This window comes from Caloenas nicobarica, chromosome 3 (genome assembly GCF_036013445.1).
Source record: "Caloenas nicobarica isolate bCalNic1 chromosome 3, bCalNic1.hap1, whole genome shotgun sequence".
Lineage (NCBI taxonomy): Eukaryota > Metazoa > Chordata > Aves > Columbiformes > Columbidae > Caloenas > Caloenas nicobarica.
This window is the reverse complement of record NC_088247.1, coordinates 93,760,376-93,904,554: the sequence shown is the minus strand read 5'-3', so window position 1 is coordinate 93,904,554 and position 144,179 is coordinate 93,760,376. Positions and strand designations below refer to the sequence as shown.

The following is a 144,179-nucleotide window of genomic DNA, read 5'->3' as shown; positions in this document are numbered from 1 at the left end:
AATAAATTTCTGATATATGTATTTATCCTGTGAAATTGCAAACTGAGAATAATGTATATAACTAACATCAAGCTGTAGTTCTATTACTCTTACTTGGTTAAGTATATTTTACTGAATATTCCTACGATTCCCTTGTAGAAGACAGTATTACCCTTTCTGAATAAAGGTGGTCTTTGCTTTCCAAATTATCATCAATGGCTTTAACTTTTAAATAAATCACTAAAGGGCCAACTGACTTATCCACTACATTAAGGGAAGCACACTGAGTTGCACAAGTTTCCTCAGCAAGTCACAAGGAGCTTGACTTATTGTTCCTGACTCACAGTTCTCATTTGGGAAACCAACCAACCAACCAACCAACCAATCAAACAAACTTATGTTATAATAAGACAAACATCAGTGCTGATGAGGTGGAAAGGTCATAGCCAGGATCATGAAACATAGAGCTTAGTATTCAGAATAGCAATGAAAGACAATGAGTGACACAAAAGCTGAGGACAGATGATGTCATTTCTTACCTTCTTATCTTGTGTTGATTTAACTGACCATAGATTGTCATGGGATGGTGCCCTAATATAATAAAACATGAAGCTGGTTAAAAAGCTACTAACAATAAAAAGATCTGCAATTAAAATAATAACTAAAGTAATTTACTTCCATTCAGAAGGGTCTTAATTTAGTTTAACAATTACTTCTGTGGAAATTATATTATTTGCCACATAAATCTAGCCAACTCAGAAATGGGATGGAAAGCTTTTAGCAGTTCAGAGTAACAGCATACCCATTAATGACATAAAATGAGACCCAAAATATGCTACTGGAATAAGAGTATGTATAGTAAATGTAGTGAAATGCCCATGTCCTGAGGGGGAGGCAGTTGTTGCTGGGGTAATTGGAAGACGAACCTGATCTTGTGGCATTAGGAGTTGTAGCAGACCTAGAGAAGAAGGAGGGATGGTACTGGATCAGAGCTAGGAGCTCTCAGTGAGCATATCAGTGAAGGGAAAAATATGATATTGGTAGGAAGATCTGCAGGCATGTGATGACGGCAAGCCCAGACTTGGAGTCTAAGTGAAAATGAACTATCGCACTGAAATAATAGCTTTTGGTTTAGACTGAGTGTACTGAGGCTGGATTTCACTCCAGACACTAAGTCTGTCAATGTTGAAATTGCCTTGAAATCTTTTATTGTAACTTTATAACTTCGGTCACTGGTACTGATTCAGTACTGCTGGGTACTAGCTGAGTCCGAAAAATGCAGCATGGGGGAAAAAGTACTCCCTCCTGCAAACGTTTGAGTTTTCTTGGAAGTTTCGTGTCTGAATACTGACCTGGCCTGACCCTGTTTAGCTTGTGAGATCTGATGAGATCAGAGCCTGAGGTTACGGCACTAAACTAAGAAAAGTGATAACAAAACAAAAATGGCATGATTGACAGGGTAGTAGGCTGAACACAATAAACCTATGGAGAACTATGTGTATGTATTCCACTGCTTAATATCCTCTTTGTAGATAAGAAAAATAAGCCTTACCCTGGAGCTAAAATAGTAATGGGATGAGGGCTGCCTGCCTTACTTGATGGCCATAAACAATAAGTATATTATACAAAGATGGATTACTGAAATGGAAAGCGGGTACTCATGAGATGCTACCTTGAGGCAGGCCTGAAGCAGAAGCCATCCTGGACCCTTGTGCTATCTCCTTTTGGTGGCCCCATGTTTCTCAGTAAGCTGTGATACGACCTTGTATAGTCCAACTTTAGTGCTTTTCACTGTCAGCTCCATTGAGGCTATAGAAGATTATTTTGCTTGGAGAAAAAAAAAAAAGAAGATATGTGAACAAGTCAGTGAAAGCATTTACAGATAAAAGAAGTAGTCAGCAGAAAGCTGTCTAAAGAGGTTTCTTTTGTAGTGCACCAATGAAAAGCAGCTACTTATGACAATAGAAAAAATGGCAATAGAAGAGTTACGTAAGGAAGCTCAGGTTTCTTTTTTTTGTGTCTATGTTTTTCACTAATCTTGAAAATTATTGAGACATATGCTATTAGGCTTGTGATGTAATGATATTGAACTCATTTAAGAGAGCTGTAATGGCAGATTTTTCCCTCTGCAATGAGTACTGGAAGTTAACTTCAGAAATTAGGCCAAGTTCTGATGTTACTTTGTAGTGTGATAAATAGGGAGAAACTCCATTAATTTCAAAGGAATTGTTCCAGATCATCACCAAATACCTGTAGTTGCTCAGTGCTCAGAGCCTCTATTTTTCAGTTTTTCAGAAAATCAGCATATTTTCTAAACACCTTTAATTTCTATGGACCATTTTTTACGCAAGGTGAAGGCTCATACAGATCTTCTCTTTGCTTGGAACAAGCTGGGACAGATCAGATGTCCCTGTCACTTTTTTCTCCAGTATTCCTGTTTAACACAGGAATGCAAATACATTTAATCAGAAATTACACAAAAATGTTCCTAGTTTAGAGATTCAGAGCAGGTTTGCAAGTCCTGGATGTGAGGTAGAGCTGGTGGGAAGTTTTCTTCTGAAACAACTAATGGAAAATTGGATTTCCGAGTGAGCAAAAAGTTTCATAAAAGGGAGAATACGTAGTTATAAACTTATAAATGAATAGAAGTTGCTGATTTAATGTATTTTAGACTAGTTCTGGTGAGGATCGCACAGATCTTCTGACCCTGTTAAACTGACTATAAAGGCCAGAAAAGTTTGACTTATCATTTTTAGTGCAACTTGGAATACAGGGATTTTCCTCTTTACTAAAAAATTGAAAGTGATTGTCTTCTGTGCTTTCAGAGGGCATGAATGAATTTGGAAAGCAGTAGATCATTGTCCTGGTGGCTTTTTCAAATACAGTTTTCTTTCCTTTTGAAGCATACTTGTGAGTGTTATTGTTTTACCTTCCACGTAAAACTCAAATGCAATAAAATATAAAATTCTTTTAGTACCGTTATCTCAGTTGTTGCAAAGTACTGGCTTCAGTCAAATTTATAGGCATAGTTTTGCAAGTACTGAGAAGTCACTTGCTCCCTGAGAATAAAATCACTATGGCAGGGACACCTAAAATCTGGAATACAAATCATTTTTATAAAGGCAAAGTGGTCCAACCTTAAATCTTTGTTACTAAATTCATGCATATGCTTTTCAGGCATCTGAGGCTAGCTCTTGGGAAAGATGATATTGGACAAATCCATGATTAGAGCCTTTGTAATGTTAACCATCCCTACTGCGCTGGAATTGATTACACACATTTGGTGAAAGGCAATTTGAATGGTGAGTCACTTAGTCATATTCTCGTTTTCACTCATCATTCAGCTTCCTACTGTCCTTCTGCTCATTCTTTTCTCTTTTTCTCGCAGCAGTATGCACAGCATGTCCCCACCATTGTTCAGCATAGTTTAAAATGGCATTAAGATAGAAAGATTGGTGTAAACATGCGGAAAAAGTTCCCAGTGAAATGTTCAGGCTTCTCCACTGCACACACAGCAACAGCTTTCTCACATACCTGGAGAAAACAGAGAAATTAGCAGCATTTTACTAATTGCTGCAAACAGGTTGAAGCCCAGCCCTGTGAGTGGGTGAGCATTAGTACTGTACCAGTGAAGTCTGAGCAGCCACATCTTAGATTTGACCATTTGGCCAAAGAAACTCTGTTTTCTACTATATAGAATATTTGGGGTTGAAAATTAACCTGAAGATTAGAACTGGGACAAAAGAGAACCCAGACCTCAACTGTAAAGCTATGTCAGGTTTATCTTTTTAACCATTAGACTAAATTTCAGAGTACAAACGTGGTGAAGTATGAACTCTTTACAAAGAGCAGCATCATAAGAGGACTGAAATCTAAGCAGATCTTCACCCAGTGTTTCAAGCTCCATGGTTTTCTTTCTTTTTCGGGGCTTTGGGGGTTTTACTACTACATAGCAACACAACTGGCCTCTCGTACTGATGTTTATGTCACTCAGATATCAAACATCAGGATTGCTTGGTTTCACTTAGAACAAGATTGCCTGGCCTGCCTGACAGCACTCACACATAGCTACCCAGAGCCATGGTGGCAACAGCTCCGGATCTTCTGGTGATGGTGAGGCTGAATGCTGAGAGCTGGGAAAAACTTCTGTAACTGACAGCCTTGATTTGAGGTGTGTAGCCAGAGTCTGCAGCTGCAAAGCGGTGGTCCAGAAGCCTTCTCAACCATTCCTCAGTATCTGTAAAGCCTATCAGCATGGCAGAATGCAGTTCCGAGGCAAGAAACGTGAGCTGCTGAAATGACTTAAGGACCAGCAGTATTGCTACATTAGCACAGAGCTCTTCTCAGGTTTATAAAGCCCATGTTTCTTGTAGAGTTGATGTTTGGCCAGTTGAGCTACCTGCCACAGCTTAAAATGCACCTGAAGAAGTGCCAGTGCAGGTACAGAAATACTGGGTGGTAGAATGCAGCAGGACAGAGGGGAAGACAGGGCTGCAGAAGTATCATCTCAGAACACCTTGGGCTCACTAGCCTGAAACTGTGCTCCTTGGAGCTGAAGACCTCATTTCCAACTGCATTGTGCAGATGTCCTGGCGGTCCCTTAGGTCTGCTCATGCTCTCACTGCAGCCAGTGATAAAATTGCTGTTGAATTAAGGCTGGGCAGTACAGTCCCAACAGCTGGGAGCAGAAGCGTTATGAAATCTCCAAAACACCTCAGAGAAGTGGTATCTTCAGAAACTGTAACCCTGCAGGAGCTAAAAGTGCTGAGATCTCACAGGCTGCATGTCAGAGATCTACAGAGCTAAGCTGAAGGGACCCTCTGGTTTGTCTTCTTGTACAACACAGGGTGGAATTTCTCCAGTTATTCTGGTTTTATTCTATATATCAAGTGGTTAACACACAAAACAAGAGGAGAATTGTAAACAATGTACTTTGTCTGTGATGCCCAGCAAAGGCCAGATTTTCACAGTAAGCAGGGCTCTATATTTACTTTTACAGGCGTATTAAAAAAGGTCTGAACAATTGTTGTGCATCCAACAAACCTACGTTTTAGAAATGCTTTCTAGGCTTGGGAAGGTTTGATGCATCTGCTGTGTGGACTAGAGGGTGCACATCGTAATTTCTTCCCTGCCTCTGTATCAGGCAGCATTCCCTAGCATCCCTTCTTTCCAGTAAATAAAGCCATGCATAAATAAGACCCTAAAAATAATTTCTCTTTGATAAATATTTTAGTGAATATTCCTGCCTGCACAGGGCTCTCTTTGGTTCCCCCGAAGCCAGATCTGGCCCACATACAGTGAAAATGAGGCTGTCTGCTCAACATGCAAAACTCCTTATGTTCTAGCTAACCGTAAGCATCAAGTAAAAGGAAAGGGACTTTTTCTCCCTTTGTCTCCCAGCAATGTTAGCTTAGACAGCCACCAGCACATGATTATTTACATAAGGAGGGAACTGCAGAGCTGCTGCCAACTGCCCATAGTGCCTGCCAAAAACAGATGTTAGATGTTACTGTTAGAATAACGTCTTCTTCAGCTTGACATGTGAGTGCTGCAATCTTTATTTAACAGGAAGAGGAAAAAATATGGTTGAATTAATGAAATGAAGCACACAACATACGGTCTGAAAAAATTGTAATGTAAGCGAAAGTGTTAGTTGTCCAATTGCCTAAGACTGCAAAAACTCAGCTGGGTGGATTTGTCACAGAGAACTGTCCTGGTCTGTCACGTAGATGGATCTGGTGACCTAATAAGTCCGTTGAATTGTTACATTTTTACTCCCATGCCTTCTGTGAGGCTCCATATTGACCAGGATGCTGATAAATCCAGCATTCTTTGTTAACAAAAATCCACACATTAAGTACCAGGCAGCCTTATCACAAAAGCTATGATTTATGCTTGGGATTTGCTATGATTTTGCATGAATCTGGGGGGCTCTATAAAGACACTGTTGAGATAAAGCTTTTGTATTTTATCTGCAAGGTATTTTATTCACATGTCCTACAGGAAAAGAAGGAACTTGTCTGCAAAGGTGAACACTGTTATAATTTATTATTTTGTTTGCCTGTCTTCCTGTAAGAAGGGACCTAAACCTCATTGTCTACAGAGCTGAAAAGCTCACATATATTGCAATCAACCTTATACAGTCAGCCTCTATGAAGACTTCCATTGATGCTGGTTCTGTGGGGTCAGTAGAACAAATAAAGCCTTGTTTTTGCACTTATATTTTGAGGTTGTGCTTTCACGTGGCCTCAGCCATGTCTAACAATGCTTAGTTCACTTTTCAGCCCTTCCTTTGGTTCATAATCACGCTGTCTTTTCTTGCTAGACAGAGGCTGTGGGAGCTTAATAACCCTGCCTAAATTTATCCCTAAACTTTATCCCTTGCCTAAATGTCATTGGAAGTGGTTAAAAAAAAAAGGTAATAAGAAATACAGATAGATGTGGAGGCACACATACTGCACGATCTCACCAGCCGTGTTTCTTCAGGAGAACTGGCTAAAATGGGTTCAGATCCTCAGCTTTCATGTGTTGTGATTTCATTGCAGGTCCTGTAGTAAAAGCAATTTGCACCTACGAGGTGTCTGTCCCCAGATAACTAGGAGATAAGGCTGAGTATCTCTCTCTCCTGCTGCAAGAGTAGCTGATACAAACTGCCTCGCAGGGGATGCTCCCACAGTTTTTAGGACTTCAACTTGAAGCTTCCATGTGGAAAAGGCAGCCGCCTAATTGCACAGCTGCCTGCCCTACTAGAGCATGCAATGAGGTGCTGCCCCCTGCTCCTGGACATAGATGGGACAAGAAAGCATGTGAGTGCTTCGTGTCCTGTCTAACCCCTGGTCTTCTCCTTGACTGGGAAAGGTGGCTGTCAGGGTGTTCCCTGAGTGTTAGACTCTGGTGGGCAGGACTGGAGGAGGTGGGCTCTGTGGCCAGTTCGGGGCTTGCAGGAGGGGAAGCCCTTGTCCCCTGCTCCTCACACCCGCCATGTCTGTGGCAAACCTGGTGCTCCTCTGCTCCTGAAATGGGCTGTTTTAACTGATTAACGTGGCATTTGAGGTGTGTTTTGTTACTTTCTATGGCTTTGGTGAATTGAGTCAGGTCAGTGAAAAGTCCAATGCATACCAGAGCTTCCATCAGAGAAGAGGAAGAGGAAATGGGATTGCAGGTTTTGGTGGCACTGATGTATTGGGGTGGCTCGGCCACCTTTCTTAAAAACACCGACAGACCGTGTTGAGATTTTACTGCCACAGGAAGGTTACACAGACATTACACTTTGTGGTATGGTTTCACAACTGCTATAATCGTGGCTTTTGGTCATTCTGGTTCTTTAGGCATTTTTAATCCCTTTTCTCTTTCAAATTACAGCCTGTTTCTCCAGATGTTTGCAAAGGGACTGGGGGAGGACACAACAGGCGAATGTGAGCTGATGCAGCTCTGCAACAGCACGCTGATGTGGAGCTTTAGCTGGCTGCAAAATACACTGTTTGGCAGTAAAGCCCTTTTCCTTTGCATCCTCCTATCCAAAGAAGTATTTACATGAAATGTCAGTCACCCTGTGGAATTATATGAGAATTAATTATCGGTGGAGAATGATTTGGCCCTATTAATTATGGGTCTCACATAAGAAAAAGAATAGGCCTAATGTGTCATGCGATTTTTTTTAGCCAGTGAACTAGGAACTCATCGGCATCAAATATCAATAATGGTTTTGTTGAATACAGATTGATGACCTCTGACAAAAATTATAGGAGAAACTTGTATCATTTTGTCTTATTATAGCCTACTAAGACCTTAGTCAAGATCGGGGTCTTATTTTCTTAGGCTGTCATGCAAGGGGTTAAAGCTGATATTTATCAGATTATTGTTTGCAACCAGTCATGAATGAATAAGACTTTAATGTATGTAGAGTCAGAAATAACTGATGTTAAAATGCAATTGCAAATCAAATACAGTATTTCATGGAGACAGTTAAAACAGTATGTCTAATTAAGTCTTCATTTACATATGTGTGTAATTTTGTTGTTCAGATTTATATATGGCCTTGTAGACTGTTCCCTGCAGTGAATCATGGCGCCTGTTTGTATCTTGCCATTTGGTAAAGGAAATCTTTAGTTTTATGTTTTGAAGATACAGTCAGATATAAACAAAATCCTAAGAAGTTTTCTGGGTTATTCAAAAGCTGTATATTTCACAGAGAAAAATGGTATATTTATCATATTGTATTTATAAACTATGCTTTAAGTATTTTATTGTCCCTGTTCTTTATCACTCTTCTCTCATTGTTCAGCACCTTTTCTGAATGGCTGCAAAGCACAGTACTGGCACGGCACATTTGCTGGAATAGGATCCTTTCTAGGGGAAATAGCTTCGGGGCTGCAAGGGGAAGTCATACTTCAATACCAACAAAACAGAGATCACCACCATGTTTACAAATTTCTGGCTGTAGTGCAAATATATGAATACGATGAAATGGCAACCTGATTTTTTTTTCTTTTGGGGGGAAAGTAAGTCCTGGAAGTTAAAGTAAAAATTGAAAGAAGGTTTGGTGGTTTTTTTGACTTTTGCAAATTATGAGCAACATCTAGCTGTTACCTTTCCATGTTGTCAAAAGTGTTTTAGGAGGTTGGTTGAAGTAAACCTGAGGACACTTCATGGTATCCAACTGTTACATGTGCTGAATGCACAATACAGAATCACAGAATCATAGAATCATTTCAGCTGGAAGACACCCTCAGGATCATTGAGTCCAACCGTAACCTAACTCTAGCACTAAACCACGTCCCTAAGAACCTCGTCTAAGTGCCTTTTAAACACCTCCAGGGATAGTGACTCCACCACTTCCCTGGGCAGCCTGTTCCAATGCCTGACAACCCTTTCTGGGAAGAATTTTTTCCTAATATCCAATCTAAATCTCCACTGGCACAAACTGAGGCCATTTCCTTTTGTCCTATCACTTGCTACTTGGGAGAAGAGACCAACACCCTCCATGCTACAACCTCCTTTCAGGTAGTTGGAGACAGTGATAAGGTCTCTCCCCAGCCTCCTTTTCTCCAGGCTAAACAGCCCCAGTTCCCGCAGCCGCTCCTCATCACGCTTGTGCTCCAGGCCCCTCGCCAACTTCGTCGCCTCCTCTGCACTCTCTTCAGGGCCTCAGTATCTTTCCTGTAGTGAGAGGCCCAAAACTGAACAGACGATTCAAGGTGGGGCCTCACCAGTGATGAGTACAATCACCTGCTGGCCACACTATTTCTGACACAAGCCAGGATGCTGTTGGCCTTTTTGGCCACCTGGGCACACTGCTGGCTCATATCCAGCCGGCTGTCAATCAACACCCCCAGATCTCTCTCTGCCAGGCAGCTTTCCAGCCACTCTTCCCTGAGCCTGTAGTGCTGCCTGGGGTTAAGAACATCACATCAATAAGAGAGATGATCCTCCCCCTGTAGGACCATTTGAGATATATAGGATGATGCAGCAACAGAACAAGCTGATCTGTAACTTCCTTTTGAAAAAAAAAAAGAGCAGCATGTGTACATGCTACCTCGTCCAGCATATGTACTCTGCTTTCTTGCCTGCATTAGAGTCTTAGTGTTTGTTGTGCTATTGAGTCTAACAAATACCCGTGTCAGGCAGAGGAGAGATGATGTGAAGGCGTCTCATGGCCAGTGCCCTAAGTTTCACAGGAATTCTGTAGAAAGGGAGTAAAAACCACAGATTCAGTAGAACAAATCCACCAAGAAACGTTCTTCCTGAATTAATGCACTACTGCAATGTGGTTTTCTCTGGGATAAAATTGGTGCAAGCTTAATTTTTGCTCAGATATTTTACTGATGCAATGACACACCTAGTGCTGCTTGAAACAGTAAACCTGTGACAGAATTTGCTTTTGGGAACCAGTGCTATAGTAGGAGCAATTGACATTGTAAAGCAGATGATTCTCAGTTTTCAGGCAGCGATGTTGGTCTGTAGGTCAAGGAAACACGTTGGCACATTCATCCTTCAGCCAATTCCTTTGAGGGTGGACATTTAAAATTAAAAATAAATGGCAAGAGAAGCATAAAGAGAACTGCCTACAACTAGGATTTTGTGTTTTATGCTTTAGAAAAATCATTTCACCTATTAGCTTGGCTGGTGAGGTTAAGAACTGCATTTAAATGAAACTGCCAAATCGCAAACCAGTTATTTGGACATAGAAGAGAAAGAAAATTCTAAAGAAAATTCAGATGATACAAATACTTCTTTGATATCAATTGCATAGCAGTCTATTCAGATTGTATGTAATGGGAAATGCAGTAGAGGATGCCCATAAAGACACGTGACTGAAGAAAAACTCCTTCTTTGTTCTGTGTATTTTTCTTAGAAGTATTTCTGTTGCATTTAGTGTAAACTCCACAGGAAAAGCTTTTTTTTTTTTTTTTGCTAAGTTCCATGGAAAGGATAAATTCAAAATGTAAATTTTCAGATATTTTTGACACACAAGCCAATTTTGCATGCAGATTGGGTTCATTTGTGACCATCTATTCGGATGCAGACACATCCACACAGAAGTGCAAAACAGGGAAAAAACCCCAACAAACGGGAAAATTATAAACAGGAAAAGCCTTCAAGAGGTTTCACTACAAGTATTTTCCACAGCTCCACTGGAGGTGAGTGGCCCCTGCTCTGTGATACTTTTTTGGCCACCAGAGATCTGGGCATCACGCTTTGGTAGGATCTGGGCTGTGGAACTGGACCTGATTAAGGAGAAGAGAGCAAGTTAAAAAAAGAAATAAAATACATACATAGAGCTACTGTTCACACCTGGATTTTAGGCCTTTTTGCTTTGCTTGTACAAGAAAAAGAAGACAGGTGTAAACAACAACAGAGGCAGTTTATTCATAAACGGCAAATCTTACACCTGTGGGCACAGAAGGGCAGAAGGACAACTCCACCCTACATGGCACATCTGTATTCATCCCTCTGGACAGCCTTTTGTGGATGGGCTGTGTGCATATGGAGGGCTAGAAATCCTTCTATAACCCATTAACTCATTTCCCAAATATGCATAATGTACCATATTAATTTGCCATGCCCTCCACATCAATAAATTTAATTCTTCTAAGGGATGGGCCAGCAGTCCAATGCAGCATGAAAGATCTTCTGAACAGTATTTGAAGTCTTCTGAAAGAAATGGGGAGGCTACAAACAAGTCCACAAATACAAAGCCTTTGCATCTATTGCTTCCTTCCACAACTGTGTGTGTATAGGGAGGCTAGAAACAAGTATAGACAGACAGAGCCTTCCCATAGATTTCCTCCTTTCATGTGTGTGTGGGGGATATGCACACAAACCTTTTTCCCAGAGCAGGAGTAGATGGCATTTTTAATTATAGTGAGGACCATGTGAAAGAACAACACTACTTAGTAATTTTGTTACTTTTTTATACACATGCTGTATTGAGGAAGAAGTATATGATGGAAATAATTTTTGGTTTCACAGAAAAAAAAAAGCAAAGCATTATCTCAGTCCTAGCAAAAATGTTATTACCTTTTTAGTTCATAATGATTTGACACATACCAAGGACTTACAAACATAGTCCCAGATATTTTTCACGGTCGCAGTCCTTTCATATTTCCTGACAATTTCCCAGAGAAACAATGAATAAAGAAAATTAGATTTATTAATAAATTCAGAAAATTGAGAAAATCTCTCAGTTAAAAAGATATCTACTTCTAATAAGGACTAGCATTTTTACTTCTTTCACTTAAATTTCAGTTTCATACTGTTTTAGTGATATTGATTTGAAAATTTAACTTCAAACACTGGAATGATTAGCAATAAGGCAACAAAGACAGAAGGCAGGCCCCCACCTTCATAAACTGCTATACTTCAGAAGCTACCAGTGACATTTTTTTTCTGAGAATCTGACTCAGGATAAAAAGCTAAAAGGATGTAAGACAGAAGGAAGAAGGAAAAAAACAGGAAGGTGTGTACTGATACTCTGGCCACAGTCAATATATAGTTTCCATTTAATAAAAACATGCATTTTCTGCATATCTTTCAAACCAATCATACTTCAAAAGGGTACATGCAAAAGTATTTTTCTTCAGCATTTTCTCAGAAGTTGATTCAAGGAGACTTATGAATTGCTGGTTTTTATGTCTTTGTTATTTTTTCAGGTGATTAACCATTTGCTTAACATCAGAACTTGGGTAAAACATCATCACATGCAGTATCATACAGGGACTGACTACTCTGCCAGCTCTGAAGAACGACAAGAAAACAAAAAGTCACAGCAAGGTATCTTATCACTACAGTACGATGGCATTTACCTTGCCACGACTTTTATTCTTTATTCAAAGAGGCATTTTTGTGAAATGAATAGCATGCTGGTTTATCAGGATCTCAGTCTGCAATTGCCCTGAGGTTATCTGCACTTACATTCAAGGGGGTCTTCACTTCTCCCTTCATTTTTTCCTAGAAAGGAAAGGTGTCTTTTTTCCCTCTCCCTTCCTGCTTCTTCCCAAGACAGACTTAGGACTTTTCAGAGCTTCCTAAAGGCACAAAGTGCCCTTGATTCTGATAAATTCAGCGATAAATGAACATGCTTGCATCTTGTGAAGAGGTGACTTGAATTCGTACGGCTATTTCCACCTGCAGGGCCCAGAGGAATTGTGCACGGCTGTAAGATCACACACTGCATGCATTTGCACCAGGGTGATGTTGATATTTACAGAAGCATTGAAGTTCACAGCTGTCTGTCCTTTCATAGATAATCAATAAATCATACGTCAGCTCTGGTGATTGTGCATGTCAAGTAACAAGTCATCAACATCTAAGCTATTAAAGATGGCGCACTGTTTTTGTCGTGGTTTGAGAGCTGTAAATCTGTTCTCACTAAAATGAGGAAACAGGAGGGAATAAAAAAAAAAAAAAAAAAGAAACTCTGTGTACGAAACATCAGTTGCTGCCATTTCTGCCTCTGGTCAGGAAATGGAGAAATGTTTATGAATAAGGAAAGAGCCCTCCCCAGTAAAGAAGAACAAAAATCCCCCACAAACAGAAGTAAATTGTATGATCTCCAAACTGCCCTACTTGTCACCAGCTGACAGATCCGAAAACTGAAAACCACTTTTGATATTTACTGATCTTAGTCTACCAGATGGTGTATGGCACTTCCAGACCAAAATGATGGGGAAGATAGGAATGGATTGAACGCAAAGCAGATCATAATTGTAAGCATCCTCTTTTGTAATTCTGACCATTTGCCACCTCATAAATTAATCAATCTGATTTCCGATGTATAGTTATAATTTTACTGAAAATCAGACTAGGATAAATGGATCCTGTTCTGCAACATAGATGAAAACAAAGATTACAGAAAATAAACAGAATTCTCTGAGACTCTGGCATCCACTGGCTCCCTTCTGACACAAAGGTATTCATGGTCTAAATTAGTGTTAATGTTTTGCAGGACTTAATTCATACTACTAAGTGGCTTTGCAATAAGCAGCTAAAAGTGCAAAACATTACAATTCTATTTCCAAGACCATAATTTCCTGCAGCAATAGAAATGCATTAGCGCTGGCTTTGACTTCTGCTAAATAAGGGCATGCTTTAATGCATTTCTGAATCTACTGTACTTCATTCTTCTGGGGTAGTTCATTGACTTCTTTCCAACTAATAAAACATGGGCAAATGCTGATGATCTGAAATCTGGAATTGTAGGTAACATCTAGGAGATTCCCTCAAGATGGCACTACTGAACTGCTTCACATACCTCTGAACCCTTATGTAATCTTGTTTATACAGCACCAGGGTCATTTTAAAGCTAAGATCACACGATGCTAATTTGGCCAATGATTTTCATTTTCATTTTGGCAAAATGCCTTCTTTATGTCTAAGCACAGACATTTAAATCCAATATTTTTGTGCAAGCTCTGCCAGTAGTCTTGTCGTCAGGGAACACTTGTTAAAAAATAGCTAGTGTTATACTTTTCAATTTGCCTTAGAAACCACAAACCTCTCTGAAATCTGCTACACAGCTTTGTGTACATCACATTTACAGGCCTCTTTTCATGTCAGCTGAGATTCTGAATCTTTGCCCTAATGTGAGAATTGAAAAGGATGATACTAAGTAACGGGAAGAATAAGAAGAAATTTTTTTGGTATTTGTGAACAGAGGGAGCCCCTGCACACAGCTGCTTCTATCTCGATTCTTAAGCAGGAAAACTCTTCCTTTTCCACCATCCTGCTGGAGGCTCCTGAAACATTGTGTAGAAATCAGTGGTCATACAGTATCCAGAGGTGAAAGGTCTGGAGCGAGGTCCTTTCTTCTTCTCTCGTCTCAAGCTTTGCAAGAACTACACCCCGAGCTGTCCCGACCCCACGCCGTCCGGACCTTTCCACAGGCACACAGCCCTCCAGATGAGGAGCTTCCTCACATAGAAAATCTGGACTATGAGCAGTAGAGGCAGGCCTTAGGAAACAAATGCCTTTTTTCCTCTTTCCTCTTCTGACTTTCCACAGTTTTTCTCAAAGTGCTTCTCTCTGACAGAGCAGCTCTCTTCAATAACGTCGTAAAGAATTTTTTTTCTGTAGGGAATTCTACAGATAATGTCTACCTAGTTTGGGATAAGACATCGAGGAAAACCTTGCTAATCTATATTGATGAACTGTAGGAAGAAACTGAGATAATATCATTTGCATTAGAAATCACCTTATAAGCCACTAGGAAGGATCTGGTTATAGTTCATGTGTTGTAGGAGATTAGATGAAATTATCCTCATTGCAGGACTAAAGAACCTTGCTATGCTATGCTAAAACTATGCCATGCCTTGATTAACTGGTTCATCATAGCAAACCCTCACCTGTCTACCTAAAATTAATGTGAAACTACCTGAACAACACAGAACTAGGAAAATTTTTTTACACTGTGAAAGATGGGTAGCATCATAAGCACAGACTCTGTTCAAAATGTCTAATGTTTTGTAACTTTAAAATGTCTCCTCCATGTTTTAAGGGTAGTTGAAATCCTAAATTTTTATGCTTAAGAAAGCTGATTAGTTTGTTGTTTGTTGTGGTTTGTTTTGTTTTGGTTTGGTTTTCCGGTGCTGTTGCAATCTGCAAGAAATGAATATACTTGTATGAGACATCCCTGTTACATGGCACTGACACAGCTCAGTCTGTGCTTAGCACGAAATTCATTCCATCCATAGGAGACTTCTGGGATCAGGCCCTGTGAGATCAAAAGCTGGCCTGCATTTTTCTTGCAGCTCTGTCAGTTGCTTTGATAGGGTACATCACCTCTCCCTCAAAAATGTTTCCTTCCCACAGCTGCAATTACAGAGATCTAAAATTACTATGAAAGGAGCTTTATGATTGTATGTAATGTTGCAACAAGAGATGGCTAAAACTGTTCGCTCTAGGTGAACAGAGGCCAATTTTGCCTGGCATACCCCGAGCTGAAATGGCTGACTTAAATAAAGGTTCCTTAGACAACCCTGGATATATTTGCAAATGGTGTCATGCGGAAAAACAATAATTTAGCACGCGTTCTGACGGAACAATTGAAGGAGGTAATACGGGGATGGCATGTGGGACCTGTGCCTTGAAGAATGAGTCCTGAGGGAATCTGTGGCGTGGAACTGCTACCAGGGATGCTGATGGGTTAAGTGCTGCACTCACTGAGAATTCCTGGTTATTACTTCAAACCCCTGAATTAATTTGTGTTTTTCTCTCTCCATGTAATGAAAAGTTATCTTTTCAGAATCTGATCAAGTACTTGTGAACAGGTGGGTATTGTCCATGATATATTGAACTGAAGGATTGACTAGTACATCTAACCAGATTTTGGAGGATGGGGAGGTGAAGTGCATATTGAGCTGCATTTGTTTTATAACAAAAGCCCAGACTCTAATCACAATGTTTAACACACACATTGTCATTCCTGGGCTTTTTCAGTGAAGGAAGGGACCTGAAGAAAAAGACAAACCCTTTTGTCTTCTTCCTTCTGTGGAAAAATCAGTATTTCTGAGTGATAGTGGTAAGAAACACTGTGATTAAAAGGTCTAGCCGAAGTCAATAAAAGCTTGCAGTGTATTCAACAGGACCAGTGCTTTGCTTGCGAACTACTGGAAGCTGCTCTGATGACAAAAACAAAGCGAAGTAAAATCATGCTGTCTTGCTACTCGCTGACGGCAACAAGCAGGCTTAAAATAAATGGTACCCTGTTGCTTACTGGGCCTTAATCCTGAAAGCACATATGCGTGTGCTGCACTTCACTGCTATGGACCTTCTGACTGATTTGTGCAAGACAACTTTGTGGAAATGTTTTCAGAATTAAGACCCTACATCTACTATGAATGAGCTGCAGGACCTACTTTGCTGATTAGCTGCTCCATGGTAGAATTATTATTGATTACTTATGGTATTGGTGTGCTTACAATGTCCTAAATGTCCTTAGAAGGCACAGCCCTTCCTGCAATGTGTGATGGTCTGACAAAGTATGAAACAAGGGATGAAGGGTAAGGGAGGAAGGCAGATGAAACATTAAAATAAAGCTAGAGACACTTCCAGTCTTCCAATACCTCCTGTTCCTTTTGCTCTGGCAAACTAGGGAAACTATTGCAGAATGTTTCTGACTGTATGAGCTAAAAACAATTTCAAGGTATGCAAGAAGACACTCAGAACCTCAGCTAAAAATATTGCTTTTTGAAGGCATCATTACTATCTTAGAAAGAATAACAAAATTTTTGCTCCCACTGATCTATATCTATTATAACTGTCTGCTTTTTTTTTCTGAGTTTTCTACCTTTCCTCTTCCCACTCCATAGGCTTCATTGCATGGCTATGATTTAGTAGCTTACTAAATGGTTCCTCCGCTATCCATGCATCTGGTAAATATTGTCTAAAATTTTTTGCAGATTTAAAGACAAGAAGAAGTAGAAGAGCAGAGCAAAAAATAAAGCCTAAGTAAATCTTTGTATCTCAGCCAACTCAGGTCCATGAGTCCAGCCTCTAAAAATGACCCACTTGTGATATATTGAACAGTTCCTTTTGCTTAGAATGTAATAGATGCCAGTGAAAGGTGCAAGAAAGTGAACTTCTAATTGCTAAATCTGTCATATCCATGCATGTATGGAATGCCTCTACTTTCATACTCCGCAGCAGTGCAACATGAAGCAACATAGTAGGAATTGCCAGTGAACGAATGGACTTACAAGAATGGACGTGGGCGAGTAATAGATGTATGATATGTCAGTTTGATTCTGATGAGAACGCAATATTCACATGTCCAAGCAGAAGTAAGAAAGGAACCACTAAGCTAGGCTTTCACAGCGAAGCAGCTACACTGCTAGATGGAATCTAATCAATGCAAGCCTGCTTACAGGAAGGTTGGCATCAAAACACAACAGCTGAAGTGTAGCAGATGGCTAGATCTGAAGGAGATGTAAACAGAGGCTGAATAACTAAGCGTTGCATTCTGCAGATGTCAAAGTTTCCAGGCTGTAAAAAGTTTAGTCTAAGTGCTTTCCTGAAAGCTCTTTTTGGTTTTGGCTACCTAAGCCCTGAACTCTACCCACACTCTCTCCATGTGATATCTTAAAGGCATCTGAATTGTCTGGTTTCCCAGCATGTGGCTGATGAGGAGTTGTCCCTGAAAGGCCATAAAATGCAGAGGATTATCATTTCCCTGATCCTTGTACGTGGATCCTGCCAGTACTGGCTGCTCTAGAGATTTCATTTTCAGTAGCAAGGTGATACTGTAAAGATGAGGAGAGCATTGACATGGATACAGTTAAAGGACAGAGAAGCCCAAGGATGGAGTGGTTAATTCCAGTTTCCTGCAGATCAGGGAATCTCTTAATTGCCTTCTCCTTCCTCTTCCTCACACATTCCTAGCTTGTTTATAGGGCCTGTGTATGAGGAAGGAGGGCTACACCTGGAGAATGGCAGAAAAACAGACAGCAAGGCTGTGTGCAGGAGTTAATTGCCCACAAGGCAAATAGATTTCTGTGTAGTCCCGCAAAGAAATAAACAGATTTGAAAGCCGCATGAGTCAACCCTGATCTGTTCCATGCATTTTCTGCTGCCTACTTCTTTTGTCATCTTCTCCCACTTGTGACTTGCACTTCTTTTCATATCACACCTCTACTTAGAACAGGCCAGTGCTTTGCAGAGTATAAGCACTATTCATCTCTTTCCGTCTTCCCTTAAAACACTCCACCATTGAAAAGAAAAATTGTGAGATCCCTTCACCAGCAAAAACTGTCCTGTGCATCACATTCTGCAAGCGAGATAGTGAGTTGTTCACTCTCAACGTGCTCCATGAAGGGCATGTGCATACTTGATGCTGTGTACACAGCAGTATCTTCCAAAGTTGGGTAGTTTAAACCGTTAGGGCAGATGTTTTGACCAGTCTTCAAGGAAAGGACAGCAAATGGCAGTGCAGAGGGGAGTAATAGCTCATACGCTGAGCCACTACCTGGAACTAATGCTGAGAAAGATCTAAATGAAGAACTTTGCTTCCCAGCTTAGAGGTGGTGGAGAATGAAGTTCAATGGGAAAACTATTATGAGAAAATTAACTCCACTTTAAAAGATTATTTTTAGTCCCTTGCTTTCATCTTTAGTTAATTTCAATTGTTCTTGGTGGGTAGGTATATTGTAAAGGATTCTTTGCCTGATTTCCACCTTGCTTTGCAGGAATTCCAACTTTATGCCCTCTTAACTTTGGGCTGCTGCCAGGAATGCAGCTTAATTAGACTAATACACCTGTCTCCAATCATCAGCAATGCCATGCTATGCCTTCTACTGTTGACTTTGTGAAAGGTCATCAAACAACACCCTACAGTTGTCTCTCCAGTTCCTGCCCAGCTGGAATCCTTCTCACCTCTGGAAAGAGGATTTTTAGGTCTTGCTTTTGACTCTCTTGTCTCTCTCCATGGCATAAAGATGAGGTTGTAATCAGGATGCCCCTGAAACTGACTGAATAAAGGATAATTTTAATAGTGACTTCAGCTGTTATAGATGATGTCAAACAATACTATAAGGATATTTATGGTACTGAAAGAGATAGGCTTTACCTAAAGAACAAAAAATGATCACGCTTCAGCTAGCATTCAGCTTGCAGTATTAATTAGAGTGATTTGTTTCACTTCAGCAATAAAGCTGTAGGTAATCAAATTCAATCTGAGACAGAATGTCTTTGTAGAACGTCATCATGAATGACAGTGGCCAGTTCAATGACTCTGCTGGTGAAATTACTATTAAAGCTGAGAATTCAGCTCTGGCACATGGAAAACACTATGTTGTAGTCTGGGCCACAGACCACATGGGAAAATGAAAGTCTACATCGCTGGAGGTGTAGTTGTAGAGTATATGCATAGGCTATGGGTTCATGTCGACTGTGGCTTTAAATTCAGATCCACATGTAAACATTGCCAGTCATAAAGGTTTTTCTTCCAGCTGTCAAAATATTTCAAAATGCTGAAGGTGTTCAGAAGTAAAATTCAGATCCAAAATGAAATTAACACGTTTCATTAAAGTGTGTGTGTATGTGTGTCTGTGTCTGTGTGTGTTCAAAATGAGGTCCAAGTTCACATTCATCTCTAGCTAAATACCTTCTCTTCTTGAAAGGAGGAAGATGAATGAATTTTATAATTAAAAATTAATAGAGTTAAACAGAGAAAGACAATGACTGCAATTGCCTTTGAAGTTCTGCCTGTTTTCAGGCAATGCATATGCTTGAAACCTCTGGTCACTGACCAGCTCAGTACTTTATCCTGAGTAATCCATTTCACCTCTCTTTCCCCAAACAGACCAGGTCACTGAGGCCTTCCCACTACCCAGAGAGCCCAGGAGCTAAACTGATGGACATCAGCAGATTTGAGACATCAGCTTCTCAGACATCTCCGGGCCTGGTTTTGTCCTTTTGTACTCACTGACTCCTTACTTCTCCAGCTAGACCTTCTGCTACAGGGCTTTCACTGCAAGCTTTCTGGGGCTTCTGGCTAGGAATGAACACTTCAGACTTTTGGTGCAAATTCAGTCTTCCTCAGCTCCAAGGCACTCACTCAGGAGTGCTGCTCTGCGGGGTGCTGCAGGCTTTTGGCTGAGGGCTGATGCGGGAGAGATGCTGTGCATGAACACTGCCAATGTGAACTCGGGTTTGGTAGGAGTTCACCTTTGTAGACTCAGGGCAAAATTCCCCTTCCTCCTGCTGCTACAGGGTGAGTTCAGCACCAGCCAATTGCTTATGCTTTTCCTTAGGAAGGGCGGTATGCTTTCTACAGATATATATTTATGTACATGCACATCTGTATGTATATGTATAAGTATATGTTACAGCTTGTTTGGATTCTTTTGGGGGTAAATGCTGCTAACGTATTGTTTTCTAAGCTTCAAGTGTGGCTATTTGCCATATGCAAGGAAAATGTTACGACTTTGTTTAATAAAACAAGGCAGAATTTCCAAGCTGGTCCAAAAATATCTGGGATCTGACCCTGGCCAATATCAGATGCTTCATAGAAAAATGTAAGTGATGCTACGGTACGTGTTTCTGGAATAAACTCATCAATTACACAGAATAAACCAAACGTAGCTGCCACAGTTACTGACTGAATATTAACCATGCATTGTAAGAACACAAAACATGAGTGGAGTCAGCTGTTACCACCCTGAGAGATGGATGGAGGTTGAGGTGGTCAACACAGTCTCCAGCTCACTCCAAAATTTCTGCTTCTCACACAGACACATCACTTGCCTCAGTACAGCAGCGCTGATTTGTGCCCGTCACTAATTAAACTGCAGGGTTGTTTGTGTGGTTGTGATGTAGCTAGCTGTTTACAATTGAAGCTTTCACATGTATTCTCACAAATGTCATTCTGCTGGTCACTTACCCGATTTTTCTGTGTCGTGTTTCTCAAACATGTGAGTTACGGCCTTTGCTTTCAGTTTCTGAAGCTCTGCTGCAGGGAGCTTCTATACGCTGACAACCAGACACCAATATGTACAGTGCATGTTGAACTCAAAGACATCCATGAATTCATCCTCTGTTGGACAGCCTTGTTTTAATATCCCTCAAAGAAAAAGTGATGGTATGTGGATTAGCTCAGAAAATGGGGTTTCTGCCCAGAGGCTCAGGAGTGCCCTAGAGTCACGTCTTTTCCCCAGTGGTTCTTCTGAGTCTGTGGGACTTTCTGTGAGCTTATTGCCATTTCATGCCAGCAAGTGGGTCGTGCCGATCAAGCTGCAGTCTCTCAGGCTGCTTGTCAGACGTGTCGCTGGGCCTGACCACCACCCAAAAGTGAATTGGCGCATTTCTGCCAGGGATCGGCTCAGAGTTGCCAACTTGCTTGATTTTACACTGCCCATGATTAAGAGGTCGTCGTAACACCATCACACCATCAACTAGTCAGAAAGGCAGCTCGAAGACCCAGCATGGGATCAAAGGGGTGGCGAGGCATGACTGCAAACCTGCTTTGCTGGACCCTTCCCCCTTCCCACACCTCCCAGGCCTTCAGGGAGGGAAGGAGAGAGGGGAGACAACCCAAACGGGTCCCTTTGGTTTCCTTAGGTCTGAAGTCACTCTCTCTCTCGACAAGCAGCTCTGGGCACATGCCCTGAAGAGACAAAGCCACCGCAGCCGTTGCGGTTTGGGTTGCACGATGCCGAGCTGCACAGGTTTGGCCCTGCGCGCTTCCCCGGGGTGCCGGAGCAGAAAACGAACCGGCTGCTCTGCACATTGCTCCTGCACCAAGGCACTCGGGCACCCGGCGCTGCTGAACGCATGTCATGCTAGGAAAGCAACTCTCGGCTATTCAGAACTAATATTTTTTGAATGAGTAACTATGAATAAATAACTTATTTTACTGAAGAAATTTTTAAAAGCCAAATTAAAAGTGTGTCTTATTTAAAGACAACAAACGAAAACAACAAACTCAAAACCTGAAAAGCATCTTCGTGAGGTCTATTTAAATGTTTGGAGGCAATTCTGAGGCAAGCATCTAAATTTAGTCAAGTGATTCAAGAGTTACATTAGCCTACATGATAGGAGCGCTAACTTGTCTGGCAGACAGCCAAACCTGCAGGGCCAGATTGTGAGCTGCTAGAAAGAAGACTTACTTGTCTTAAGGAAAGCAGTGCTAGTTGCTTTTATGCTTTTACGTGCATATTATACGACTGAAATACGTGGACAAATCACATAGGGCATAACTAATACCAAATGCTCTTAATTTCTGACTCACTGACATCCAAGTATTTTAAATGCTGCACAAACACTGGGGTTTTAGTTGCAAACTTCATGTAAGGCAGGTAGAATGCTTGTACAAACAAGTACTCTGCAGCACAGCAAAATTAAGACACTTTCTCACTATTTCTGAATAAGTGAATGTATGTTCTTTGAAACAGTGGAAGGGTATTCCAAGAAATTTAGTTTATTAGAAGTTAAAGATCTCTCCAGAATTGTTTCATCACAGCAGAAACTTCCTGAGTGACAGTTTACGTATGCCTTCCTTCTGACCTATCCTTCCTCCTTACAAATGAGTATCTTGCTTGGAATTGCGGACTGCTGCAATGGCTCTTTCTGGTCAACAAAACACTCCTGAAATATGCAAGGCTTTTTGAAACCTTCCTGTGTTCACTTCAGCTGCAATCAGACTTTTCAGCCTTTCCGAGACACTGGAAGCCTCAGCACAAATCTTGAGTCTAGTCCTGAATCAACAAATCCTTTCACAAGCAGGCAGAAAGTATTTTCCTTATCGCGACACTGGTCTTTCTGGTGAGGTACATCAGGAGTATCAGCGCTGGGGAATGGCTGCAGCAGTCCTTCTTCTGGCGTTTCTGCAAAGGCGTGAGCGGTGCTGGGAAGACCTGGCCGTGTGGCAGAGCTCCCGGGTTCTGCAGTGACTTCAGGGCAGAGGGCATGAAGCCCAGGGCACTGTGCCCGCTGTTATACCAGACCACTTATCTGTGAGAAAAGTCATCAGCATTTCTAATTCCAGGACACTTTGTCCAGACCGTAGGTACCTTACCCTATTACGTGATTAATTTCCATCCCAGCTTTGGACACTTGCACATACCAGAGACTACGCTGGTTTGTAATTACTTTATCAAAAGTGCAGATGAAAATCAGCTAGAGCTGCACTACTGGCAGCAAATGAATTTCACTTAGAAGCTATTACAGTTACCAACCCCAAATCATCCTCGTCCCAGCTGTAGCAGTGCCTCAGTCAGCAATTCACCTTTTAAAATGTTCTTTGTGTGAATAATGCAGAGAAAAAAGAACCTAATTGGCCTTTGTTGTAATTTTTATTGGTGCATTTCCAATGGATCTTTTTGCTTAACATTACAACAGAGTAACTCGGAAGCTCTGTGTAAATCAAAGTAACCACTTGGATTAACATCACTACCACAGAAAATGGAGATAAACCCTCAGGCTGGAGATTAAGCCCTTGGCTCTTGCAGAACCTGATGCAAACACTGAGAAAAGATGATGCATTTCCTAAATTTTTGACAGGTTTTCAACTTGGACTAGGGCAGCTGCAGTCACATCTCTGCTGTGTGATTCTGGATGCCTTGGTCCAGAAGAAAATGGGTCAGTGCCATGAGATACCCCAGGCATATGAAGAGCAGGCCAGAAATGCCTCATACTCCTCACTCTGCCAGCATGTTTTCCCCGTTGCTCCAGGGCCACCTGTTCTCACTGTTCTTTGTGCACAGGTGAGTTATCCAGAGGCTGCACAAACCCTACTCTGGACTGATCATGGAGGCTTTTTGTACAGGGAAGCTAAGAAATGCTGTCCTGAGCCATCAGCAGCGCAGAAGGCAGCTCCATTCCTCCTTCTTCTGCATGGATACAGTGAGACGTAGATCTGTGTTCCCTATGGTGCTCATCAGTGCTAGCTGCAGAAAATGCCGAGGGGCTTAAATTTCCATTGAGTGCTCAGGGTGCTCAGCACTTCAGGAGCTGTTAGAAACTCAAAGGTTCGGTCATTAATACAGGACTTCCAGGCACATGATCTTCTTTTGCTTGCAGAGGTGAGAATGATTTGAAGGGCAAGAAGTGCAAAAGAGACGAGGTTGTGATTCAGGGACACTTTATACCAGAGCCTGTTGGAAGACAGGTTCTACCAACATCAGACTGAGAGGCTTCAGAGGAGCCTGGAGCTTGCAGGGTCTGTGACAGGAACCACCACATCACCCTTTTCATTACTTGCATGACTTCAGTGGCAAAATATCTCATCCACAGAATAGGACAGTTGTAGAAGGAACAAAAAGTGGGGCAAAAGACTGAGTAGCTTGTATTTAACTGAGCAACCAACTAATCAGTTTGCTGCCTTTGGAAGGAATCAAATATTCCTGGCAAGTCCGTCGACACTGGGAGTGAAGCAGGCCATCAGTGGCTCTGTCATGTGCAGCCCTGATGGGAGGGCTTGCAACATGGAAGAGGATCTGTATGAGCTGTCCAAGAAAAATCACCCTTCAGGGAGATTTAGCGTACGAGACTCTAAACAAATAGAGTCAGGATTTGGGAGAAGATTTCCATTTCACTGGAATGCAGTCATTTCAATATGATTTTATTCTTCTGTTAAATGTGTTATGTTCTGTTCAGTTGTTCCTTGTGTTTTTCAGTTTAGATCAGCTCTTTCAATGAGGTTATTCTCAAAATGATGGCATTATGTGACCCATGGCTACTAATTTCCATATCTAATTATTCAGTTTACAAGTTAATAAATGGGCTTTCTTTCTGCCTAATCTTATCGTATACGTTTCATACTAATCAACATTCATGGCCTGTCTGATCTTTGGAGACCTTTGAGCTACAACAGTCAAGATATACCAACTTCTGGCACACCAAAGCGCCATGTATCTAACTTCCAATTTATCTGCTTTTGGCTCCTCAGCCCAACTGTGTGTTTGCAGTTTCGAGAGAAGACTCTCTTTGGAACAATTTCAGAGTCATCCTTGTAACCTCCTAGCAACCCATTCTAACCACCCCACCGCTGTACTCCTGTGTTTTCTTTTTATCACTTAGCTTAATGTATCATTTTAAAACCATAATTGCTTATTTATCGATATGTTTTTGTGAAATACTATTTCGCAAATCGCCAAAGCCATGTGGTTGGCAAGAACCTGAAACTGGGATGCCTATTTGGGTGCTTAGCTTTAGGTATTGGCATTTGTCCTAATATACAAAGCTTTTGATGCCTTGACAGCAATTCTTCTCCCTATATAATGAATCCAAAGAGCAGAGAGAGCAGCCCCTGGCCTTACTCTTATCAAAACCCTCTTTTAAAGGTATTACCTGTATTTTTCTGTCGCCTGTAATAGGGTTGCATGTTACTCTGCCTGAATATTGGTATTAGGAGGAGAGAACAGGAGATGCTGGGTACTTTCAGCTCCTTTTCATCCTTTCACCTATGCCAAAACTACCTGATTTAGGGGACAGAGGAACAGATACCTGTCTTCTGTCATACTTCTGAATGGCTGCTTTACTCTAAGCTGCAGAATAACCATTCAGGTAGATGACGTAAGAAGGTTTTGCACTGCAGAGAGTATAAATTGCAAGTGTTGGAACTCCTCCTTTTATGCAAAGATGGGCAGGAGCCAAAATCATAAGAGCAACACCGGTTTCACCTCAGTTTCATTAGCAGGTACCTCTTCTGGCTCCACCAGATTCCATTCTCCTGAATAGTGTTTGCTATCATTAGAAAGGGGTTACTGCTGGAACCAGGTTTATCTCTTGAAAAAACCCACACATTTCAAGCGCAAGAGTTATGGGTTTTTTTCAGAATCACTAGGGAAGTTACCAGTGGCACAAGATTTTACGGAATTCACATTTTCCTTACAACAGAGAGAGGGTCTATCACTCCTGTCCTCCCAGGCCAGGACCATTCCTTAGGCGAATTAAGGTCTTGACTGATAACAGCCAGTGCTATCACTTCCCAAGGTGTCTGGTTAGAGACGGGGTCTGACTGGGCTTTGTTGGTTCGCGGAGATTCACCTTTAGAAAATGCACCAGATCTTAGGCGGACTGACCCAGTCCATCACTCATGACTAACTCTATGCAGACATGAGAGTTTCTACTTACTCTTCTGATCAACTCAAATGTTTGCTTACAGGTGGGTGAGATGAATCCAGACCTAAGACGTTATTCAGTAAGGAACCATGCAGACTCAGCCTGGGTCTCAAACTGTTGTCCTGGCATTGACAACAGAGACGCTGTCAAATTGTTCTTCAGCTGTGCAGGTGCATGGGTGGTTTCAGTCTTAGGTGAGACAAATGCAAATCCACTTAATCTACTAGGTAAATAAGGTTGCAGAAGCATAACTGTATATATATAATTACATATATATATATATACATATGTATTAGTTATATGTAGTGTAATAGAAACACAATAGTAAACCTCTTGGTGATGTGTGAGACAAAGGAGAACCCAATTCATTTCTCTTCTACTCATGGCAGTTTTGCAGACATGCATAAAGGTAATTAAATGAAGTGTTTGTGATACAGAAGACACAAAGGAACAGGGCTGTCCCCAAAAATGGTAGCAGTCTTACAAAATAAGTTTCAGAACAGAGTTGCCTTTTGTTAGTCCTGTAGAAGATCAATTTTTTGGTACACTGTTCCACTTAACTTTCTGAGGCCAGCTGAATTGGATTGCACTTGCCATAATATTGGGGAATTAAATTATGGGGAATGAAAATATAATTTGTTTTGTTTCCTTCTGATGTGCTAATATTTATATGAAAGGCTTCCAGTTCAGTGCTCAGCATATTTTCACAATCTGCACATCTGTATTTGAAAGGGTAACTGGAATGATGACATCCTGTTGTACCTAAAATAGACTGGACTACCAAGGGGAGGTGTCATGAAATGACATTTAGTAAAAACTACTCTCTCTTCCACAGCCCTGTTCCCTGCCATGTCCTTCATGCCAGTTATCGATCAGATCTTCACTCGATGCAAAAAGCCTCTCTTTGAGCCCATGCTTTAAATGTAATAATAAAGTAGGTCATTGATTAACTGGAAATATGACAGACAGCTCCTCCAGTCAGGTCCTGACATACTGTAAATCTTGAGGGAAGAGAGCAAGCGATGAATCAGTGATGCGAAAAGAAATAGAGCCCAGAGGTTTCAGTCTTTTGGGAGGACTTCTCTTGGCAACATAGTTAGCAGCATTACCCTCAGCAAGTCAGCAGCTATGCAAATTTGCAAGAGGAGCTTTTTGGATTTCCAAAAAAATAAAAAGAAGAAACAAACATGTAAGATAAAATTCACTTACCCAACTGCAGGAAATTAACCCTAACCCTAAATTCTAACCCTAGCGCGAACCCTAACCCTAACCCTAACCCCTAACCCTAACCCTAAACCCTAATCCTAACCCTAACCCTAAACCCTAACTCTAATCCTAACCCTAACCCTAAACCCTAACCATAACCCTAACGCTAACCCTAAACCCTAACGCTAACCCCTAACCCTAACCCTAAACCCTAACCCTAACCTTAACCCTAACCATAACCCTAACCCCTAACCCTAATGCTAACCCTAAACCCTAACCCTAATCCTGGGTTATTTTTTGTATTGGGAATTTTTTACTTTGCAGGCAACTAACTTATATGGGCTACTCCTACTCATCTTTCTCTATATTTAGATATAATATGTATAATTAAGCACTGTATAATTAAGCAGTTTTACATGCATTGGTTTCCACTTCAATGTCTTCTGGCAGCACTTCCCTGAGAGCCCATATCCCAGGTCTGCTCTGGCGCTGCCCACTCCATCCTGGCCTCCCAGCAAAGCAGGAGTCAGCGGGAGACCATGTGCCCGGCCACGCTCCGGGGAAGCCGCGGGGCTGCTCAGCTCCAGCAGCGCCCCACAGGACACTCCTGCGAGCAAGTTCTGCCATCCCACACTCCTCTTTGTCCCAACCTACCCGTTGCCCACAAGCAACACAAGCGTCCTCTTGTTCTGTTTTCTCCTGCCCTCATGCTTTCTGTGCAAAAATTGTAGCACCTGCAAGCCTTTCATTATTTGCACCACTAGTAACATCCAAAGCAGGGATGTCAAACCCATTTTCACCCGGGGCCACATCAGCCTCACGGTTGCCTTCAAAGGGCCACATGTAATTTTAGGACCGTATAAATGTAACTACTCCTACATTTATACAGCCCTAAAATTCTATTCGGCCCTTTGAAGGCAACCGCGAGGCTGATGTGGACCCCGATGAAAATTATTTGACCCCCCTGATCTAAGGAATGATGGTGCCCACAGCACAGAGCAATTCCATGTCAGACTCTCCCTGGGAGAAGACCAGAGCTGTGGCTTTGAGCCAGAGCTAGCCTTATCCTGACCATGCTGAGTAGCCAGAATTCCCTCTTCCCCTGCCCCCGTTGGATTTTTTTTTCCTCCAAAATTGCTCATCGTGTGCCATGACTGGAGTTGCTAGATGCCAAATCTGCTCATCAGTCAGTTCAGAGAGCAGAACAGTGTTGGCTCAGCACTATGCACTGTGACACCCAGCAGCTTTTACATGCTCCTGTTTGACACCGTTTTTTCCTAAGCACATATAATCTGCTGCCTCCTCGCTGCCTCCCACTTTCCTGCCCCGTAAAAGCTAGCTAACCCACTCACACAGGTTTTGGGATTTTTTTTCAGACACTAACATTGCTCACAGTCAGTCTCCACACATATATTGGCGTGCAAAAAGAGAAAATGAAAGAACAGGCATTTATTTAGCTAATTTTTATTTACAGCTATGCTCTACGGACCTAGTCATCACCCACACATCTCCAGCCTTTCTGTCTCTCATGTCGATGTCCCAGCGCCCTGCCACCTCCATCCTCCACTCTCTCTGCTCGTAGCTGCAGCAGCCTGGTTTAAGCCGTGCCTACATTTGTAAGTTTAAGGGGGGAAATAATGTATGTCAATTAACTCAGGTAGTATTGACTAGTTTTAAGTCAAAGTTGTGATTTTTTTAAAATAGGAATTACATAAATGCATGTATATGCATGCAGTCCACAAATATACAGATATACAGATACGTAAAATACTGTCAGATTTCCCACTGCCCTGCATTTTATATAGTATTTATATTTGTGAAAAAAACCTAGAAGTGATATTAAATATTGCCAAAGTATAAAGGTCACTGTCAACGAACAAGCTTAGTTTGATTCTGTCATGCTTCATTTTTACTTTTAGAAATGTTATTTGACTTTTTGTCAAACAAGAAGGAAAATTAAAGGTTGCTGAAAAATAACAATTTGTATGAGTGTTTAAACAGCTATTTTACATAACAAATTAATGAAAAACACAGCCCAGTCTTTTTCTCCAGAGTTTGATTCCTTCGTTTCTTCCTTTCCCTCTTGTATTCATTCTCTCTTCCACTTCCTCTGTTTCCTTTATTTGAAGCATCAACACTTGTACCTGATCTTGACATCCAATTTATCGAAGCTGGAAAATGTAGCAGCAGGTCTCCATGGCAGAGCTGAATGTTTGATACTGTCAGTGACTCCTAGCTAGTGATTACCTAAATGCTACGTGCATGAAAATGATGCTCTAAATTACATTAAATGGAGCAGCATACTGGAAAATGATAAAGATTACTCAGCAGCTTCATCTTCGGAAATCCACCGGTTGGTAGAATAGAAAAAGCCTTTACTAGTCCTTTTCCAGCAAGGACACAGAGTACAGGGATACAGAACGATTACATATTTCTTCAGCTGAATTCATTCACTGGCTATTTAGACAGAGAGTGATATCATAAGTCCATTCAGGAATAACTTAAATCAGAAAATCAGCACTACGTAGAGCACTACAGAGGCTACACAGAATTTAAAGAATAAGTATCCCAAACCCTCAGAATAAGCCCTCCTGAAGACTTGTGATGTAATCTAGTTAACCAGTTGTGGGGGCTGCAATTACCTTATTGAGAGCCATACGTGAGGTCTCAAGGGACTGAGGTATCTAATACTTTTTTAGATGCTTGTTCAATGGCTGTAGCTGAAGTGAGTAGCAGCCTCAGCACCAAGATATACCAAAGACCTGACCATGAACCCGTCCCACCCCTTCAGACAGCCCGAACAGGGGTGAGCAGAAGCTGCCAGAGTAGTTGGGAACCTCCAGCTTTCACTGCCCAGGCAGGTAGGAGGCTGAGCAGGAACTGGGGCTCTTTCACATGGCAGAGAAATTTGCTTTTAAATGCACCTGAAAGCATTGAATCGTGGAAAAGAGGTAAATACACCTGTGGTTTTCCCTCTTGTGGGCCTACTCACTAGACTAGGATAAGAGGAAATGGCCTCAAGTTGCACCAGTGAAAGTTCAGATTGGATATGAGGAAATGTTTCTTCATGGAAAAGGTTGTAAAGCACTGGAACAGGCTGCCCAGGGAAGTGGTGCAATCATCATTCCTGGAGGTGTTTAGAAGATGTGTGGATGAGGCTCTTAAGGACATGGTTTAGTGCTAGATTTAGGTTAATGGTTGGACTCGACCTTAAGGGTCTCTTCCAACTGAAATGATTCTATGATTCTGTTACTTATAAGGCCTCCATCTTTGTAGGTCTGACTGGCAGCTTTTAGGTGTGAGTTTGGGAACTTCAGTTTTAAGGTTTCTTCTGGGAGAACTTGTGGTAAAAGAGAAGGAAATACCATGCACCTCGTTCAGGCTCTGATGGCCTCTGCTGGAAGAGGAATCCTCCCTCAAAGGTAACTCAAGAATTATTGCTTGGTATGTCATCTACTGCAGCCAAGTAATTAAATCATCTTTGACAAATCCTTTGTTCTGAACCTGTTGTATGGTTACCAGAGTGGATATCCACTACTCATAGGAAGTTTGGAAAAAAACTCCAGCCAAATTACAGAAAATGTGAATTTCAGTAGCTGATACAAAACATAAGGAAATAGGGAATTTACCTCATTTTTTAAATAATTTAAACTAGTGTTCATCAACACACTTTAATCGTAAGGAATAGTGAAGACAGAGCAATACATCAGAAGACTGAGTGTTGCTTCCAGCAACATTTGATAATGAGTTTTCTAAAATAGACACTACTTTACATTTTTGTATAAAATACAGCTTAAAATATACAAAGCATATTAAATATTTACTTTATGTGGAAAGATTAAATGTAGCGAATATATTCTAAAAAGATAAGTATGTGTATGTATGTGTGTATAGCGTATGTATCTACAGTAATGAGTTTTTCTGCAGAAAATGCTTTCCATTCTCCACTGTTTACAGTCAAAAAGCAGCAGTGTTGAACAAGATTTGACTTTGAGTAAAACATTTGAAGTAAAGCTATTACTGAATACTATTACTGAGCAAACATGGTCAAAGGAAAGTATTTCTGACTCTATTTGTGTGCATTTTTTGCAACATGCTAGCTATCAGTAAGAGCCATCTTGCTCACTGATTTTATTTACAACTTGGGTTAAGTGCTGAAATCTTGGGGCTGTGTGTGGGGAAGTGGCAACCCTGATTGCCCAGTGAGTAAACAGCAGGGACGTTTGCTAAATGTGGCTTTGAGCTTGTCCTTGTGGTTGCACTTAATGACCGGAAGCCCAAATCCAGCATTAAGGTGCCTCCAACACTCATTAAATACTTTGCCCTCAGAGCTTCTTGCAAAGCTTTCAAGGGGCTTATGCTCTTCTGGAAGGTGTGCCTAATGTTACCTGTCATAATGACACTGCTGCACTCCTCAGTTCAACAAGATTCACAAAATCGGTGTTTCCTCATCCAGATGAAGGGCCCAGTCCAATAGACAGGACCCAACCATGGTTAATGCCTCTACAAAAATAGGCAGAGGTAGCAGTGCAAGAAAGTGTACCCTCTTTACTCAGTGGATAAGAGTTAATATATAATTCACAGAATAAAAATAATTTTAAAAAGAGCAACAACAACAGCCCCCCCCAATCCCACAACAACAAAAAAAACCAACACCAAATAACACAAGTTTTTACTAGGACTACTTTTGTGTAGCAATAGCAAATGAAGGGCACTATTATTAATAATTGCCTGAAATACTAAGGAGGTGATATAGAGACAACTTACCTAGAGAAATGAAATTATTAGGAAAAGAAAACGTAATAGTTAGGAGTAAATCCAGGAAACATCCTCCCCTTGAGAGTAATGAGACAACAAATTCAGAATGCATTGGCCAAGCTGTAGGGAGAGCAGGGGGATGAGTCTACAACCTAAAAGAGGCTAAGCCATTTCTATTTACATGGATTTTGACATATTTGATAGAACCAGGGCCTCTAGTTTGTAACTGGATTAGTGGATGTGAATCTGGCTGCATCTCTGTGGCATCACTGTAATAAGTGGGACCAAGTGGGTGACTAATTGTGGCCAGGGATTTGGTTTCCAGACTGGGCTGTGAGGTGGTCAGTCAGCCAAACAGCTGTGTACGTATATGCCCACGAGCAGTCCTAGCCTGTTTGCTGGATCGTAAGTGTATTACTTGTGAAATTTGCCTTACCTTTAGCAAAACTAAAGTGAAAGTAAATATTGGAGCTCCCAAAAGTAATACAAGAAGTAGTGAAAAATGCATTTCCTGTGTAGCTGTACAATTTGGCCCATGCTGGGTAATTATATCTTGCATATGGAATGACATGCTGGAAGACAATGAAATCCGTTTTAGAGGAAAACAAAATATAAAAAGTAAACAATTTAAGTTTTCCACAGAAATTAAGAAAAGTGGAAGAGGAGAAAGCAGGAACAGTTTCAGCCTTACAAATGCTCATCTACATTGCAGTCGGGCACTTTCAATAAGACGCTACAATTAAAAAGCCTTTCTGAAGAAAAATGACACCATTTTGCTTATGAAACAGTTGATGATGTCAACTAAATAACTTCATTTGTCATAGCATCTTATTATACATTTTGAGTGATGGAAACAACTAAAATCGGAAGAGACGAAAAGAAGCTCCTCATGTTTCAATCTAGTAATAAGAAACCCACCTGAAAAGTAGATGTTGCTCAGTTGTCTGTCAGTGCAATGCAACTATGTAAATGATTTTATTAACGACGTGAAGGTTGCCTAACAACTTTTCATATTTGTTAGCTTTGCTTAATGAAAATACCAAAATAAAGAGGGATTGTTTTTTGGTTTTTTTTTTTTTAAACTTCCCATGTTAAGCTTAGAACACCTACAATATTTTAGGGAAGTTGGGCCTGTCATCGATGTCATCTAGACAAAAAGCAGGAAGATGGCATTATTTTGTTACTGTGAAGTGTTTCTAAATGTACCTTGTGGATTCATATAACCGTAGGATGGTATGTCTGCTGATGACTCACGCTGACTCACCCACCGAGCCAGAATTTACTGAGCCTTCTTCTATGCCCACACACAGTGATATGATTTCCAGTCTGAGTAAATTCTTTAAAATTTAATTTAGTGGGCTTAACTACAGAGACAGATATGCTTCTTCAATGGTTGCCTTAATTCGTATTTATGTCTTATTAAATGTGTGTTCAGATTATGTTTTGCAGAATTCTTTGAAATAAATTTTTAAAATAATGTGGATAAGTGCAACTGTACTTTCCAAATATGAAGGTCTGTCTGAAAACACTGCAGGAATATAGAAGCAGTGATAATTTACTGAAACTATGGACCTAAAGGCCTAATGCATAATCACTGCCTTTTTGCTATGGCTTTAGCAGCAGTGTGTACAGGCCTCAACAGCAATCAGTCCCTAGGCTTAGGCAATGAATAATTAATAAAGAGACAAACTGACCTGATTCTAGTTTTATTTTTAAGACTTAAAATCATATACTACCCAACTGAAGTCAACAGAATTAAATGCTATAAAACTAGATGTGAAGGCAATTCTTTAAATGCTATTACAAATATCTACAGAATAGTTTTTATTTTTTGGAAATAAATAGGAATTGTACAGCAGACTTTAATGGGAATATGATCAGTCCAATTATTTGTCTCCCTCCGAGTTCTGGTTAAAATCTGATGTGATGTGGCAGCCTGAAAAGTAATTCTTCTTGTTACAGTACAAGCTGCAGTGACTGAAGAGACGAATGCCAGTGAGATTCTCTCTTGGAACTAAATACATGCTTCTCTTCAACCACATAGTCTTTGATACAGACCAATATATTTGTTAAATCAGGATTTATGATAGTCTCATCCTCAGCCCAGGATACTTTCCCCTCCACACAAAGACTAAGGGAGAGAAAAAAGCATTTTGCTTGGGCTACTCCTGCATGATTTGCTTTTTAAACTCTTCTGACAAATGACTTATGAATATTCAAGCAACAGAAAATGAGATGCATGCATCTTCTCCCAAAAGAAACAGGATCAAATGCTTCAGTAAACTGATTGAGGTCTCTAGACTTTTCTCCACCTTTCCAATAATCTGCAGGACCAGTTGATGCCCCCAAGCTGCATGCCCTTCTTTCTTTCTCTGGGAATTTATGTAATTTCTCAAAAGTATGTCAGCTTTGACAGTGTTTTGGGGCTGTGTGTTTTACTTCTCATGCTCCTGCAGTCAGTCAGGCATGACTCCTAATCTACATGAGTTTCACTATGATTCTGTCTTCTCATCCCTGGGATTCACTAAATTGCCCTGTCCTCTCAGTCTGAAAGTGCTGGATGAGTGGACACTTCATCCCCTGTGGTTTCCGCTTCACTGATCTCCTTGTACTTTGGGTGTACGGTCCTTTGTTTTGCTTCTGGAAAACAAAAATCCCAGACTTTAAGTCTTTAGTCTCGCCTTCCTGACCGCATCATTGTTCACACGGGGCTTTCTTGTAATTCTGTCACTAGAATTCAGAAGTTGTTAGTTTTGTGGTTTGAGTTAAATGTGCTTGAAAATAGAGAATAACTTATTTTTGTTACTTCAACCCTCAGAGGTCACTAAAGTTCTGTATGTAATGGGGCATGATACAAAGAGAACCACACAGCTGTGTGACAAGATTTGAACAGGAGCTGAAATCCGTGTTTCTACCTCAGTCCCTGTATGCTCTGCCTATTAATGTTCCTTCTCTCATTACACTGCCAGCCATGGTCTACACTTTATCTGAAGTTGTCCATGATTTCTGTCAAACAGGCATGCACAAAGGACTCTGCTCTCCTGACCTCCTGTCAGATGCTCTGTGGCGGAGATGCCCACTTTGGAGATACTACGCCTTTCTCCAGTGACAGGAGAGGGCCGTGTACTGCAGCCCATCCTTTGCTGCAGGACATGGCAATTTCCTGAAAGTTCCATAATTACTCAATATATACAACAGGTTGCTTGCGGCACGTTTCCCACACTGAAGAGATGAGTGCCCAAGAATTACAGCAGCTGTGAGTAGATTAGTATTGCCACATAATTCAGACAGCTCGCGGTTGGTCTCCGTCTTTCCAAGCGGCACCACAGACCTGTGAGGAGAAGAGAGTGATTACTGGATTAATTGTTTTGACAGTAGCTCATTTCTAGAAGCTCTCTTTCTCAAGGGGCTCTGGTCCTTCCCCTGTTTTATTGCTGGGCAGGGAAGGGGCCTCTGGAAGGAATGGTGGTAAGAAGTAGGCTACTGCCACTACCAGAGCTAGTTATCTTGCCTACAGCATATTCCAGAGGGTCACAGACTGAATAAATAAACCTGGAACTCATAGCCACTGGAAACTGAATGCCCCTGCTCTTTTTTATGTCTCTGCAAATCCTGTATCTTCCTTTCTTTTACTCCTGATTTGCAAAAAAACCAAAAACGAACCCCAAAAAAGTAATAGCAACATGCTAATAATTGAAAATGTAACGTATTTTTCAAGGAGTGAAAATTCCCAAGCCCCATCTTGCAATGCAAATAACCAGTTTATGGAGTTTCAGCTCACACTGGCCTACCTTAGATAAACATACACCATTGCACGGCCTATATCCAAAGGTCTCTCTCTATCTGAATAAACTGGCACTGAGGTTTTTCTCTACAACTTATACACTGCTGGCACCCAGTTTTAAGTATTCTTGTGTGATATGACAGTGCCAGCAGTGTGTTTGGCAGTGTCCACTATGTATTTACCTTTGTACTTACTACAATTCACTTGTGGAGCCTCTCAACTTTTTTTTTTTTTTTTTCCAAACACTTTATGAAAAAGCTGAGCCTGTTATCATTGAAGAGCTTTGCACAGTAGTGCTCTCCAGAGTCTTCTGTCATTCTTTCTGTTCCAGGTTTTGGAATTTTGCTGTTCTTACATTCCATTGCAAAAGGATGTAATATTTACATTTCTTGAATCTTTTTTCTAGATGTAAGATATTCACTTGACTTATCCTGGTAGCCATACTCTCTGTGGCTCCCCATGGCACTCATGCTTGACTGTCTTGGAGTTCCACCCGTGCTTTTACTTCACCCCTCCTTCCCTGCGATACGTCGCATCCTCAGTAGTGTCAGAGCTCTCCGTGTAACCTCCAAGAGACTTAATCTCAGTTGGGCACCTGCAATTGTGCAGTCTCATGTTCAATGAATGCCACACTGGAAAGACTTCTTCCTGTAGTGTAACACCGACTCCTGCTATTTGTTAAGAAATGCTTTGTTTTCTCAACTTTCTCCCAGGTTGTGGGTATCCTAAGGGTATGTGTGCCAACTCATTTATTTGGCCTTGTTGCTTCTGCAGAAATAATGTGCCTTGTGCTCACCACAGTTACTTGAAATCACTGTTATTACCAGGCAAAGTTAAATGAGGAAAAAATATTATACTAGCTAAGCAAGGGTTAAGCTTCTGACTACGAAGTGGAGACAAACTTAAACACACAAACAAAAAGCATAGAAACAAGAAAATCTCATTTCAGTCTGTACCTTCTTCTGACAGTCACAGCTTGCCTCTGGGAGCCAAGGAGCCAGTACAACTGCACTTCAGGATGTACTTCTTGGTTGGGTTTTTGCCTGCTTCTGCCCAAAGTATAAGGGACTTCCCTCACTGCAGGGGAGGGTAAACCTCAACATTTCTTTGGACCATCTCCCTTTCATTGCTCCCTTCGATTTAGAGAAAATCTTTATATATTGTCTGTTAAGTTCGATCAACCTGAGCTATTTAGATGAAGAAATATATTAATGCTTGTCTCGCACTGAAGTGTCTCTGATATGCAGTGATCCTTTGATTCACTGATTTCCAAACTTAGGTTTAAATTCTTGCTTAGAAAGTCAGTTGAATTATAATTTGATTTGGGTCTCCATTTCCCAGATAGTACAACATCTATTATGAACCTTTTTTCCTGACTTTTTAAGATCTTATAACTTACATACAATAAAACTATCAACTGTACATTAGACCCTGATCTTGCAGCTTATGAAAAATTGGTTACTTTATTCATAGGGTTCACACATAAGATGTCACTAATAATGATGATCAGCTGAGGGTTTGGAGCATTTTCTCAAATAATTTTAATTCCTTTTGCTTCCTCATTTCATCATATCAGAGGCTTCTCTACTATCATAGTAACTTCCAACTCTAATTCCCTTAGCCATAGTTAATTATAGATATCCCAGCAGTTTCTCTGAGTTATTTATTCCAGAGTTTCTTGGTAGTTAGCAGGCTAATCAGAGATCTTCTGGGGGCCCTTTCACTTCCAGAAATATTGCTTTTAGAACGTCAAGTCCTATCACCAAGACTTTGTTGGGTTTGTTTCATTTTAGGACTGCAGCGCGTGAAATTCACGAAACTGCTCATATCTCTGGAGTTGAACATTCACATTAAAAATCTCATGTTATTTTGTTGCTAGCTTTAGACTATCTTTGAAGTTAGAAAAACTTTTCTGATCATTTGAAATACAGTTTAGTTGGGCAACAGATACCCTGTTAAAAAGGCATGCTTTACACATTTCCCTGACTTAGTGGTTCTGTTGGCAAAAAGGCACCTTTGCAACATGCTTATTTTAACTGGCAGCCCTTCGGTGGAGTGTTGGAAGAGAGTTCATAATATTCATCATGCAGTGAGACGACACGCCTAATTTTATTTTATATTTTTCCTTTGATAACTGCAACCACTAATTTATTTTTGTGTTTCAAAAACACCACCAGATTTTATTTTTCATTTGAGGGGGCTCAGTCCTCTGCTTCTCAACTGGTATTGTGGTTTAACCCCAGCCAGCAACTAAGCACCATGCAGCCAATCGCTCATTTCCCCCCCGGTGGAATGGGTGAGAGAATGAAAAGGGTAAAAGTGAGAAGACTTGTGAGTTGAGATAAAGGCAAAACAAGGAATTCATTATTCACTGCTTCCCCTTGGCAGGCAGGTGTCCAGGCACCTCCAGGAAAGTTGGGCTCCATCACGTGTAATGGTTACTTGGGAAGACAAAACACTTTAACACTTCAGCTCCAAACTCCTCCTTTTCCTTCTTCTTCCCTCAGCTTTATATGCTGAACATGATGTCATATGGTATGGAATATCCCTTTGGTCCATTGGGGTCAGCTGTCCTGGCCATGTTTCCTCCCAACTTCTTGTGCACCCCCAGCCCACTCGCTGGTGGGTTGATGTGGGAAGCAGAAAAGGCCTTGGCTCTGTGTAAGCACGGCTCAGCAGTAACTAAAACATCCTTGTCTCATCCACGCTGTTGTCAGCTCAAATCCAAAAGCTAGCTACTAGGAAGAAAATTAACTCTCAGCTGAAATCAGGACCCCTGGCTGGTGTTCCTACCAAGGTGAGCAGCGCTCTGGCTTGAGCAGAGCTGAGCCCAAAGGCTACGATCATGATGCTGGTTTCCCTCTGCTGAAAGAGGAGGGAGTCAGAGCACTCGGTACCTCGAAGGAAGTACACGGCATACTTAATGTTGACACTATTATTATAGTTGGCATATTTTGATCATCTCATTTTCTCTTTGATACTGATGTACGGTAAAGTGTGAACATTATCTTTAAGCTGCAATCTGATCTTACTGAGCATTAAATGCAGCAAAGGGCAGTGGATTTTCTCTTCAGCGATAACACGAACAGCAAGAGCTCTGGAAATTGTAGTGGCAACAGCAGCTTCTGTTGTGACAGTTCTCTCATAGGTCACCATGGCGAGAATGTATCCGAGTTGTGTTGTGTTTTTTTTCTTCTGTCCAGACACTAATATAATTTCTAGAAGCTTATATAAATTAATACCCTTGCCATTAATAATCTTCATGTGGATATGCTAGCAAGCAATACACACATTTTCTTTTTTTAGGAAGGATTTGATAACTAGACAAAGAAGGATTTAATGATACTTTCAAAACTAAATACAACATATTTACCTTAAAACAGTTGTTCTGTCTGTTATTATATAATTGGAAAAACACCACCACCACCACCACCACAAAAACCAACCCGAACCAAACAACAGAACTCTATTAATTGCAAAAAACCTCTTAATAAATAACAACATGCAACCTGGCCTACACTCTGCTTTGCTTTTCTTTGTGAAGATTCATTACACGCTTGTATGTTTTAACATTAAAAATGTTAATTTTTGAACAGCGGATACCGCAAAACAATGCAGGGAATGTACCTGGATTTAGCATGCAGAAGGCTAAGCACTTTGCTCAGAGCTCAACGTTGAAATGGCCACAATGTGACTGACATGGGCCACTTTGATGGTCAGGGATAGCACCTATCATAACCACCCTACAGAAATTCAGAGAAGGAAGAATTAACTATTTGTTTGGTTTTGGGAGGTTTTCTTTGGTTGGTTGGTTGGTTTTTGTTCTGTTGTGTTTCATTTGTAGCAACTTAGTGAGGGGCTCCATTTGGAGCCAGCGTTATCCCTCTGGCCAATGAGATGTATTAGCTTTCCATTCCAGCAAGCTGGTGTGCAGGCTGTTGATCTTACCAGATGGGTTTGCTATTGGAGACTCTTTGACTGAGTCACCACCAAGTGTTTCCATTAGCAAGTTCACAACCAGTCATGTCTGCAGCTCTGGCCTGCTGGGCCGCTGCTTCTGGGGTTGTGCACTACGGGGACCAATACCAGAGTGCACTGCTTAGACTCTACAGGATTTTAGAGAAACAGTGACCCTTTCCTTGCTGTGGGCTTATGTTTCTGGGTTTGTTTGATTTCTTGCCACCTTTCCTTTCTACTTAAACTGGTATTCGTCAGTTGTATGCATCTATAAATTAATCAACAGCCCCTGCTGCAGTTTGGTTCTTTGGGAAAAGGTTCAGTCACCTATTGGACATGCATGAAGTTTCTCTCAGAACAAAACATTTGCCCCCCTCAGCCTTTGGAGGAAAAAAAAAAAAAAAAAGGCAAAGTCTTCTCAAGACTCACTTTGCTCTTCGTTAACATTTCAAATGTGTGTTAGGGCAACCCTTCGTGCTGTGCACAGTTTGGTTGCTGGTGTTTTTCCCCTCAGAAGGATGATGAGTCACATCTATTCCAGTTTAACATCTTGGCTGATCTTAACAGAATGCCCTTACCAGAAACATCCTCAAATAATACAAACCACTCACGTAGATCAGATTGCTTCTGCCTGATGTGTTGCCCCATTCTAAGCAGCTTCTCTTACCCATGGGTAGAAGAGAACAATGTGTGTTACAAGCCCCCTCTCTCGCTGGGACTCTCAAGCTGTTGTGCTCCCTCAACAATGGGGGGAAAAGAAGATATGATAGTGAATGGAAACGTGGGAAAGTATTTTTAAAGTGTCACTGATTTTATGAAGCAACCTTTGCCACTGTCCCAAGCAATTACTTCTCATAGTTACAGTAAGGAAGGGTAAAATAATGAAATTAACAGTCATGATGCTTCCATATGAACTAGGAAAATATCACAAAGATTAAGTAGGAAGCTATTAACTTGTCATTACGTTACTATTAGAGACACGCTTAGGACAGAAGTCTAAGTGGACAGGAAAAGGTAGCAAGGAAGTTGCATCAACAGTAATATATCTCGATTAATAGCTGCAGATTTCAAGGATAATGTATTCAGATTTTTTTTTCTTTTTGAATCTCATGCTTATTTGTGAATTTTCGTTAGAATGGTTGGTACTATATGACGTTGTATCTATACAGCATTTGAAACGTGTTTAAAAACAGAGAGGATGTTGTGACCAGAAATTGTCTATTTTATGGAGTCTAAAAGCAAGCTTGCTAGGGAAACTTGATTTACTTGTTCAATAACATAAGCTTAAAAGATGATAAGAACATAACATAGGCTTTAAAGATAAGAATATAAGTACAATCCAGTTGATTATGCTTAAGCTTTTGAACTCTCTTAAAGCATTTTAAGCTCTCTTAAAACATTTTAAGCTCTCTTAAAATACTTCAGTCAAAGGGTAAAAAAGTAATCTAAAGTCTAAATAGTGAAGAACAAACCAGGGCAGGAATAATGATGAAGGCACATTAGGGATGATGAGTGAGACAAGTCTAAGCCAAAATTGGTATTCTAACATCAAAGTAAAATTTTTAGCAAGATTTTGGACTGCAAAAGGAGACATCTCAGCAAGAAGCAAACAAAACTAACACTTCTAGTGTATCTCCCATGCTACTTACAATAATACATTGAGTTCTGACCGTCCCAGTAGCATGGAGAAAAAGTGTGAACGTATGCTCGCAAGTGACTGGGTTACCAAAGCAAATGATTGCTTATCAGCTAGGATGCCGTAGCAGTGTACAGTAGCTTAAACTAACACATTTTACTTCAGCAGCTGGATGAGCTGGGCGCAAACACAGGCAGTTATTACAGCTTGTCTGTGGAGTAGTAACTTATTAAGCCATGCTAAGTCATGGCTTAATTACAAACTGGCTTGACAGCTTGTGGCTGGCTGTCCCTACCCAATTTAACAACATGAACAAAGCCCAAATGAAAGCAACAGAAATAATCATGGCACATCAACCCCTTCTGTTTGTTACATCTCAAAGCCAGCTCATGGCTGCCTGTGTGGAGCTCTAAGTACTTCCACACTGCCAATTAAATTAAGTGCCTGTGTGAGGGCACTTAACCTGTTGCCCAGCCATGCTTGAGATTGCATTTGTCTTTCTAGTGCTGAAACTGCATGGCATTTCATATCATGCTGTGATAAACTAGAATATTCTGTCTTTCTTCAGCATCTTTTTGAAGTGATGAGCTCCCAGCTGCTAGAGGAAATTTCTGATATTAATCCCCAAAGGTCTCACTTTTAGACTCTTGATATTAACTGCATTTCCATTTCTCCATCAGATGAATTGTGTATGGTTTCCTAGTTCTCCTCACTGTTGGTACCACTGAGCACTGGGTCATTCACAAATTTATTTCCCACTACCTTCTGTCACTGCCTTTAAGGAAAATTTCTTATAGGTTTAAGCCCAAAACTGATCTTGAGGTGGCGAGGAGGAGAGGAAAGAGAACAACCTTTACTCAGATACTTCACCTCCGATGTTGCTTTATCCTATATGGATAGTCCATCGCCTCCATTAGTTTCTGGTACTGCTCTCCTAATTCGTATCACCTCCTCCTTTCTCTAGAAGTTGAATGATATTATCAAAGAAAGATACTAGGTTAGTCTGGTAGGTCCACCTTTTGTAAACAAACATTACTCTTTCTCATTTCCTACTGTATTACTTTAAAAAGCATACTATGAGATGAGTTATTTCATTTGACACTTTTCTGACTTCTGGAATGGGCATTATTTGTTCTTTCTGCCCAGAGGCTGAAGACTGTGTTTTATTTTCGTCTTATATGCGATACTAGTAATTTCCTTTCCCTCCTAGCTATTAGCCATCCTGCCCTCTAACCCTGTGTTCAACATCACCATCTTTACTGAAAATACAGACAAAATATGCATTTAGTTTTAAAATCAGATGTAGACTATCTCTAAATCCCACTTCTTCCTCACTGGAAAGTGACATCACTTCTTTCTTACAATATTGTCATAGCTGGATAACATCTTGCTGGTTTTCCAAATATCATGCGCAAGGTCTAAACTGACCAGATTTTCCAGATAAATTCTCCTTTCATTCTCACATTTATTGAGATCTTCCCTGAACCAGACCTTTTTTTTTTTTTTTTTTTTTCTGTTTTGTTATATGCTCTCTGCTTATAATTCTTACCTCTCTCTTGATGCCACTTGTCTTCCTTGTAAGGAATGCCTTGTTAGCCTCTACCCATAAACCTTTCTGCCTTGAGTGAGATACAGGATCCCAATGGAATTAACAATTTTTGTTTCAAGATACCTAAGGCTTCTTCCACATTCAAATTTCTATTTTCATTATACAAACTGATTTTATTGCTGGGTACCTTCATTTATCACAGTTTGCCTTCCTGAAATTGAGAATATTCTACTTTCTTTCACTCCTACCTTTCATCGCACAACTTGTGATCACCTACTCCAGGGTTATTATCTACAGTCAGACCTTTGGGAGCATGTTCTTGAACCATCCAAAAGCTTTACTTCTTACAGGCTCAGTGACAGTTTGGAGGAGGAATTTATTGACTACCACAGTCCAGAATGCCTGGCCCCAACTATGAGTAGCATGTATTCCCCAAACTATTAACTGGGAATTTGAAATCTCACTGACTGGTTCTTTGTATCCAAGCAGTACCATCTCTTTAATGATACAGAGTTTTCTGTAATAGCTGTCTTCAAAACTTTCACCAAGGGGTCAGTAATGATCTCACAGCCCTCTCCTCTCAATACACTCTGTAACTATCTTTTCCAAAAATAAACTGGAACTAAATTATGAGCTGGTTTATCTGCAGAACATTGCTTCCTTAACATAGAATGTTATCACCCATCTTTATTTTCACTTCTGTGTTTCCTGAACTGCAAATCCTCTCTAATCCATGTGTTGCAGTTGGGAACCCCATAAATTTTTTTTTGCCACAAGGAGGGTGTCATGAACTGTTTTATGAAATTCCACCATTTTTTTCCCCAAAATGCTGGAAATAGCAGATCCGCTTTTCAGTTATTTCATTTTGACACATTAACATTACTTTGTTTTTGCCTTTGTCTGCATCTCTGCTTTTTTCTTTGCCACCCATTCCACATTATTCCTATTCCCCATTGCTGTATGAGCATTTAATCTTCCTCTTGTTGAGCAAAACCAAGGCGAAATATTACATGAATCTTTCCAAATTTTCTCTACTAATTTCTTAATGTGAAGATGACCTTATTATCTATGGTGATTTCCTTCCTTTCTTCATAGATGGTGTAATCTGGAAGGGGTACACGGGGAAGTGGTGAAGAACTTAACTACTGTTGTTTAGTGAATTCATTTCCATGGGAAGTTACTCAGCTGAAAATGAAAGAGCTTGTTTGCTTTGCAGATAAAAAATATTCACATATGATGAATATTCTCAATGTCTGAGAATGCTTTCTTGTGAAACTAGAGCAGTTGCCACTTGTGGTCAAAGCAGTGTGAAGGCCAGTTAAAACACTAGATGGATACATGCTTCAGATGAAAAGCTAACTCTTTTAAAGCTCAAAACCAAGGGCAAACATTGAGATAACAATGTAAAAATCCTGTCAGACCGAGTAGTTTCCCAAAGTTACTGACATTTTGTCAAGACCTGTTTTACAGCTCATTCATTTGAACATGAAATTAATTCTTGACATTCATCACCAGCTACTCCTAAAAGGACAAATCTGTCCATCAATAATAACAGAATGTAAAAAAATGGGAATTTTAAAACCTCTGTATGATAGGAACTCACATTCATTCCTATTAAATGCAGCACCAAATAAAGCTGTTTGCAAATTACCTTTAGCCTGTACAATCTATTTCCCATTTATCAGTTAACATTTCTATATTTCATAGTTATTTTCATCACCACTAAAAGCCAGATGGACGTTGCATACATTAAGAAATGCACATGCTATCAGGCATGCACACATTTACTGTCAATCCAACACACACATGTTCTCACAAACAAATATCCTGCTTTAGTAATCTCACACAAAGCTTAGCTGGGGCCAGCCACAAAATCCCTAGATTAGCCATTAACTCCACATTGCCACATGCAACCATTATTTCACCTACTTATTACTTCACCCGCCGCCCCTACTGCCTGTCACTGTGCTACTTGCCACTTGCCTCTTGCCACACACACCTCTTGAGCAACGCCAGTGTTTCGTTTTAGCCCACATAAACCAGCCAGATATGCACATTTTCTAGTGATTAGGAATGTGCTGTTTATGCTGCGTTAAAGACTCGCGCAGGGTGCAGATTTTTAGTTAATCATCTCTAACATTTAAGCAGGTCATATTTGGGAAGCAAGAGGGGATATGATTGATTACATTAGAGATAATGTAGGGTAGTATTTATTATTTTGGGAAGACAATTCTGTAAAGGTTGTCCTGGTAATAAGCTGATGTGATAAGGAAGTATATTTTTCTAAATTTGTTATAAAATGATACATGCAACTACAGCTGAAGGTGGAATGAAGAGGATCCAGACAAAAGTGTCCAACCTAGAAGCAAGGAGAAAGGCAGGATCAGAAAGTTTGAATGACAACTGAAAGACTAACTTGTTATTTCCTTTGATATTTGCATACATTTTTGTTTTAAGAGTCACTGTGGGAAGAATGGCTGATGGAGGAGTCAGTAGCAGCTGAGTATACCTTGGTCATACTGAGCAAAATTATCTGATGCTACCTATGGTATCTCTCTGGCAGGTAGCCAAGAAACAAAGTAGAAGGTGTAAACAGAGACCTGATAAAATTACAGCCCAGTTCTGTACCTGCTGAAATCTGTGCAAGATTTACCATGAGTTTAAAAAGTGACAGGCTCTCAAAAAATTCCTGGTGAATCACTTGAAATAAAAGCTATTTCAAAAGTCTGAGAATTATGTATGCTGAAGTTTATATAGCATTTTTTAGCCAGATTTGTCATTGCTTTAATAATACATGAATTGAGTTTAAACGACTACGAGATACAAGCCTGAGGGGGGAAAAAAAATCCATAGCTAGATATATTAAAGTATCCTGAGTCCCAGATCATATGGACACTGCAAAGTTAACTAGGTTGATTGGCAGCTGGGTCTGGGCACTCAAATTAGCTTGTCTATGAGCAAGTTTTCTATGACAGAAGGCTAACCGCAGTCTCAGGCTTCTGGCTGTTTCTGAAGCTGCTCATGAGTGCCTGTGCTGACGCAATCTGGGTTTCATTCTCAATCAACTCTATCAACCGGTGGAGAGCTGTGGGAAGCAGCACCGTCAGGCTGGAGTGACCTTTCCCATCTTCTCGTTGCGGAGAAGTTGCACTCGAACCCACAGAAAGCAAAGCTTCAGCTCTTAGAGCGGCAGTCGCATCCCTTACCTGAGCTCGAAGTGCCTCCAGAGGCCTGTGCAAGGATTTTCTAATGTGAGTGGTGGTGCTGATGACCTTAGAGCTAAAAGCTGCACAGTATTATCTGTACTGTGGAAATAACTCTGGAGAGCCTGGAAAAAGAACCCCATAGCATGTCTTTGTTGAAGACTGGGAGAAAACGCCAGCTCCAGAAGGGAAAGTTCCCACATTTTCAGGACCAACTCCTTTGCAAACAGTCCAGAATAGTCAGACGGATAAATAAAAATTCAACATAAACTGTGTTTTGACCTATGATCTCAAGTTCTGCATGCAAGTGTTCATTCACACTGATGCATACAGCGTGTGGGGAGGAAACACCTCAGTGTCAGGTGTGACAAGGGCATCAGCAGGTTACGAGGAGTGTGGAAATTTGTAAGCCGTTCCTACAGAGGACACGTTTAAGTTCGAGAAGTTGGGAGCGTAAGGCAAGGACATCACTTCTGCGCCATTTAGCTTGTGAGGAAAGACTTCAGTGTTGAACCGCAGCCAGCACAAGTGCCACACAGGGCTGCAGAGCAAAGCAGAGGTTGGGTCACTCTCCAGAGAGGGAGAATCACAGAATCATTTCAGTTGAAAGAGACCCTCAGGATCATTGAGTCCAATCATAACCCAACTCCAACACAAAACTACATCCCTATGAACCTTGTCTAAACACCTTTTAAACACCTCTAGGGATGGTGACTCCACCACTTCCCTGGGCAGCCTGTTCCAATGCCTGACAACCCTTTCTGGGAAGAATTTTTTTTTCCTAATATCCAATCTAAACCTCCCTAGCACAACTTGAGGCCATTTCCCCTTGTCTTGCTACTTGGGAGAAGAGACCAACACCCTCCATGCTACGACCTCCTTTCAGGTAGTTGTAGACAGCGATAAGGTCTCTCCTCAGCCTCCTTTTCTCCAGGCTAAACAGCCCCAGTTCCCTCAGCTGCTCCTCATAAGACTTGTGCTCCAGGCCCTTCAGCAGCTCCGTCACCCTCCTCTGCACTCTCTCTGGTACTTCAATGTCCTTCTTATGATGAGGGACCCAAAATTGAACACAGGATTCAAGGTGTGGCCTCACCAGCACTGAGTACAGGGGCACAATCACTTCTCTAGTCCTGCTGGCCACACTATTCCTGATACAAGCCAGGATGCTGTTGGCCTTCTTGGCCACCTGGGTACACTGCTGGAACCTCAGCTGTTTTCAGCCTGTTGAATGAGGAAGATGGGACTAGCAAGGGATTATGAGGCATCAGGCAGATTTTCACGTGCCTTCCAGAACAAACATTTTTGTTTGGCGGTGAGAACGAAACTAAAGGGTAGGCAAGCCCAAGCAGGGGGTTAATTATGGCCTCCCAGGGGGAGGCTCTCGCTGGAGCCGGAGGGGCCGACGGCTGAGAGCAGTCGCCGCTCTCGCCCTCTCAGAACTGCTGCCACTTCTCAGGCGGCGCGCTGACGGCGGCACCGGTGCGGTGGCCGGCTGCCTCCTCCCGAGCCCGGCGGCGAAAAGGGCCGCTCCGAGGAGACTCCCTCGGGCACCCCCGGGGGAGGCGCCCGTCCCCTGAGGCGGGCCACGGCGCTCGAGCCCTGCCGGCGTAAGGGAACGCGGTGGACTGATACAACCGCAACCTCATCCTCTACCGTGGTAAAAATGGCGGCCCCGCCCACCGAGGCGGGAACCGGCGGCGGCCCAACCACCCGCCTCGCCCCACGGGCGCGTGAGGCGCAACGGCTACCGCGGGCGGGCGCCAGACCCCGCCCGCAACGGACCCCGCGTTCCCCGATTGGCTGGCGGTGATGTAATCGCGCGAACATACGGGTACCCCTTGCCGGCCCCCGTGGGACAAGGGGGGAGGTCGCGCACTTCTCCCCCCTCCCCGCGACCAATCGCCGTGTCGAGCGCGCGCGCGGGCTGGGACGCACTCTGCGGCCCCGCCGGCCCTTCCCGTGCGTCCGCTTTATTGGCAGGAGCGACGGCCAATCAGAAGAAGGCATCCAGCGGGCGGTTCACCCCCATTTCGCGAGCGGCGGCCGGGGCGGGAGAGGCTGCGGGAGGGAGGGCGCTGAGAGCCAATGGCCTGCAGGCAAACCGCGCCGGGAGGGAAAGGATGTGGCAGAGGGAGAGGGGCTGGGAGGGGAAAGGGTGCTCACTGACAGGCTAGGCTCCGAGGCCGGATAAAAAAAAAAGGCGGAGAAAGATTCCGTGCGCCAGCGCCTTGGCTGACAAGAGTCTCAGCCAATTGTTGCCCAGCAGGGAGGAAATGCCCAATCAGGAAAAGGCTTTTGGGCGGGGCTGGCGGGTGAGCAGCGAATGGATAGACCAATGACACTGAGGAACGGTAGAATCGGCACGGCGGAAGGCCAATGGCCACAGGGAGGGGGCGGGACGAGATGAGCGACGGCAGCACCAGCCAGTAAGCTGAGAAAGACGTGCGGCGGCCAGTGCGGGAACGGCGGCGGGGCGGTGGGGGTGGGGCCGTTGGTCGTGCCCCGCCCGCCCCTCCCGGAGCGCTCTGACGTGGGCGGCGGGGAGGGCGGGCCTAGCGGCGGCCTTTGGGACAGGGGCTCCCAACATGTCCGCGCTGCTGGCGGCGCTCGGAGTGCGCGAGCAGGCAGTGACCGCGGCCGGCGGCGGCCAGCGCGGGGCGGCCCGCGCCTGAGGCCGAGCCAGGCCCCCCCACACCCGGGCCGGGCCCTGCCGGGCCGCCTGGGGCCTGAACGCCAGGGGACGCCGGCGCTCGTCTGCCGACAGGTAGAGGGGTCAGGGCCGGCCGGTATGGGCGAGGGGGTCGTGTCGGCGCCGGTCCGAGAGGGGGAAGGGGCCGCGAGGCTGGACCGGGCCTGGGCGCGCGTGTTACTGAGCGGCAGGGCCTGCGCGCTTGCCGTGGGAAGCGGGGGCTGGCAGCGCCGGCCTGCTCTGTGGGGCCGGAGGGGTGGCGGGCAGGGCCTGCTGCCTGTCTGTCCGCGGGGAGCACCCGGCCTCTGCCTCTCCCCGGCGGGAAAGTAAACAGAGCCGGGGGCCGCTCTGACACGGGCTCCTGGCTGGGGAACCGGGCAGGCGCCCGGGGGAGGGACGGCGAGGAAGTGGCGGGGAAGCCGAGCCCCGCGGTGTAGCCGGGGATGGGGGCCGGCGGGCCCGCCCTCTCTGTGCCACGGCGGGGCGGGCCGGGGGCAGGGAGACCGGCGACCGCTGCGTGTGGGGTGGGGGAGGCGGCGGGCAGGGCCCCGTGCGCGGTCCGGCGGTGCCGGTGGCTGCGTTCGGGGCGGGCGGCGGGCCGGGGCTGTGCACGTGCTTCGGCGGGGGCCGGCGGGGCCCGGTGTTTACCGACGGGGTGGGGTGGTGGGAGGTGGCGAGCTGCGGGTAAGGCCCTGGTGCTGGAGGCAGGAGATGTCGTTAGGCCTGAGTGCCTGTGACGAGCTGGTGGTGTGCGGAGGGGATGAAGTCACTCGCAGATGGGCCTTGCCTGGGCGTCTTGAGTGGGGAAGGGGAAAGAAGTTGAAGGCAGCTCTGCCTTGTAGGTTGGAGCTTGCTGTCCCTGCCAACCCAGTGGGTATGTTTTTACTGTAGTTTGTAGCTAGTCGAAGGGAGGGAGTCATTTTGATGGACTGGATGCAGTTGGAAAAATCTGTATGTGTGTTGTTTTGTGTGCTGTAGTAGGTTGAGGGGTAGTTTATAAAGTGGGGATGCAGATGGTGGGTGAAACCACGTGTATTTAGGGATAGTGGTACATGAGGGCATAGGAATTTAGGAGTGCTAGGTAAACAATCTTGTGTGTGTTGTGAGAAGTACAGCGATAAGTTGGCTGGCTTCTAAATGATGTGCAGGAGGGAGGCTTTGGGTGGTAAGCCTATGTACAACTTACAGGCACAGTGGTAACAGGTTGCTACAAGGTTCTGAACTTGTTTTGTTTGGTGGCCAGTGTGGTTAGACTTAATGTGTGAGACCTTCATGTGTAATATGAGATGGTATGTGGACAGAAAGGCATGTGTGTTCTCATTGTGTATAAGTTGGTTTGTCTGGTGCTCACATTGAGAGAGAGATTTGGCTGTCACCAACTGAGTGAGTCCCATTTCTTGTGTGTTGAGATGGGCTAAGGCAGCAGGCAAAGTGGTCGGTGTCCTGGGAATGCGTGAGGAGCTGTGAATTGGTGTCTCAGCTGTGATGAAATTGAAAGGCTGGATATTTATCGTTTGAGCCATGGGATACAAATGGAAAAGTGTAGCAAGTGCCAAGTGTTGGGGTCATGATAGTGCTGTTTGGAGAAAAGTCTGTGTATGTCCTGAGGAGCTGTAGGTATCTATATTTGTGACAGGTGTCAAGCAGTGTAAATTTCTGTCTATAAGGGCATCATTGCACTCATCTTGGGGGTAAATTTCCAGGGATTGACCTGGATTATAAGAAAGTGAGGGAGCTTGGGTGAATATTTAGAAGTAGGAATGAATGGTGGAGTCTTCAAAAGGTTTATGTACATTTGAGCAGGGGGGCAGGATAAATTTATGGGGATTATGCACATCCAGAGTGAAGATTATTTTAGGCTATGTATACATGTGTGTATCAGGGGAATGGTATTTGTGCAAAAGGGAAACTGGAGTTTTCATATTGCTGAGTTAGTGGGAACTCTAGCCTGTGTAGGGAGAGGGGAGGCAGCATTTTTGGCTGGGGCTATGAAAAGTTGAAATGACGTGGGAGTGGGACAATGAACTGGGTCTGACGCTTCAGGTGTGTCCTGAGCAGGCCAGAGGCTGTGGGCATTCTTTGCTCTTCTCTGTATGGAGAGAAGTATTTTATAGTTGGGACAGCCAGTGGAAGCTAAAGAAGTGAATGAAGATGAGGCAATTTGTGACTGTTATGATATTATCAAATTAAAGGATATTCAACAAGTTTCTGTTAAAGACACTTTTGTTTGTGTTCTGTTCCTTCCACTGTTAACTTTAAGGGTAAACCTTTGCTGAAGCTAGCATTCATATTGGCATTCACAGGTCAGCAGCTAACTAAAAGCACTTGATGTGGTGTAGACAAGCCTCATGTATGTGTGGGCTCAGGGGCTTGAATGTGTCTATTATATATATGTTTATTATACGTGTTACATATACCTTAATAATTTACCTGAGTACATGTGTCCAGAAGGTATGAAGTGTTTTGTTCTGGACACATGCTTATATTTGAAAGAGGGTTGGTGCATAAACATTTGGGGGCCAGAGATCTGTGAAAAGGTGATACATTTAGAATGGAAAGCTGTTTGGCTCAGGTGGAAATGAGGAAAAATTGCACCTGTGTATCCCATGTTGTGCAGGTTTGTGATAGTATGTGTTACGTATTTACAAAGCCCCTCGTCTCTTGTTTGGCACTGGTTTAGAGGAGGTTGTTATAAAGGATATGTTGATTTAATTAAGGCACATAACATCAAGATGAGGGAAACAAAATTAATGTAATATGGAGAGGGCTGTAGAGAGAGTGTATAAACCCTATTTTTCTTTTCTTGCAGTAGCTGTGAGGGGGTCGCTTAGTGAGTTATGGAACTAGAGAAACAAAAGAGCAGTCTCATAGTAGTTATCCTGGATAAGCCAGTTCACTCCTTTTCTCTGGAGTGGAATTACCATTGTTCACTTATACTTTTCCAATGGCGATCACTAATGTATGCTTCTGTCTTACTAAACTTGAGACCCTTGTCTTCCAGAAAGGTAGACCCATCACAATTGAAATTAAAGCTTGTGAAATTTGTGTGTTGAACATATTCTTTTAATGTGCTTAGTGTGAAGAACTACTGCTCTCAGTGGGCGACTGAGAGTAGTGAATATTTCTCACATGAATGTGTTGCCTCCAAAAAAGGAAAAGTGGTAAAAATCCGCTCTTAATATTGGATGTAAAAATCTGCCTGTGAAGTGTTTGTATTATAATAATGAATATTACTCTTTGGAGCAGGGTTTTTTTTAGACTGCATCAAGGGATGCGGTTGTACGTAGAACAGTGTTGCTCAGAGGGTACCGTCCATTTTGAATGAAGCAAACCACAGCGCACTTAGCTAAATGCCAAATGGTAGCTAAATGCGACCATAACGTTCCTAGGGAGGTATGTGGGGGGTTTTGTTGATGTGATTTTTGTTGGTTTTGGTTTACTAGTTGTTTTTGTTTCTTCCAAAAAACACTGAAAATTGAAATGATCATTCAGTAGTGTCTTGGGTCATCAGTCCAGTAGGACATGTAGGCCCTACTGCTGTAGCTTATTAAGAGGTAAATAGCTGATCTTTTACAGACAGCACCAGGAGATAGTTAGCTAACCTCATGTTTTTGCAAGCACAGTCTCTTCCAAGTGAATGGGAAGGCTTCGATAAATGAATTGGAGCTCTAGATTCCACGTGTGGATTGTGAAGAGCGATTACTGTAACAAATCATGTACATCTTTGTGTCCATAGTTGTTTTTTTTCCCTAATATCCCTCACCACCTTAATTGTATCAAGTATGCTATATTTTTTAATTCTTGTCACCTTGTGTAGCACCTTTTTTCCTCTCTCTGAATTCAGTGCTGCACTAGTGTTTCTCTTCACTTCTCTGTGAAAATGAAGTGTACTTCAGATCCTTGGGCCTTTTAGCAACCCAAGTGATTTGATCTGAATATTGGTCTTCTCAGTGAACTGGAGGAGAGCAGTGGTGATTTCTTTGGCAAACTGTTAAAGTAAAAAATTTTGTTATCTTTGTACCTTCCCTATTTGTTAGTGTGCTTCAGTTTATGCTTGATTATCTTCGATATTTGGCTTATAGATGTATAGGGTATGAACTGTGGCTTCTTCATTCTCACTGTCTATTAGCAGTGTGAATGCAAGATAAATGTTTTATGAAACTTCAAGAGGGATCTGTTTAGTCCTGGTCTTCAGCATAACTAGTATGCATATAATCTTCAGGGAATTTAATTTCAAAAGCTGGTCAAGTCAGTGCAGGTTCTTAATTTTTTAATTTTTTTTTTAAACCATCCAAATTCAAATAATATCAGACTATAAAAGCCCAGAAAGGAATAATTGTTTGCATGCACAGTAAAAGATGTGTCCCTGATGCAAGAACAAGGATGCTGAGTTTCCAAAAAGATAGTGAAAACTTTTTCTTTAATAGACATTGCAAACTCCTCAGCTGTCTGGCTGACATCTTTCAGTCCTGGGTAGATACCTGGCATGGGAAACTTAGATCAAACCGCTTAAAATCTGGTAAATATATCTTACACATTTATATCTGTATCATGTGCTAAAGCCAAATAAAAATTCTGAAGAATTAGCGAGTGTCACTCGAAAAGAAAACTGATCTGAAAAGCTTTGCATGAGATGGTAAGAAATAACTGAGCTGGTGTAGCTCAACTCAGTTTCTTGAGATGAGAGGTTCATCTCATCTCAGCTTCTTGAGAAATTATTGGCATGATGAAACCTGAGGCTTGCCAATGGGTGTAGGTTAATTTAATCTTTTGGCTCTTAAAAAAACTTATGTTGGGAGAGAAGGCAGAATGATGTTTTAATGTAGAAAATGATGAAAGGGAAAAAACCCTGTATCTCAGCGGACAACAGCCTTTCTTATAATTTAAGAGTAAATTATTCAGGCCCAGGTATTGTTCTGCTAGGAAAAATAAGTCACCCGCAACTGTTTTTCTCCATGCACCATTAGTTTCTCCTTAACATTACCTCAGTGTGTCACTTTATGATGCTAGTACCTTGCTATCTCATGGCATAAGTTCTCTGCATCTTTGATGGGAAATAACCTTTTCATTGAGTTTTCTTTTGAATAAATAGTACAACTAGATGCTCTATTTTCACAAGAGTTAACAGGAATTCAGCTCAGAAAAACTTCTCTTAAGGATATTTCAGACTAGGCTGGAGAGAGCTTAAGATGGCTCTTCAGTGTGTATGGTGATGACAAGTCAATGGCCACAAACTTCCAGTTAAGTCACAAAGGAAAGCGTTGATCTTTGCAGTTTTCAAGAGGTTAGCATGTTAACAGAAAATGTTGTTTTCAAGAATCCCACTTCTGTGACTGCAGCCCAGTGTAGGGAGTTGACCTTTACTGAATGTAAACCAAACGTGGCTCTGCATTGTTAGTATATGAATTAATTGTTTTTATCAAGGAAGTAATGAAGTAAGTTGATGATGGTTTGTTGAATAGAGGAGGTAACGCTTTACTGTAATTCATTCATACAATATCACTTTGGTCTGTCCTGCTAAAGCCAGGTATTATTTGTTCAAAACTCATTACCTTGTATTTAAATTTTGTATAGCAAAATAAAAATTGGTGACTGGAGAGAAAAATCTCAAATGATGGAACTATTTGTAAAGAACTGATATTTTGATTCAAGTAGAAAACTGAAACAATGAATATTATGTTGGTCAGCTTATTCAAAAACAAAAAAACCTCTTATCTGTGCAGCTTTGTTGGTTAAGCTGATGTGCAAGTAATATAAAGCATTATTGAGCACATGCTGCTCTTCCTTTGCTATCACCAGCTACAGTGGAGCCTTTGTGGGTTATTGAGTTGCGTTTTCAGTGTTATTTAAAAAGCTCTATAAAACAGTAAATGTTGGTGATGTATGAAGTGTGTAGATCTTGGGTTTTGTTGTTGGTATGTGGTATGTTTGGTTTTTGTTGTTGTTGTGTTGTGGGGGTTTTGTTTGCTTGTTTTTGTTGTTGTTTTTTGGGTTTTTTTCCAAAACTTTATTCTGGGAACTTTCCTAGATATATCCCACTAGCTTTTGATACTCCTGACTGTGAAGGGGTGGAAGCGATAGGGGATGAGTGGTGAGACACGGCTGCTATAGTTACTCCAGGAAAAGGAACACTCAAATTCACAGTGCAGCCCTCCTTTTTAACTCTGATATGTGCGTTGGCAGGTTAAGTCTGTGGGTTTAGTTACTGCTGCTTGAGACTCTCTTAAATGAATGAGCAGTATCTGCCTCATTGATTTTTATTTACATTAGCAAGCAGTATGCTGCAATTGAAGACTGTAGAGTGAAGCAGTAAGTTAGGCAGACCCAGTATTGACAATGTGTGTGCTTCATGGGGCTTTATTTTGCACTAGTTGTAGTCTGGTTCTGTGGACTGCGTGTACTCCAAACATTACTGGGTTATTAGGTGTTTTCCCAGAGTTTTGGTTTAGGTTTATCTGAGAGAGGTCTAGATCGTGCATTCAGAAACTTTTCTGAGATCTGAACCAAAGCACGGTAAGCGGGGTGACACAAATTTTCTTCAAAAGTGCCCTCCTAATCCAAACTAAAGTGCTAATATAGATGCACTGACTGGGTCTCTAAAAGGCACCATAGAGCATTGCAAAGGGTGTCGAGCTATGTGAGGGACTGGATTCTGCTTTCTCTTGCCTCCTAAGTGATGTTGTCTGGACTGCAGAAATTGTCCTGCTGCTGTCAAAGTAAGGATTGTTTGTTTATTTCAACTGGTAACTTAGTCTCTTCCCAAATTATTGTCCCTAGTTTTGAAAATGTGTATGAAAATGACTGGTGTTAAAACTACAATGAATTCTGGAAAATAGTTCTTTCATGGTTTTACTTCAGTTAATCAAGAATGAAACTAGCTGTGTGAGCAACAGGTTATGAAGCCTGAGTTCCTGTGGCTTTGTGTCTTGTGGTGGGGTTTTCTGGGTATACTGTATTGTGAGCTCCGAAAGTATTTTTATGTGTTTGGGGCTCTATCTGTCCTGCTCTTCTTTATGGGAAGTTGGTTTTGGTAGCATAGCTGAGCTTCTGCTGCACTTGTCCTCAAAGGGCACTTCCTCGATGCCTCACACCTGTGGGCAGAGCCTCAGAGTGTCCTTGGCTCTCAGACCAGAGCAATTAAAAACATTAACTCTTTGCTGGGGTGTTATCTCTTGTTCTCAAACTAAGTCCAAATAATGACCGTGCTAGCTATGGAAAAGGAAGGTTTCTAACTGCATGAAGAAAATTAACTTGTTTTCAGTCAAACCAGCACAATTTACCAGTATTTTAAATTTCTTCCAGAAGAATTAAAAGCATTTCTCCCCTCAACATTTCAGGCAACATATCTAGAAGTAGGAAATTATATTCCTAGCAGCAGCTTTTTAAGGGATGCTAAAAATATCTTATCCATAGGATAGATGAAATTCTTGAGAGTATCCAGCTTGCTTATTAATCCACCTCCAGATAAATATAGATAGGTGTGAAGTTGCCTCTGATGTGTATTGTAGCCTTTTCTAATACATACTATAATATGCATTGGTACCACATCTGGTAGTTTCAGACCATGATTCTTAGACAAGTGAATGACGGTTTTGAAAGTGAATGATGTGTTGAAGCCTGTGGAGTACAGCTAGATTGGATTTGAGGGTGGTGGATTAGGAATTGGAGGGGGCAGGGACTTGTGTTTGTAATCGCCCTTGTGACCTTGAAAAGCTACTGAGACTCTAATGTGCTTTGAAACTTTTCCGATGAGAAGTACTGTACTGAAGCTATGTGGTAATGCAAGCTGAGTTCCGAGAGTTCAGTTTTCAGTGTATAAAGCTAAAGAAATTGTTCCTTTTACTTCTATTTTAAGTGGGCCTATACTCAAAGCACTGACTTCAGAGAGCTTCTGTAAAGGTACAAAAAGTGAACTTAGCACAGATGTTACTCAGTTTTTCTGTGTCCTTTCTACTCCTACTCTCCATTTCCCTAGTATAGTAATATTTGTTTTATTTGTTCTAGTTCTGAACAGCAAAATCTCATTCTGGTCAAAAGGTGCTCTGCATACCAGGTTGTGCACAAGACCTCGTTTCAGATATAGTACTAGTTGCAGGCATTGGTTTGTACTGTCTAACATTAGGTTTGATTCTCTGTGGGACATTTGACAGAAATTACTTATAGCTGATTTTTCAAGAAAAGGGTGCTCTTCTTTGGTGTGCGTATTCAAGACAAACATGAAGTGCTGTTCTTATTTCAGCTGTTGTAAAACTTGAATCCAGACCTGAGGTTGACTCCCCTAGGTAGTGATCAGTCCTACATCTTAGATGGCAAAGAAGCTTCATCTGTCTCAATACAGCCCCAGTGCACAGTACAGTCTGTTAAGACTCACAAACGCCCCACTTCGGGTGTCATCAGTAAGAACCAAAGTGACGCCTCTAATGAGATTATTAACAATGTCTAATTACGGGTGGGATTTACAGGCATCTTTAGTGAGTGTTATCCAGTAATTGTGGGACTACTGCCTATATGCATATCAAACTGACTCCTCAGATGTGATGTTTATCCATTTACTAGCTTGTCGTGTTTTCTGTCTTTACCACTTTTCTGGGAAACATACTATGGCAAAGGATTTTTTTGTTTTACTTTTTCTTTTCTCTGAGATGATGATTTTTTTAATGTTCTTTTATGTGGCGTAAATGTGAAAAATACTATTGTACTACTAACAATAATAATAAAATATCCAATACTTGATCTGGATTTATTATTTCCTGCTCTTTCCCTTACTGATTGCTTAGGCTGGTAGACAAATTTATTGGAATCATCCAAAGTCTAGGTTACATTTCTAAGGAGCACTTTTTCAAAACTAGTAGGAGGTTGTGCATAAAACTTCAAATAGTAGAGGTTTTATACTTAGACAAAATGAAAACAAACTTGTGAAAACAATAGCTAGAGCTAATACTGGGGGAGAAGGGGTGTGTGAAACTTGTTCTGTAAATCCTCCATAAGTACACCACAATCGAACTGCTGTTTGAAAGATAACCCAGAAGTTTGTAGCATTCAGTCTTTTAAAAGGTGATTTAATAATAGCAATTACTTGTTTTGCAGGAGGTTATCCAACCAACACTCCTTTAGATTATGTGCATCTCTTACAAGGTAAAGAAACTAGCAGCAGATTCAGGTGACTCTCTCTTAGCAGTCATTTGTGGGATCACGGAAAAGGCGAGCATACCGCCTTTGCAGACAATTGCATCGGGAAGAGAATGTTTCACAATGTTTGCTGGAGTCAAATAGCTCTGCAGTCTCCTCTGTAGGCGGGCCTTGAGAGCTCATTTGTTTTTTTCTGAATGGTAGAAGCTATAGTTTACCATTTTCCTGTGTTTTAAAAATGAAATAATAACTAGGCTTGTGTTTGATGTGGAAGAAAAGCATTGTTACTCTGCCATAGTGACATTGGTGTTTTGTATCCTACTTTTATATCATAGTAAACAATAGAATTTATTTCACTTCTCTTTCCCCTTTGGCTTGACTTATGGTGAACCATGTCTATGCTTCTATATGTTTTTTTACTATATTTGAGTGTAAGGTTTATGAAGTTTAAGAGCTGTTGAAGATCAATATCTAGCTTGTAACATACTAAATCTAATAGGATGACTTTTCATTTTCTTAACTGGAATGCACTAAACATAAACAATCCTAGGCCAGAGAAGAACTTCTCTAAAATATTCAGTGAACTCAAAATAGTAGCTGTTGTTAACTATAACAGCTTACTATGTGGTTTTGACTACTGTTGCAGTATTGATGTAATTCAAAGAAAAAAAAAAAGGAATGCTGTCAACTTAGAATGTCTCACTTTTGGAGGGAAGGGGACTAAAGTTACTGCCGAAACAATTTCTGTTTTTTTTTTTTCTGTGGTGTTTTTTTGTTGTTTTTCTTGGGTGTGGGGTTTGGGTTTTTTTTTTTGTTACCATGAAGTGAAATGGGGCTTGACTGTTACAGAGTCAGGGGGGAAGAAATGAATTTCCATTATAGTTCAAGTTTCTTGAAATGAGCTTGTGTGCTTCTCTTGCCAATGGCAAGGAATAGAATTTAACACGGTCAGAAAAATGTCACTGGAGAACATACTCTGAAATTGTGTTTTTTAAACCCTTTATTAATTTATATGTGGAAAATATTTTCCCTGAGAAGTACTGTATATTCTCAGATATATTTCATGACCATGCTATTTTCAATCTGAAGTTTTCTGTATTTCTGAATCTGTACAGAGGGAAAGTAGAGGCCCATGGAGGAAAAGTACTAGCCAGTTACTACTTGAAGTGATTTTTTTTCACTCTTGTTGTTTTCAGGGTTACCAGATTAAAAAATGTTTTGTATAAACGAAAACATAGGGTAGTAATTCTGTAAGAACTAATTTTTTTGAAGTGTCTTAAGGTTTGTCCAGACTTGGAACCTCATTATGTCATCAGTTTCACAAAGAATACGAAGCTAATGCGGAAAACTTCTTGATGTGTCTCCCCATATTGTCCCTTCTTCCATAGATCTTGTTTGTTTATTGAAGCGCTGATTAAAACAGAAGGTCTTGCACACAAAGCAAACATGACAGCTTAGATCTGTCATGAACACTCAGATTTGTGCTTGGAGCCTTTCTGAAGTAAGTGATGGTCCTAGAACGCTGTATTGGAATCTCCACCTTCCTTTTCTGCTATTTATTGGTATCTTCTTTTTAGTAATTGTCTTAAGCTATCACTAGCACAAAAAGATTTGGTGAACCTGGACTACCTGTGAGCAAGCTTTCTTCTGCACAGTTTATTTTGTTCTAATTTCAGAACTGTTGATTCTTTCCACTTAGTGTTTATCCTCTCCTTGGATGAAGCTTCTTTGTATTGTTCTTCATTCTTTCTCCTCATTTTTGCTGACATATGGTTTCTTTAAACTCATTTTCTCTTGTTGTATCCCTTCTTGAGAAGAGATGGTGGGGAATGGAAGAAGCTTTAGTCTATAGTGCTTTTTCCTGAACTGCGTAAAAGGCGTTTTTTTCTTTAATTCTGAAATGTGTTAAAAAAACCCAAACAAACAGACAAAAAAACCACACACACCAAAAAACCCCACACCCACCAAACCTGCTGATAGAGGAAGACTTAATGCATGGCATGATCTATTCTTATAATGGATTTAAGGTTGCATGGAAACGGTAGACTTGTATCAGTGTTGCTGAGGAAGCAAAAGTTCCTAGAAGGTCTTTGGGTGGCTGAAAGGTTGTACTTGGACTAAACTGCCATGTTCAGAGAAGGAAAATTAGAGTGGGCTGATGTGACCCGGAATAATTTTTTCTTTAAGGGGGAGGAAAAGCCATAAAGCTTGTTTGGTTTGGCTGCCACAGGGCACCTTCAAAACCCTAGAAACGGGACAAAGGTAAACCCAGCGCAGTTTAAAGGAGTAAATAACATGTAATTCAGTTGAAGCTGACTTTTTAATTCTGAATTTCTTCTGTGTTGGTTTCTAGTCATTAGACCTTATGCTATCTCAGTGAGAGTGCTGGGCACTAGATACATCTGCTTCCTTTGTCAGGCAGGCACTGTTGTTATTTCTTTGCAGCTGTTTAAAAACAGTGGACCTAACATCTTGGAAGCTGGCTCACTTAGTATACATAATATAGCTTTGTTTTTTCTCTTGGTTATGGGGAGTTCATTCCCTCTACCCAAACAGCTTTCTGCTACATGCTGCCTAGTTGGCGAGCATCTGTTATTCCTCTTTTTAGTTAAAGGTCCATAGAATCATTTGTTTTTTCACCAGTTTTCAATGTTGATACAGTACAGCAAAGAGTTCCTGTTAGGCCTCAGCATGCACTCAGGCATTTGCTTCTGGAACCCCCTCGTAATCCTGACTGTTTCATTAAGGAAGAGGTTCCAATATAATTACCTAAATATGTTAGTGATGCTGTATTTCTGCAGTCTTCTGCCTCTGACCATGTGCTCCTCTTCCTCCTCATGCTGATACTTGGCTTTGTCTCATCTCATGGTGAGTGCGAGTTATGCGATATGTGTATGTTGTGTATTTATTGCTGAGGTTAATTTTCTTTTAGTTTAGCTTCTTGAATCAGCTTGCTGCATGAGGGTATGAAAGCAACTACTGATGCAAAAGTTGGAGTAGAAAGTACATGTGGCAGGAGATGGGCTTACAGCAGTTAGTTTAGCTTTGCCTAACTTCTTGTAAGACTGTACTCTGAGATGTTTCAAAGAACGTTCTTTTAAGGTGTGATTATTAACATCAGCTTTTAAAACTAATGGTTTGGATACTCTTGAGAGTGGAAGTCCTGAATTTACTGGGAAGGTTACTGCTGATGAAGAGAAGACCGTACTGGAAGTCATGTAACTGTTACAGTGTTAGTAGTGTCACCAGCCATGTTGCAATTCTAAAGTAAAAGAACATGCAATTAAATGATATTAAAACCAATATTACAACCAAATTAAAAATGCTTATCTCTTCTTTCGGATTTTCCCCAAGTGCATTGCTTGCTACAGATGTTGATATGGCTCCCTTCATGGCAGTTATTCAGGTTTAAATAAATATCAGCACTTGCTGACAAGAATATCTTTATTCTGCAGGCATGTGAGGTACAGCAGAAACCAAAACTTTACATAGCAGAGGTCACGGTAAGGAGTTTGTCAGAAAGTTCCTGAGCAAGTCAAGCTGTTTTTCTCTGCTTTTTGTCACGTTCGCAAATTTCCTTAGGGGATAAGAGGACTGCCTCTGCTCATCTGCTGGGCTGTTTGCATTGTTCACTGCTTAATTTGGAGCTAGAGTATCTTATCTGTTCCCTGCTTCAAGTATAAGTTTTGGAGAACTGCAAAGGGACTGAAGTGTTTTGGGCGAAACATCAGTAGTTTCATCACTGGTAGAGACTAGAGTTTGCATTTGTTTGTCAGGCAGTGACTGGTTTTGTATCCAGGAGTTCCTGAATTTGTTCAAGTTCAAAGGTCTTAGTAAAGTGGATTTTCTTTCAATACAATCTGGGAGAAATTCAAACCATCCAAAAAGATGTAAGCAATCTGAATTTCAGAAATTCTTTCTAATGTGCATAATGAAACATGGTTAAGTTTTCTCGGCCATTTGCTATTCTTTTCCACTCCTTTCTCATCCCTTTCTTTGCCTCCAGTTTCTATAATAAATTTTAGGTAGAGTTATGAACACCAAGTTTTTCCTTTTATAACCTCTGCTATTATTGTCTTGTTGCCAGTTACCTTTAAAATTAGCCAGAAACTCCAATTGTTCGGCTGTGTTCACTTGTTGAGACCAGCTTATTTTTATGTATAGACTTCTTATATTTAGGCTTTGGAGCATTTGAATTCTGCAAATTGTCGAAGCCTAGAGATGGTTCCTGTTCACTGTTTCAGACATCCTTGCTTATGTTATATAATAAAGAAAACTTTCTATTTAACTTGATAAAAGCATTTTATACTGCTTTACTTGGATAACACTATCAATAAGGAGTTTATATCAACCTCTGTAGCAAGGCATTTCTGAGCCCTTGAAAAAGGTGACTGGAAATAGTCAGGATGACTTTACCATGGGTCCGTCATGCTTCACCAGCCTGACTGACTTCTGTCAAATGCCTGGGCATTCAGTGGAAGGGAGAGCAGTGGATTTTTTTTTTTTAACTTTGACCTTAGGAGGGCTTTTTACAGTATCCTGCAGAATCGTCTTATTTACAGTATGACTGGGGGAATGACTAGAAAAGTGAAAACTGGTTGAAGAGTCATCTCAAAGGGTGACAATGGTTCATACTCTGCTTGGACAGCAGTTAGACCTGGAGCTCCTCAAGCATCTGCTGTGACCTCCTTTTTTTTTTTTTTTTTTGGTATCTTTATCAATGACCTGGAGGAGGAAGTAGAATGCACGTCTTCTTCCAGACACAGAACTGGGGGGCTCGAAAGCAGGGGAGCCGTCTTGAAGTACTCGGAGAGGCTAGAGGAGTGGGCCTGTTGGCATCTTAGAAGTTCAACAAGGGCACATGCCAAGTCCTGCTTCCAGGATCAGTAACCTTCCTGTAGGGCTACAGACTGGTTGGATTGTAGCTCTGCTGAGAAGGACCTGATTCTGGTGACCAGCAGGCTACATACAAGTCAGCAATTTACCCTGATAGTAATGAAAACAGCTTTATTCTCCTTTAGTTGGTGTTTGTTCCAGATGTTCCCAGACTGCATCTGTAATACTGTGTCCAGTTTTGCTCTTGTTTTCCCTACCCCCAATAAGATCAATGTTGATGAGCTTAGGGCAAGTCCACCAAGGTGGTCAGGAGGACTGGAGTATGTGACCTGTGAGGGCATGCTGAGAGCCTTTTGTGGCCTTGTTTACCCTGGAAAAGAGACGCTTGGGAAGGACCCAGTAGAAACAACCATCTGGTATATACAGGAATGGATACCATGATGAAGCCAGTCTCTTTACTGAGATGCACAGTGGGAAAACAAAAGACAGTGGTCATAAATTGCAATGAGTGGATATATGTTGAAAAATTTTTACTGTAAGTGTGATTGTTAAGGAGTTATAGGAGGGAACTTGTAAGGCTCTGTGAAGGTTTTCAAGATCTGAATGAATAAAGCCGTAAGCAACAGTGACTGAGTTCAACATTGACTGCACTTTGAGAAGGAAAGTGAACTGGGTGACCCCCTGGATCCCCTGCGCTCTGAAGTGTTCTTCGAAGAATCACCCACGGCAGGAACATAAGTAGCCAAAATAATAAATACATTGTTTTATTTGGAAACTTGATTCCTCATAAAAATAACATTTAGTTCTAGTGCTGCTAAATAAAATAGCTTAACATAATCAGTTGCTGTTGTTGGCTATTTTTATATTAGGTGTTAGTTACTTGAAATCTGCTTATTGAGTAAGCATTGAAAAAGCAAGGTACATTCATTGAATAAGCTCATTTCATCTAAGAAAGGAAGGAAAAAAATATTCTTTGCTGGTGTTGAAAAAGAAGTTTTAGAACTTAGCAGTGATCAGTATATCTTGTCTCTCACTCTCACCTGTTATTCTGAACCTGATAGTAAAACAAAGCAATTTGTGGAGCAGTTGTTGTTTGAAGTTACTAGAGGGAAAGATACTGGAAATGGAAACTAAATGTTGGTTTCTCTGAGATTGGTTCACTTCTCTTTTTGCCCAGGCCTATGAAAAGAAGCCATTATCCTAGATGCTGTAGTACGTGTACACATCTCCAAAACAGAGAAGTCTTTAGTCAGATAGTCATGCTGCAGATATTATATACCGGTACAATCTAGGCATGGTGGGTTTATCTGTGACAGCCCTTCTCACATGTTTGTGTGAAAAGCAACTTTATTTCTTTCTCTTAACCAAGGTAATTTTGGTGAATAGTCAGGTGTGTTTCTGCTTTTGCTTTTAAATAAATCTGTAGAGGCTAGTAACAGGCTTCTCTGTCATGGTTTCTGTGCTTTAGAGTAAGTTTGAATCTCTACTTTTAGTCTTCCTTTGAGTCCAAGATCTGGATATATTCTTGTAAACAACTGCATTAGTATGCCAGACTTTTCCATCCTCTCCACTTAAACATGCATGTGTACACAGAAGTGTATGCAGGCTCTCTCTGTTAGGTGGCTGTACGTATTCCTGGTTTGGAAGTGGATTTGCTCACACCTCTCTGAAGGTGGTACATATTGGCAGTGGGGGTTTTTAGCAAGTAGTGGCCATTGAATGGTATAGCTTAGGTCACTTCATATTTTCATCTCTTAACAGGTGAAAGGCATTCACATGATCTTTTGCTGCATTACCTTAGATAAATAGGAACTTCCCGACTAACTTGGTCACTTCCAGTGGTTCATGTATTTTATTAGTTCCACTCTAGAAGCTGCTTTTAAGCAGTTCTTGAGCTATAGATTTTATTGACTATTGTGTTTAACTAGTAGAGAAATTGGTCAATTCTTCCATCTTACTGCTTTCAGACTCACAGGTTCTTCTGTTTTATTCACCCCAATATAAAAGGAAGAGGTTTTAAAGTGAATCTTTATCAAAAGGATAAAGATCTGGAAGAAATCTGACTTTTGTACTGCGTTCAAGGTAAGGTTTTCAAAATTGTCCATGATCAGATGGCAAAACGCATGAATACTGAGGCTTGCAAAATGGTACTGAGTTCCTGGCTTCTTGCATATTATACTTGTCCTACAGAAGATATTATGAATATTTATTAAGTATCTGCATAGTTCTGTGGAAAGACGCTAATGATTAGAGGCATATAAGCTAGCTGTGGCTGTGTTCCTTAACTAAAATAGTTAAGTAGGTTGCTATGTGTAACTAGTGTGTATTAATACTATGCAAAGCTGTTTTTTGGGTAGTATAAGTGTTCCCACTTGTGAAACTGATACACTAAGTTGCATGATATAAAATGGAATGTCTTACTAAATTGGCAGTGTCTTAGTAACTGGTTTTGGTTTACTTTAAGGTCCTGTGCTGAGCTTGTTGTAATTTCTCTGTGAATACAATATTACAGCTCTTGAGTGACAATTCCAGTCAGTTTCAAAATGCCAGGAAATAATTGGCAGTCAGAGGGCAGGTTTGCTGCATTTTGGAAGGAATGGTGGATGCATTGCTTTTAATAAAGCCATGCCTTCAAGCACCTATACAGTTGTCATCTGTCTGCAAGGTAGAGCACTGATCAAGTGGTAGGAGCCGTTGACATCATTCAGCAGAGTGAAAGCCTTCAGTTTCCATGCATAGTTTAACAAAATCCTTAATAATGTTTGTTGTGTTGTTCCCACACCATCCCCAGGGAAGAGCAGAGGATATAACGAAGACTAAGGGGGTAAAGTCTGTAGCAGACAAAGTGGCATTCCCTCCAGTGGGACCCGTCTTGATGGACCATCCTGTTGACTGGGCTAGGATCATGTTCGTGGCACTCAAAGGGAGGCACTGAAAAAGTGCTTCTGATGAATGGAGAGGAATGTAGCTGTCCATTGCAGAGATGGTACTTTGTGTAAGAAGGGGAATACAAGGCCAAAGTATCCAGCCATAGAACAGATAGTGGAGACATTCACATGGAGTCACTCAGAAGGATGTAGGTGTTTGGGGACTGCAAGGTACAGGTAGCACTTAGTGTAGGCAGCTGGTTGCCTAATGCTAGCTCTTCAATTTTGGGGAGGTGGAGAGCTGCTGATATTGGCACTCGTTGTGCTCATTTCAGCACCTATTTGAAGGCTCAGGTCAGCAGTCTTGTATTCATGTACCTATTTCTAATTTGTTGTGACTGCATGGTTCTGCTTTTTATGTAGTAGGTTTTACTGAATTATCTGTGTAATCCCCAAGCTGAATGTCTATTTTTCTTTTTAAACTGCTAAATTCATCAAATTCTTTCAGTTGTAATTCTGCAAAAGCCCGAATATTCGAGTATTCCTTTGTGAGCAGATTTTTTTTTTTTTTATGGCTACCTAGTTTAATCCAGGCAGTTTGTTAAACCCAGTATAGAATACATACAGGTTGAACTTAACATGTAGTAAAGTGGTAAGACTGAGATGCGAGCTTTGAAAGATAGAAATGTTTTAAAAATATCTTGATGTTTTGCCTCTGTAAATGGGATGACAGAGTAGGGTGTCTGCCCCCTTGCTACAATTAGTGTCATCTTTTATGCATCTTTGTGCTAAGATGTTCCATTCCCAATTCAGTCCAGCAAGGGCATGTCTTGCAGCCAGTAATACACAGGAACCGTAACCTTTGGTGGAGCTGGAGATGGTGTCTTAATCTGTGTTACCCAAATTTGCCTGCAGTTGATGTCCGACCTGAAGAATTGCATAAAATGAATGTTGAATTATTAACATGCTTGCTTCCTGGAATACTTTTTGCTGTCAAGTCCATGTAGACCTATCATTACTGCATTAACTGCCTATAATGCCCTCAAGCATTCTCTCTGTTATTGATTTATTGAAAACTGGCATGGTCTTCTTGCATGTTAGTTTTAATATTCTTATTGATAAAACTGCCCTTTGAATTTTTGCAGGTGTAGTTCAACACGTATAGTGATACTTGCATAGTGGCAAAATTAAAACAATTTTTACTCAATAGATACATTTGAAACTTCAGCATTGAAATATGTATTGCAAGTCAAGAGAGTTTAAACTGTATTGATTAAAAGCGAGTCAGACTGATTTATTCTGAAACTGAAGTTGCAGTACTAATTGGACAAAACTTCGAGTATTTAAGCTTGCAAGTTGCTAAATGGCTGCTTCTTGCCAAGTACTCCTCTGTTTAGATGACAAGTGAAGCAATTCAGATAGCCTCAATGCAGACACCTGAAAAAGATTCCATGTGTCCAGGCAACGATACTGGAGACTGCTGCCAGAAAAAAAGGTAATGGAAATTTGTTTCACTCTGCAGTTCTTAGAGGTCCTACAGACTTTCTTAAAAAGTTTCTCTAGCATGATGGAAAAGTAGAACATGCTCTGAAAGTGCAGGGGGGAGTACTGTGTTCTTTGGACAAGCCATCTGTGATCTGAAACCTAACTTTCTATAACATACTGTGGATTGAATAGTATATATCACATGATTAGAGGTATAGTAATCCTGTTACAGTATGGCAGTATATCATTACATATCATGTAGGATCAGCTGCTTCTCTTAAGCATTTGTTTATATCTACATTAAAATGCTTTGAGATGTGCCTTATTTGAAATGAACCAAATCAACTGGGTTGAATTAGGAAGATGATAAATCTGTGTTATCGATAAGAGAGTAAATTTCTAAGTAAATAGACCCCATTGAAAATTTTAAGATGTCTTTACATTTCAACTGCTGATTCTCTTCATACTAATACAGTACTGTTACTGAGGTAACTTTGCTAATAGGTGGAAAAAACTTCTTAACCTGGAAGAGACTAAGAAAAAGTATTCTAAAACTGTATTTGAGGTGTAAAAATGACTGTGTTTCACCAATTCCTATTTGGAGGCTTCAGTTCCTGTATTATTTAAATTAATTCTTTTGGAAGATTGTGTGTAGCCTGTTAGTTGACATAACAGATGCTTGAATTATCTCCAAGTTTTGTGCTTTGCAGTAAACATTAAAATGCCTATAGCATAGTAACAGTTAATATTTGACAGCCTGTAGTACTGGTGTTCTTATGTTACTGATTTGAATGTGCTGGTGACTTTATTATGGTGTCGAATGACCTTTTTTGCATTTGATTTTACTCTTTTTGTGTACAAACCAAGCACGTGGTAACACGGCTTAAAAAGTCACAAATAGATCCAAGTGGTTAAGCAGTGTGACAGAGAATTTATGCCTTCTGTAACTGCACAGGATCGTCAATAATGTCCACGCTTTTTTTTTTAATCTGCTCTGATGGCTCAGATTTAGTTCATTTGTATCTCAAGACTTACCCTTAGAAGATGAGGGAAGAAGAGGAACCTTACTTGCATTCTTGGAGAGAGGGGAAGTCCTTCCCCTAATCATCACTGTCATAGATAAAGAAATAAAATCCACCCACATAAATTTGATACAACTTGACTTCTGTCATTATCAAACATATCAATATTAGAGAATTCTCACTGTATTTTCTGTATCTGGTGCTAGCTGAAATACTGGAATTTTGATCTTTTTTGCCCATTTTTCACTTCAGTTTGTGGGGTTTAAATGTCTTCTATAAATCTGGGATATACTCATGACCCCACTTAAGGTTGTGTATATTATACATGTAAGATAAGGAAAAATGTGATTAGTTGACATGCCTATATTGTAGTGGTTTAATTCCCCTGACAGACAAAATGGAATGCTGTTGTGCCTTTGAGAATCCTTTGTGGGATATTTGCTCTAAATACAGTATCTGTACAGAAAGACATATTGAAGAAACAGAGTTTAGGCTTTTTTTTTTTTTTTTTTTTTGGTTTTTTTGGCATCAGAAATATAAGATGTGGTATTGAAGATAAACTTGGTGTTGGCTTCACTGGTGGTAGCCAGACTTCATTCAAAAGCTGACTTGATCTAAATGCATTGTTAGCCACTAGATTTTAGGGTGAGATTCTCCACCCAGATGAAAATTAACTTTTGGGAACTTGAGCTGTTAGTGGGCTTAAAAGTGTCTGAAAGCTGTTCAGAGAAGGATTAGTCAAGGTAGCCTTCTGCAGACAATCTGCTCTTCCCTTTTGTGAGCATTCACTATGATAGGCTCACAATGATAACAATCCTTTGAGAACTATCAAACTGACTATATCCTACAGCCAGACCATCTTAAAATTTTGGAGCTCAGTCACCTTTGCTCTCCTAACAGTAGAAGTAGATAATTATGTCAGGTTTCTTATGTCTATCATACAATGTTTTGAAGTCTGCAACAAGTTTCTTCATTGTCCAAATGTGCACATACTTGCTACAGAATTAAACAATCTGAAATCTGATGCCTTCTGATTCTCCTGACAACTGCTTCTGTAAGAGTTCTTTATGATCTTAAGATATTTTCTTGAAAGGCTTAGCAAGAAAGCCCTTTCTACTGCATAATCAGTAGAGAACATTTTTATTTGCAAGATTAGTTCTGAATTTGAATAACCATAGTTTGCTAAGCCCTTGCACTTCTCCAGGAATGGCAAACTCTGGATGCTCTTTAATGCTGCTATAGTAGCTGGAGTGGACAAGACAGTTCACTTCTGTGTCAAGTGGGGTGTGGTTTGGGGACATGCCTTTTTGGCCCAGAGGACTTCTGGATAGATGTGCCCTGTAATGTTATCAGATGACAGGTGTGGCAGATTATTTCTCAGAACATTTAACCAGTGCTTGGGCTGTGATTTCTGCTTGTTTTGAGTAGATGTATATTTACAAAATCTAAGTAATCCGCCTGGAGTGGCTGTATTTTTTTTAAACATTGATTTGAAGACCAGGTGTTCACAGAGGCAACAAATGGACAGATGTTTGCAAACTGACTCAATAGCTATTGCTACCTAGGTGTTCTAGCTATTAAGATGACAATAAATTTACCTCATGGGGAAACACCACAGGAGTTTGCTAAAAAGATGTAGGCACTTAAGTAACAGTAAATTTGATCTTACGTTGCCCACGCAAATCATTCTGGTGTGTCTGAGCTGTAATTTTGAATCCCTGTCAGAAAGACGGATGTTTGCAGGCTCTGACCTTTGCATTAAGAAAGAAGAAACACAAATTTACACAGAATATGAGCACATCTTCCTCAATCTGCAACTCCTGGACTGCTGCGGAAGGCACATCTAGAACTTTACTTGCACTGTAGCCATAATGTAAGATATGATAAAAGCTAGTTAGAGACTTTGCAAGCTCTTCTCTCTCAAGTCCCAGCAGCCCCAGTAAACATGTTATTTCTAAGTTGCAGTAGAAAGATAACTGTTGCACTTTTTACAAAACCATAATACTAAATCAACTGCTTCAAAAAGGATGAAGCACTTAAATTACTTCATAGAGGTTTTAGTTTCAAACTTTTTTCGTTCTCCTTTACTTAACTGTTGTAACACAAACAAACAAAAGCCCCACACCCACAAAAACACAAATCAGGGCTTTGCCCAGTGTTGGTTAATTCACAATGTTTTTGTGTAGAACCAAGAACCGCTTGGCAAATGCAGTGAGAATTTATCTGTTTATTACAAAGGATGAACAACTTTCTCTTGTGGGTGAAAGGTGTATGTTGTCTCAAGTAATTACACAGAAATTAACTCCTGTTTTAGTTTGGGCTTTGTCATATATGTAGAGCAAGGAAGAACTACTGTGTGAACTCACGGCACAACTAGTGCACTCTCTTGGTACGTCCTCATATTCCTGGAAAAATCAGGTAACCTGATGGATGCCTCTTTCAGGAGAGGGATGTTATCTTATGCTTACCCTGTGTTGGGAACGTGCAGTTGGGAGGTGGCAGTACACTAGCCAGCCTATGGTGAGCTTACACTGATGCTCTTTTCTTTCTCTGTCCTACTACCTTTTGCTTCTGCAAAACCCTTTACTGTCTTCTGTGTGAAAACGGTTTACAGTTCTGGGGAATTATGTTGGCAGTGGTAGTTTTGTGATGTCATAAGGTCAATTATGATGTATAGATTATAGCTCTTTCTGTTGATGTTCAGGAATTGGGTTGATTGGTTTGTTTACTTGTTTAAAAGCAGCGAAGATTTGGTTATCTGTTAAAGGTCAGAGTTGTAGCTGGTTGTGGAGCAGAATAAAACCAGTGTTTTTCGGGTACTCCTTTGACCAGAGTCTGGAAACTAGCAAAGGACTGGATGTTGTGGTGGGTTTTGTTTCTTTTAAACATTGGGATTAGGCTTGAGGATCATTAGTGCTTTGCCACCATGATTATTATGTTTTTAATCATAAGGAAGACCAGCATTTCTTGTCTACCCTTCTGTAAAATAACATGGTAGTGTTCTTCAAATTTCTCTGCATAACTTTTTCTCATGTGCTTATTATTAAATATTGGTTTACGTTCTTTACTAGTGATGTACTTACGATGGATTTGGCTGCATAGTCTTTCCCTTCTGAAGAAAATACTGTAAACATGGTGAAATTCAAATTCTTTGTTATCAAAGGAGCATTTAAGTTCTGCTCAATTAAAAACTATTTACTGTAGAGTACTGGTGTTTTGATAGCAAAAATTTTAAAAGTTTACTGAACTAACTTAGTCTTACTGAGATATTACGTGTTTACATACCCCAAAGATTTAAGGAGCCAAAAAAAATGCTTAATACATTTTGTAATTTTGTTAAGCTGTTAATAGGAAGCATTCAGCTTTATTCTTGTGATGTAATGTATGATTAGCAATTTGGACAAAGGCACTTCATTTGTGTATGTGAGCATTTTCTATGTGCAAATTGTTGGGGGCTAGATCTAATAGCTTGTTATGCCAAAGATGTATCATGAATCTAAGTGTCTTTTCCTGTGGAAAAAAGTTGTGCAGCTTATTTGGAGCAGTAAGAGTCACTCCTGTGCAGAAGGACGTACAAATAATGTCTCCTCTTTGTGCAGTGTTCAGTGGTGGAGTGTGTATCATCAGGTATTTTTGTATTTTGAGACACTAAATACTAAGTATTTCGTACTTCTGAGAATTAGTGTAGATAGAATTTGGGCGAATAGGAACGTATACTGCTCCTAGCCCAAAATATCTGCCTTTGAGTCCACTGTAAGCAACCTGTGTCTGAGCTCCCACATTTTCTGTGGAGTAGAAGAATTTGTGAGGGGTCAAGGCTCTTGCTTCTGGGAAGCGTAATTCTTGTCTTCTGGTCAGCTTTTGTGAGTCAGCCACTTCTGAAGGCTACTGGAGTAGCATCAGGAGAACTGAGGCTCCTGAGCACTTCATCACACAAGCACCCTGTATCCTCATAGTTATGGCGTTCTTTGGAAGGTGGGAGACAGTGCTTGGAGGGAGTTGCATTCTGTTCACACATTCACTGCTCATGCTCTAGTCACTGGTGTGTTTAAGAAGAGGGAATTAAGCTATTTTGTGCAACTTTGTGAATCTCTGCTGCTTGTGGTAGTGCGTGAGTTTCGGTGCGGTTTTTTTTCCTCCTCTTTTTTCCTCAATTTCTTGGATGTGGAAACAGCTTTTTTACTGATAAACTGTTTAACTTTTTTTGGAAGAGCTTTTGCCTTGTCATCCAATACAATGATTTAGGATACTTGCTGTCTAGTTCTTTCAAAATACTTTTTCAGAGTTCATTAGTGATTTAGTGGATGCTGCTTAAGGTGTAGTTTCACAATACTCTGAGCAAATACAAATCGGCAGCAGCTGCGGGTTCTGTGTTTCTGGCATTGGCACTTGTCTGATCCTGCATTTCCAAAGCTGGTTCGAAGACTCAAGTGGCAGAAAACCATTGACTGTTTCTCGCTTGGTTTGATTCTTGGAACTATCTGTCCTGTTGTGGTGCCTAAGAAGAGAGAGAGAATGTTGGGGAAAACACAGGGCTTGCAGCAGTGTAAAGTTACAGGCATAAAACTTACTGAACCCCTACAATTCTTGAAACAGCAGTAAGGTATTCTTTCTTTTGAGTAATTTCTTGCTTGTGACACTTCATGGTAGTTGAAAAGCACTATTTAGTGTTTGGAAGAGGCAAGCCATGATGAAATGTTGTCATAGCTCTGTTTTTCAACCAGTGGGCTTAAAGGCCTACAGTATGTCCCCTCTATCGCTCATTCAGCTCGTCAGAGTGCTGTAATCAGTTTAAAATCATCAGTATTACAATAAGGCTTGTATTTCCCTCATGTCCCAGACAAAGCTGGCTGTTGTCCAGAATTCTTCCTGCGATAGTTCCTTCTACCAGTGTACTGTCATGGCAACTTTTGTAAGATGCAGTGTTTATAAGATTAAATATGTAGTCCCTGATCCATGAAGGGATTTGGGCATTTGCATCCTGTTCAAAACAAAGGGTGGATGCTTTTGTAGATAGACACATCTGAATTGTTAGTTATCTGCTACTTTTACATTTTAAGCTAAATTTATGGTTAATTTTATAGAAATGACTTCTAAAGAAACATGATTCTTATTTCAGAGGAGCTGAAATACTTTTGCAACTGAAGGCTATTGCTTTTGTTTTAAACTCCTATGCATTTTTACATCTAAGCAAGCAGAATAAGGAGCTTACAAATTATACATGCACTTTGTGGGTTTAAGTCTTGTCAAACACTCAAACAGTGTACTCTGTCATTTGAGCAGGTGAATAAAATTAAATAGCAGGCGTGCAAAAGCTATTCCCTCTGTTACTGAATTTAGGAACTTGAATGCCAGGTAATAAGCTAGATGGCTGCTTAAGTGCTAGTCTGTGCTGCTGAAGGAAATAGGAAAAAAAAATCTGATTCTTTGTTAGCATGAATCTTTAATATGGTGTTCAGAGAGTGTACCGAAAGGTCTGACATCCAGCCGTAGCTTTAGTTCAAGCACTTCTATTTAGGAAAATGTTGTATTTGTGAAAAAATTAATGTACAAATCTGTTGTAAACCATCTGGTTTAGCTAACTACTTTCTTTGTTTCTTTCTAGGAAATACCAAAATAAAGCAGATGTTTGGTCCTGTACTGTTATCTCAAGGTTCTGCAAGTCATTCTGTTATGTGCTTCTTGGCAGCAGGAATGTAAACTAATTCTTTCAGCACTGGGCTTAAACCTTGACAAGGTTACAATTACAGGTAAGAACAAATTCTGCCACTTGGAAATTTATGGGAAGGTATGATTGCTTTTACTTTGACTGTTTTACTTTGCAATTTGTAATTGACCAGGAGTTTAACAGGAATTTCAGAACAGATTGGATAAAAAGATGTGTTTTTTCTTCTTTAAATGCATTTGGCTGTTGCTCAATCTTATTTTTAGTAAGGAGCAAATATAACTTAAAGTATAGCTTTTCTCTGCTATAGTACAAAGCACTGTTAATAAAGGGGGGAAAAAAACTCCTAATTTTTCAAAACCTAAATGTGTGCTGACCTAGATTTTGAGGAAGGTATTTTCTTACACAAAAGACTGTATGGTGTCAGTCAGTAGAAGTCATGAAGTGTTATGCTACTGTGGTGAGATCAACTTATCATCTGTGCGTGACTTTTTTCCCCTCAAGATCTGTATTTCTTCAAATACACTAGTAGCAGCAGTACTGCTTAAGTTAGCTTTTCTAATCAGTTACAGCAAATATCTAAATTTTTGTTACAAGTCCACTGTAGCTTCAACTCTTGAATTGCCTTTTCCAAGGGTAGAGGTTGGTGTTTGATTCCAGGTCAGCGAAAGTGTTTTGGCTGCTGATTCTGCATCATAACTTTATCTGACAATAATGGAGAGAACTCTTGTCTCACTACTCAGTCACTACCTTCTAAACTTGTGTAGGGAACTAAAAGTCAGAGTTCTTTTACTCCGGCTTCCTTTTTTTTTTTTTTTTTTTAAAACAAACAAACAAAGCAAAACAAAAAAAAAGGCCTACAAAACTATATTAATTTAAAAAAACCCCACACCACCACAAATACCTGTCATAGAGATTGCATATTTTGGTTTGTATGTTTCTGTTTTTAAACAGGTAGTGTGTGTTTTGAAGACTATCCATGAAACAGATTTATTGCGTATGCTGAATTTGCAGAATTATGATAAAGTTAAGGCCTTTCAGTCTTGATTTCTGTTCTGGCATCTTTGACAGAAAGAGTTGCTTGCCTCAGGCAGCACTTGTCAATAGTGGCAGGATAAGAGTCTGGACTGTTGGTATCAAGCAGTCTAATATGTCTTACTCTGGGTGATGCATAGGTCAGCGACAGGTTTGTGCTAAGGAGGTTGCATTGATCTGCTGCTACAATGAAAGAAGGGTTCAAATTAGCATTTGGTTTGGTTTTGGTGGTGGGGTGGTTGTTATTGTAACTCTCATCTGGATTGAATGTTTATACTTAATTTGCAGTGTTGTAACAGATTGAAAAAAGACACAACTCTTCTTATACTGTCCAAGTCATAGACTAATTTATATTGGCATGGACTTCTAGCACTCATGTAGCCCAGCCCGTGTCTGACTTCCTCAGATTTCTGCGTGAATCAGCAAGTCACCCCTCAATTATGTAAATAAATGGTTTAGTGGTTCAGCAGACCTACAACTTATTCTGCTTTTTCAGACCTGTTTAGGAACCATTTATTAATGATATGAATTGATGATTCATTGCTGCCCTATTCTCACTAAAATGCATCAGAAGCTTTTGGTAAACAAACACTGAAAAAGGTAAGAAAATAAGTTGTCTTAAATGCCTAAATTTAGAATAGGGGAATACTCATTTTTAATGACATACTGCTTCATGCTAATGAGTGGGAAAAAAAAATCCATTTTAATACCAATAGCGTATTGTCTAAACATTGGCTCTCTTTCTTCAAAATCTTAGGTGCTATTTCTTTAGTAAAAACCTGGCTGGTGGTGGTTAGATTCATGATTAGTGATTGAAAAGGTGCAAACTACATTTAACTCAACATAGTTGGTCTCTTATTGAATTAAAAGAACAAAAATATTCTGCGTAGGAAATAACTATAAACCTTGAGGGGAAAAATCATTGCTTTGTAGTGGTGGGTGATGCTGCATGATAAAGGTTTGACTGTAAAAATCCATCAGCCTGGGCACTGATGGCCTTGTACTGCATGCTGTGATTGCAAAACTACATCCAGAGTCCACTTTCAAGTTTTCTGTGAAGTTCACCTTAAATATCTGAGGTATGATCTCGAACTCTGCAACTATCAAACTGCATTCCAGAAAAATAAGAAGCCAAAGCACAGAAGTGTGCAAATTGTGCATGAGACATGGGCAGTTGCCATATAAGCTGAGCTCGATCTGAAGTTACCTAGCTTCATCCATGTTTTAATGAGGTGCAAGAAAGCAAAATATGAATCTCTGAAAAGGCCATGAGCATGCATGTCTTTCTGGTGTTAACAACGTAGCTAAAAAGGTTATAGCTCTTAACCTAGCTCCTGGTGCTTCTCTCTTTTTTCCTACTGTTTTCCCTGTTGAAGGTTACTGCCTCCTTGGATCTGCTGTCTAAGCTGCTGGCTTCTAAACCCACTGCAGACAAAGTCACAAAGTTTCAAAATACTAAAACTAACTTTGGACCTCTTCAGTGAAACAGTTCAAAGAGTAAGGGCAGAAGCATCTCAGCCAGCAGTTCTGAAAGGAATTGCTGGTTCGATGTAGCGGTGAGTAGCTGACGCAGAGCAGAAGTGGTAGTGTTTGCAGGTATTGCTACTGACATTGAAAATAGATGTGAATCCACAGTGTTAAATTACACCTGTGTACCTCCAGAGCAGTTTAAAGTAGCTGAAGCACATTCTGAAATAATCTCCTTTTTAAGTTGCTGTTTTAAAAGTTGTGTGGTGGGGGGATGTTGTGTGTTTTGTTTGTCTCTGTTATTGTTTCTTTTCTCCCAACTGTTGTGAGATTAGAGATGCAGAAATTCATTTCAAAGTTACAGCAGTAGCTTCTAGACCTGTATTCTACTTGGTGATGGGGGTAACCTGCAAAATTTTTGAAATGCCTGGTTTAAAATCCTCTTGGGCTTCTTTCATGTCATCTTGGCAGGAATTTTTTTTTTAGTAGGCTCTCTATTAAAGGTTTATATTGATACTTAATTTCTCTGTGCCACTATCTTTGGCCAGCTGAGATCCTTTCTGATGGTGACTGAGACACAGATTATTTGAAAACAAACCAAAAAAACCCTCAAAACAAATAAACCTCATAGTGAGTAGACGTGAATTATAATCACTATCCTTTTATGCAGTTCATTTTTAAGTGTAAGTGAAATATTGAGATCTCATTCTTAAATTCCAATTATTGTGGTTTGACTTTGCCAGTACTTGTGAGTACATAGTTAGAGTAGCTGTTACAGACAAGCTTCAAGGAGAGCTCTTGCTCAAAAATTCAATAAGTATTTGCCTAATGTAAATTTATGTAGTGCCAGCATTTTTAATGTCAGTAAGTCAGAAGCAATCCCAGTTTTTTGGGGATCAGAAGTAAAGATCTGGTTTCACTTATTGAATGAATTTGTATTTCAAATTGTATGTATGAATTGTATTGAATTGTATTTCAAATGAATTGTATTTCAAATACATATAGTCTAAATAGATAGTATAATGTAACTGTGGTGTTAGTATAATGAAAATATATTGTAAATAAACACAAGATCACTAAAAGATTACTTAGAATATTCTGTCTCTGTTTCTTGTGTAAATACAAGTTTACAGGGAATCTTTATGAATGTCAAAACCATCTAAGGTGTGTGTAGACACACAGAATATGTAAAGTGTGTGCATGCACATACAAACACACTAGAGAGAAAGTGTAAGATGGAGACAGAGGACCTCTCTACCAAGTTTGAATTTTTTACTTACATCAGAAAAGTTATTTCTTTCTGCATTTTCAATAAGCTTTGAAATTGTTTGTCACAGATATTTTGATTATTTGTCACTTACATCATTCTTTTTTTTATAGTAGGAGCACATGTGTTTTGTAACAGGAAACTCGAGCACTGTTTCTTTTCCACAGTGCTGACTTATTAAACATGACTGGTCTGAGTGAATCCTTCTGAGGAAGAGACATTTTATGGTACACTTTTATGACCTAAACCCAAAAGATTCATGTTGGACTATTCTCATTGTATGGAAAGATAAGTTTTTTGCCTTTGGGACTGTTGACCATCAAGATGTTCATCTAGTTCTGGTGTTCTCTTTGAAACTGATATGTGATCTGAAAATTATTTTATAATCTCTACAAAAATGTTGATTATGGCTTTTAGACCCTTATAACTTAATTACATTTTGACTGCCTTCATGACAACCAGCAAGTAAATATTTCTGGCCTGTTAAATATAAATCTGTGTGGAAAGGAGCATGCTTTTCATTTAAAGTAGCTGCCTGTTTCCCCTTATGCTGTAGTAGAAAATCATGGATATCTGTAACTGAGCAAGAACCATTTGCTGTCTTGTAAGTAGAAAATCAATGGTTGTGGCTGTTTTTCTTCTAAGTAGAGAAATTCAAACTTAAACACAGGTCTGATTTAACAACCTTTACTCTGTGGCTGGTCCAATACCAAAGAAAGTATTCACTATGTAGCTGTAGGGGAAAGGATACTTATGTCCTGTGACACAAAATCAGTGATGGCTTTTGTCTTCCATACCTCAAAAGGGTAGATGTCTTTAGTTTCCTGAGCCTGAATTATTGCTTATGTTCCCTGTATATGAGATAAGGACCTCATGTAGGATTTGCATCAGGTAGGAAACATCAGAGAAGAATATATGTTAGGACTTCAGAGAAGTAAGGCTTGGGTTACATTTTTGCTCTGGGAAAGGGTTGTCAGCTTTTGTTAGAGACTCACAGCCCTGAAGTCTCTTGGAAAAGGCTTAGCTATTGATTTAAAACTAGAGATGAAGAGCAGTAGCTAGAGCTGCTGCTTTAGCAGTATATTGCTCAGGTTCAGTTTCTTCCATTGCCAGGGACGAAGGCCAGGATTTTCTTCTTCTAAAGGACTTCCAAAAGCATTTGAGCTTTGGTGATCATTGGCAGTTACCAAGTGATGATTTTTTTTTCTTTTTTTTTTTTGTCCTGAAAGATCGAGAGACTGCTGGAAAACGGGAATTCTAGGTTTCTGTTCTCAGTCTGAAGAACAGATACCGTTTTAGAGAGTGTGTGGAGCATGAATGAGAACTAAGGCCGCCTCCATTTCCCAGGAAGTTTTGGGAATTACAGCAGACATGGTTTTGCAGATTTTGAAAGTTTCAGCTAATAATCTTAAGCGAGGTAAATATTTTCATGAGAAGGAAATTGAATTTTCTCAGACCATGGGGTGGATCCAGTTGCTGTCTTCCAGCTATGTAGTGGGAGGGTATAGAGAACGTAGACCTATACTTTTCCCAGAGATGTGTAATAAAAGACTAAGAGGCAAAGGACACAAGTTGCACTGATGGGAGTTTTGTTTTCATTATCACTGTGGACAGGCGTGAACTGGTTGCTCAGAGGCTGTGAAATCTCCATCCTTGCAGATGTTCAAAACTTGACAAGGATTGGAATAGCCTGAGCCATCATTGGTGTTGCATATCGTGTTGATTGAACTTTGAATAGGGGTTTGGACTGGATAAGCTCTAGAGGCCTCCTCCAACAGGAACAGTTCTGTGATTCTGTAACTTGTGAATTCTGACCTGACTTAAATGTCATCTAGGTGCTTGTGTAAAGATTGACTTCTACATAGCCTGGTGTGCTTAAAATAAGAGGTGGAAAAATCAGGTTAGACCTATGATGGGCATTCTGTAGGATCTTTGCAGGTCAGTTTGACTGAGTCCCATATTTAAGTGTTCAAGTCTGTTTACTGATCTAGACTGAGATGTTAAGAGAGGGACAAAACTAGATGTGAGTACCAGGGTACTGTTTTTTCAGTGGAACTTTTGTCTCTTTGTAACCTTTCATTTTTGAGAAAACAAGTTGCATTTTGTTTGTTGTGTTCTGTTTTGTTTGTGTGGTTTTGTGTGGTTTTTTGTGTTTTTTAAAGTTTGGTATGATGCCACAAATTTCATTAAAATAACTCCGATTTACTTAACTAATTTGTACATAGGTAAATACACAGCTGAGTTTACCACTAGAGATAGTTGTATGTGTTTGCACTGTAGATGTGAAATTCAAATTACATTTCTGCCTAACACTTGATAGGAATATACTATACTCACCTGTATGCCATGTCACTTGCTTGTTTATTTCTGTAACTTCCTAGTATTTTTAAAATGCTAAAAGTTGTTACTGTTAAAAATGAAGATTTTAACAGAACAGGCATTCATCCATTTTAAGCCTTCTTTGTGCCTCTCTATCGTTGATAATTGTGATTGAAAACCTGAGGTTTCGATGAGTCAGTGAAACCCCTGTTTCTCTTCCATGCTTACTGAAATGGCTTGATTTTTTTCAGATTGTCTTCAAACCAGTTACTGTCTTTTATAGTCTGCATAACAGACACAGTGATAGAAAGATTTCTTCTTCTATGTGTTTGGTGTCCTTTATAAGACGAGTGATAAGCTGATTCTGAAACTTACTGTTTTCTTACTGACGGCAAGTCAGTCTCTGCATCCTTTATTAAAGATTTGTAATATTAAATAGGATATTTAGAATATCAAGAATATGATCTTGGATAGTATCATCTTTACAGTTTCTGAAATTAAGTTATAATATTGTGTGTAACTTGTGAATGAGTGGTAATCAGCCATTTAAATCTTTTCACAAATCTCCTTTGCTGATGTTAGTTCAACTGTTAAGCTGTGTGGAACTTTTTCAGCTCTTCACTGAGAACAGTCAGTTGCTGAGAGCACTAAGAGCACTTGTTTGTAGACTTGCTTTGCTTTTATAACACCGTTTGACACTGATTCTTTTTTGTTTTCTTTCAAAGTAAAATCAGATCTTTCAAGAGAAAGGGCTGTGAAAAGCATTTTGGCTGCGTATCTCACTAAGAAATGAAAACACACAGGAACAGAAATGAGGTAGCTTCCACTCGTTCACAGTGTTGCAAATACTCTTCAGATAAAAAAGGAAAAATAATGATGCAACCAATTGTAAACAGAATGTAACTTACTACTTTCATTTGCAAATTACATACAGTGTGAAGCTTACAATGTGTAACGTAAGATTGTGTAGTCATTTTATCATCTTTGCTATCCCAGCTAATATAATTAGCAGCCAGTGGATGGTGACTACAGAGATAAAGAATAAAGATATTTGTGGTTTCTTGTGCATGAGATTCTTTAGATAATATTATAAAATTGAACTGATTGGGAAGGTGGGTGAAGTTTAGGGTGGATCGTTTGTGTTTGAAAGGGCTTAATGACTTTTCAAGTTTTTAAAAGTATGGAAAGTATTTTGAGAATGTTAGATGCAGCTTTGAAGTCAGTCTGTAACTTGCTTTTTTGCATTAGATATGCCATTATCTGTGAAATTGGTACTTCTGGTTTTGCTTTATAAAATCCAGTTTGAGGACTATTTTTACATTTATATGGAGTAAAATCAAATTGGCAACAACCTTTGAGCATGTTCTCTTAATAATTTGTTTTTACTATAGGTTCTGCAGCTGAGGATGTGTACCTTGTACATGGAACACCCCTTTTGGAGAGCATAAAAGGCTCAGGACACTTTCTTTGGTGTTACACAATTCCTTTTTTTGATGACTACTTAAGACAATTTATTAAGTATAAGATTTGTGTTATAACTGAGAAAGGATCAAAAATTGTGGTAATAATCTCATGGGTGAACTAGAGGGAGTAATTGCACAGTGTTAGTGTTTATATTTTCCGTGCAAAACTTTAATTTCTAGCTGATTGTTTAAGAAATCATCTTCTCTAGCAAATCTTTCTAAACCTGGAGTCTCATTAGTGCTTTATTCTGTGTCAGAACAGATATTTTGAAGATTTGTAATTAGAACATAGCATAGTACTTGAACGTAAGAGCTATTTGAATTCTGGCATTTCTCAGTTGATTTGACTTAGGTGCTATATCACTTTTTTCTTTTTTAAGGAAAAGTACATCAAGTTATGTGATGTTCAGTTTGTTACAACCACATTGTTCCTTTTGCATAATGTTAGTAGCACCTGAATCAATGGCTATTAAACCTGAATTAAAACAGAGAGTAAAATTAGACTAAAAGTAAACCAGACAAGGAGTTGCTGTGGTATTTGGGGGAAGTTTGTCAAAATTTCTATTTAAGTAAGGAGACAGTTCAAAAGAGGCATAACTGGTGAGCAGACTGGTGGGGTCTGTGTAACAGTGTGGATCCTTGTCACTTCACAGAGGTCACTGTAGCAGAGAGGTAGTGTGAAGTTTGAATTATCGGGAAGAAAGTCCCAAAGTTTTGACTTAAAAAGGGAGATGGGGTGTGGAATCTGACTGTCATCTCTTCCTCATTGCGTTGTACTATTGTTTTTTATCTCTTCTGTCTGAGTAAGCTGTAAATGCTGAAAATATGTTTAGATGAGGAGAATGGCAGAAGTAAGGATTTGTCCAACCTCTTTTTCTGACCTGTTGACAAATAACAACTAGGTTATCATGACTCTGCAGGCTTGCTGGGTACTAGTGTGTCAGAAACCTAGTGACTGGCTGCCAGGATCAGTCCTGGCAGGATTCTGTTGAATTCTTTTTGGATTAAGGTTGCTATAATTTCCACATCCAGTCACTAAGGGTTTCACGGGGCCATTTTTAGCATGATCAGAGGTTGTGGTGTCTGAGTTTCTGAAGTTCTCAGAAAGGTACAATGGGATCTGTGGATTAAAGAATCTATTCTCTGTTGACTCTGTAAAAAGTGCAAAGTAGTTTTTCAGGTCTGCATAAGACAACTCAGTCTAGTACAGGAGAGGAAGTCAGCAGTTCTCTAAAGCTTCAACACAGATTACTCACATTTTACCTGCAAGCTTGTTCTCTGGAGGTGGTTCTTTCTCATATATTTTGAGGTAGATGTTCATATACTGAAGAACTCCTAACTTCCTCTGGATTATTTTATTCCCTTAGGTAGCTCTTACCTCTTGTAACTGGATGCATTTAAAAATCAAGATCAATGCATCTTTGAACTTAAAACCACGTGTAAGGACACAAACATCTTTTAGGGATGGTAAAAATGGAAATGTTTTACAAAGGACTAAGTATAATTTATGAAGAGAATCCTGGTAGAAGTTTACTTGGATCGAAGTAGGATTTGCCTCCTTGTTTCCTTTGGCAGATGGTCTACATTACCCTGTTGTCACTTTGGCCTTGCTTTACAAGAATACTGAAGTAGCACAGTGCATGCAAAGCTAGTGAGACCAGTCCTTATTTATGAAGTATTAGCTTTTCTTCATGACACAATAAAACTGGAAAGAGAATAGGGGTGATGTGGTTGTTTTTCCAGCATGAATTATTTTCTGCAGAGAATTACAAAGTTCGCAGGGCTGCAAAGGTCCGCGGACTACTCTACCTTCGTATGGAGAGCCTTTAATTTTGATGAAGCAGCTCTTTAAAAGACAGAATGCCCTACCAGGAAGAAAAAAAAAAAAACAACAACACACAAAACAGTGCAAAACATGGGTCTGTAAATTCACACTTCGTGTCATTAATTACTTTCTCCCCATTATAGTTTTTGACTTTTGCACATGTGCATGCTTTATCACTTGTTTATAAAGAAGAAACACAGGAAAGGGAGAACAAAGCTTATATGGAATGGTGGTTTTATAAATAAGACTTTTCTTCTCTGTTTTTCAGATTCAGTATTGCATAAACATGGGTGCATTTTTGGATAAACCAAAAACTGAAAAACATAATGCTCATGGTGCAGGAAATGGCTTGCGTTATGGCCTCAGCAGTATGCAGGGATGGAGAGTGGAAATGGAAGATGCTCACACAGCTGTTGTAGGTATTCCCCACGGCTTAGAGGACTGGTCCTTTTTTGCTGTCTATGATGGTCACGCAGGATCTCGTGTGGCAAATTATTGCTCCACGCACTTGTTAGAACACATCACTAACAATGAAGACTTTAGGGCAACAGAAAAACCTGGATCTGCTCTTGAACCTTCGGTGGAAAATGTCAAGAGTGGAATCAGAACTGGCTTTTTGAAAATTGACGAGTATATGCGCAATTTCTCAGACCTCAGAAATGGGATGGACAGAAGTGGCTCAACAGCAGTGGGAGTTTTGATTTCACCTGAGCATGTGTACTTTATCAATTGTGGTGATTCACGTGCTGTTCTCTATAGGAATGGACAAGTCTGTTTTTCAACACAGGATCACAAACCTTGCAACCCAAGGGAGAAGGAGCGAATCCAGAATGCAGGAGGCAGTGTAATGATTCAGCGTGTTAATGGTTCATTGGCAGTTTCTCGAGCTCTGGGGGACTATGACTACAAATGTGTTGACGGTAAAGGCCCTACAGAACAACTTGTTTCTCCAGAGCCTGAGGTTTGTGAGATTTTAAGGGCAGATGAAGATGAATTTATCATCTTGGCATGTGATGGAATCTGGGATGTAATGAGCAATGAAGAGCTCTGTGAATTTGTTAAGTCTAGACTTGAAGTATCAGATGACCTGGAAAAAGTGTGCAATTGGGTAGTGGACACTTGTTTACATAAGGTATGTAACTTTTTTCTCCAAGCAGCTGTTCTAAAACAATCTTCTCTTTAGATGGGTATGGTGTTATCAGCAGTTCCTGGCCTACTCTTCCTCTTCTCTCTTCCTTCCCTCAGACTTCTGTATCCATTCTGTATATCCTTGCTGAAGAATATACAGCCTCATCCTTTGTGCCTGGAGAGGGGATAGCAATTTCAAACCCAAAGATTTCTTTTCTCAACTAACGTTTGCATATAGGTTCAGCTCTAAACTATGTTTCCAAATACAAAATTTTTAAAACTAATAAATCCTGTGAGAGGTATTTTGGGGTGATTATTTTTTGCTCTTTCAAGTTGCACAGTGTTCATATCCTTTGCATAAAAGTGTTTGTGCCATTTCCTTATCAAGGTATGGTTTGTCTGTCATCTGAAGCAGTGTCCTCAGCTCATTGTTGTAGCTTAGGTGGAGAAGCACTTCTTTTGCACCTGAGCTTGCTTGCACTCCTCAAATTTAGAATTTGTTTGGAGCAACTACAGGTCAGTCTAGAAGCATTTCATAGGTATACTATTACCAGAATTCCCTGAAAAATGCACTTCCTGCTAGCACAAATAGGGTTCCTTCATTAGGCCACATACCAAACTTGCCATTTTGAGGAAAATATTAAAATTCAGAATTCTAACACTAAAGGGTAAGTAATTTTTTTCAGAAATAGAGCTGTATTCCAGCATATACCATACAATGTATCATTGGTTTAAATGCCGTGGCTTTTGTGACCAAGCACTTGATCAGCCTTGTTAAAGGATAGTCACTCTAGTATACCTTCAGTAAAACTGAGCCCTCACCTCGTGTTTATTTTATAAAGTCAGATCCTGGATCTCTGCAGTAAGATCTTGATTTCAAACCAGGAATTTAAATTATGGTTCTGCTGGATCGCCTTGCAAGAGACTTAGACACTGTTTTTAAATTCGGCTTTGGATTATAGTTGTTTAAATATGAGCAGGAAAGTGGTATCAAAACTTAATGGTGAAAAGCTGTCATTAAAATTCATATCTGAAAAAGCTGTTGGCTCATATTGCTGAGCACATGACAGTCTGTAGGGTCAGCTTGGCTGTACTAAATGAATTAGCATTTTGTACTTCAACATGCTACATATGACACAAGTGCATTCTGATAAACAGACTTGTAATGAAGCTAATGTCTTATGTGAATGCTCTCAAACTGAAGTGAAGTAGTAGCTGGAGCTAGCTATTCTGGTAATCTAGGATAAGTATTCTGCATTCCACTTTGCAACATGAGTTGTTTTTTTAACTTGGCTTAAGGTAACATTATATGACTGTCTAATTTCTGACCTATTTTCTTGATATTATTTTTAAACTGTTGACATGTAAATAAGTCCATTAAACTTTAACACTAAGAATAATACAATAAAAATCAGCAAAATTTTGGCAAGTAGTTTAGTTGGGAAACGTAGAGGTTCTTATTAATAAAAATACAGTTTTATTGCAAGGCTTCTTTTTTCCCAGGTATATCTGTAGTACCGTATTTGGAACAAGTAAAAATGTGACTAGAATAGAAAAATGAAAAATAAGACTAAAGATCCTAACTCTTCTTTTTTCTTTGTCATGTAGGGGAGTCGTGATAACATGAGTATTGTACTAGTTTGTTTTTCAAATGCTCCTAAGGTCTCAGATGAGGCAGTGAAAAAAGATGCTGAGTTGGATAAGTACTTGGAATCACGGGTTGAAGGTAAGAAATCCATTTTGTTCAGTAGAAATGCTGTCATAACCTTCTTGAGCTTGAAAACAAAAACCCTGAAAGCCATCATGCCACTATGTATTGGATCAAATTCAGGCTTGGTTACAACTTTGAATTTTTATGTGTCAGGAAAAATGTTTTAAGACATGTGGTTAGTTTATCCTGGTATTCTGCAAGCTTTTTCTAAATATAAGCTTTAGATTTTTAATTCTGTCTTCACAGGTCAAAATGCAACCACTCACATTGCAGAGCATTATATCAGTGAAGTGAATTGTGATATTGTTAATGTCTTGCTTATAAAATATTAAGAGATGCTTGTGATATTTGTTCCCTTTTTTGTGACAGCTTTGACAAATAGAAAAAGCTGTACTGAGTTTTTATGAAGGGACAAGTTACTCATCTAATTGTCCAGGCTTTAACTGCTTCTTTTTAACACAGTTGTCAGTTATTTATCACACTGAGAACTTTTTTTTAAGTGGACTTTTGCAAAAACTTAACAGTATAAATGATCAAAATACTTCTGAATGCAAGAGCCCTTTGGATTCTGAATGCTTACTGGTGTGTGTGTGTATGTGTGAATAAAAATGATATAATCATCTAGAACTTTCATGGAGGATTAAACTTAGTTTCTACCCAGTTTCATTTAGTCACTGATTTGGTAACCCTTCACTTATCCAAGAGATTGAACGCAACTTCTTCCCTTAAGCAGAAGCAGTTACAAGAAAGTTAGCTTGACTAAGAATGAAAGGCTTGCCCTTGTATATTTATTCCTTTTCTGCAGTGTTCTTAATGTCAGAAAAACTGACATCTCAAGCAGGCGTTCAAACTGTTGCTTCTAATTTAAAATCTTTTATCACTGGTTAGAGCCGTTCTGAAGTCTGATAACAGCTATATGTGGTGGCCTGCCAGTCTCTTCAATCTTCTTAATTATGCTAGTGATCAAGGTGCAGCTCAGTTTTAATAGGACTGACTGAAGTTCAGGACTGATATTGAAAGCTTGTGGTTTTTGTAATATTGTTCTTAATGTTGGCACAGCGTTTTTGCAGAAGCAACCCAGGCATGAAAATAACTGAGTTCTTGGAACAGTTTGTATTACTGTTACAAATGTTGCTAGGATAATACTGTGAAGTAGCATTGTTGGAGAGAAGCAGTCATCAGAGGTTTTGAAAGCCTTGTTGCTGGGATTCTTTACACTTTGGTAATCTCATCAGAAGAGTACTGAAGCTCTGTCACCCACTTAAACGGTGATGCAGTTTATTAACCCATTTGTTGGAGCTATCAGTTACAGCAACAGTATTCAAGGAAGGGAAGGAGTTTACTGAAGAGAAAGCTGGCTGAGAACTTGTACCCTTTTTTGGCTTGTTTCAGCCCTGGACTAGAATATTCTGATCACTAGATCCAGGTTGAACTGTGCTTCATGAAGAGGTGATCCCTTTGTAGATGGATAATGAGTCGTGTAGCTGCCTGAGATGTATTTATTACAGATGCTGAGACCAGTGGTTTAGCTTTACACTGTAGTGTTGCTGTCCTGATCATGATCTCTGTTCATATTGAAAAAAATGTGATATTGGCAGTCTAAAGGACTGTTCAGCAGAGTTCTGTGAAAGTAATTTAAATCTGGGTGACAAGATGCTTGGGACTTTGCAGGTCAGAATCTACATGAAGCCACCGTCATCAGACTATAACAAGGTCTCGATGACATAAATCACAGCCCTGGCCACTGACTGCCTGAGCTTGAGCATTTTTTTATGAAAGGTGTGACTGACCAAATTTTCTTAACGTGAATCCGGAAACTTTCCAGGTGCCTAAGCACGATGAGAATTACTAATGCAGCACTCAAGCACTATCACATAGGAGATACACGCCACTTCTGTTTTTCTTGTTGGTTTTGGTTTATTTTAATATCTGAGACACCCACTGGCTTTTTAACATGCTGTAATGGGTACTGAAAGAACTGATTGGATATACTTTTACTAGAAAGTAGTTCATATCCAAATAAGTACCATTAGGTATAACCAAGAAGTAATCTGTAGACGTGAGATCAGGAGTCTTCTGAGAGCGTACAACAGCAAAAATTCCACAGCTGACCATTCATAACTTTCTTAACACTGATTTAGTGTAAAATGCAACAGTGACATGGAGATGTAAATGCTGCCACTGTAACTTGCTGTGGACAGCTGTTAGTTTTACCATTTTAGTATCAAAATTCTCAAACTTATTTTAATGCAACAAATGACACTGTGTATTTTATCATTTATTTTTTCATTTGTGTGAAACAACTGTGAAAATCGTTCTTTATGTAGATATCTTTTTTTTATTGGGCTCTTAGACAAATGAGGTAAACTTAGACTTTTTTTGTGTTCGCGTCAATGTCTCAGTAATCTAGATAGTTGATATAACAAAGCTTAATTTATGAATACACGTAAGAACGCTTTCAGGCCACAATACAAGTTATCTCTGAATGTACTGGTGTTGTGTGTGGTGTCTTTCCCTCTTGTTTAAATGTGGTCTGAGTTGAAAGAGCTTGTATTTTTGTAGTTTCTGTTGAGATCAGAGAGAGCTAATGGTCACTTCAAACACGAACTCCAGGCATGGTCCTCAGAACTTGGCTTCCATCCCAGGCTTCCTAGATGACACTAGTTAAGATAAATACCTATTATCTTCCTATGTCTGAGTACACGAGCTGTTAATAGGCTCTGGGAGAGAGCCAGGAGTTACCTTCCCTGCCAGCAGTCAGGTGTGCACTCAGTGCTCACCTATCAGTATTCCCAGCCTGTGGTGCCTCCTCTCTCAGTTAGCAAATACGGAAAAAATGGATGGAACCGCAGTGGATTTTATTGCTTTCATAAGTGAGGGTTAAGAAGATTAATAGAAAAGCTGCCAAATCACTTCTGACCAGAGTGACTGGATTAACTGAGAATGACGTAGGAAGCACTAGTTGCTAGTAATAGTGCAATGTTGTAGCATAACTGAGTTACTACTTTAAGGTATCAAATTTACTTCTTAGCAGAAATGTATTTTAGCTACTTTGTCATATTTAACAAATACTACACACACCAAAACAAGTGGAGAGTTTGTAGTCTGAACTGATGCAGAGCCATTCCGAATGTAACTCCGAGATTAAGTGCTCCAGAGAAATGAGTTGCATCAAAGCCTGGACTTGTGTTGGTTCAGCCCTTCTCGATTTCTTTTAATGTATTTTTTTTTTCTGCATGACTTCCCTGTGTCATTCTGTGTTCTGCTAATTGGATGGAGTGCAAGGCCTTTAAATGTCAAGTATTTAGCAAGGAATGAAAGTTAACATACTTGAGGAAATTCTGTCTAGAAGTGGAAAAAATAAAGGAAACAGGCTTCGGAAGAACTTGAAATATTTACCGATCTTCTAACAAATTTTTGTGTTCATAACAAATTCTATGAAACTGTCATTTTGATGTCTCCTTAAAAAAAAAATTGTTGGACTGCAGATTTTTACCTTACCTGTGTGCTTTGGGTGTTATTAGTTTAGAAATTATAGAGAAGCATGAATAAAATGTTTCAAACCACTAAGTAGCATGGAGAGAATTATACAGAAAGATGCTGAATCCTTTTTAAAAAGTGGTCTGTTTTAAAGATTTAAGTAGTGAGCAGAAATACTTTGTATTAAAACAAACAAACAAACAAAACCAAAAAAAACCTCCACATGATCTCAAGTCTTGCAGTAGTAAAGAAGTTTTGGATGGTGGAAACATCTCTTTTGTCAGGAAGAGAACTGCCATAGTTAGTTTTGTGTTCATCTGGAAAATGGTGCATAAGAGCTGTGCCTGAAAGGTTAATCTGCCTTTAATTCTAGAAATGTGAAACGTGGTAGATGAGTTGCGATGTTGATCATATAGATTTGATCATCTCTTCTAGTTATTTTCGAAGGACAGAAGTTGTATTTCTTTAGATGTATTCTAAGTATAGTTTACACTTTAGGATAGTCTTCAGGGAAGCCTATTATAATTTATTTGAAATTTTTGTGTTCTGAGGCTCTTGACTTGGCAAGTGTCTATGTTCAGTTACAGCAAGTAATTGTACATGGTAAGAATCTGTAGTAGGTTTACTAATGTTTAAAATACCAGACTAGATGATGACTGTTCCTTTCAAAAGGCAAATAATGAACTTAGTTCAAGTTAAAGTATTGTGTGCAACAATGTTTCTTTCTTTGTTAAAGAATTAACAGCTCACAAGTTGCTTGTAGTTGGTTGTTAGCCAATAATTTTATTTATACATGTATTAAAAACATTCTGAAAAAAATCAGCTTGTCTTAGAACTACTGATCTGCAAAGATATAGATGTCGTTAAAAATACCAGCTATGAGTTCTCTTAGATACTCTCGTCTTTCAGTGACTAATTTAAATCAAGGCAACTTTGGCACTTAGTAAAAAATCCTTTGGGGCTTCCTGAAGCAATTTGAGTTTGATCAATGGTATTTGTTCTCAATGAATGTACACTGTTCAATAAGGAATTTTTTTCTGTTCTCTTGTGGACCTTAAATTTCAAGCTGAGTAGACTAGCCCATCAAACATTTTAGACAACAGGTTTTTTCACTGCTATGCTTGGGCATTTTAAGCTTCCGCATGGAGAGAAGGGTGTTGTTTGCATGCATTTGTTTGTTTTAAAAACTAAAAAGAATAAAAATCTGTATTGAAAAGCAGTTTGATACTTAGATGTGTAATATTTGTAGTCTGTCATTGTACGTTCCAAAGTAGAATGCTGTGTATTTGTACAATGAGTTGAGTTAGTAGCTCTGTAACGTCTTTCCAGAGTTATTAAAACAGAGTTATTGTTTTAATACCAAAACAGAGGGCTTTTTTAAACAGTTGTTAAAAAACTCAGCAAGTCGTAGTTTATGGAGATCTCTACTGGAAGAACTGTATCCCAAAACTCTTTTGCTAGTTTGGGTCTTGAGGTTGTGACAGGTTGTGTTTAACTGCGTTCCAAAGCTGCCAATTCAAGAGTGTTCTGAAATACTTACGAGGTCATAGTGGATGGCTTGGGATTGAGTCATTTAGGATGGTGAGCACAGCTGTGCTTGAGTCACTTAATTGGTTCATTTCCAAAGTAATGCAGATGTGTTGGGCAGTAGTTAAATTACCCTAGGTCAATGTTTTCTTACTGCCACTTTCAAATGCTACTTTCTGTTCTCTTTCTCTGTTTTTTTTAGAGATAATAAGTTTGGTCACAGGAAGAGAGAGCTAGGCACGGAAGTAAATTAATTTCTCTGATACATTTCAGTTTAAGGGTGTATCAGAGATTTGTATGTGGGTGAACCAACAACAACCAAACAAACCCACGCTAACCCCCCAAATCATAAACAGGGGCATGTATTAAATAGTCTTAAAAGTAGATAACTCAATACAGTTGGATGGTGCATTTTACATATATGGAGTATTTATGACAAATCAGTTTTATATACAGTAATCTTATAGCTGGAAATCAAAGGAGATGCTAGAACATAGAAAACTTATAATGCAGTCTGGCTGGGGACTTGCATTACATAAAATTGAAATCAAATTTTGTCTGAATTTTCAAAATGCTTATCTCTGAATTAAATGTTAGGCTTTTAAGTGAAAAGTATTTTAGGAGTAAAGTAGTAGAGTAGTAGCCTTTGTAGTGGACTTTCATGGATTTACATGTGATAATATAATATCAAGAAATGATTCTTTAAGTGTCTGAATTATATTAGCAATGCAGATGTAGAAGTTTCTGCTATCATGTTATGCACATTCAGGGAAAAATATTTAATTGTGGGGTTATTCTTAATATCATAGAGATGAAGGTGAAAACCTCGTAAATGCCTATAAATCTGTTTCTGAAAACATTTGGTTTCTTTCTCTAGTGGCCTTTGTCAAACAAATCCACAGTGTGTATCCGCTAACTGATGTGTAATGAAAAAAGGTCATGCTTGGTCATTTGCTTTATTCTCAGATTTTCTGTTAGAAAGTGCTTTTTTTATTTTTTAGGAGAGGGGACATGTTCTGGATGACATTATTCACCCTAATATCAGGAGAAGTGAAAGGAGATAGTCAGTTCTACCATTCCTGATTTGGCCCCTTCTAGAAATGGAGAGAAGATGCTTGTGGCTCAGTTCAGCATTCCCTGAGAAGTGTTTATATAGTATAAAGTAAAAGTTTCCCGTACCAAGAAATGACAGCAGTCATTAGTTGTGATTGCTTTAATTCCCTTTTAAGAAGATATAAAAATCTTTTGCTGGCATTAATATTTAGTGATTGCTTACTTTTGTAACTTTTCTTATTCTTGCTGTCTACCTTTAGTATAAACAGAACCAGATATGCTCTTGGTATAAAAAGTAGCATATGCATAAGACACCGTTCTTATCAGATGTGGCTCAGCAAAATTATAGTTGTACAATCTACTTCTAGCTAGGTAGAACTGCATGAAAGGACACAATGTGCAAGAGGACTTGTGGCTGATTTGCATAAATGCGTGTGGAAGGAGTGATCAAAATCCTAAGATTCAAGCATACATATTTAGCTGTCATTCCCTTTGCTAGCAATGGTTTGTTCTTGATGGATGGATGATAATACACATGAAGTTTCATGGAAGAATGTTCAATGACTTCTAGTGGTAGTATTCCTAGCTTATTCATTGCAGAGACTGTATTGTGTTCATTTAAAATGGGGGCTTAGAAGCATAGTGCCTTATTTGCTACGGGGTAGTAAAAATGGAACTGCTTTTGGAGGGCTTTCCTACAGCTGTCCCTGATATAGAGGAAGCGAGTGCCTTGCAAGCACATGGTTGTTTTTAGTAGCCCTGAGAAGCCTTGAGAGAGGGTTAAATACCAGGAAACTTGGGATGCAGTGTTTAAAGTAGGTAGGTGATGTGCTTTTTTACTGCCTCCAGAAACTTGAATTGTAGCTGTTTCTGGCTTTAATTGCAGGCTCCAAATTAGGCATTCAGAATACAATCAATTGATTGGGAGATATTGAAGTGATTTGTTTGTCTTTGGATAGTAGCCGAGATACAGACTGACTGAAGTGTTTTTAGGATGATATTTTGAGAGGATTCATTCTTCTTAATTATTCTGTTTTGTAGCTCAGACAAAGAGCTTTCATCTATTAACAGAACAATGTCTACAGGAAATGGCACGGCATTCCTTAATTTAGCTAATTTTTCAGGAAAAAGATTATCTCTTAAAAATATGTGACACATGCATACAGATACAATTTGTAAGTAACTTAGTAAATCTTCTTCTGTCATGACAGTAGTTGAATGACTAGAGGCTGACGACTGGAAGCTGGTAGTGTTATGCCTGAATGTACGTGCAGCTATTGCCCATTTGCCTTACAGCAGCTTTGATGAGTAAGAATTTGTTAAGATTGACTTCACTTTAGGCAATTCTTTTCCAAGGCAGAAGAACTTACTAGCACTGGACTTGTTTTGTGATACTTCTGCTTTGAAAACGGAATACTGTATTATTAACTATTTGTTGTCGGTTCTATACTGTGTTTTGGCCACTTGAGTGATAATGGGCCATTATATATGTCTATTGCATGATGGTCTTAGTGTTTATGCACCTGAGATTCAGGGCTTTGAGAATGCAAGGCTTTACTCACAGTGAAGAATGACTGAATTCCTGGGAAGCATTGGCATTATGTATGGTTTGTAAGTTCTGACTATGTGTTCAAACACAATGGGAAGGTAACTGAAACAGACTCTGAGCTGTCATCTTTCTGGAGGGTAACAGGCTGCTGTCTCCAGGACATTCCATCCAGTTCACAGTCTACTTCTGTGTTTCTCTGCGAGAGAATGGCTAGAAGCACACTGGAAAGGCAGGCTATGGATTTCAACAGCTCTCTTCCACCATGCAAAGACTGTTCACCTAAAATGTAAAGAATGTTTTCCTGTTTACATGTAACTCTTTCATAATGACTCTTTTAAAAAGTGGTAGTATCTTATGTTTTCATGTCTTAAGGAATGGGTGGTATTAATTCAGTAATCTAAGGACTTCTTCTGTTTTTAAATTAGAAATTATGGAAAAATCGGGTGAAGAAGGAATGCCTGATCTCGCTCATGTTATTCGTATTTTAACTGCGGAGAATATCCCTAATTTACCACCAGGAGGTGGCTTAGCTGGCAAGTGAGTACGGTACTGGAATTTCTTGAACTGTTTAGTTCACTGAAACAAATACCTCTCTTGAAATGTTTTAAAAATTTCTTATTGTTATGGCTATACTTAAATAAAGTTGGAGTTTATATTTTAAGCTAGTTTACATTTGCACTACGTAAACATTTGCGTTACTGTTCCCATTCTGGAATGGTAAAAGGAAATAGATTGATCATATTCTGGTACATAACATACTAGTTTCCTATTTCCATATGGCCATTTTAAGAAATAAAAAATATTTGTTCTTGGCTTTTTGCTGCTTTACATTTGCGAAGAACTATCAATAATGTAACCAGCCAGAGTATCAAAATACCAGCTCAACTTTCCTGCTGTCATGTTCCTTCCACCACCTAGTGTCCATTATAAGTTTGGGTCAGTGCTCGTTTGCTCAGCAAACATTCTCATAAGAAAATTGTTTATCTTTGTTTAGTCTTAAACTGAATGTTAGATAAGCAAGAATATTGAACTAGGATATGCATTTTAAAACTTGGTTGGAATAAATGTTCAGATATTACACTGATTTTTCTGGGGAGACTAATGGTGACATTCTAACAACCTATAATTTAAGGATTTTAATTAACAGAATTTAGGATTGTGTAGACAATTGTTAATCTAGAATTCCCCAAACAGTGGGACCCATTACTGCTCCCTGGCATATGTCATGTTGCTTCTTTGTATTTTTTCAAAATGTGAAGTCTATCTTCTGAGCATTTGTTTATACATCCATTTTCATTGTGAGTACTTATTAATGAGCACTGTTTGCCATTATTTTTTTTCTAACCTTGAAAGTACCTGTACATTCCTGGCCTTTTTCTCTACTTGTGTACGCTCCCGGCATTCAGAGTTGTGGTGTGCCTCTTCTTAGTGCCTCCCAACTGCTGAATCAGTTGGTGTGTTTCATTGTTTTGCTTATTAATAACTGCGTAGTGTACTGCATCATTATTCTGGAACCTTTGCATATAAGTTCTATTTTAATTTGTTGTGACCTGTGTTACTTTTTTGATAGGCTTAGGTTCAGAATTTGTCTTTTGATCCCTTTCTCTCCGTTTTACTTTTAAAGTCCTGCATTGCAGAAAACTGACTTCAGGAGGTTTACCTGCAGCTTCTTTTAAGAGAATATCACACAGCATTGAGTAACTTTCTCTTGTCCTTCAAACTTACACAAAAGTCAGGCAGTGATGTATTTAGTTTACCTGTAGGATTGAGCTCCTGAGTGGAAGTTTTGAAAAAGTATGACTACACAACCTAAACCCACATACTGTGTGACTTATTTTTTTTTCATAACAAGAGAGTGTTCTTGGTCTTGAGATCCTTTATCCTGTGAAGTTACCAGGACATGAAGAATGCACACTCTGTCCTCTGTTTGGACTCCAAGACCTGGCTCAAACAGGTTGCAGAAAGAGGCCCTTGGTGGCTGACATCTGCGATTTTAGCAGCAGTTACAGTTACTCATAGTTTTTAGTATGTATGAACTGGAGAAATGCAATGTGATATTACCTTGACTAGACTGTTTGCAAACCTCAGTAACCTCTGAAGTAGCTCTACTCCTACCGGCATTGTGTACTTCCTTCAAACATCTCGCATGATCTAAAGGTGTCAGCTCTTTTGTGGTCACTTGATGGTCGTGTTTTCTACCCTTTAACATCTTACTCTTTAAAAACTGGCTTGTGGCTTGACTCGGATCCTCTTGTAACTTCACATGCTGCCAAAAGAATGGTCACTTGCTGCTGAAGGAGACAAAAGCTCTCAGCCACCCTATCACTTGGATGTGAGTTCTTCCCTCAACATCTTGCTCCTGAATTTTCCTTTCAAAGGAAAGTACAAAGAAATATGCTGTTCAAAGAAGGAAAAGTGAATTGCAAAGACAGGAGAATTCCCAAGGGCTTGAGTTTTAAGTCTGATTTAAACACCCTGCAATGGCTGTCTGCTGCTTCTATGGCAGCCTTGCTTGAACTGTCTAGGTGCTTTCTCTTACATTAGTATGAGGTACCATTGCTCTCTGTAGGACAGACATTTAGTCAGAATTGTGCCACCACCACTAAACGTGGAACTAACTGGAGAGAACCCTTTCCTGTGTCATCAGCATAAAATTTGGTTGCTTTTCTCTAGGAAAATCTTCCTTCAGTGCTGTTGGATCCCGTGTGATAGCTCAGCCATGCAACCCATGCAGAATTCTTAAAGCTTTGGCTTTAACTTGATTTGCCCTTGGAGCAGTTGTGTTCTTTGGTAGGCTTTTCATACCATAATTTTTGGAAGTGCCACTATCAATTTAATTCTGAACTTCTTTCCTGGAGCTCATTGAGACACAACCCAGAACCTTTGTGTGTGAACAAGCACAAATTGCATATACCACATTGTCGTGAGGCTTCAAGTTGTCATGTGTATCCATTGTGCCTGCCTTCTGCTTGTCTTGATGTGGCGTGTCTAGATAAATTCTGATTTCATCATCAACATGTATTGCCTTTGAACATGTGATAGCACAGTGTCTTTTCAGTGGTTTAGGTTAGTGGTCATCCTGAGATTTGATGCTCTGGTGGTCCCTTGCATACACTGGCCTGCAAATCATCTCCCAGAGTTCTGAGTATTTTAGTAGGTACTGTTTTAAATGCTGGATCATGACTGGAAAAAAACATACTGTGGTGCTGGACACTGGGTACTGAGATTGCCTGATTTATTGCTTTGTCTCAGAAGTCGACACACTTGCAACATTCCATTCAAAAGCCGAACTCTTCTGTTTTGAATGTGCTTTTGTTCCCCTGGTGTGAACATGAGAACCGTGTCATACTAGATCAGACCAGGGGTTGTTCTAGCTCTGTGTCCTGTCCACAGGAGAGCTGGAAGTAGGTGCCTAGGGAAGAATATAAAACCAGGAAAATATGTAAAATCTTCCCCTGTCATTATTATTTTGGCTTTCAGCTTCTTACAGCTGAGGTGCTTCCTGATCTTGAAGTTGTTTATGTACTTAGTGACTTAGAATTTCTCTTCCATTAAGATAAATATTTTCAGAAGGAGCCTCATCAAACTTTTAGCATCCTCAGTATTCTGGGCCATAAAGTTCTGTTGCACCAAGAGTCGTCATTGTGTATTTTTGAGACATTCGCTGATGTCTTCGTTTGATGCCCTTGTGCTCTGTATTTAGAAAAGTCAACAGTCAATGCTTATCCACGTTCTGTAAGACATCATTTTTATAGATCTTGGCCACTTCCAGACTTGAGAGTCTTAGTTTATGTAGCAGTTTTTTAGTTGTCAATAACTTTTTTTTTTGCTGTCAGTAACTTTGATCATATTTATTATACTTGTCTGAACACTTCTCAGTTCTTACTATGATTTGAAGATGTAGGGACGTAACCTTTTTGCTCTCAGAAGTCTGTTTATACTTTGGGTTTTATTTTTTGAGTAGCATTTTGTGCTTGTTTTGCCTGCGTATGATGGTGTGGCCTTATGGCCACCAGAAAAATGTCTAGCTAGTGGCATTTGGGTTTTAATTTCTACAGTGTGAATAGACACTGGACAACGTATTTCAGAGGTTGCATACTCGGGGCACCACACTTCAAAAGTTCATAGGCAAGTAGCAATCTGTGTATATGTAATAAAAATGGAGAAAAAAACCAACTGTCTTAACGTTCTACATCCAGAAATAAGGCGAGAAAATGAGCAAACTTGAAGAATTTTGTTGTAATAAACAAAATATAAATTTAAATGTTACTCTTGGCAAAATCTGACTCTGCAGCTGGAACTTCTAAAGATGTAAAGGGGGTCGACTGTGGGGAGGGTAAGGTAAGAAAATGCTTTGCCTTGCTTAGTCTTTACAAATCCTGACTTACTGCTAAATCCCCAAACATCATATTGAAAGTGAGTAAAGACACTGAGAGTGGGCTTCATCATTTTAAGAGGTAGGTTAAAAGAAAAACATCTTAAATACTTTGAAATTATTACTGTGCTCAAACTTTAAGTTCTCAGTGTTTTGAAATCCTTGGTGCTTAATTCTTTTAAAACTTCTCTTTTTAGGCGTAATATTATTGAAGCTGTGTATAGTAGGCTGAATCCACACAGAGAAAATGAGGCGGTAAGTTCCCATTTTGATTGCTACACCTCTTTGTTAATGACAGTATCAAAATTAGTGTCATACATTAAGCAAAAGTGTACATCCCTGCCAATAAAGGATTATAAACACAAAATATGTATTGCAGCATACAGTTCATTGTGACCTTGTTTTGGATGGAACTGATATAGAACTTCATCATCAGAAAGACATCAAACCGACACCCAATTCTGAAAGACTTTTTAAGCATGTAATTGACGGCTACTTTTGCAGTCAAACCTGTGAGGCAATGTTGTGGTTTAACCTGGCAAGCAGCTAAACACCACGCACAGCTGTTTGCTCATCCCCCACCCTGCCCCACAGTGGGATGGGGGACAGAATCAGAAGAAAGGTAAACCTTGTACATTGAGGTAAAAGCAGCTTAATAGGGCTGAAAGGGAAAATAATAATGATAATGTAAAAGGATATATAAAAGAAGTGATGCATAATGCAATTGCTTGCTGTCAGCCAATACCCAGCCAGTTCCCAAGTAATAGTTCCCCTGGCCAACTTCTCCCAAAATACATTGAGTGGGATGTCATATGGCACGGAATATTCCTTTGGCCAGTTTGGGTGACCTGTCCTGGCTGTGCCCCTTCCCAGCTTCATGTGCACCTGACATGACATGAGAAGCTGAAAAGTCCTTGACTGCTTAACAAAAACTAAAACATCAGTGTATTACCAACATTCTTCTCATACGAAACCCAAAACACAGCACTGTGCCATCTACTAGGAAGAAAATTAACTCTCTTTTGGCCAAAACCAGGACAGGCAACAATGCAGGGTTTTTCTTAATTATAGTCTATTATTGTCAAAAATTATGGTTGGCTTATTCATTACTTAACTAGCTATTATGTCTGCTGTCCAGAAATCTAGTAGAAGAGTGGGCAAACACGCTGCCTGTTGTCTTCTGTAAGTTTAGAAGACCTTGGGACACTGAACATAAAAGATAACGAGACTAATATTGGCTGCTCTTTTCAAGCTTACATTATCTTTAAATATCCTCATGTCCCAAGGAGAGCTTGAAGTGATTTTAGTTGCTTCAGTTCCAGTTTCTAAAATGGCCTAGTTATTAGGTGGCTCTTATTATAAAGACTAATAACTACTGTTCCTATCAGTTGTGGTTAAATTTATTTTAAATAAATCTCTGGAAAACTGAAGGTTTGATTTAAAAAAAAAATCACTGGTTCGTACAAATGTTGTCATTTCCTGTACAGTTTATGTGAACTAATCTGCGAAGGTAACATATATTCATAGTATATATTTTGTCATATTTTTTCTCTTCTGAGGTGGCTGCAAGGTCCTCAGGTAGTCATTACAATGAATGGTGTTGGGGTGATCTCAACTTTTCTTTTAAATACTTTGAAAAGATCAGTTATATGCTTTAAGATTGTGAATATTGCAGTCTCACCACAGTTATTATTGTGGTTTTCCCACTGTCTTTTCCTCTTGGCTGCCTATATTGGGTTTATTCTGTTAAGGTAGGAAGCTTGTGTAGATGGAAGTGGCCAGTGTTCTGTTAGAGTACAAATAGAGAAGAAATATTTTAACTTTTTTATATTTGTGGATTTGTTCCTTTTTTTAGTTTGGAAGTGATAGAGTATCCATTTTTCATTTTACTTTCAATAAATGAGCAGCAGTACCCTAAAACAAGCTAGAAAAAGTTTTCCTCTTTTCAGCTTCTTTAGTCCTTCAGGTAACTCTGCACTTCTGTCAGCCTGCTGCTACTTTTCATATTTAGCCATAATTTTTTTCCTGCTTTGAGGGTAAAGTTATTGGTGGAAGTGGCTTACTTGAAGATTATGGCATCAGTTTTATAAGTTGGCTGGTTTTTAAGAAAAAAAATAGTTTGTCTAATGGCAGCTTTCTAGAAATATCACATGCCATAGTTGCATTTATGATGCATCTTTTCTGAGTCCAAATGTACTTTTCAATAGCCATGCAAGCTTGCTGGAAGTCCTACATACAGTGCAGCATCCTTTTATGTATTGGCTACTTCCAGGAAATTTTTGAACGTCATCCACTATGATTTAATAAAATGAGGTAACTGAACCAAATGTGCAAGTTAATCATAAAAGAATATCGGTTTAACCCTTATTACTATTAATAGCTTTGGCCTTTATTGCCATTAGAATCCCTGGGTAGTTGTCTTGAGTCCTTCTAATTTGGTTTTTTTAATATGAAGTGTGAGCAGTATACTTCAGGCTACTTTGTAAACGTTACCTTCTGTTGATATTTAGTGCAAATCTCAATAATGGTTTGGATTATGTTTTAAATACACAGGATTACATTTTAGTTTGATCTTGAGGTAAGAGGTCACTTGCCAGTCAGTACCTTTTTTTCTTTTCATCCTAAGTGATTCTGACTCAGAGCAGTTTGAGAGGAGGATATGCCACTGGGTGAAGGATGCAATTCTTGTTTGCGCTTCCCCAGCGAGTAGGAATTGTTATCTTACTATCCTTGAAGTGGATTAATTTAGTGGGCCTCATCCCTGAGGTGATGAAAACGTGACTTCCTTGCTAGTCTTACCTATAAGCTCCAAGTATATATGTGGTGATCTTAGTCCTTTGAACTCAGTACTCTAGTGCATGGGGAGGGTAAAAGGGAAGGAAGCTGTTCTGTTACTCAACGTCGGATGCTTCACAATGTCTACACGCTGTGATAATGTTGCTACACATCTCGCGTTTAAACAGGAAGCAAAGGTAGGAAGGAAACATACGGTACATCCTGATGATGACATTTCCAAGTGAGCCTGCAATCTAACCAATAACACCCCTGTTTAAACTAGTATGAAGGAAGAGCGGGTCTTTGTATCTCCTAATTCTTCATACACAGATGCTGAGTCTGCAGAGCATGAAGGTGCACTGACTTGCACTGGATCCCTGTCTGTAATTAACAGTGTACACGTGTCTGTGTAGAGCACAGAGCAGAATACTGCTTTACTAATTGGAAAGTCTGCCTGTGGCAGCCGTCTTTATCTGATGATTTTATATAAGGCTAAAACCATTTTTTTTACCTTAACAAAATAATCTAATTAATTGCTAAAATATTAATGCATGTGAGTAAAAACTATAAATAAATAATAACAAAAAACTAAAAACCACAAAAGCAACCCCCTGCAAAAACAACCACCCAAACCAACCAGATTAACTTCTGCAATTGAGAATATGACTTCCTTCTAAAGAGTACTTTTTAGCGTTGAACAATTTAAACTAGTTACCCTGAGTTACTGTGAACTGGATCAGAATAGCTTTGCAAATAAGTTCTTAGAAAGTATATAAATCAAAACCAAGGTGGTATCTTTTTCTAGGTTACCTTCGTTTTTACTCAACACTGCAAAGATTTCAGTTAGTGTTGTGCTTAGAATTTTTTTTATTATCCAAGCTAGTGATTGTAGACTAACTTGTTCCAGTTCTTCACGTGTATTTTCCGAGGATCCTTAACATATAGCCTAAAGAAAGAGATGTGTAGGGTGAGAGACCAAGTGAAAGAATCCTTACTATAGCAGTATTCAGAGATCACTTGTGTAGCTTCAGGCTATAGCAGTCATAAGTTTTTGGTTATTTTTTGTTTTCTTTTAGACATCTCAGCAGAGTACAAGTGTTTAGTAAATCCAGGGCTGGAGAGAGCCCTGCAGTGTGTTCTCAAAGAGCAACTTCACCAGTGTTTCGGCAGAGGGACTTTTGCCATAAATGTGGTGGCTTGTGCCTTTACAAGCGCAAGTGAAATCAAAGAAATGTGTTATGTATTGGGCCTTGGTACTTTCAGATTTTTAAAGGGAATTTAAAAGAACTTAAGTAATTGTTACCACTGTAATGTTACGATACCACCAAGTTGGTGTTCTAGTTGACATGTTGAAGTATTACTCTTTGTCTAATGGCTCTACTGCTTCAACCATTTTTTTTAATGTGTTCTTAAGACTAGGAGGCTACTATCCAGTTAGGTGACTCAGGTGTATAGGTATCCATAAACACAAGGAACAGTGTTAAAATTACAGTGGCTCTGTTGATAGTTTCAGTGGCATTTGTGCAAAACCATGTATGAGTATCTTGTTGGAAACGAATCATCTTCCTCTCTTGCTATTACTAATACTATACTCTGACAATGTGATAAATCATATGTCATTAAGGGCTGCTACAAAGAATTTTGAAAATGTGTAGGAATTTAGTCCATTTACGGTTAAACACTGTAAATGCTGTACCTACTGTGTGGTAGCCTTTTTTATATACATAATTTAACAGAGCAAAACTTGGGTGAAAAGTGTGAATGCTCATGTTAAATACAGCTAGCAAAAATTTGTTCTTGTTTTTATGGTGAGTAGCACTAAGTTGAATTAGAACACGAAGGAAGACAACTGCCTAACTTAACACAATAATCATAGTTTTCAGGGACCTGATCTAGCCACCCATCATTAGAGAGAAATCTGCATTATAGTGTATATACAGCATATAGAGGCAGTTTCTGTCCTACTGTTTGTGGGGTTTCTTGTCTGCCAGCATGGAGGGAGATAAGGGAAGCGCAAAATAGCCCACCATCAAAGAGGGTGCAAAGCAAGATGCGGGTTGGAATATCAAACACTAACAACACTGTTCCTTCAACTCTTACTAGCATTTGAATTGTTCAGGAGTCTCAGAGCTGCTGTTATATTGCTTATTGCTTTTACTCTTCAGTGTTGCATGGGAGCAAAAGTATTCACTTCAATCTGCTAAAAGAATTTTTAAAGATCTGAATATTGTGAAATATGGAGATTCAGGGTGTATGTTTGCTAACGTCAACCTTAGAGCAAAACCGATGGGCTGGAGAAACTAAGGAATTTAGATGTTCTCTAAACTTTAAAAAACTGGAATTCTTCAGTTATGCTGCCTTGTTTAATATTGGCTAGATAAATACATAAATAGTATTTTTTGGTCAAAACCTAAGAAATAAGATACATCTGAAGCCTCATCTTGATGGCTGGAGTTTTCACTACTTTGTGCTCATGAGTCACACTTCGTACATTAAAACTACCTCCTTTAACTACTTCTCCTCACTGAGCTCTTGAAAAGCTATTTGAATATGAAAATGCTAGTACATGGGTGTCAAAACATCCCAAACTTTAGACCAGCAAACCACAGTGGAAGTGTGTATCTATTTATGCAACAAAATAAACTTAGAGGGTTGGCATTATATGCAGTAACATGCATTTTTGTGGTAAAATTATCTCCTTTTTAACGTTGCCTGTGCTGATCAGTCTTGGGGCTTCTATTCCAGGAACATTACAGCATCTGAAATCCTACTGAATCCAAGATACTGTCTTAATGCTTCTATTAAGCTTGTAAATGAGTGACTGCAGTACTTGTAGTTTATGAAGCTTTTGGACTAGATGACAATAAAATGAGGTCAGCATGAGAAAAAGGCCGTCTGGATTTTGCCTCTAATGTATTGCAAAATCTGCCAGCTTCCAGAGATACAGTTCCATTTGTCTAACTTGATAACTTGCTAGGTATTAATGATTTAAAATGTACTATTCCCTTAAAGCAACAGTAATGCTTTAGCACTTAAAATATCTAGGATCAGTCTCAGCACTGTGATAGATGTGTAAGTCAATTGCAAAAAAAACCCTATTTTTTTTTCAACTGAAGGCTTGTAGTGAAAAAGGTGTTTTGCAGAGGAGACCTCCATTCCTTAATCAGTGCTTATTATTCAGATTTTGTGCTGTAGGTTGTTAGATTTTTACTTTTAATAACTGTTCTACATGTTAATTTTTCCAGCCAAAATGCACATGTGCTGAAAATAGTGTCTTACGTTGTTCGAACAGCACCACTCCTGGTACTGATAGGTAGCTGTGCATTTCTTTCATGGCAGCATCATACAAACAAAAATCAGTAAATCAGTCTTTAATGTAGAGGAATTGTTTTCTAAAACACTTTGGGTATGTATTTTGACGCAATGCTTCAACTAAACTACTAGCAGTAGAGTTAGTTATTCTCTTCAAGTATTTCACAGGACTGTTGCTATTGGCTGTGCAGAAATTCACAGTTAAAAATATTGACCTGATGGCTAAAGAAGCTTAAATTTTCTTTTTTTTTCACTGACAACTGACCGCAATCGTGGGGAACATCTGCTCTATTTATCAAAACACACTTTAAAACAAGATGTAGTTAATTATGAAGATGTACCATGTTGACACTGTCTGGCTCAAAACATTGAGAAGTTTAAAAATGCAGTTGCAATAGGTATCATTATCAAATTATTATGTTGTTTCAAATAGAGAAACATGGATGATATTGTTCTAAGATGTATGTTGCTAATAAGGTGTTTTAGATTCAAATAGAGCAAAGCTGCTGTTTTCTCAATGAGAAAAATTGTTTGGTTTTGGTTTTGTTTGTTTGGTTTTTTTAATGTCGTTAGACAATATCCTAGTTTAACTACTGATTTCTTTTGGGGTCTTGAATCTTAAAAAAAGGACCCTGGCGAAGCCGAGGACAGTGGAACGCAGGGAAAATTGGTGGAAGCGCTCAGGCAAATGAGAATTAATCATAGGGGGAACTACCGCCACCTCCTGGAAGAGATGCTGAGTAGTTACAGGCTAGCTAAGATGCAGGGAGAAGAGTCCACTGCTGAATCAGCTGCAGCATCTACCTCAGATACTCGTGCTGGACCCAGTGACCCTGTACCAGACACCCCCACAGAATCTGGGCATCACCTTGCTGAAATCCAGAGCTCAAACGAAGATTCAGGGATGAGTGATAAACAGACGTAATGTTTTACATAGCGGATTTAACGCTTCGCTTCACTTGGCGTATTTTCCTTTGTTTATATCTCAACGGTTGTCACATCTATCCTAGAAGTCTGTTTGTTTTTACTTTAGTTATTTGTACAGATTGTTTATACGAAGCTCTTTTTTCCTTAGAAGTTCAACTACTGTGGTATATTACAGTAATTGCATCTTATTTTATGTAGCAAGCAGTTACTTCCCGTTTGAGGGTTTTGATTTTTTTTTTTAATCCTGTGACACCAACAATAGGAATCTAACATGCTAATGCAAAAATAAGTTTTAAAACTTATTCTTTCAAGTACATTCTTAAATAATAATTTTGATGGTATATGTTTGCTCATTGTAAAGTTATTCGTATCTTAATTGTATCTTTTATGCAAATTAATTGAATTATAGAAATTCTTCAACCTTTACTTCAGCATCATATACTACATGTTTGTATTTGAATTGTGTATAGTTTATATTATAACTAAATTACAAAAGTTACTATGGTTTAGGTTGTCACTTATTCTTCATGAAATGTGTTTGATTTGATTCCAATTTAGATTGTATCCACTGTTCTTCATAAATATCTATTTTCTAGAAGACTGTATTATTACTTTCCAGGTTGTAGCATAACATATCCAGAAATGAAAATGTACTTAGACGTAGTACCTAGTGTCAAGTTCTAAAAATTTGTGTTTAAGTGAAAATAAAGAATATGCTGTGGAATAATATCTGTATGCATATTGACTCTTTTAAGCAAGTAGTGAACTTCTTTTGAAATTCTGTCATTCTGACATGACTTGAAACTTTATATAGCTTCTGAAATTAACTCGTGATGCTCGTTAGTTTATAGAAATATTTGAGTAATTTTTGGGTTTGGTACATTCATCATAGTCCTCTATTTGGGCAACATTTCTCAGGTTCCAGTTAAACATCAAGCATTTAAATGAATAAACTGGCTATTCTGCCTAAGTTTACCTTCTACTCAATCTTTTCTGTGTGTTTTAGTGCACAACACATGTATGTAGGTGCATTTGGGTAGATCAGTGATAATACTGGGAATTTACAGTGGTGGTAACTAACCTGCTAGTAAGTTAAATCTGGAATTCTTGTGTCGGTGGTCAGTTCATAATATAACACTTGCACAAAAATATCATTGTTCAAAATAGGTACAAATTTCACTGCCTTAATGAAAAAGAGCCTGCGGGAATTTCTTGCGGACCAAGAATACCCGAAGAGCTGAATTCCTTAGTGTTTTATAGATTTTTTTTCTTTTTTTCTTGTAGTCCATAGATGTAGTATTTATCGATAGCTATGTTTTAGTACAATTTTAGATAGTACTTGTTTTTACGTCTTTATCCTATAATAGCTTTACTGGGTTCATGTTTTATAGAAGTAAATTTCCTCATGAAGTTGAGGAACAGAGAATGTTTGTGCGTGGAAGTGGGCAGGTATGGCAAAAAGGAAAATGTCATCTGTCGTACATTAGTATTCTACTTAATTATGCCACTTAAATCCAAGGTGCAACAAAATGTTTTCATTTGTATTGGTGAGTAGTAATATTTCTCCTCTTCTTTTCCTGTAGGGTGCTGGAGATCTAGAAGATCCGTGGTAGCCTTACAAATCTACTAAAATGCTTTTGATTCTGAAAGGGGGAAAAAAAACTCTTAAATCTGTTTTCTTCAATACAAGGGAAAAATTCTGGTGGATTTCCAACATTTTGTGAAATGGGCAGAAAGATATTAGAATTTTCCATCATTGTTCATTTTTTGTGTTTTCTGATATTGCCACTCTTAGCATTGCCTGTACTACAGTATTTTTACCAGCCTCAGGCATTCTGATTCCATCTGTAATGAACTTTGGCCCTAAGAAGGAAGGAAGGAAGGATGCTCTCAGCAGATTGGTACATGTACTTGAGGTGCATGGGATTGTAGGTGTGCTCGGAAGATACTCTATGGCTAAATGAAAAGTGCGACACACAAGCATGAGAGAGTACAAGTGATTGTTTGAGATGTTACTTATTTCACTTTACCAAGTTGGAAGGCTTTGCAGCTCTGTGGCTTGGAGGTAATTTCAGTTGGGCAGTATGCTCTCAGATGTGTAATTTTTTTTTTTTTTTTAATTTTTCCAGTTTTACCTGTATTACCAGACCAGTTAGGTTTCCCTGCGGTGTCCAAATTGTGATATGTTGCCTACTGCTTGCTTAAAGATAAGTGTATTTGGCAATAATATATGAAGATTCTAGGCATCTAAAAACAGTAAGAATTTTACGCATGTGTACAACACGCCCTTAAACTCTTGCTAGAGAAAATCTTTTAAAACCAAACTGATGAATTTAGTTAGTAGTGACTTGCTTTGACATCTCACAGCTGCAGGTTTTTTAAAAATGCTGAAAATTTGCCTTTATTATAATGTAAATTGTGATTATTTTTTTGTTCTATATGTGGTTTTCTATAGTTTTTTGATTTTTTTTTTTTTCAGCTTAAGATACAGACAGAAGTCTTGTGTAATATGGGTATAATTTTTAATTGTTTGCATTATTTTCAAAGTTCAAATTATCACTTTGAGATTACTATAAATACACTTAAAATTATCTATTTTAAATTAAGAAAATATTAGAGATATTTTCATGGGTTCAATGACCTTTCATTTTATAAGCAATGGGCATGGTACAGAGTGGCTGTCATGTAAGGTACTTGAAGATTCTTAGTTTAATTCTATTTTTGCAATAACCTTGACTTTTTTCTGACTTCTTTGAGTTGTGCATGTAATGAGTCCAGTAAATGCTGAAAATGGGGGAGAGTAAAGTATTTATCTAAAATAAAAGCTATTGGGGAGGGGAAACAATGAATGTATCCATCTGTACATGATTTACATGCTGTGGATGCCTTGTAAACATTTTCCTATTTGTTTAAACTGTGTTTCAGCGAGGATGTAATTGCCCTTGTGTGTAGTTTTAAGCTAATGACAGTCATCAACTGGTTTTGTGTGAAATGGAATTCATAGTATTTTTCTGTAACTTTATCCCCATGGTGAGTCTGTAAAAACCACACGCTCTTTCATACTGGTGCCGAAGGCCAGCTTTCCCAATCATTTGGATTCACTGTGTATCTGATTTTTATTTTTTTCTTCCTTTGGTCTAGAGAGGATTATTGCCACAGTATATTTTATTTATTCATTAGATTTTAGCCTTGTAAGTTAAAGTGTTCTAAATGATGATGTTAACAGGTATTTGTCCCTTTACTGTTTTTTTGGGGGTTGTTAAAAGATAGGGAATGAAGAATGCAAAATGGTTTATTGTTCAGACTGTCCGCTCTGGTCCAACCCTGTACTGATAGTACCTTCCCAGTATGATATTGTGATGTTTCATACAATACAGTGAACATAACCAACTTGTTATCTTCAATAAAGGATTGCTAAAACAGTGTGATATGCTTTATATTTTCTTGAGGAGGATTTATCAAGAAGACGCAAGTGTTCTGTGTAAAAAAGGCAATTGAATAGGATTTATGATGTGTCTCTTGCTGATGGATTTGTGTTTGTTCTATAGGGAATGTGGCTCCTTGTCACAATAAACTCAAAGTCCGCAAGTGGGCTGCTCTGTGGGAGACAGAAGAGAACAAACAGCATGTAGAGCTCCTGGGGCAAATCCATCCCAAGTTCAGCTGGAATGAGTCTTATTCCAGCTACAGGAAAGCATTCTTTTAAAGTCTAAAAATTCAGATTAAACTTGACTTTTTAGTCAACTAATTTCTTGAAGTTTCTTAAAGATCTGAGGTTAGACCTATGAAGTTTGACTTTTCTACAGTGTTTTGCATAGAAATTTCTCTAATGTTAACACACGTTAAAACATCTACTGTTTTTTTAACTTATTAATGAAGTTGTTTTGCTGGGTGGGAATGGAGAACAAAATCCTCCGTTATTGATACTGCATGGTAATAACCTGTCCGAATACCTGGTGTTACTGTGGGATGGGTGTATTGGTGAGAAACCTCTAGATTTTTGAGTTTATAAGCTCTTTAAGTCTACTAGTTCTTTGAACTTTATCGCTGGATCTGCCTGTACAGTGTAACTGCTGCATGCTTTCCTCATGAACTGTAATTTTAATACCTTGTTCCCCTCTAAGAGTTCTTGTAATCCATAGGCTTCAGTCCTATGAACACTTTCACGTGTAGTTTTTTTACATCATGTGGATATTCTCCCTGACATAAAGGGTTTATGCTTTTATTGCCTAGAAGTGCAGATTGGTTTTTCTAAGAGAAGGACCATAGCTTGCACAGCTACAAAAAAAATGTAAATCAAGACCCTTTCTTTTTTACATCTAAATTAGCACTGCTTTCCATTCATGCATCCGATGGGTTCAGAATTCTAATCATGTTTTTAGTTTGATCAAAATCAATAGGAACTGAAGATTAGTGGCAACATTGAACTAAGCTTTAGTGGCAATTTTTACTTCTGGAAGATGAAGCAAAAAGCAATGCTGCCAGCATTAGGTACCAGGTATATTCTGGCAAAAAAAGCCACAGTGCCAAGCAGTTTTTAATCTGTCAAATAATTTGGGTTTCGTTGGGCTAAAAAACCCCCAAATTTTAGATTTAAGGTTGTCTGCCGAAAGCATGTTGCTTTTAGGTCTTTATAGCTGGTTTTTAGCTCTAAACTGAAGTCAGAAGGAGGGAGCTGCACCGGTGCAGGTGAGCAACTGCATGGGGTGAGACCAGAGATGAAGGCAATTGGACAAAACCACAACAAAGTACCGAGTCACTGCACTTTTGCAGGGAAGTCCAGGTAAGTGTGCAGTTCTTGCAGTTGAAACTCCCCTTGGGGTCACCCGTGTCTGTGTAACCCCTTTCTCTCGGGTGCCCATCTTGTCCTGCTCATGTTTGTTTGGACCGTTGCTGTACAGACCTGATGTAGCTGTGCTTTGCTCGTGCCTTGTTATATTCCCAACTAGCTGATCTGCTGTTGATCAAAAGACAGGTGGCTTTTGCATTTTTGGCATGACTGCGACTCGGTTTTGTGTTTAGCTCACTGCCTGAGGTCATCCCTCATTTCCATCGCTCTCTTTGTTACATGCTTGATCAGTGCTGCAGTGCTTTGCGCTTTTTACATCTGAAGGGTCACGTTCTCCCAGATACCTTCATTTCTCCTTCTTCAAAAACCTTCTTAAAGCTCTCCTTTGCTGTGATGCCTGGATTTAAAGAGTGATTTGGATTATTGAGAACTTCCTTCTCCATTGATGAGTACTTCCAGCTTCTGTCCTTGGCTGGCCTTATTTGTCTATATGCAGCTTGGCCAGGAATTTCCAACAGAAAAAGCTTTGCTGTACTGTTACTGTGGTTAGTGACTGTGGATTGACATCAACAAATGATTGCATCACTGCCTGCTTTTAAAACTTACCACAGACTGATAAGGATTCAAGTCATGAGTGGGGAAAAACAAACAAAAAAACAACAAAAAAAAACCCACAAAAAACAACACGCCACTGCCATTCTCCATAAGTTTGGTTATCTTTCTGTGAAAGCAGTTGCCTTTGCTAATAAAGGAAGAAAAACACTATAGTAGGAAGACACATTCTGAAGACTCATGGCAACTCACTGGAACGGTGGTGTTAGAAATAATTTTCTTACCTGTTGAATCTCTTTTGGAAATGACTTTTGCCCTGGTTTTCTGCTTTCTCAGACTTTTGGAATGTTAAGGTGAGTTGTGGGAAAGTTGAGGCTGCGTTGTATTAGTGTTTGGTGTTGTAAGGACCTTGCCTTTCACCTTTAAAAAGTTGGAAACAATCCAGTTCACGAGTCTGTCATGATGATTGTGGAAGTTCATCTGGTCTGTAAATATCGAAATACTTAATTTTCTGGCCCTTTTCAGGCGGCTTCTGGATTCTGTTGGCTAGTTATGGGATATTTTCAAACAAGTAGTTTTCAGAGAATTATGCAATGTTACATCAGAAAATGACCAAATGGGATTTTGCTTTTGTCACTTTGAAAGAGCTGCAAAGCTTAAGTGAAAGAAATTGGACAGAAATTCATACAATCAAAATTCTCTGTCTGGTGATATAAAGCACTGCTTTCAGGAGTTAGTGTCCAGAAGTTAGAAAGCATACCCAAGAATGTTTGGGTATGTTATATTCATTGCAAGAGTATTGATTTCTCCTTGAAAAATCTGATTTGTCTCTTTAAAATACATGCTGAAGAGAAACTGTGGTGAAAACACACGTCTACACTGATGTATTTTAGCTACTTTTTGGAGGGGATAAACCTGTAGTTTAGTGAATATCCTACATTTAGAAGTTTGTTGGAAACCTTGAAGTAAATACCTACATGTTAAAGTCTGGTTGCATTAATGGAACGATATTTCCCATTATTTTTTTTAAGGAAACTTCTTAGCACTATCCCCATTAAATTCATTCCATGAATATTGTGTTGGCAGGTTACTCACGTGCAAAAAATGTGGATCTCTGCTTCATCTTGGGCAAATAATCTACAGTATTTAATTTGTTCTTTCTAGGAGAAACTGGAGAATGCTCTGAGGTGGGTTTTTTTGTTTGGTTTTTTGTTTTGTGTTTGTCTGTTTTTGTTTGGTTTAATCCTTTTTCCAATGCTCATCTTCAGTTCATAAGCAGATCCAAGTTTAATGGCACAATAAGGATTTTGGCCTGGGTGTGTAAAGCAGATGCGTTGATTTAATGTGTTTAAAATAATAATGTTTCTATTTGGGGAGCAGAGAATGTGTGAAATTAAAGCAAAATACTTTTTCCAGCTCTGCTTAATCTGCATTTTATTTGGAAAGGTATAGTTGTAGGAAATACTCTGCTAATGCAAACAATGTGCAAGTTGATGAGAAGCGTGGTGCTTTACAACAACTTCTCAGTCTCTACTTTTAGTCATGGACACCTCTTTTCATTGTACTGGGTGAGAAATTTTAAAATGGTGAAATATATTTTACATTCATCTCTTCATTCGTGCTCATCCTTAACTTACAAACATTTAGCAAGTTCCCTACGTTTGCTTCAGATATTACAATTATTGCATTTAACTTCCCACTGACTTATTAGAGGGGGAAAATTGCAGAGATCCAAGTGTGTAAGTAATTGCAGTGACTATTTTTTAAATGCAGTTACTGTGTTTCAAGTGCTGCTTCTGTAAACTGGGTAAGAAGAAAATAGAAATTATATCTTGCAGATAGAACTTCTACTATGGCCTTAGTAGCCCTTATGCTTTGAATTGCATTAAATAAAAGGGTTTGGATGAAATTAAAGGACGAAAAAAAATGGGTATTGTCACTGGTGTAGAGACATTTGTCTGTCTTTCTGTTCAGCCTTCAATTCTGAAATATGTGGAAGATCGGTTGTTGAAATTCAGGCTGTTTTTGTTCTGAGTGGATTAGAGCCCCCTGTACTTGGTGCGACAGACTCCTCAACAGCACGGCAGAGCTAAAAGCATGGGAACGGTGAGACACCGCACCATGCAAGGACAGACAGACATTTGCTTTAATTATCCTTGGGGTGGGGGAGAACAGCTACGTGTGATAGCTGTCACTCTGCTCTTTGAGTGACTGGGTTGTGGGGACTGGAATTTAAGTGCACTATGTGAATACTTGCTGAATGTGGGATTGTGTTTTTCTCTGGTTCACCCGTATAGGCGAGCTAGGTGCCTGAAACTGTTTTATGTGGATACATAACGTGACATACGGCACCTGAAGAGCCCACGCAGTTCGGTGGATTCATTAAGTTCAAAACGGGAAGCCTCGTACTCGCTGCAGGCGACGCTTCTTTCACCTGTCACCAAACAGCACTTTCACCCTGATAACAGGATCCTTGAATGCCAGGCGCTTCTGAAACTAAACTTCAAACTGTTAGGAGTGCTTGTGCACTTAAAGGGTACGTAACGTGACAGCTCTGTTGCCAGAGAAAAGCTGCTTCGTTTCACTTCAAGATTTCCCGTCAAGGCAGAGGATTATAGTATAGTTCATAATCCTAAATGGTATATACCATGGTGAAGACCTCACTGAAATTCTTCTTGCTGTAGGAATTAATTAATTACTTAATTAAAAACCCACCACACAAAACCAAAACAAAATATAAGAACTAAACTCCGCCCTTGAAAAAACTTGCATTCCCTACATGTGTTTATCACTATTTTAGGACAGAGTCCCTTTAAGCCAGCATAGGAAGAGGCAGGCTCAACTCATAGGGGCTTTGCTATAGGAGGTGTTGTTTGAAGGGTTTTTGAGGGAGTTCCAAAGAAAGAGGTCAGTGTTGGACTAAGTAAACACAATTGTCCAGGGAAAGCACAGTCAGTTTTCAGATTGGAACTTGGGAATGTTTTCATGAGTTTTTCTGGCTCCTGGGCTCCTGGGAACAGACCCCATCTGTTGATGGGGAGTGGTGCCACACTCCTTTCCAAAAGCAGTGAGAGGAGGAATACCTTAAAACTAAAAGTGTCCAGTATTGGGATGTTCTTTTCCCTCCTGTGGCAGTAGTATCTATGATAGCATTGGAAAGCTGTAGAGGATTACAACACTGCAGATTCGGTTTGGCCTTGCTGAAATGGAGTCACATACCTTTATATAGGTGGTAGGGTGGCTGTGGCATCTGACATGGACTGTGTTGTTTAATGGGAAGTGTACTGTTTGTAAAGGGAGACAGATCTTGGAAAAACTGCAGTATTGGTCTGTGTGGAAATGGGAACCTGCCCCGAGTTTTGTGCCTGATTATGTCATTTCTGGTGTACGAAGACAACAACCCTCCCACACTAAGCATAGTTCATTCTGTATTTTTAGTACATACATAGAAACAGCATAGTTAGGAAAAAATACCCAAAAAACCCGAACCCGACCAAACAAAAAAAATCCACACACAAAACTAAAGACGACAATATAGAAAATTAAGTATGGCTAGTGACTGTTGCGACATCACAAGAATTTTGTTTTCGATTAACTAAAACCAATTTTTAATAGTGATAAAACCCTAGAATGTATGGATTGCATAGGAGATGCCTCTTGGAAGGTTTTCTGTGTGCTGCTGTCTAGCGCTTTTCAAACGGCGGTCTGTCGACCTGCTTACTCTGTGAACAGTACTTGCTTATGTACTGCACGCATTTCCCTAGTGGTGGTGGCAGGTGTGCTGCTTCTATTCCCTTGGCTCTTGGATTTTGGAGCCACAGGTGTGCAATTGGGAGGTGTTTTATACACACGTGGAAGGCCGGGGGAGAGCAGCTGTGGGGTAGTACAGAACCTGGAGTTAATGCCTGTGAGGGAGATTTGTAGGGCAGTAGTTAGATTAATACTTCAAATATATATATATTTTTAGTGGTTCTGCTAACCTCTGGAAAGTAAGATTTGTGTTTAATTTTACTCTTCGTAATTTCAGGCTAATATGAAATTTAAGGTGAAGTTCTTAATATGTTTGAAAATGGCTTCTTAAGAGTTGCGAAATGCTGCTTTGGTGTCTAGTTTGTGCTGGCCAGGGAGCTCCTTCCCGGAATACAGAACCTTGCACGTGCCAGCTCTTGCCGTGCAGCGTGCTAGGTCAGTCCAGCTCCGCTGGAGAGATGTGGTGGTGCTTGTTTTACCAAAATGTATACTTCTGACTCTGATCTTACACATGTTCCTGTTGCTGGATTGTTGCAGTCTGATGTGGAACCAGTTACCTGTTGGTCACAGACAGCTGTTGTAAGGAGGCCTCGGGACACAATTCAGTAGTACAGAGTGAAACTGTGCAAAGACCAGAGATTTCTGATCCAAACTGCTCTCTCAGCAGGAAGCTATTCCAGGGGAACACAGCCTGAGTAGGTATCATCAATGTGATCTATGTGAAAAAAGGCAAATTAGTTGCAGGGAGACCTGTCTAGCTGCACCGATAGAGACAAGGAAGGATTAAACTCATTATTCTAAGCTCTGATGAGGCTCAGTGGAGTGCTATGTATAACTGTGTGATACTATGTGCGTAATTCCTGCAGGTGGGGAAACTGAGGCACTGTGAAAAGCAGCACAGCTTGTGAAGTATGGCAAGAGTTGTGGTCAGGCAGTGTCAGGGGCAGAACACAGTATTGCTTGCCTGACAGCTCCTCTCTGAAAATGCTTCCACATGAGGAAGTGCTTAGTGCTCAACAGACCAAAACTCGCTTTTCAGTTACTATTGAGTGAAAGCAAATTGCTGTAAGAGGTAAGTTGTGGTATGGATAGATGTTGCTTGCTATGGGTGCTGTCTCGTAGTTATCCAAAGGATGGATGTGGTCGTGATGCAGTGCAGTGTATATTTATTTTTGAGCTTCTGTTTGGCTTCCTGTTGTGCTGCCTAGCTGTGCTGTCTGTATTATCAATTTCCCATTTTGGAGATCTTTCAGTAACACCAAGTCACTCTTGAATTTATAGCCATCGAAACTTCAGCAATAGTCTGTCTTTGATACTTTAATACTGTGCTGAACATCCCCAGCTCATACAAGGGTAAAATTGAGGTCTGGGTCTCTCACCAGCCAAGGTTGTAAGGATTAGGCTGGGAAAGAAAATTCTTTTGAAGTTGTCGTCCTCTAGGACAGAAATGTGATGGACAAATGCTGTAAAGGGAAGAGTGATAACAGTGTAGATGAAGAAGGGTGCAGTTATGTGAGTGAGCTTCCTCCTGGAGAGGCAACAAACCTGGAGTTTTTAAAGTAAAGTAACCTTAAAGTTTTTCTGTGGACATATGGCAGTATAGTGTTTGACTGTCTGTAGGGGAGGGCATCCAGAAGGAGTCAACTCTGCGTGCTGCCGTCCTTGCAGCTGTGCTAACAACAAGAATTAGAGGATAATTCTTTTCATTAAAAATAGTGGGAGAAGCCAGCCATGCCAATCACCCACTGGGGGCAGGGGCTAGGTGTCTCCTTCCCCCAAAACCTACCCCTGAAACATCACGTGAGCCAAGCAGTAGCTAATTACAGTGTTTATAACGCCATTAACCTTTAATCACATAGTCCATTAGCAGACTAAGCATTAAAAAAATAACCAAAAAAACACACCAAGCCATGTCACGGCATCCCATGCAGTTACATTTTGCCGCCCTCCCAGGATTTCAGGCTGATGGCAGAAACCTCTACGCTCAGGGATGCCCAGGGTAAAAAGGTATCATGTCAGAAACCTGTTCTTCCAGAGCATCTCTCTGTTGACAGCTGCCCTCCACATCAGGAAGGACCTCCGTAGTGCTGAAGGAAACGTAGCTTTAAAGGTCAGATTATCCATCGGTCTTGTGGGAAGAGCCACTGAGGGAAAACTGACAGCCGTGGTGTTTACGTTTACATGGGTGTAAAGCTGGCCCTGATTCCGTAAATAATGAGGTTATATTTAGAGATAAAGTGCACTATGTCAGAGCAGTTCCAGTGGTAACAAACCATTTAATGAAAAAGCATTAAGCAAGAGAACTTTTTAACTGTAAACATCTTCCTACACTTAGCACATTAGGGTGCTTAATCACCCCTGTGTGTGGTTTTTGGTGTAATATGTATGGTATCGAATAACTGGCAAGCTGCTTGGCATTTGTATAGCATCAAACAGCAGACTACTTAGTCAGCCTGTGCATCTAAATAATTACATATAAGAAACACTTGTGGAAATTAACCCCTCCATCTTACAGAAATAACCATGGCAATCTGTGCGGAGATAGCAGCTATTACTGCCCACATACCGATTGGTTTTGTTTCCCTATCTAACCCTGAGGTAAACAGAGCAACTGGCACAGAATATAAAGTGCTTTCTTTACTATTTAATGCTTTTCAGTGGATTCTGCTAACAGTTGCATTGGCTAGTGGCTCCTGCTAAACTATGAAATTGCTCAGGAGGGAACCATTGCGGAATTGCTTGAGAGCAAGCCAGAAGCATAATGCCTGCATACATAAAATGTATTTGAAAAGGGAAAAGTTAAAGCTCAGTGGGAATTGTTGGTGATCTGCCTCTCTTAAGAGGAAGTTTACAGTTTCCCTTTATCAATTAATTTTAAGGTGAGCAACTCCTCGAGATGAGGAGAACCAAAAAAAAAAGTCTGTAATAAAACCGAAATTCCCGTGTGATTTCATTTTTAGTCTATGAGGAAAAACATATAGGAAGGGGTACTAGACTCTTGGCCTTATTCTTCAGGGTCTGTGGTAGTTGACTGTCCAGACCTATTTTAAGCTCCTTGGCTGTATTTTTCCCTCCAGAAGAATATTTAGTATTCAAGGTCCAGATGCCCAGCCGAAGCACAGCTCTGCTCCACTGGTACCTGCGTGTGCTGCAGCTCTTCTGACATAGCAACACGGAGCTGATCTGAAATATGACCAAAATCTGACTGTAAGCACAGCCAGTCTGGATGTAAAAGCCATACGTTCACCCAGACCGTGACCTGGTTGTTTCCAGGATGGTTTATGTTCTGCTTTAACCTTAAAATAATTGAGTGTGTTCCTGTATCTTTGTATTCCCGGAGGAAGGTTGAGGTGGCACATGCAGATTCATCCAAACCTGGCCCCTGGTTCCTGCACGCTGTGCTTATCTGCCCAGCAGCATAATCCCCCGCTTTTCAGCCAGACCCTTAGCAATTAGGACACAATCTGTTCTACTTAAGGTATAAATAAGCCATTAATGTTAGGGATTACGTTAGGACAGGAGGGGCTCTTTGGAAGGCAGGTTTGCAGAGGAGGCCTTGGGCCTTGCGCCCCTGAGAGATGTCTGAATAAGGGGAAAGTTGTGTTTTCCCAGCCACGCGCAGAGAGAGCGGCGGCAGCTGCTGACGGCCGAAATATTCAATGGGCCTTGATCAGTTGTTGAAAGTGTGCGTACTGGGCTCCCCAGTTTAAGAAGGATAAAGAATTACTGGAGGGAGTCCAGCGGTGGGTTGTGAAGATGATGAGGGGCCTAGAGCACCTTTCCTATGGAGAGAGACTGAGCGAGCTGGGTCTGTTCAGCCTGGAGAAGAGGATGAGAGAAGATCTCATCAATGTTTATAAATATCTCAAGGGTGGGTGTCACGAGGATGGGACCAGACTCCTTTCAGTGGTGCCCAATGATAGGATGAGGGGCAGCGGGCACAGACTGAAGCACAGGAGGTTCCATCTGAATACGAGGAAAAACCTCCTCACCTTGGGGGTGCCAGAGCCCTGGAACAGGCTGCCCAGAGAGGTTGTGGAGTCTCCTTCTCCAGAGACATTCGAGACCTGCCTGGACACATTCCTGTGCGATCTGCTCTGGTGAACCTGCTTTAGCAGGTGGGTTGGACAAGATGATCTGCAGAGGTCTCTTCCAACCCCAGCCATTCTGTGATTCTGTGAAGGGTAACCTCCCTGTATGTTTAGATCAGGCACACGTGTCCATGCAGGCAATGATCACCATTAAGTTTACTGGCTTAGAGAAAAGGCTGACAGCACAGCTGGCCTTGGCTCTGTGGACTCGTGTGTCAGGTGTGGTGTTAGAGAGAAACAGAGAAAGAAAAAAAAAAGTGCCAAAATCTGATTAATCGTCACTGTTTGTTAACGCTTTGCTGTTTTGTCATGCAGTTGTCTTCTAGCATGAATACATCCTTTGTATCTTCTACAAATGCAGGGGGGTTGTCCCCATTAGCCTGGTAGGAAAGACTTAAAATGAGCAGAGTGGTGGCTGCTCCTGTCTGACATGACGCTATGGCTGGGAATGCATTTTAAAAATGAACGAAAAGCAATTAAACAGAACAACATGGCTATTTGGATAACTAGCATACAATCTGCTTGTGTTACTCCTAGTTGACTTTTTTCAGTGAGTGTCCTTCTTCGACTTTTTTTTTTTTTTTTTTTTTACATACTTCTCTCTTGCTAAACATTGCAGCAGGAGCCAAGCCTAATCTTACAGGCATTGTTTTTGCACAGTGTTGTGACCTGCGAGACTTGGCTTTGTTCTTGTGGTGAGTGACAGGATTTTGGAGGGTCACATGCATCGCTGGGGGTACGTGTGCATAGATATTCTGCGCCTATGTTTTTAGTATCTGTTCACATATAGATCCATATTCTGAACTCCCACTCCGTACTGTGGCAGCCACACAATTTAGAAACATGGTTATGGTCTGGAGGGAAAAAGAAAACCCAAAGCAAAACAAACAAGAAGAAAACCCCAAACAAACAAACCCCCGCAACCTACAACTGAGGGTGCTGTAGGTCTGTTCCTGGCCTTCCCTGATCCCCCCTGTGCGCCCAACCATCCCAAGCCCCTCGGCTCCGCCGACCCACACGTCCACAGTGGGCAGCTGCATTTTGGTTGTCCTTTGCTCTTGTTTCTGACTTGCTTTGCTTCCTGCTGTGCTTGGGGGCTTGAAGGAGCTTTTGGGAAGGAAGCCATGAGCATGTTTAAAACTGAGTTTGGGTAAAAAGCAGCGCGGGGAGTACTAAGGACTTGAGGTGTACGTGACGCAGTCTAAAAATTTTCTGTATTTACACCTTTGTTATTTTAATCTGAAATGAAGTCATTGAAATGAAGTGATTTAACGTTGGTGGCGTGGAGTGGTTGGTGTTATGGAAAAGACAAATGAAGTATGCAGGGAACAGACTGACACATTCAAACCAGGTACCAAATACAAAACATATTCCCAGAGTGTACTGTGCCTGCCTGGAAACTTATACAGATACCATGATATTAAGATTGCAAAGTCATTAGAAGGGAGACTTTCAAATAATTTCCTGGCAATGCTGAATTACAGGCACTGAAACTGCTGCCACCATGTAAAATGCTCTGGCAACTACCTGACTGCACGGGCTGAGGCTGGTGCCAGGCTCTGCTGTGGGGAAGGGGAAGAAAAGGATTAAATCTGTCAGGAAAACAGCCGCCTCTTCGCTCAGCTGCTGAAGTAACAACGCTTTTTTTTTTTTTAAATTATTTGAATATCGCATGCTGGATTTTTTTCAGTCATTAGTTTATGAGTTTATTAGTTTCATGGTTTGAGGCAAACATCATAAATACTTTTTTGAAGCCAAAACCAACCTTTTCTCCACTGCAGTTGTCTGTGGGAGTTTCCCTGGGACCCACACCCAATGGTTGTGGGCAGGTGTGATGTGTGTGTGATAAGGCAGCTCCTTGGCAAATGCAAATTGCTTTGTGTTTGCTTTGGGATGCCTGGGCAGAGGGCAGGGGCTGGAGAGGCTCTTGGGGATGCGGGTTCGCTGGCTGCAGGGCAGGTGGGGCCTTGGGCACATAGATGTGCAAATCTGTGCACACTTGTGCAGACTTTAGGCAAAGCTTTTTCCTGGCTAGAATAGTAGAAAGGGGGCAGAGAGAAAAGGGAAAGGTCGCTTTCCTTTAAACAATTTATTTATTCTTTAAAAAAAAAAAAAATTAATAGCGGGCAGTGGGCTTTTCTCTCTTGAGTCTTGCTTGTGCCTGTGCAGAGCTGTCCTGACTGACCTGGAGACAGCTCTGGGTGTAGCAACCTGTCACATGCCGTGAATCACAGGATTGGTATGTGCCTTTTGGTGGTTACTGCTTCAAAGCTACGGCTGGGCTGGGTCAGGTTAGTTTAGGGGGTTTTGGTTTTTTCTAAGCTGTGGGAAACAAAGAGCAACAGGATGTTGTATCTTTACTTCTTAGTTTGTATTGTTGCTTTTGTCAACACCTCGTTAGTTCCTGCTGTCTGTGTTTAAATTACTTATTAATGCTCAGACCACTTTAGGCAGGGGGGACAATGACCAATCTGGAAAGCTGCATATTTACTAAACCTTTTTCTGGCTAAAAGAAAAAAAAAAAATCAAACCTCAATTTTTCCCTGCTGTCAAAAGGAGAGAAGTTTGGTGTAGTGGAGGGAGCAGCAGTAAACATAACCATGCTCGGCTGGTAGGAGCAATAGGCTTGTCTCCCTGGAAGACTGTGCTTCCTTGTAGCGCTTTGTTATCTTGCCAAAGATGCCTATTATACTGAAGAGCGGCAGCACTTTGCCCTTTCTGTCTCTTTTTGAACTTTGACCAGTTGGTCAGGATTGATTATAAACCCAGGTGCTAATTACACTGCTTCTCATTTCACTGAACAAAGGTATGTTGGCACGCCACTTTGCTGTGGCCGGAGTCTCCAGGACAAGACCCAAGGAGTAAAATGGTGGAGGAGGGAGCGAAGAGCTTACCTATGGAGCTGAGCGAGAAACGAGGTGTGGAGAACAACGGATTTGTTCAAAATGAGGCTTTTGATGACAAGGAGACTGAAACCAGTAGCCAAGAAGAAACGCCAAAAACGTGCAATATTGATGTAGGCACAGCGGCTGCGGAGGAGCTGGCGTTGAAGCCCTATGCGGGGATGCCAAAGGAAGTCTTGCTGAAGTTCTCCAGCCAAGCCCGGTACAGAGTCACCAGGGAGATTCTCTTCTGGCTCATAATTGTTGCTGCCATCGTGCTGGTGTGTGCTACGATCACGATTATTGCGCTCTCGCCAAAGTGTCTTGACTGGTGGCAGGCCAGTCCTATTTACCAGATCTATCCTCGATCCTTCAAGGACAGCGACATGGATGGGAATGGGGATCTGAAAGGTGAGCGTGTTTCTATTCTTGGTACGTGCAAAGCTGTGTAGAAGTAGCTTCTGTGTGTATATACACTTGTATATATACTTAAAAAAATACAGATGGAGAAATCTCCCAGTAGAGAAAGCCACTCTACTGGAGGGAGGAATAAAATTTGTCTGACTGATCATTAATGGCAATTCACATTGTCATTAATAGATCTAGGAGCTTCTTGCTCAAGTTGTTAAATCGAAACCTGGAGTTAAACAGATGTTCAGAGGTGGGGCTGAGAGCGAGCAGCAGCACAACTGCCATCAGAATGGAATGTCTGAGGTCAACCTGGAGGAAAAGGGGTGCTGAGCACTTTGTCATATTTGGTCGCCTGCCTCTCCATAAGGAAAAATGAGAAAATAAAATGGAGAAAGAGCAGAGAACGATGTGTTACTTTTTGTTCACGGTCTGGGTGGTTTTGGGCTCCTATGAGTGCACTGAGAAGGGGTACCTGGTACTAAGAGGCAATGCCACTTTCCAGTAGCTTAGCTGAGACTGAGTTCCAGAACAGGAGGGTTCGACACCATAATGGACAGGAAACGCTGTAATATACCAGCAAGAGAAGAAACTGTTTCTATCGTTGTATGCCAGTAGTAACATATTGGGAAGGTAGAAGAGATTTGAGGTAAAAACAAAACCAACCCAACCAACCCAACCAAAAAACAACAAAAAACCAAACCAACCAAACAAAACCCCACAACAACCAACCAAACAACAAACAAAACCCCCACAACAAACCAAAACATCTAAGGTGTCCTAAAACAAAATAAAAAGAAAAGAAAACCTAAGAGACTCTTCCTAATGACAAGGAAAACCTGGGATCTTTGCATCAAAATTGTAATTCCCTCTGGGTGGTCTGAGGATTAATAGATGTTCTTTGAAATGTGGAAGCAATGCTGTTGCTGCATTTTAAGAAAATATGGGAGTTTGTATTCAGAAGTGTGTGTTAAATTTATTAAATGAAATTGTAAATATTTTTATAGTACAGAATATAAATTTGCTTCAATTTTTTAAAAATTCCTGGTTTATCTTCCTTATAAAAACGGCTTTGAATAGTTTCTATTCCGTGATCTCATGTTATCCCTGAAGAATCATCAAGATTGCCCTGCCAGCTGAGATCAGTGAAAACAGGGGATGGTTATGTATCAAAGGGACCTGTGTACCACGTTTGACTGAGGGCCCATGGCAAACATATTTCAAGATAAATATTTTGTATTTTTTAAACAGATGATACCCTTTTCTTTTAAACAGGTATCCAAGAAAAACTGGACCATATCACATACTTGAATATAAAAACTATCTGGATCACCTCTTTCTATAAGTCTCCCTTAAAAGACCTTGGCTATGGAGCTGAAGACTTCTATGATATTGATCCCATGTTTGGATCAATGAGCGATTTTGAGAATCTGCTTGCAGCCGTACATGATCGAGGTAAGCCGCAATTCCGAGCAAAATAACTCTATTAAAAAGATGTTAACTCACGTTATACAGGTGCACCTTGCAGCAGCTGGGTTGTGAGCTGAGGTTTCCATTGGTGCGCCTGGCAGTTCCCCCAGGGTGGTGCTGAGCAGGAGCAGATGGAGGTGCCGGTGAAGAATACGGGTGAACCCCCCAGCATCACACTGGGGTGGTGCTGGGAGCAGGACCAGGGGTGCGGGGAGCTCCAGCAGCAGCGTCGGGCTGTGGTAGCTCCTCTGTGAGGAACGGTCCCCTTGCAGGGTGTTCACGGGTCGGGGATCTGACATACTGTCCGTGCTCCCTGGTACATACGGATATGGGCATCGGTAGTCTGGGGGATCAAGGCTGAGATGCAGTTATTTCTGGCTGAATTTTATGACTGATGGCTGCTTTCTGAAGAAAACTATGAGGCTGGGAGGGAATATGGGCTTTCTTCCTGCGATCGCGTCCTTGATTGGTGTGTTTACGCCTTAGACCAAATGTTTGCTCAGGTGTTTCCCCTTACAGCTGTTTGGCTGGATGGAAAATGGTTTGCCAGTCCTAAAAACATTCACGATTTCAAAAAACATCTAAGAAGGGTGAGGAAGGATAAGTGCTCACTGATGCTAGACTGGCGAAGTGCCTTTCCCACCTGGGAGGTGGGAGACAGATGTGGAAGTCAGTCAGTGGAAGTGGTTCATAACAGCAGAAATCTCTTCTGATTTTGCTTCCCCCTCTTTTCCCTCCCCAGCAATGGGCAGGAGGAAACAATACCAGCAAGATACGTTGCAGCTCCTTGCAGACTCTCCTTGGGCTAACTGCATCAGCAGCCTGAGGTTTTTTGTTTGTGCCTTATGCATTCCCATATCAGCAGACAAGGGGGCTGTGCTGGCTCAAAATGTAATGTGCCCACCAGTCTCTCAAGCCTAAGCCCTTCCATCGAGAGCCTTTCTCTTTGCCAGACCTCCGGGAAGGAAGGAGCCCAAATGCTTCTGATGCCGCATGAAGAAAAAACCTGACCTTTGTCATAAAAGGCTGAAATTAATGTGGGTTTTTTTGTTGTTTTGTTTGTTTTGTTTGTTTGTTTGGGTTTTTTTAATGGTTTAAGGCTTAAAGGTGATAATGGATTTAATACCAAACCACACAAGTGACAAACACCAGTGGTTTCAGCTGAGTCGCAATCGGACGGGGAAGTACACGGACTACTACATCTGGCAGGACTGCGGGGAGGCTGCTGCTTCCGTCACTCCTCCAAACAACTGGGTAAACGCGGGCAGGGACACCTGCAAACCCCAGGCGCGATGCAGGTTGCCACAGAGCAAAAGCAGCTGTGACAGAACTGTCCCGGCGTACACTGGGTTATAACTGACTGTTGAGTGGTACGGACTGGTGTTATTGGTGTTACTAAATGAGTTAGTGTAGATTAAGATTTAAACCAGGTAGAAGGTGGAGGGGTTCCTACTTTCAACAGAATTTTTGAAATGGCTTTTGTTTCTTTCCTGCAGCGTTAACTCTTCACTCATTAGACAAACAAAAAAAAAGGGGATAGTTGTGCACAAATTGTACACAAGTTGTTCACATGTGCCCCCTTCTGTGTCTGGATACTCAACTCTAGAAACTTCATCTCAGCTTCTCTGAAATCATAGTTGGTGGGGAGGGAAACAAAACAGTGTGTTCTTGGCTGTTGTTTGTGTTTGTTTGTTTGTTTTTCCGTTTTTCTTGGGGGCGATCAGGCCAGAAAGTGGGTGGCCTATTTCAAATATATTTATTTGAAATTTGAACTGAGAGGTGCATGATTAGCAGCTTGTATATTCTAAAAACTCAAGGTGGAGTTAATATTTTGTACCAGCTACAGTGTAATTAAAAACAAAACAAGCCCACCACAAAACCACAACAACAAAAACAACCAAACAAAATAAAACCCCAAACAACAAACAAACAAAAAAACCACCTTAGTCTTAAGAGCTATCTTAGCTTTTGGAATCTCTTATTATAGAGATGATAAAGTTAATGTTTTAACATGCTGACTATTGTTGGCACTTCAAAGGGATAATACCAGATTGCAGAAAGCACTGAGTTAACTAAACTTATTTTTAATAAGCTTTAGGGAAAACAATTCCAAACAAAACTTTCCTACCCGTGTTTTCCACTCTATTCTGAATAATTCCCAGTGAAAGTCTACTTGAAAGAAAAAAAAAAAAAAAAAAAGGATGAAAACAATGAAACAGAAGATTGAACAAGAAATGCACACAGTGAAGCATGACTAAAGGGAGAGCAATTAATGGGAGAAGGAAATGTAAAACCTGAGTACCAAAATCTCCTCAAAATTTAATCAATTGTTTAGGCTTTTTTGCTTTATCATATGCTTGTAATGCACCACATCTTCAAGTGTGCACAGGAGTAAATGTTTGTTAAATTAAGAGTTCTGATTATCCCTGCTTATATGAACAGGTGAGTGTCTTTGGGAATTCCAGCTGGCAGTTTGATGATGTGAGAAAGCAATGTTACTTTCATCAGTTCGGGAAGGAACAGCCAGACTTAAATTTTCGCAACCTTGCTGTCCAACAAGAAATCCGTGTAAGTATATAACCCGCTGCTGCGGCACCAGCAGCAAGGCAGCTATTTCTACACTTAATTTCTCTTATTATTTGTGCTACACAATTTCCAGTCTAGTTGGAAGGAACTCAAGGACTGCATCTTATGTAAACTGTTGAAACAAAAAGGTGTCTAGACAAACATGCTAATAAGCAAAATTCAAGCTTTAGCTTGTGATGCTTCCAGTATCAAAGCTACTTCATTGTACTCTTTTTAATTTAAAAGCAAACAAGCAACCAAAAAAAAAAAAATCAGAATAAAATTGCCTTTGAGTGGGAGCACTGGCAGCAGGTGGTGTTGCAATCCTCTGGATTTTAAGAAAGTACAACTATTGCTTTTTTTGTTGGCTTAAGTCCACTGCTCACACAGGGACCTGGGAAGATAGTGATGAGTTTTTGGAACAGGTTATTGCACTTTTAAAGAACCTCCTTTTCACTTTCTCTTCCCACAAACAGCTATCTTAAAATTTCTTTGATGCTTCAGGACCCTCTACTCTTCAGCCTTAAATTATCTGCAAACTGTTCATACTTGGTTCTCTATGAACTAAACCTGTCCCTCAGCTGAAATAGCTTTTCCCACCCCTGTTTGTGCTTATCTGCTTTTCAGCTCTGACAACATCCCCCTTCAGCTTCCCATTAAACTAGATTAAATGGGGTGGGCTCGTCCAGTCTTCCCTGAAGTGAGATGCTGCTGTTCATTCCTCACAGCGCTTCCAGCCTGAAGTTTTTCTCAAATGTGGATGGTCAGAATGAGATGAATTTAACAGAAAATATGCCCGGGCAGAATACTGTAGAGTGACATAGGTATTGTACCTCTCTGTGTCCTGAGATTGCTGTTACTTGCTTTGAAGCTGGTGCTAGTAGTCAAATAATGCCTTGCACTGAAGCCTGTGCTGGAACAGAGCTGAATCACGCAAGTGGAGAGTAGTTTTTATCTCTGTTGGTACAAGGAGCTGTTAATTAGCCAGGCAAAGGTGGGGATGAAACTTTGTTTTAGCAGAGAGATGTTTGCATTGTCATGGAAGTGAAGCAATGCTGATCTGAATTTCATGGAATGCCTGGGCTTGTGGATAAGGGGGAGATAGTGAGTTTCGATCTGTCCACATCCCTGGTGACTTTATGGGGGGGAGAGACAGATGCACAGCCATCAAGGCCAGAGTGTCTTCACCAGGGCAAGGCGGTGCTCTGCTCAAACCTCACGCATTTCCCAGCAGACAATGCAGAACTCAGTAAAACATGGGGAACTGGCCCTGAACATGGAGAGCCTGACAACTGCTGCTTTTTGGTTGTGTGTTTTTTTTTCTTTAAGTTATACCCTGTTAGGTGGTACAGCTACCCGAAGTGTTTTGATCCTTCAGCATTTGCTTTGACTTTGTAGTGTTGAATTTTGCTGCATTTCTTTGGCGATAGTCCCCACAGCTGCCCAGTTCAAGTGTGATGTTCTTGCTGTCTTTGGGGCCTCTCTCCTCCCCACCGTGGGTACTGCATGTACGTGAAGAAACAAAATGCTCCTGGCCATACTTGTTACCTAAAGCATGAAGTGAGGCTTGCTCTCCGGACTGATTCTTGAAGAACTATGCTAGTAACCTCTCTGTCTTGATACTTGCCTTGACTCCACGTCTTTCCACTCTGTTTTTTTTTTCCTAGCATTGCACATACTTTTCAATAGTCCTGGCTATTTTTTTTATAGCACCTGATACATTACTCAAGCTCCAGTAGCACATAGATGCTGGATTTCCTATGCAAAGAAATGAAATGAGAGCTAGTAGATTGGACCTGATAACACCAATCTTTGGTAAAATTCTTATGAACATGAATTGCTCCTGCATGTTAAGGAATAATCTTTGTCTGGTATTTTAATTCAAAATCCTGATTCAGGAGGTTAGGGACTGAGCAGGAAGCAAACTTACCCTTGCAGAGAAGCTCAAGTCTTTGGTTTAGCCAAAGGGTACGTGGGAGCAATGAAATTGAGCAGCATGTTGTAACTTTCTTGCGTAAATAAAAGTAGGTCGGTATCAGCGAGTACCAAGTTGGTGCTTGATATTTTCACTGTTGATACCTGGTGTTGCTTTTGTGATGAGTACGTGCATAAGCATGGATTAACTTTTGGTGGATTCAGGACAGGCACTGGACACATGCTTTCACAATGGCTCTATGAGAAAGTACAGCTCAATAAGGTAGAGTCTTTATTTACTGGACAAAATTATGTAAAACTTGAGTGTGGACTGGTTCCACTCCAGCCTATTCAGGCAAGTGTACTTCATACTTTTTTTTTTTTAAATAGGCACTTCAATAGCTGTCTTTTAAAAAAAAGTCTTTGTCCTCAGAGAAAGAAACGTATCTGGTCTAAAAGAGCACTTGCAGAAACCACTCAAGAGGGACTGAACTTTAGAGTTGTTTGTTAAAACTAGAGCAATTAAAACTGTAGTAATATAATAGCTACTGAAGCAAGTTATAATTTTACTAATCGTGACTAAACTCTGAATTTGATAGTGAAATTACAAATCGATAGAAGCTAACCTGGATAATAACTTTTCACGTTCCTGCAAATCAACAAATAAGACTGAAAATAAAATAAAAAAAATTCACATCGGTCAAATACGTGAGAAAAAACATTTGAAGAGCTCTATTGTGTAAAAAGAAAATTGGTGCCACAAGGTCTGTGCAGAACAACATTCTTGCATATTTGAATCAATGTGTTCTAATTGTGTGCAGCCATGACGGGTGTTCACCAACAACAGTGCTTAGCATGAGCCCAGGCGTTTTGATGGATGAGATTTAAAATGGCTTTTAGTGAGGCAAGCCCTGGCTTTGGTCACATCAATTATGGGAGAAGTTACAAAGCAGTCTTTTTCTTATTTATATGGGAAGAAATAATAAGACATGCTTTATTTAGACCTTGGTTTGACCTTGGATCAACATGATTCAGTTTAGCTTCTAGTAAAATTTGAAGTACAAATTAAAAAATAAATTGTTACATATTAATACCTACTAACATGTTTAGTTTTCTTTTTAAGTATGTACTGCTTTGAATAGGATGAGCTCACTTGGAATTCTCAACTTTTACCTTTGTCTAGGATATTATCAAATTTTGGCTCAACAAAGGAGTTGATGGATTTAGTTTCAGCGCTGTTAAATTTCTTTTAGAAGCAACGCATCTACGGGATGAGCCTCAAGTGAACAAGTCCCAGAATTCGGTAATGTTTATGTCTCTGTCTTTGCTGTTTTTTCCTGGGTTTCCCACTGGGGCAAGAGAGTATATATTTCTACTCTTTTGGGTCTTAATTGTGGCTTTAGGAAGACTAAGTCAGTCATGTCCTTTGGAAGGCAGGTGGCTCCTGTGCTCTCTGCAGAAGGAGATCATTGAAGAAGCCCCTGGGCTGAGGGTGTAGGTCAGTGTGAGACACCTGCAAGCAGGAGCCCTGTGGGTGGGAGCAGAATTGTCCACAGACACTTCATATTTCTGTTCTGACACAGTTGCTTTGAATCTTTGGTTTAAAATAATTTGCTTTTCGATTTATATTCTAAAAAGACCAGTCTTGTGGTTTTAATAGTGGATTGGTTGTCTTTGGGGAGCCCACTACATGGGGCTTGCTCGCTTGGGGTCCCCTGGCAGTCACTAGCATGTATTTCTTCTGCATTGCTGGTACAAATTGGAGTAAAACCAACCCCCCCCATATAGGCAGCATGTCACAGTGAGAGGTGGCCAGACACATTCAGAGGCACGTGCCCTGTTATTTATGCTGGGTTTTTTTGCTGAGGCACTGAACTCGGGGACATTCCCAGGTAGTGCCAGTGCTAAGATACTGGGGATCCGCGGAGCTGGGGATCACATGAAGCAAGTATCATTGCCTTAGTAAGTTATGACAGAAACACTGACTGTCTTTCCAGCCTGGAGTGGCCCCAGCACTTGCTGTGCTCACTGTTCCAGATGGGCTTGGTTGGGTGGTCTTGCCAGTGGACTCTCCCTCTTGCAAGACGGGATCCAAAATAACCATTCCTCTGCTGTCCTATCTCCAGAGTTTCCCAAGTGCAGCTCAGATCTGCGCTGTTAGTGTTGGCATGCTAAACTCATTTCAGTTAACATTTATCTGGACTGGTGCATTGTATCAGGAAAGGATGGGCAGAATTTGGAGAGTTTCGCAATCTAAAATGTTGGTGAGCTAATGGGAAATATTGCATTCTTCTTCAAGGACACTATAACAGCCTATTCCCAGCTCTACCATGACTACACAACCACGCAAGTTGGTATGCATGATATCATCCGTAGCTTCCGCCAAACTATGAATCAGTTCAGCAGGGAACCTGGACGATACAGGTAATTGTTATTACAGCTAGCGAATTTTCTCTAATATTTGTCACCCTCTTGCTAGCAATAAAATGGTTTGGTTTGTTTTTGTTTGTGTGGGTTGGTGGGGTTTTTTTGGTCTTTTTTCTTTGTTTGTGTGTGTTTGTTTTGATGGCATATTATGTTATTAAAAATATTTTATTCTCCAAATGCAAATAGTGGTTCATCGGCTGTATTGCCTCTTCCCCAGTGTGTTAGGGAAAGGGAATAAATTTGCCCTGCTAGTTCTGCTGTGTCTATGGACTGTACAAAAGTGAGCAGAATGGGCAACCATTCAGACCGTAAAGAGACTGTAATTAATCAGCCCTGTGGCTGATTTGTTGTATAGTATTAATAGTACAGTTCATGTCAGACACATAGTCAGAGATCGTTAAAATCACAGAATGGTTGAGTTCAGAAGGGACCTCTGGAGGTTATCTGGCTGAACTTGCCTGCTCGTGAGGGCCACCTAGAGCTGGTTGCTCAGGACTGTGTCCAGATGGCTTTTGAACATCTCCAACGGTGGAGACTCCACCTCTCCCTTGGGCAACCTGTGCCTGTGTGCAAAAGTGTTTCCTAATGTTTAGAGGGAGTCTCCTGTGTTTCAGTTTGAGCCCATTGCCTCTGCTCCTGGCACTGGGCACCACTGAAAAGAACCTGGCTCAGTCGTCTTTGCACTCTCTCTTCAGATATTTGTACATATTGATGAGATTCCCTCCCTGAGACTTCTCCAGTCCCAGCTCTCTCAGCCTCTCCTCATAGGAGAGATGCTCCAGTTTCTTAACGGTCTTAGTGGCCTTTTGCTGGACTCTCTCCAGTAAGTCCATGTCTCTTTCCTAGTGAGGAGCTCAGAACTGGACACCACGCTCCAGATGTGGCCTCACCAGTGCAGAGTCGAGAAGGGTCACCTCCCTTGACCTGCAGACGACACTCCTCCTCATGCAGCACAGGATACTGTTAGCCACCTGTGCCGCAAGGACACATTGCTGGCTCATGTTCAACCTGGGGGACCGCCGAGTCCTTTTCTGTGAAGGGAGGCATGGAAATTGCTGGAATGGAGAATGTGGATGTAGATTCAGAAAGACAGGAGTTCAGTCAGATACTTACAGCCTTTTGTTGACTCTTGTAGATTTTTTGCCCAGAAATTTCCAAGAAATATTTCTCCTTGTCTACTTGTCTATTTTACAAAAACATTTTTTCTCTGTATTAATCTTTTTTGATGGGGAGTAGAGAAGTGAACAGAATTCTTGATGTGTTATTTTCCAAGTATGTCCAACACCATTCCTAGCTTCCTTCCACTCTGTGCAAACCAAGAATGAGCCAAGAAAGGTACTTGTGTACGTCTTTGTAGGTTTATGGGTTCTGATGGTGATGAGAAGGAAGACATTGAAGCAACAATGATGTATTATGGAACAACTTTTATCGAAGAAGCAGATTTTCCCTTCAATTACAACCTAATTAACATGAAAAATCTATCAGGCAACAGTATTTTTGAAGCTGTCAACTTGTGGATGAAAAACATGCCTACAGGAAAATGGCCAAACTGGGCGGTAAGAGTTCTAGACTAACTCTTATAAGAAGGTCTTGTTTCTGTAGGTGATAGAAACCTATAGATGGTAGTTCCTCTTATGGTGATAGAAACCTTCTCCGCACATACACACTGATTTCAGTGGAACCAGCAGCAGCCTGAGCCCGTGTCTGAGCTGTAGTAGATACCCAGATGGAACTCTCAGCTGTTGTAGCCATTGGCATTGGCCAACCGGCCAGCTGTCCTGCCCTTTGATAAGTTACACTGCCCGTGCAAGGGTGACAGAAAGGAATTTATGATCATGCCTCTCCCTCGGTGTCTCCAGTGCCATGTGTGGCATTGGCTTCAGCCACCAATGAGGATGGGACTGGGACAATATCTTTGGCCGTTAACCAACTCAGTGCAATGGGTTCTGGAAACCTCGCAGGGCCAGGGAAGAACAGAGCAGGCAGCTGAGAGCAGTTACCTTAAAACCTCGCTGGTCTTTGCTAGCAAGCATGTTTAGGATGTGCAAGAGATTTTTTCCAAACAAGCACCACCTTCACACAGCAGAGAAAATGGCAGAAATCTGAGGGACCTGTAATCGTGGGAAGATGTTCTTTGTCATCTCTCCTCGCTTCTGCCTCGTGTGCTGCTGGCAGGGCTGCTGTGTGCTAAGTGATCTGGGTCAGAAGTTTGTACTGGCACCAAGATAAAAAATATAATTGCCTTCACAGGCCTGGAGGGGGGAAAGAAAAAAAGGAAAATTAAAAAAACCCAAACCTACTACCTTGTTAAATTAGTTAATCAGTTTCACATATGCATGGAATTTTATAATTTGTGTTTAACAGAATGATGTTTTCTTCAGGTTGGAAGCCCTAATGCTGCTCGGATTTCATCTCGGATTGGGAAGGAGTACATCAATGTTATAAACATGCTGCTTTTAACCCTCCCTGGTACTCCTGTGACTTACTATGGTGAAGAAATAGGCATGGAGAACACTGCATCAGAAAATGTAAGTGAAGAGTGCATAAACTCTGATCCTGTTCTTATTCAGTTCCGAGTAACAGAACTTTGAAAAATACAAGAACTTTTGTTAGTTAACCAAACCCAGTCTTTCTCACTGTTCAGACGGCTTTCAGTGTTCCCCAGAGCAAAACCATTGGACAGCACGTGGGAACGGCCAGGCCAGAGACCACAACCAAGGTCCTTGATGCGTGTCTGAACTGCTAGGCTGCGATTTTGGTCCCCGGTTTCTGTCCTCTGCCAGATCGGTCTGGCGTGGTTTGCAGCAGTGTCGCTGTGCTTCGCTTCGGCAGAAGGGGCAGCAAGTGCCATCACTGGGCCTGGGCCGGTGGTTAGGAGAGCGTGCTGCCGCCATCCAAAGCAAGAGGAACCGAGTCGCCATCTCCTTCCTCCCGCACAAGTACCCTGATTGCTATGTCGGAGTCCATTATTTCCTGGCTACTGTGCAAAGGAAATCAGAGTTCGTGCTTAACATTGCCTGGTGGCCAGCAAAAGTAGCTTTTGCTTGTCACGCAGAGTGTTTTGATTTGTCTTTTAGATCCTTTTCTGTGAAGGATTTAGGAACCTGAGGCTGGGAACCGAGTGCCCAGCTCACTTGGTCATAGCTACAAGTAACGCATGACAGGAAGTTTATGGTTTTTTAGACTACGGAAATTTCCAGAAGTAAGTTTATTCAAGGTCAAGGGATTAAAACAAAGCATCTGTTACTTTCATGCCGGGCTGACCTACATCACTTAAAAGTTTTCACATTCAGCCCCTGTAATTCATCGTCTCTTCTATGATCATACCTGACTTCTCTTGTGTCTCGTTGTCCAAGATGTATGGGCATGACTGGAAAAGGTCATGGTCAGAAGGGAACAGCTCAGCTCTGCCTCTTACGACCACTTTGGAGCACTGTGGTCCTATGGCAGATGCTGTTTTCACTGTGGAAAGCCTCTTAGGGGAGGAGACGGCCTCTGATACTGCTGCCAGCGGGGCTGGCTATCTTTGTCCCAAAGGGAGAGAGATACTTGAAGAGGCACAGGGTCATCGCCAGGTTTGTCTGACTCAGATGTGAGGAAACGATTCTCAGATTTAAAAGGAAATCTCATTTCCTCTGAGAAACACCAAGGCCAAAATACCTCCTGCGTTTTCTTCCTGCTGCTGATTACTGCTGACAGAATGATACTCTTCAGAGAAGTGGCTTGCCCTTGGCTCCTTGGGGTTTACTCTCTTTTAGTGGCTACCCTGTGGCTCGTGGCTTTGTAACCATGCAAAACCATCCTTCTTTCAGTCTGGAGAGGAAGAATCCCTGATTAATGGGTGTCTTGGAGAGATGGAGCGTATTTGCTCGGGGTACAGTTTATAGCCCCAGTATTTGAAACACTTCAGGGAAAGCTGAAAGAAGTTAGGATGAAAGGGAATGTTACCAGTGTTGAAAACGTAGGATTCTTTTTCTTTTCCCCTGCTTTTCAGAACATGCTAAAAGGAGAAACCCGTTATTTATAATGTCACAAAGCAAAGTGACAATTTCTTTTGTTGAGCTGCTGTTCTGACAGATTGTATTGAAAAGTGCCCTTTATACGAAAAACAGTTTTCATGGAAAACAAACACTCAAAGTATGTGCAAAATATTTTATGCCCTCTTATGTCATTAAATTCAAGTGTCAGATCTTTTGGCAAGCTCTTCAATAACAATGAGGAAGCTTTTTTAGAATTCAGAAAAATTCTGAAATGAGAACTTCAGACTTTTTACATTGACACTTTATTTAATCAGCTAAAAGCTGCTTTTCAATAAAGTTTTTGCACTTGGAAATAATTTATCTTTCTAACACAAACAATCCTGTCCAAATTGTACCCCTTGCAAATATAAGCTTGAAGAGTTCTAAGGTGAAAAGCAGGATGGTTACAAAAGAACAGACATTGAATAGCATTTACTAGTTGTTTACTCTCATTTTAACAGCATCTTTTCTTAGGACTCATTATTACCTCATATATTCACTCACTGCATGTCTAGATATTTATCAGAATATCTTGGCTGTCATTGGTGAACTTTTATCCAGCCATCTGTTGCAAGGGGAGACAACCCTCCTAGAGCCATTTGAGAATTCCCTATCTTATCCAGTCATGGTGTACCCACAAGACCATCCATTCCCTCCAGTTCAGGAACTGTGTTGATTCTTATTTTCTCTTTCAATTTGGAGCAGGATTATGTCCTCCTTATTAAACTTTAACTTAAACCAAAGAAAGCAACACTGGCATGATGATCATTTGGAAGATGTGAGAACACACTGTTCAAGGGACAACTTTTTAATATACTAATAAAACAGGTAACTTCTTGGTGATGGCTCTGACACCACTTTATTTTCTAGGTGACCTTTCCAGAGAAATCCCCCATGCAGTGGGATGGCAAAGTTAACGCTGGTTTTACTGAAGGCAACAGTAGCTGGTTACCTGTTAACTCTGACTATCAAAGTGTAAATGTTGAAGTAGGTACCTCTATGTGGGACTAACTCTACTGGTTTAAAAATATTTTAATGTGTCTATTTTGCTCTGACTTCTTTTACTTAGTGGGGATTGGCAGTGTAGCTAGTAAGAACAAACTCAAGGGAGGAAAATAAAAAGGCGTTGAATCTCAACAAATTTTATTAGAAAAGGAAATCCTTGCATGAGCAGAATCCACTTCACCTGTATTCACTCAAGCAGGGAAACTGCAATTATAATGTAGATGTGGCAATTTAGCTCTTTAAAATTATTAAAAGGATATTAATACTAAATTGAAATCTGGTCTTTCACTTTTATGATTATAATATAGAAAGCACTGGCCTTGTAACAAGAACTTAACACAGACCATCTCTAACATAAGTAAATCTACAATGCTGACCAGAATTGAAGAAAAAAAAATAACTGAAGACAGGAAAAATAAAACACAAAACAAACCATGTGACTTCAGTAGATTAGACCCAATGAAAAAAGTTCTGTATCAAGCTTTGAATGGCTGTAGCTTCCTCCTGAATAAATGGTACTGTAAGGATGCTGTGGGAGGAAGAAATAGCGTCAGTGCTGGGAAAATTCTGTCCTGCCTAATACCTCTGTCTCTGCCACTCCACAAGTGCCAAGGAAGCACATGAGAAAAAGCAGTTTTTCAGTGGAATTTGCAGACAAATTCGAACCGAGATAATTGTCAAAACAGAATTCTGGCAGGTGTGTTCTCAGCAGACTGCATGGGTGCGAGAGGCAAGTGCTATTTCCTACATTCAGTGCAAAGCAATGACCCTGTTAATGCAAACTCTTGCAGATCCAGATGGCCTGGTCCAACTCAACCCTGAATTTGTACAGAGATCTGACTTCACTTCGCAACAATGAGCTGCCCATCCATCGGGGGTGGATGTGCTACATCTGGAATGACAGTGACGTCTTTGTGTATGTGCGGGAATTGGATGGGTTAGACAGAGTCTTTATGATGGTTCTCAATTTTGGGCAGGAATCGACAATAGACCTGCAAGCTATCGTTCCCAGCCTTCCATCTGAAGCTATTATAAGACTAAGTACGAATTTTAGCAATGCTGGTAAAGCTGTCAATACCAAACTAATTAAAACTGAAATGGGAGAAGGCCTGATCCTTGAATATAAAACAACGAAGCCTGTTCATACCATGCAAGCTTTTCAAGGAAAGTGTTTTGTGGCAGAAAAAGCTTGTTATTCCAGTGCCTTCAATTTACTGTACATGAACTGCTAAGCGCAGGAGTAGAATAGCCAGGCTTTCATGTTAATTTAGAAAATGTTTGTTTTAGAGAAATGCTAAAAATCTTGAGTTTTCTTTGGCTTTTAAAACCCCGTGTACAAAATAAACATCCTGAAAAATAGATACCTAACTGTCTTGCATCTATATTAGTGATTAGAAGTATGGTGTAAACCCTCCCTTAGGGTCTCTGGAGAAGAATATTAAACCTGTCCTAAAAAACTGTCCTGTTTACATGTGTGTACTTTTGTGAGGAAAGAAAACAGTTGCTTTCCCTTACAGGTGCTAGTCATTTAAGAGCTGCTGTGGGATCCAAAGCCTGTGGCAGTTCATAGTAACTCTTTAGAAGCCTGTAGATTGGTAAAACTTATTCTAAAGGGGTGGCTCTATATTCATTAAAACAGGTAAAAGCAAGCAAGACTAATATATTAAGTGGTGATGGCTTATCTCTGGTCTCAACTCTAATAGCTCTGATTATCCTCAGAGTCAGTAAGAAAAAGAACAAAATATAGCTAGTATGTCGAATTCTGCACTCAGGACTGTATTTCCAATTGAGTCTCCCTCTCCGCACTGAGTTAAACACATTTGCACTCTCTCATTTCTTTTTCTACCCCAGGTTGAGGTGAGGTGTGCATGTATTAGTCCAGAGTAAGCAACTGAAACAATTCTACTCAATGTCACACTTGTTCACATGCTTTGATTTCCATTTGGTGCACCTACAGTGGCTTATGTGACACAAAAGGAGACAACAAGCATTTGACTTGGTGCAGTCTGTTTTGGACACAGGGGTGATCTGGGGGGAACTCTGTTTTGGATTGAGGACCTTATAGCCAGATGGTGTATTTTCCACCAACTGCTTGTACCAGTTACTAGGAGCGCACCATGCATCTACCTTAACAAGCAATGTGTGGCTGTTTCGTACCTTGCTCGGAGGTTGGCTAAGCCATGAATCAGGTTGCTTTAGTGGGGGCATTTTTTTTGTTTTATCCTCTGGAGAGACTCTGGCATCTCCTTCTGGAGCATTCGTCTTGTCTTCCACAGGGACTCTGGTGCCTCCTTTTTAAGATTACCATGCTAGTTAAGGTAACTGCAAGATTTTGAATCTATAAAAGAGTTCTGCTAAAATTCTTGTTCTTGAGACTCCATTTCTTCTTGGCAGTTTGTTCGATCCCACCATATGATCAGTATACTATGGCTGCTGTATAGGAAGGGCAACAGTCGTCATCACCTACATATAGGAATTAGTTTTAGAAGACCCTAGTGAGACTCTAAATTAAATACTTAAGTTTTAATGCTTTGTGTAAAATGTGGTCTTGGAAGAGAGGGCCTAGACTGGAAAGGCTGCTTGTACAAAATGCTTGAACTTCATGTGTTTTTTAGCGTTTAAGCACCAACCGCTGTGCTTCAGCTCCACTCGCACAGTGCTGCACTGCTTGCTTATGTGACCAGAACTATACCGAAGAAATTGAATAATGCAAGCAGCTACTTCTGTAATGTCTGGCAGGGGAGAAATTCAGCTCTTAAGTTGTATAAGGTAATGCCACACGCAACTTTGAATTTCTTGTCTGCTTGTGCCTATAAAGCAGGAATCCAAGAGGAGAGATCCTCTGGAGAAGGTGTTTGCTTTTCATATAAATAAAAATCTGACCCAAAGTTCTTCAGGTGGTCAATGTGTTTATTAGCTACTTGCAGGTTTTCCCATGATGTTGGAGATGGCATACTTCCTCAAGTTCTTTGTTCAGAAAAGCAAGGTGTCTTGCCACCTGAAATCATGAAAATTTTTTATTACAAAATAAAATTCTTTGCACTATAAGCCTTCAGGTTCTTGCACAGGTATTCTCGTCTTCTTCCTGAAAGAATTCACTTTGAGAATAACTGCCACAACCAGCAAATAACAGTTGCTACAACTTGTTAAAATTACCAGTAATAAAATTAGTATCTAACTGCGACAGCCCGAGACATCAATAACAACATGGCAGGTCTTGGCAGTATGTTGCTTTTAGCATGCACACTTGTACATAGTGTGAAATGTTGAAACCAAATTCTAGTAGCGTCCTTTGAGAGTGCAGCTCATACACTTCAAAATGTAAAGATCAAACCCATCACGTATGTTTTACTCATGAGGATGATGGGAGTAAATAGCAAGTATGACGATTTTGAGCACTTAATACTCTCCAGTGCAAGACTTTTCCCACTGGAACAATGTTTTGCACAACTTAGAACCTTTCATTCAAAGCTCTTGGCACATTACAGTGGGAGTTTAATACTATTTTGAGGCTTGTGGTACAATGAGGTTCAATGATCTGGCGCTCTGTCACTGGCATTCTTATCTATATAAATATATAAAGGTAGGTGATAGGACAAGGGGTAACAGTTTTAATCTAAAGTAGGAAGATTCAGGGTAGGCATGCGGAAGAAATTTTTTACAATGAGGGTGGTAAAATACTGGTTGCCCAGAGCAGTGGTAGGTGCCTCATCCCTGGAGACATTCCAGGCCAGGCTGGATGGGGCTCTGAGCAACCTGATCTAGTTGAAGGTGTCCCTGCTCATGGCAGGGGGGATGGACTAGATGACCTTTGAAGGTCCTTACAACCCAAACTATTCTATGATAAAAAACTGCTGGTTTTATATATATATATGTATATATATATATATATATATATATATAAAAAACCATCAGATGCTCCTGCAATGTGTATAAAAGGTTGCAAGAGCAACCTTGATTCCACCAATTGTTATTTCTTTGTTTTGCATGGATTTTGTTTGATTAGTTATTTTGGTGGTGGTTGTTGGTTTGCTTGTTTGCTTTTTGGTTTTTGTGGGGGTTTTTTTGTTTGTGTTTTTTTGGTGTGTGTGTGTGTGTTGTTTTTTTTTTCTTCTTTTAATACTTCAAACTCCAAGCTGTTATGGATGTGTGCAATAAAGGGAACATACCTCATTCAGTGAATCCTCCCAAGACGAATCACAGTGACTGCCACTTGCCTGGATGTCTAAGATGATATTAGGGATCCGATTTCCTGGAACAATGAAGCTAGCGATCACTTGATATTGAATGAACGAAGAAAAAGTGGGCATGTGAGTTATTAAGGGATAGATAATTCTGCCTTCTGTCCTGACAGAATTTCTGTTGTTCCTTAATAAAAATGAAAAGAATCATATAGGGGCTTGCTGGACGAACTATTTGTATTTCTATTAACTACATATTTGAAAAACATTTATATATTTAATGTGTTTGTTCTCCCTCTAAGGCTTTTTCAAAGACATGCTTTCTTCTTTCTGAGCAAAGACTGCAGCAGCAATTGCCTCATCTGCTATCCTTTCTCAACCATTGCACTTATGCTGCTAGCAGAGAAGGGGCATAATGAAATTTAGAAAAACTAATTCAAAATCTATTTTGGTATTGACAGTAAATGCCTATCCCCAGATTAGATGGTACTAGAAAATAAAAAGGCTTGAATGTACCTTTTGCTGGAAGCAGTCCCAAAGCTAGTGTTAAGTTTCAGGTATAAAAGTGTCTGTGCCTTGGCATTGTTGTTATTGTGACTTGGACTAACACCTGCAGTTTTAGCAAAATGGGAAGAGTAGGTGTCTATAGAGCAGCAAAAATAAAGATTTTTATCCATGTGTTGTTGAGAGCTGCAGTCAGACTGTATCGGTAGCTGGATTAGACAGTGGGGGTTCACCTGGCCCTGTCCAACTGTTGCCATATGTTGAGGCCTGGGAAAGGCTGCGCCCAACTCTTATTCCTCCAGTCTTCATTGTTTTTCATCTCAGAGGGCTTCCCAAGCCTCTTGTGGTTTGTCACTATTAATATTCAACACACGTGGGTTTAACTGTTTCCAGGCAGGTGTACAACACAGAGACATCTGGTCCCTCCTAAGGCTCTGGAAAGTACATCTGAGAAGCTGAGGTTTATCTGTTTGTCAGTATGACCGCTTGTCTCGTCTTTGCAGAAAACGGAAATTACTTCGGAGCTTTAGATGCTGGATCATATTGTACAAATGAATACATTTAGGGAGGAGTCAGCCTCTGTGATGTTTAATTACATGACTATAATTTTCTTACTCTTACCGTTCTGACTTGTTCTGCTGGCATAATCTAGTGCAGCCTTCCTCAGTTTCTGAACATATCGCAAAACTCCTGTCAGCGGTATCCGTTGATCATTTTCATATGCCGTGATAAAAACTGAAGGATAAGGCTGAGATTAAAAACCAAAATCAGTTAAAACACTTGACATCTGATTTTTCTCATAAAATAACAAATTCTTCTCTGTTTACCTTAGTGTACTACTTGTTATGGTTTATCTAAAAATCACATCTATTACATAATTATCTGCTCTTAAAAAAGTAATTTTGTCACTCTAACTGCAAAAAGTATTTTGGTCTGAAAAATTACTTCATATTAGGGATCATGTACTTGCAAAAAAGTAATTAAAAAACTCCTCTCCCCACTCAAAGCTCTACCAGTGCTATTCAATATATTCATCAGTGACTTGGATGAGGGACTAGAGCACACTGTCAGCAAGTTTGCTGATGACACCAAGCTGGGAGGGGTGGCTGACATGCCAGAAGGCTGTGCTGCCATCCAGAGACCTGGACAGGCCGGAGAGCTGGGCAAGGAAAAATTTAATGAAATATAACAGGGGAAAATGTAGAGTCTTGCATCTGGGCAGGAACAACCCCAGGTTCCAGTATAGGTTGGGGAATGACCTATTAGAGAGCAGTGTAGGGGAAAGGGACCTGGGGGTCCTGGTGGACAGCAGGATGGCCATGAGCCAGCACTGTGCCCTTGTGGCCAAGAAGGCCAATGGCATCCTGGGGTGTATTAGAAGCGGGGTGGTTAGTAGGTCGAGAGAGGTACTCCTGCCCCGCTACTCTGCCCTGGTGAGACCGCATCTGGAATATTGTGTCCAGTTCTGGGCCCCTCAGTTCAAGAAGGACAGGGAACTGCTGGAGAGAGTCCAGCGCAGGGCAACCAAGATGATGGAGTGGAGCATCTCCCTTATGAGGAAAGGCTGAGGGAGCTGGGTCTCTTTAGCTTGGAGAAGACTGAGGGGTGACCTCATTAATGTTTATAAATATATAAAGGGTGGGTGTCACAAGGATGGAGCCAGGCTCTTCTCAGTGACAACCAATGCAACAGATACAAACTGGAACACAGGAGGTTCCACTTAAATTTGAGAAGAAACTTCTCAGTGAGGGTGACAGAACACTGGAACAGGCTGCCCAGGGAGGTTGTGGAGTCATCTTCTCTGAAGACATTCAAAACCCGCCTGGACGCCTTCCTGTGTAACCTCATCTGGGTGTTCCTGCTCTGGCAGGGGGATTGGACTAGATGATCTTTCGAGGTTCCTTCGAATCCCTAATGTTCTGTGATTCTGTGATGTCTGCTTGCTGATGGTTACAAAAAAAGGGGAGTAATAACACAGAATGGTTCACCCTGGAACAGTAGTTGAGTTTTGCAATCTTTTGCAATCTTTCTATGCATAAGAAGTATTTATTTTTATATAGTATGCAACACAGCTAACGCATTACTTCAAATAAAGAAAGAATTCCTCCGAGATGACACTGTCAAAGCTATAGCTCCTTTTCCATTTCATTGTTTGCCTCTGAAAAGATGTTTAATCCGTGGAAACACCTCCTTCCTCCTGCAACAAGCTCTGCAAAAACCAGTAGAACAACAGAAACGCCCACAAAAGGAGAAAGTATTTTACATGTTGATGTTTGTTATATGATAGAATAATCTATTATTTCCTGGCAGTCCTATAACAAAAGCAGTTTTTGAAATCTATTGATTATTTACAAGAAGGTGTTTGGTTAATTTCAGCACTCAAGACTCCAAATATTGCTAAGATTACTTAGGAAATCGTTTATATTTGTATTGATTATTCATTTTAACACAAAGCAGCAGCTAAGACAATTCTAAAATACTGGGGTTTAAAGGACTGAAAAGGTAAAATACACTTTTTTCTTTTAAATTCCAGTTATCCGCTGTTTTCTTATAAATTGCTATACTTTATTACTGTAGTTTTCCAGACAGAAAGCATAGTTTTACCTGTGGCTTAATATTCTGGTATGGACAATAGCTTTTGATAAACTTCATACATTTTTCATCTGCTAATGGATCTCCCCATTCTTCCTGTTCTTCAATTGTCAGTGGGAGATGAGTTTTCCTCATTGTATTTAGAACATCTACAAAAGGAGCCTTAGAAGTTATTAAAAAAAAAAAAGTTAGCAAATAGGACACAGGACCTCAAATGCCTTGGTCAAGGTTTTCTCAAACAAATGAGGAAAGTGAATTCTGAAATGGAATGTTTCCAGTTCTGAAACTGGTAGAATGAAATGGAAAATACAGTTCAAAATCATATTCCATAAAAGGTCTACAGCACCTCACCTGTAAAACCACGGCTCTGATAAGTTCTGGATCAGTGTTGCACAGGGCTCCTGCAAGAACTCCTCCAGCACTGGCAGCTGCTAGTGCTGTGTATTTTGGTTGAGAAAATCGTCGTTGGTGCAGCAGCCTGATGCAAGCCCTCAGGTCATGGAGACCGTTGAGTTTATTATGCTGACATCCATCTCTGTGCCAGCAAAGGCCAAGCTCTCCTCCACCCCTGAAATTTAAAGCAATTCAAGCTGGAGACTCTTTGGAAAACTTTACACGGCAAAGCTTCAGATAATAAAAGGAGAACAGCAGCCACAGGGCTGCAAAAACATAGTTTGCCTTCCCAGTTAACTCTTCTCTATTCTTTATGGCTAAAATACACAACATGCAAACGAAAAAAATCCATGCGTGATGACTGGTGAAAATCCCAACTCCATGCTCTTGTGTGCTCCTGTCCTGCTACTCACAGGATAAGCACCACCTTAGGAAATGGCACTGTCACTGTAGGCAATACAAAATCAGACACTAATGTTATCTTTTTATACGGGAAACTATTAAAATATTGCCAATACTTATATCACTAACAGTAAGCATTTATTAAAAATAGTAAAATAGTCTTTCTCTGCTCCACACTGAGATTCGCGGGATTTGTCTCCTGCATTGCTTAAATTCTGAGAATGTTTTGTTTTTTAATTTTTTCTAGTTTGTGAATTTCAAATACTATTTTTAATACAGAATTTAAAAAATTATTTATATTACTTTCTACACAACCGCAGTTTTGGTTCTAAGCTGCCTGAAGTTTCCTTATTCAGGTTTCAAATTAATTAGCTGAGAGGTCTGCCAAAATGCTTCATCTTTGGATAAAGAATCCATCTTCATCTAGGACTGACTTGCATCTTAATATCCTTAGAGGGGTGGGAGGAAGAACAGCAGACTGAATACATTTGTATGCTGAATTTGTTTTGGAACTGGTATTTCAAACAATTGCTCATTCTCCCCCTTCCTTCCCCTCCCCAAAGTGATTCTTTTGTTATCTTCTTTACCTCCTGAATTATTATCTCAATGAAAACATGAAGCTCATTGTACATAGTGGTTTTATAAAACTAGTAGATTTGTAGCTAAACTGGAGACAAGATGATTTAGCCAATAAAAGAACATGAGGTGCAGGTTAAATGCTTAGTTTTTGCTGTAGAAGGCAAATGGCTTTCAGAAGACACAGACTGAACATTTGTACACAATGCTCTCAGAAAGAGAGGGAGGTAGAGTGTCATTGCAATTTGGATGTGTTATCAAAATTTTTCTTGAGTAAAGATGAGACAAAAAGTAATGAGACTCCAAAGGATTACACGTTACATACAACTATCTTGATGGTTTAAAAAACCTAAATGCAGTATGTGGTTTTGAAAGTGTAATTTTTTTTTTCCTGAGGTAAATTTATTTTTCTGTTAAAAACTACTTTCAAAAAAATCTATAAAGAGATGGAAGTGTAAAGCATGAAGAATTAGGTATAGCTGCACGAAAAAATTATTTCTGTACCTTTTCAGTTGCATATCAATAAACATCTGTATATCCCACAGATCAAAATCTTAATTCCATTTTTTATTTTACTTACCTAACATGGCAATACGCTAATATCCAGCCCTCTTCAATTAACATCA

General features: G+C 40.2%; 3 protein-coding genes across 18 annotated transcripts in view; 2 read left to right on the top strand and 1 right to left on the bottom strand.

Annotated features, from left to right (window-relative positions):
* Positions 1-48,689: 48,689 nt before the first annotated feature.
* On the top strand, positions 48,690-108,456 carry PPM1B (protein phosphatase, Mg2+/Mn2+ dependent 1B). 9 transcript variants are annotated; one of them, XM_065631075.1, is made up of 12 exons: positions 48,690-48,891; positions 64,749-64,863; positions 67,046-67,143; positions 73,761-73,905; positions 75,352-75,455; positions 76,232-76,411; positions 80,634-80,724; positions 83,465-84,328; positions 85,933-86,050; positions 94,070-94,181; positions 98,217-98,274; positions 104,735-105,354. In XM_065631075.1, exons 7-12 carry the CDS (start codon positions 80,698-80,700, stop codon positions 105,029-105,031), a joined length of 1,476 nt encoding a protein of 491 aa, XP_065487147.1. In that variant the 5' UTR covers positions 48,690-48,891; positions 64,749-64,863; positions 67,046-67,143; positions 73,761-73,905; positions 75,352-75,455; positions 76,232-76,411; positions 80,634-80,697; the 3' UTR covers positions 105,032-105,354. The 9 variants fall into 9 exon arrangements, with proteins under 9 accessions (XP_065487147.1, XP_065487145.1, XP_065487144.1 ...); XM_065631073.1 differs by having other exon boundaries at positions 67,031-67,143; XM_065631072.1 differs by having other exon boundaries at positions 66,794-67,143.
* A 12,625-nt stretch (positions 108,457-121,081) lies between these two features.
* Positions 121,082-136,137, top strand: SLC3A1 (solute carrier family 3 member 1). The gene is made up of 11 exons (XM_065632193.1): positions 121,082-121,231; positions 121,268-121,508; positions 122,781-122,960; positions 124,075-124,229; positions 125,418-125,543; positions 128,638-128,757; positions 129,754-129,878; positions 131,239-131,437; positions 132,263-132,439; positions 134,771-134,887; positions 135,697-136,137. Exons 1-11 carry the CDS (start codon positions 121,082-121,084, stop codon positions 136,135-136,137), a joined length of 2,031 nt encoding a protein of 676 aa, XP_065488265.1.
* A 1,526-nt stretch (positions 136,138-137,663) lies between these two features.
* PREPL (prolyl endopeptidase like) overlaps positions 137,664-144,179 on the bottom strand; it is a 20,008-nt gene continuing 13,492 nt past the window's right edge. For 4 of the 8 annotated variants that reach the window (XM_065631751.1, XM_065631752.1, XM_065631753.1 and 1 more), the window contains exons 10-15: positions 144,134-144,179; positions 142,534-142,750; positions 142,195-142,344; positions 140,212-140,338; positions 139,075-139,157; positions 137,665-137,903 (exon numbers count right to left, since the gene is read on the bottom strand). The exon at positions 144,134-144,179 is cut by the window's right edge and continues 130 nt beyond it. In XM_065631751.1, the coding sequence (XP_065487823.1) occupies positions 137,823-137,903; positions 139,075-139,157; positions 140,212-140,338; positions 142,195-142,344; positions 142,534-142,750; positions 144,134-144,179 (704 nt within the window). In that variant the 3' untranslated portion in view covers positions 137,665-137,822. Of the gene's footprint in view, positions 137,904-139,074; positions 139,158-140,211; positions 140,339-142,194; positions 142,345-142,533; positions 142,751-144,133 lie in introns of all 8 variants that reach the window. The other 4 variants (XM_065631756.1, XM_065631755.1, XM_065631757.1 and 1 more) reach the window with 2 other exon arrangements.

Bases quoted from the DNA above. Each gene is read 5' to 3' on its own strand.
- PPM1B (XM_065631077.1), top strand. From the start codon at position 80,698: ATGAAAACACACAGGAACAGAAATGAG. The intron at 80,725-83,464 runs GTAGCTTCCACT...TCTGTTTTTCAG, and splicing joins CACACAGGAACAGAAATGAG to ATTCAGTATTGCATAAACAT. The intron at 98,275-104,734 runs GTAAGTTCCCAT...TCTTAAAAAAAG, and splicing joins CACACAGAGAAAATGAGGCG to GACCCTGGCGAAGCCGAGGA.
- SLC3A1 (XM_065632193.1), top strand. From the start codon at position 121,082: ATGGTGGAGGAGGGAGCGAAGAGCTTACCTATGGAGCTGAGCGAGAAA. The intron at 124,230-125,417 runs GTAAACGCGGGC...TTATATGAACAG, and splicing joins TCACTCCTCCAAACAACTGG to GTGAGTGTCTTTGGGAATTC. The intron at 134,888-135,696 runs GTAGGTACCTCT...AAACTCTTGCAG, and splicing joins ATCAAAGTGTAAATGTTGAA to ATCCAGATGGCCTGGTCCAA.